Source organism: Loxodonta africana, chromosome 16 (assembly GCF_030014295.1).
Source record: "Loxodonta africana isolate mLoxAfr1 chromosome 16, mLoxAfr1.hap2, whole genome shotgun sequence".
Classification (NCBI taxonomy): Eukaryota; Metazoa; Chordata; class Mammalia; order Proboscidea; family Elephantidae; genus Loxodonta; species Loxodonta africana.
Genome location: NC_087357.1, coordinates 59,099,966 through 59,244,144, shown reverse-complemented (window position 1 = coordinate 59,244,144; position 144,179 = coordinate 59,099,966). Strand labels below are relative to the sequence as shown.

Here is a 144,179-nt window from a genome sequence, read left to right as displayed (position 1 = left end):
ATTTTCTTTGATATTTTCTACTACTCACTGCTTTCTTTTACAATGACAACAATAATAATGACAAAGATAATATAATATCTAACATTTATTTAGAATTTATTGTGAATGAGGCATAATTCTAAGTGTTTTCCATGTATTAAAACAACAACTTTGTCAAAAGAGTAATGTTGTTACAGGCACAGAAATGAGTAAATTGCCCAAAGTCACATAGCTAGAAAGTGGTGAAGCCAACATTGCCACCCAGACAATCTGTCTGCAGAACCCACACACTTAATCACTATGCTGTATTATCATCATTATTAAATCTGTTCTCCAAATTGGAATTTTCGGAGGACTGGCAATAAAGCACAAAGGAAACTCATTTCCTAGAATGCATTGATGTATTTCTTCAATTTCTTCAAACTTCCAGTATTCAGCTTCCATCTTTTAGTGTTGGCCAATTTTAATATTTCATATTTATTAATTTCTACTGTTTGTTACCTCGTCTAGAGAATTTCTATCATCTCTATCTATCCATATACACCCACACATATGTATGTATAGATATTACAGGAAAAAAAAAGAGATAAATTATTAGAGGAAGTAGTTCTGAGTAAGTTCTCTGTCCATATTCTAAATTCTCTAGGGCTTGGAACCATGAATTTTCTGAAAGGCTGATTTGACCTGTCTTTGGACAAAGCCCAAACTGGGAAGCGAAGGCTAGTGAAAGGGACAAAACTAACAAAAGGAGTAGTGATGACAAGGATGCTAGTAGTTTTGAGGACAAAAAAAAAAAAATAAAGGAGATAAAAATTTTATATCCAAAGTATTAAAAGGGAAAAGAAGTTAATCGTATAAATATTCTTATGTAAGGGAAAAATTAGGAATATTTGGAAGTAAAAAGCCAGTTTAGAGCATCAGAAATGCAGGATGAACTTTTGTTAATCAGAGGAAAAAAAAAATAAAACTTCTGCAAAGAGATCCTGGTATATGTAACCCAAAAACACCAAACCTGTTGCTGTTGAGTCGATTCCGACTCATCACAACCCTAAAGGAAACCCATAGAGTTTCCGAGGAGCTCTAGTGGATTCAAACTGTAGACCTTTTGGTTAGTAGCTGTAGCGCTTAACCACTAGGCCACCGGGGTTTCCAAACTGCTTCATAGGGGTTCCAAAGAGTGGCTGGTAAATTCAAACTGCCCACCTTTTAGTTAGCAGGCAAACACTTATCCACTGCACTACAGGTATATTTAAACCAAAAAAAAAAAAAAACAAAAAAAACTCAGTGGCGTCGAGTCGATTCCAACTCATAATGACCCTATAGGACAGAGTAGAACTCCCCCATAGAGTTTCCAAGGAGCGCTTGGCAGACTCGAACTGCGGAGCCTTTCCTAGCACTTAATCACTGTGCCACCAGGGTTTCCGCAGGTATATTTAAGAAACAAAACATTGAAAGCGTTATTCTAGGGCGTCAGAAAAATGAAGAGAAAGAAAAAGCAAAAGAAATGCATGGGCAAAGTAATAATAAAAAAAAAAAAAAAAGAAAGTAAAATATAGAGGGTCAATATTACAGAAGAATTCCTGTGCTTTTTTAATGACTAAAAGCCGCAGATAGACAAAATGTGAGAGAAAGGTAAAGTTGAATCATTCCTACAGTTGGCTGCTGAAATAAAGGCTGCAATGCTTCTCTATTATGACAATTGTCCAGCCAGATAAATTAAGATTCAGTAAGTTACAGGTGTGGGAAATGGAGTGGAAACGTACAGGGAACGCAGCAAACTATAAAACTGCACTAGCTTGATCAGCAGACTCATGCTGAGTCCATCTAGTTGATGAACATTCTTATCAGCCAGCAAATATAAATGACTTCTGGGAATAATATTTCAAGGCATAATGACACGGCTATATCTAGTATTCTTCTAAGATCTGGGTTATTAAATATTAAATATCAAAGCTGTAAATTATAGTAGCAGCTTTATATAACTAAATTAAATTCAAACAAAACCTAATTTCCTTAATCATTGTCTGTAATCCTCCAGGAACATATGCTATTAACTCAGCTACAAATGGCACAGAAATTGTACGACTTCACTTAAGTTATTTGATATCAAATTCTAATCCAGGGCAGACTTCTCTCTAAATCTCCTATAGGGATTTTAAGGCTTTTACAATCACATTGGCTTTTTACAGAGTAACTAATCTTTTCATACTCTGATTTTTCACTCTTTTACCCAATTTCCTTTTTTTTTTCTTAGAACATATTCTAGGTTATTTCTTTAAACAGATTTGTGGAAGTCTCTTTTCTTTTTATTTTTATGGTTTTTATCCAGAATTATCACAATCTGAGATTTTACACAGAGAACTAATTAAACTTCATAGAGTATTTATAGATCAAATTAACTGTTGGTGGACATGTATGTCAGTGCAAATCTAAAATAGTAAAAAACTGATCGGTATAATTTGGCCCTTTGTTCCCATGACCAAATGTTTATTATGGACTTTGTTCAATGATGAAGTGCATTGTGTCTATTGTAGTTATGAACAAATAGCTGAAATGAATTAATTTTGTGCTTTTCATGGACAAAAGTTAACCATTTTTGAACAGTCCATATTGGGCATAGACTAAATAACATATGATTCAGAATATAAAGTTGCTTGAAAGTAAAAGAGTTTGAGAGGGAGAGAAGACTTACTTTGTATTATGGGGATATACTTAGCAGTGAGGACTTGAGAGTCCTTGAGAAAATGGATGCCTGAGAAGCTTGGGCTTCTGTTCATAACTAAGGTAAACAGCAATGTGAGGCAAGGGAAGGTTAGTTTCGATAGACTTAGAAGACGGAGGATAATTAGGTCAAATTTTAGTCCTAAGTGTCAGGCTTCCTGAATGTAAGGATGGTACTTATCATGCTTGAGGAATAGGGAGAGGCTCTGGCCGGACAGAATGAATTACAGGGAAAATGGGAAGAGGCAAGGTCGGAGAGGAAGCAAGGGGCCTGGTCACACCAGTGTAGGGTCTTCCAGACCTTGATAGGGTTTTCAATTTAAACTGAGTCTGATGGGAAGCCACTAGAGGGTTTAGAGCTTCATTGTGACATGAGCTGAGTTAATTTTTTTTTTTTTTTTAAATCACTCTGGTTGTTGTATGGATAATTGATAAAGGGTTGGAGGTTGAAATAGTAAAGAGACGTGTAGGAGGTTGTAGTTATAATCCAGGTGGCAGATAGTGGTGGCTTGGATTGGAGTGGTAACAGTGAGGTGATGTGAAATAGTAGGATTTAGGATTTAGTAGGATTTACTGGTGGAATGGATGTGGGCTATAAGAAAAAACAAGTTTAGTTAACTGTTTGAAACAGTCTAAATGTTAGTTGCCTCACAAATGATCTCTGTTATTTATCAGTCCATTGCCATGTATTCAAGGGTAAATATTTTTGTTGGTCAACCCTTAATAATATTTAGTTTGCTCTTGATAATCTTGATAAGTATTTTAATGTATCTCTTCTCATAGAATCATAAACCAAAAAACCAAACCCGTTGCCATCAAGTAGATTGTGACTCATAGTGGCCCTATAAGACAGAGTAGAACTGCCCCACAGGATTTCCAAGGAGCACGTGATGGATCTGAACTGCTGATCTTTTGGTTAGCAGCCGAACTCTTAACCACTAAGCTACCAGGGTTTCCCAACGAGTCATAGAGAATGAAATAATTATTTTTTGTTGAAGAGATTAAAATTCGAAGCTGGAGTGAACTTCTGTGGATGGTAGAGGCTTAAAACTTGCCCGCTGCTCATCCTTATTTACTTGGCTCTGTCGGAGAAAAACTTCTCTTCCACGCTGCTTTTTCTTCTAAGCTCAGGAGGGTTACTTTAGAGCCTACTCGAGAGTGGACACTTCTTTCACATATCAGTTATGCAAAATGTTGATGTTGAGTAAAGAAAGCATATGGGTGTCTGAAAATCTGCAATTTATTGGTGGTTCCAGGAGCCCAGGAAAAGAATGGTTCTGCTTGGTTGTTATAGGATCCATGTTAGTTTTGGGGTTTTTTGTTTTTTTAACATTTTTATTGTGTTTTACGTGGAAGTTAACATAGCAAATTAATTTCTCATTCAACAATTCATACACAAATTGTTCTGTGACATCATTTGCTATCCCCACAATGTGTCAGTACTCTCCGCATTTCCAACCTTCCTCCCCTGTTTCCATCCCTCCAGTTTTCCTGCCCCTGTTTGCTTTCTTATCTTTGCTTTTGGACAAATGTTGCCCGTTTGGTCTCCTATAGTTGACTGTTCTAAGAAGCACATTTCTCACAAGTGTTATTGTTTACCTTATAGGCCAATATATTATTTGGCTGAAAGGTGATCTCCAGGAGTGGCTTCAGTTCCAGGTTATAAGGATATCTTAGGGCGATAGTCTCAGAGTTTCCTATAAGTCTGGTCTGTTTTATGAATTTTAGTTTTTTTCCCATTCTAACTGGGACCTTTCATTGTGACTCTTGTCAGAGCAGTCAGCAGTGGTAGCCAGGCACCGTCTCGTTCTTCTGTTCTCAGGCTAGAGGTGGCTGTGGTTCTTGTGGGTCACTAGTCCTGTGGACTAATTGTTTCTTTGAGAATATTGTTACAATTTGGATCAGAATTGCATTATAGATGGCTTTGGGTAGTATTGACATCTGTTTGTGTTAGTTTAAATAGTGTGTTTCTAGAAATTGGTCCATTTCTTGTATGTTTTCAAATTTGAATTTTTCATAATATTCTGTAACAGTCTTCTTCATCTCGATTGGTTCTGCTGTAATGTTGATTATTTCATTTCTTATTTTGGTTGTTTACATCTTTTTTTCCTTTTGTCAATTTGGCCATTGGTTTGTCAATTTTATTGATACTTTCAAAGAACCAACTTCTAGTTTTGTTGATTTTTTCTATTGTTTTTCTATTTTCTGTTGCATTTTTTTCTGCTCTGATCTTTATTTCCTTTCTTCTGGTGACTGGACTTCTTTTACGGTTCCTTTTCTATTTGTTCAAGCTGTCTGGTTAAGTTATCAGTTTTAGATCTTCTTTTTTGCTGTGTGCACTTACTGCTATAAATTTTCTTCTGAGCACTATTTTTGCTGTGTCCTAGATGTTTTGGTATGTTGTGTTCTTTCTCGTTTGATTCTAATAATTTTTTATTTTCATTTTTAATTTCTTCTATGACCCAGTAGTTTTTAAGTAAGATGTCATTCAGTTTCCATGTATTTAATTTTTTTCCTTGATACTTCTGTTATTAATTTCTTATTTTATAGTGTTACAGTCAGAGAAGATGCTTTGTATTATGTTGATTTTTTTTTTTTAATTTATGAAGACTTGCTTTGTGGCCTAGAATATTGTATATTCTGGAAAATGATCCATGTGCATTGGAGAAGAGTATGTGCTGCTGTTGGGTAGTATGTTCTGTATATGTCCATGAGGTTAAATTGGTTGATTACGTTATTTAGATCTTCTGGATCTTTATTATTTTTTTTTCTAGTTATTCTGTCCATCATTGAAAGTGGTGTGTTAAATTCTCCTACTATTATTGTAGAACTGTCTATTTCTCTTTTCAATCCTGTTAGAGGATTTTATTTTGGTGCTCTGTCTTTGGATGCATAAATATTTATTACTATATCTTCTTGGTGGGTTGACCTTTTAATCACTATGTAGTATTCTTCTTTGCCTCTTATAATGAATTTGGACTTGAAGTCTATTTTGTCCAAAATTATTATTGCTACTCTTGCTCTCTTTTGGATACTGTTGGCTTTATTTTTTTTTCATCCTTTGATTTTTAACTTATTTATTTCTTTTTGTCTAAGTGTCTTTTATAGGCAACATATTGATGAGTCATGTTTTCACAACCATTCTGCCACTCTCTGTCTCTTGACTGGTGCATCTAATCCATTTATATTCAGTGTGATTAACTATAGGTGTGGATTCATTGCTGTCATTTTGTTGTATATATATTTTGTTGTTTGTGTGTGTGTGTGGCATTAATGGTTTCTTTGTTCCTCTTAATTTTCTGTGCTGAGTTCTTTTTGTGTATGGATTTTCTTTTCCTATGAATTACTGTTGTGTTCATGTTTACTGAGTCTTTTTGGCTTTCTTCTTCTTTATTTTAGTGAGCAAATTTGTTACTTTTCTTTGTGGTTACCCTGAAGTTTTCCTTAATCTTCTTAATGTTAGAAGAGCCTGTTATATCTTGTAATTGCCTTGACTTCCTCCCCATATCAAAGTTCTACAACTACATCTTTTATTCCCCCTTTTTCTTTTGAAGTTATCTCCATTTACAGCTTAACTCCTATGGCTCTCTGAAATCAGTGTTTTAGCTTTCTTTTGCTTTTGCAAAGTCTTTATCTGGGTGACATTATCATGTGTCTTTATATCAGGTTGTTGTCTGATGTCGTTGGTTCTCTATCCAAAGGACTCCCTTTAATATTTCCCATAAGGCTGGTCTGGATTTTTAAAATTCCTCTAGTTTTTGCTTCTCTGGGGATGTCTTAGTTTTCCCATCACTTTTGAAAGGCAAGTTTGTGGGATATGATTCTTGGTTGGTGTCATGGATTGAATTTCGTCCCCCCAAAATATTCATCAGCTTGGCTAGGTCATGATTCCCAGTATTGTCTACCATTCTGTCACTTAATGTGATTTCCCTATGTGTTATAAATCCTATCACTATGATATTAATAAGATGCATTAATGGCAGTTATGTTGATGAGATTTATAAGATTAGGTTGTATCTTAAGCCAATCTCTTTGGAGATATGAAAGAGAGAAGTAAGCAGAGAGACTGGAGGGCCTCATACCACCAAGAAAGCAGTGCCAGGAGCAGAATGTGTCCTTTGGACCCAGTGTTTCTGTGCAAAGAAGCTCCTAGTCTAGTGAAAGACTGACGAAAAGGGCCTTCAGATCCCACAAAGGCTTCCCCTGGAGCTGATGCCCTGAATTTGGACTTTTAGCCTACTAGACTGTGAGAGAATAAATTTCTGTTTGTTAGAGACTCCCACTTGTGGTATTTCTGTTACAGCAGCACTAAGTTACTAAGACAGTTGGAAATTATTTTCCTTCAGGATTTCCATCCTATTGTATTCTGCTCTGTATGGTTTCTGATGAGAAATTGGCACTTAGTCTTATTGGTGCCCTTTTGTAAATGATGTTTCATTTTTCATAAGCCATTTTCAGAATTCTTTCTTTGTCTTTGATTTTGGAAAGATTGATTATGATATGTCTTGGTGATTTTTGGGGGGGGGAGTCTATCCTGTATGGGGTTTGTTAAGCTTCTAAGATGGTAACCATCTCATCTTTTATGATATTTGGGAAACTTCCAACCAATACATCTTCAGAAATTCTCTCTGTACTTTTCATTTTTTCCTCCTCTTCTGGAATTCCTATTATGCATAAATTTTTCCTTTGTACCACATAACACTTAGGCTTTCTTCATTTTTCCTCATTCTTTTTTTCTGATTATTTGTCAAATAAATTGGTATCAAGGAATTTGTTCTCTATTTCACTGATGCTTTCTTTTATTGATTCAGTTCTACTTCTGTGTCCTTCCATTGAATTACCTATTTCAGATATTTTATTGTTAATCTCCTGAATTTCTAGTTGTTTTTGTATGGTTTCTAATTGTCTATTTAATCTGTTTTTTTGTTCTTGTATTGTTTTCTTGAATTCTTCTAAGGTTTTTTTCTATGTCTTCCTTGATCTCTTTGAGGATACCAAATATAAGTTCTTTTGAATTCCTGCTCAGGTAGTTCTATTATTGTTTCTTGCTCTGGAAGGTTTTCTTTCCTTTTATTTTGCTTGCTTTTTGAAGCCACTTTATCCTATTTTTCATATGATTTGTTATTGTCTGCTGTCTCCAGGGCATCGAGGTATTATTTTATTTATTTATGCATTTATTGATTGATTGTATGTTTGTTTTGTCCAGATTTTTTGTTTTATTTTGTTTTGATATGCCAGGATGGACAGAGCAGGCATGCCCCACTGATCACTGCTCTGGCTACATGGGACCGCTCACCACATGTCACTGGATGTGTAGGGCAGCAGCAGGGTGGGGCAAGCACATGTTGCTGTGCAGCTGGGGGTGGGATGGGCAGCCATGGGATGTCACCTGTTGTCAGTCCAGCAGTACAGAGGCACATGATGCTCACTGGGTGGGCAGAACAGTGGACAAGGTGTGTGGCAGATAATTGATGATGTCAGTGAGCTCATTGCTGCTTGCCAGGTATGCAGGGTGGTAGGTGGGGGGTGTTGTGGGCAACCAGGTGTGTGGGAGTGCCCTTTGCCTCTCACCAGGTGGACGAGGTGACTGGCAAGGGGAGGTGGAGGGTGGGCAGTGTGATGGGTCACCAGGGGTGTAGGATCGCTCACTGTCACTCATAAGGTGGGTGAGGTGGTGTGTAGGGGGATGTGGCAGGCAATGGGGGGTGCAAGAGAACTCTCTACCACTTGCTGTGTGGGCAGAGTAGTGGACAGGTAAGAGTAGTGGGCAGCTGGGGACACAAGCACTCTGTTGCTCACTGGGTGGACAGAGTGGTGGATGGGGGGTGTGGTGGGCAACTGATGGTGCTGGCATGTTCACTGCTTCTCACTGGGTGTGCAGGGCAGCTGGCAGTGGGCTGTGGTGGGTGACTAGGGGAACTGATGTTGCTGCAACTGGCACGCTCACTGCCACTTATGGGTGTGTAGGGTGGTAGGTGAGGGAGTGTGGCGGGCGACCAGGTGTTCAGGAGTGCTCTCTGCCACTTCCCAGGTGTGCAAGGTGGTGGGTGGGAGGGTGTGGTGGGTGACTGGGGTTGCAGGAACTCTCTGCCACTCACCAAGTGGATGGGGTGGTGGATGGGGGGATGTGGCAGGCAAGCGGCAGCACTGGAGCACTTACTGCTACTTGTTGAGTGAGGAGGGTGGCTAGGGGGTGGCAAACAGGCTAGGTAGGAGGGGAAGGGGCTTTTATCATGGTCCCCACATGGGCAAGGTGGCAGAGGTGGAGGGGTTTGCACCACTAATCACAAGGAAGGCAAGGGGAGGGGGAATGTGCTCCTTTGGTCACTGGGTGTGTATACCTGGGCATTTCCTGTTAGCTACAGCCAACAATTGGGACCTGGCCCTGGCCAAGTGTGGGGAGGGGCTGCCCGGAATCTGATCAGGTGTGTGACCTCCTGCTGACACTCTGTGGACCTATTACTCCACGTGCGCCACCCACCATAATGGTCAGAGACTGCCACTGGTGAGTAGTCCTGTCTGTTTCTGGATCCTGGCTCCCCTCCTGCTCTGTGGACACCAGGATCCCTGGAGTTCTTGCCTTACTTCCTGTACTTTCCCTCCTTAGATCTGGTTCATGTCCTGCTCACCTTGCTTCACTTTAGGTATGCCTACACAGTTTCTCTGTCTGTAAACAGAGAATTCCATGAAGATGCCTTCCTGTGCTCATCACCCAGGATCGCTGCTGGATTTATCTTAAGATGGCCATGCTGTGTCAGGCCGCCTGGCTGGGCACCTCTACTTCATATCTCTCCTTGTTTGCTGTTTTTGTTCAGTTTCTTCTTCCAATTGGTGTTTGATCTAATTCTTTATCCTTCCTTTTGATGCTCAGGGTTCCAGGATTGTCATCTGTATCTGTTACACCTGATTTCTTGGGTCTTTGTTGTAGAGGGACAGCATGGTTTGTCTGACTAAGCCACTCTCTTGGGCCATCTCTGGGATCCATGTTGTCTTGGTATATAGTAGAAAGTCAATAAGGGTGTGTTGCTGAACAAAGAAATGTATTAACTTGGAAGAGGATTGAGAAGCTATGACTAGAGAAAAGGATGTAGCTTATAAAATCTTTGGAGAAAAAGTAATTCCCTTGCATAGGTATCATGAAGGTGGCACAACCTGGTATACTTAAAGGGCCGTTGATACGAAGAGGAAGGCAGGATTCTAGATTTTGGTATCTCCAGCCAATACACAAAAACAGCCACCTGTTCCTAGTTTATACAGATTGTTTAATATATTTATTGTGTTAGGTGCCATCGAGTTGATTTTAACTTAGAGCAACCCCATCTGACAGTGTAGAACTGCCCCATCGGATTTTCTAGGCTATAATCTTTATGGGAGCAGATCAGTAGGTCTTTCTACCACAGAGCTGGAGAAATTCCACTTTTCCCTTTCTTAATCTTTCAGTTAGCAGTCAAATCTTAACTGTTGTACCACCAGAGCTCCTCTGATGTAATTTAGTAATGTTACTATCAGGTAAGCTGAATTTTAAAGAGTTAAAGTTTATATTTATACATGTATGATTGAAAATATAAAATTAACTATATGAAAGATGCTCAATTTTGTTCATAGAAAGAAAAATGTGTACTAAAACTACACTGAGATATTTCTTACCATTAGATTGACAAAAATAAAGTATGACTACATGCTCTATGGGTAAGGCTAGGGGAGAAATAGTCATTCTCATATATTACTGGTGGACACACAAAATAGAACAGCTATAGCTAAAGGAAATTGTCAGTATTTGACAAAATCCCATATCCATTTACCCTTTGATTGGATAATCTTACTTTTAGACATATATTCCAACTATTCATTGGCAAAAACATGAAAAGACATATGCACAAGGTAATTCATTCTAAGACTAGTATTTGTAACAGCAAAATACTAGGAACAACTCAAATGACCATTAGGAGGGGCCTAAATGAATAAAGTATGGTACATCCACACAGTGCTGTACTCTGAAGCTATAAAAATGAATGAATTTATATTATACTCACTTTCTTAGATAAATAGTAACATAGTATATTCATTTTTGTTCATCTTGATTTTTCACTCAATAAGACATTCTTGAAGTTATTCCAGGGTATGTGTATGTATATACACATATATGTATGTTTACATTTACACTTTTATATATGCATATATATATGTATGTATAAGCCAACTTCTAGTTCTGTATTTCAAGCAAGAAATAAAATCAATGCTTTTTACAAGTTAATTATAGACAATCTGGACTACTTGATCTTGCATGAGCCAATTGGCTTTGAACACTTGCTTCTCCTAGGGTCCCACTCACTACCTACCTGTAAGCACCCCCAAAGACTTAGTCCTCAACCATCTACTCTTTCTCCTTACATCCTATTCCCAGGATTCTACTATTGCCTTTATGCTAGTATGGCTGCTGTCCTCAGAGCACAAGAAATATTTCACTAGGACAACATATGATAAGGAGTGTGGAATTAAAAATAAAAGTACTGCTTTTGTCATGAAAAAAATATGGAATTAAAAATTAAATAATCCCTCTTTGCCCTTTATCAATTAAAAATGAAATAACTAAAACAAAACAAACAAAAAGGATAAAGGGGAAATGGCCCAACAAGCTAGCAGTAAAGGGTCTAAATTTAACACTAACTTTAGTTTCCTTCCTAACCATAAACAAGGCTTGATTCAATGAGGTTTAACAGGTTAGCAGTTTGAACCCATCCAGCAATTCCACAGGAAAAAGACATGGGCAATTTGCTCCCATAAAATTACAGTCTAGAAAACCCTATGAGGAAGTTCTACTCTGTCACATGAGGTCACTATGAGTCAAAATTGATTAGGTGGCAACAACAACAAGAATACCCAAATGTTCCCAGGCGTCACCAGCATCCAGCTCCTAGATAAAGTCACCATCCAGAGTCTGTCCCCAAGTCTCTGAGGACAGGTGGTTTTCCCATATATACTTGACACTATCTCTGCCCTGCCTGAGGGTCAACGCTCTTGCAAATGCTGATTTTTCTCCCAAAGTGACGGGACTGCTGGTTTGGGGGTCCTGCTCAGGCTACTGTCATGGTAGTGCTGATCTGCTCAGGCGGATTGTTACATCCAAACTGCCACTTAGAGATCCATCAGCACTTTGCCTTTCCCATCTCACACTCCACCTTTTAAGTGATGTTCCATGATGGAGTGGCCAGGTTTTCTAGCGATAGCTGGTTTTAATACTCATCCAAAATATGATTCAGGGCTGCAGGAGTTAAGGAGCAGCCTTATAGAGCTCCCAGGACTACTATTCCCTTCCTTACTCAGGCTCATCACCATAGTTTGACTCACAGAGCCAGAATTCTCCATCAGTTTAAGTAAATTATTTCTCTCTGAGCATCCTTGCAGTGTACCTCACTGCAGTTTGTCTCCCATTGTTACCCTCACTCCCATCCGTCTGTATCCCTGCTGTGGACAGAGTTCAAATTCTGTGAAGTTTATCTGTCTGAGAGAAACCTGGAGCATGGCTAGGTATACTAGTTTGGAATGTGGAGAGTGGGGGCTTAGGTAAGAATAAAGGGTTATCGTTCTCTCTGAGGAGCCCTGGTGGCACAGTGGTTAAGAGCTTGGCTGCAAACGGAAAGGTCAGCAGTTTGAATCCACCAGCTGCTCCTTGGAAACCCTATAGGGAAGTTCTACTCTGCCCTATAGGGTCGCGGTAAGTCAGAGTCAATTAGATGGCAACAGTTTTTTTTCTTTTCTCTCCGAAGGTAGGAAATAAATTTCAGTAGCTAGGTGTAGGGTGAGACTGGGAGAGTGTGTATATGTGGGGGGATTTGAAGTGTGTGAGGAAGGTTATGGCCACCTACTCTCCATGCCAGCACATCCAAGCCTCAACTCTGACCTCAGTGTTCCCTGATAGGTTTAAGTGGTCAGCCATTTTGCTGTAATAAAATTTTTGTTAATTCCATATATTATATCTTTACCTGTGACTAAAATTTTCAACTCTTAGTAGTTTTAGGAGTGATAAAAAAAATTGTCTGGAATACCTGTGAATCAAAATTAGATTGGGCTGAAGCTTCTTGCATTTCTTATAAATAGAACCACTATCTATTAACACATTCCCTACAGTTTCCATTCAACATTCTTTACACATTTTACCACTACAACTTTGGAAATTTTTGTTTTTGATAGGAGGGCACTAACTTGACAGAAATTAGTAACCTAGCAGAAGCCTTATTTACTTACGATTTTTCTTAAAGCTTTATGGGAAATACAAGATACAGTGGTCTAATTCTTGCATCTTGAGCTTGTTAAAATTTTTCCATTTTTTCCATATATTTGGGGGCTTTAGAAAGATGAAGCAGTAAGAAATCCGGTCAATTTCATGCTCAATACAAAATATTATGAGCCGATAATTCTGTACCAGAAACTCCAAAGAAAATAAATAATATATAGCTCATTTTAAAGGTATAACATTTACTTGTTCCATTAGGTAATTTGGAGAGTACAAATAGCTTCAGCCATTGTTGTAAAGTGTCCACAATTTTCTGAAGAAAGTTACTCTTGAGAACACAAACTGCTCTTCAATAAAAAGAAAAGATGCTGTGGCTGTGATACGTCGGCAATATTTCTGTATTATCAGAAAGGGAGGGGAAAAAAAACAAAAACAAAAACCTTAGTTTCACCAAGGAAAGTCTGTACCAATCTATTAAATGAATCTAACATTGCACCCATTGGAGAGTTTAGAAATTGTCTCACAGAAAAAAAGTATTCCTGTTGTTTATGGCTTCATAGGTCATCTCCAAAATCTACGAATACAGTAGAGTGAAAAATTGAAAAAAATTGAAACACCTTAGTATTGCTACAGACTATATTTTTGCAGTTTTTCTTTAAGATTTACACCATAAAGGTATTATATTGATCATGAAAATATTTCAAGAACTCTCATCAACTTTGCCAAAAATAGTGTTAACCAAATAATGAAAATCACCTCCTGACAAACATAGGGGCCTTGCAACAAATTAGGGTTCTGAAAGTTGGCTGTGTAGTATGATTTAAAACACACACATAGGCACTGTCTTTCTTAGCCTGGTTTATCTTCTAGGCACTTGACTACAAACCCCTCAGAACCACATCTGGCTGGTGGCACTATGTCAGGATGTTAAAGTAACCAAACAAAGGCATTTGTTAACCCTGATGATAGCCAAGGGTGATAAGAGAAAAAGAACATATTTCTTAGTCCTCTCTAATTAGGGTTATGATAACCTTCAAATAAGATTTTTTTTTTAATCAATTTTTATCATTATAACCTTACAGATTTAAAGGAAGAAATATCCTATTCCCACCCTAGAATCTAGGTCCCTCACCATAATAAGAGTAGAGATAGTGTGTACACTTCCCCTATTGTATCTCCAAGGTTCAGCACATGGTAGGCACACAATAAAAACTGGTTGACTGTCTACTCTCATTCCCAGTCATTCCTCTGCTATTGACAACTTCACCATGTTGCTTTACAAACAGCCTGGCAAAACCTTCATCCAGGATATTGGTATAAAAAAAACAAATGAAACCCATTGCCGTCAAGTTGATTCCAACTCATAGCAACCCTATAGGATAGCGTAGAACTGTCCCATAGGATTTCCAAGGAGTGGCTGGTGGATTTGAACTGCTGACCTTTTGGTTAGCAGCTGAACTCTAAACCACTATACCATCAGGGCTCCGTAGAGATTCTAAAAATTATCCTATGTATCTGGCCAGAGGAAAAGAAGCTGAGATAGAGTTCAGGCTTAGAAATGTTTCTGTGTAGAAAATTTGTAGAACCAGAAAACTGAACTGGTTAGGGCAGTTCTGTCTGCCAAGAACAGTGTTGTTAGTTTATTTCCAAAAAGTTTTATGTAACCTCTACATTTTCAGAAATGAATGCCTTGAAATTACCCTGTGACCATCCTGTGAACCTATTGAAGTCACTAAGCCAAAACCAAATGTTGTCAGGTTGTTCCTAAGGAAACCCCATCTTGGAAACCCTCTTGGTCACTAAGTAGTAACTAAATCAACAAAAACTCTTTTAACCTACAAATGTCAAATCCCCGCTTCTGTTATTCTGCCTTTGACAATGATGTATTAATGAATAACCAATCATGACTTTTCTTAAGTTCCTTCCTTCTGTAGTAGTATATTAGCTGTTTCCTGACTGTGATTCAGTGGATTCTGCTAGTCTCTTGTGCCCATTGTACATTGGCAGGTCCCTCATTCAAATGTTGTCTTTGTCTTGGCTTATAAAAATCTCTTTTGATCAAATTTAAGCCTGGAGCCTTTTCACCCTACAACAACTGTTGTAGTCAGCAGGGATCCAAAGCTGTCTTCCTTCAGCAAGACTTTGGAGGGGCTGAGGACTGAAGCAGGTGCCAATGATGGGGCCCCTTGTGCCCTACCATTTCCGTGGACCCCAGGGGAACCCATGAAGGTTTTCCAAGATTTTTTATTAAGCCTATTGTTTGTATTTTTCTGTTCAGATTTTCTCAGACATCTGGGTGTGCTTGTACTTGTTTGTGTTGTCTACATTTGACCATCTCAGTCAGTACAGAGGTAAATCTATTTTCAAAGAGCATTTCTTTCTGCTTTGGAGAAAACTGAAAGTAATTCTCTGAGATGCTCAAAAGAAGTTTTCTCACCATCTAGTGACACGTGTTTGTATCTGCAGATTTGTGAATTTAAGGTCACATGTGCTAAACTCTCGTAAACTAGGAAATGCCAAGTCATGGGACCAGAGTAGTCCTTCTGCTGGTACTTTCATCATTTGCAAAATTAAGAATTATGGGCTGAATTCAGTTCAGTTTCTTGAGAAATGGTATGCTCTTACTAGGGATAAGGAATCAGACCAGTGGCCAGTCTGGGAAAATTTTGAGCTCAGTAAGATGAAGATTCCTTTGGAATGGATTAGAAAAAAGGAGACTCTTTAAAAAAAAGTTTTGAATGCCTAGTAAGTTCCCTCTGCTTCTTTGCTGGCCCTTTTTTCTCTCTACCTGTCTCTACTTGAAACTAAAAACACTCTTAATTCTGAACTTTCGGCCTTAATAAAAAGGCATCATCTTGACTGAAAAATCACCCCTTCTGCCCAGACGAACAGATTTGACTCATAAGCTAACTCCAACTGAATAAACTCCTTGACAAATAAATAACTTACAGCCACTTGACAACTACAAACCCAGCCAAGCAATAAATTCTCATTTCAAAAAAGAAGCCCTAGAAATAACAATGAGTTCCATTTAAGACTCTAAAACTGACTGCCCTATTAAGAAAGGGAGAAAACCTCATTTTGAAAATACCTTTAAAAATTAAATACCCTGAAAAAAAAGGCAACCTTCTTACAGCCACTCTTTCCACTCACAATCTCTCAATCACTATAAAAAGGAGGAAATAGTTACAGTTACAACATCTGTAGACATGGCACCTGTATAAAAAACTTGTAAACCTAGCTTCTCAAGATTTGTCTTGATTGATTAATATGTTAGTAGGACCTAGAAAAGCCCAAAAATAGGCTGAAGAAGAATACTGAAAAAAACCTGAAAAGTCATTAATGATTAAACCCAACTCTTCAGGCATTGAACAAAAATCAAAACAAACAAAAGCAATAGCTAAGTTTTTTTTTTTTTAACAGCATCCCTAAGGTTTTTTTTTCCAATAAAAATTAATTGGGTAAAAGTTCAAGGCTGCAAACAAGAGAAAAAAAGGAAAACTGTTTATCGTTTAGCAGAACTGTTTACAGAACACTCTAGCTTAATTCAAGCATTACAGGGTGGATTAAGAAACAATTCCCATTACTAAGCTGACTAATTTGGCTTTTAAACACTGGATCCTTTTAATTATCAACAAGCAGTTCCTAAAGAAGAACGTGTAAGTTAGAAAAAAAAAAAAAAAGTTAGAAGGAAGTTGAATTCTACCAGCACCCAACCACTAAACTTTGATGAGTATCTAATAGCAAAATTGTTTACCAAATAATTTACATCTTCCCATAATTCAGAATTTACATTTACCCTTGCATTTTAGAAGAGATAAAATAATTCTCTTATTAGAAAAATACTAGTAAAATAAGCAATCCTTTGAACCTACCAAGTATGTGATTTTTCATTTTTCTGATTACCAAAAAAAAAAAAAAATAAAGACAAGTAAAGCTTAAGGGGGATTTTGTTTCTGTTTGCATTCTAGCAAGTGTTTTGGCTTTTTTCTCTGTCTGCTCTCTTGCACACATCCTGGTTCAGAACACTGGCTTAAAAATTCCTGCCTGCTGTCTTGCTTTGGTCTGGGATGCCAGCTTTAAAATTTCCTGCATGCTATTGTTTAAAACTGAATTTTTTAAAACCTAATCTCACAGATTAGTAAATTTATGTCTCATTTTGTGTTTAAGATTTTTTTTTTTAATGTGTATGTCTTCTCTCAAAATGCCATAAGTAGAAGTTGCTAATTTTTTCTCCTCATAAAGCAGTCTTTTAAGTCTTTGAAAAATGATTTATTGTGCTAGGGCTTCTAATAGCTATTTTGAGGCCTATAAAGCATGCAGAAAATAAGGCTATAACTTTTAAAAGAAATTAATATATTTGAAAAAATGAACTAAAAATGACAAATTATTCTAAATTATGTTCTCTAAAGGATCCTATGAAGCATGCAAAAAACAGGATTATGAAAATATAATTTCTTACCTCCAGAGAGTAATATTAAATTACATTATAATATTTATTCAAATAATTTATTTCAACTAGTTTAATGATAAATAAGCATTTACATAAATTAAATAGTCCTAACATTCCCAAGAATTGATGAAAATTATTTTGTTGAGACAAATATTTTTCTGCCAACTTTGAAAACAAGATCTTAAAAACTAAAGCTTTTTAAATAACTTAAGCTCAGTATTACATGAAATATGTCTTATTTAGGGAAAAGGAATAATTTTATTAATTCTAGGATAAGAAGAGGATTAAATTGCTTACAGTAATTATATTTTGTAGTGTATAAACTTAAATTAGTAGATAATTTACTAATATTATACCATTAATGGATATTCATTATTATTAAAGTTTATAGACTCTTACTTGTATGCCACAGAAAAAGGATACATATATTTTGATCTGATGGTAAATATGTTCATTTTGTGCCACTTAAAAGTGTTTTCTATAAGAAGTATGTAATAAAGACAAGAAATTTGAAAATCTTATTAAAGATTTTTTGTTTAATATAATCAAGTTTCTGATTTATTGCCACAGAAGGTTTAATGGGGTAATTCATAAGAATTTTTAAGAGCTTAGTGTCAAATAGTATATAAAACAATTAGATTTCTTACTGTTAAAGTAATAAAATTTTTCTTAATTACTAGGTTGAATGGCTAATTTAATTCTTTAAGCAATATGCCTTGAAGGCAAAGGTTCAACAAAATAAATTCCTGAATCAAAAACAAAGCTGCATAGTTTAAAAAAAAAAAAAAACTAAGGTTTTTAATCTCTAAAATCTTTGCTTTAAATAACTTAAGTATTGTTTCTCAGTATTATAATAAATTCCTGACAACTTTGAAAATAGGAAGCCACAAAATATTATTTCTGTCATATGGACAAGAAGCACAAGTTATTATGTCATAATTTTATTATTTCAGTTGCTACCCTGGTTAAAATTTTGTTTTCTTTAAATCTAGCATCATCAAAGCCAATGGTTTCAACTAATGAATTCACACCATTCACCCATATAGTTTATATTACCATTCAAATGTTTACCATAATATATTCTTAATATATCCTAACTATTTTTTTTTTTTATATATGGTACCATGTCTCAAGATAATTATGTGTTAAATCTGAAGCACTTTGGAAATGAATATAATCATTATATTTAAAGATACTTTTGTCTGAAGTTTTTATTTGACTTTATTTGGCTTTGCATTACTTTCATAATTAATGCCCATCAAGTCTATTCACTTTTAAGGACTATCACTATAAATTAACCACGGCCATTTTTAAGTCTGTCATTCACAGATAAATTTTTTTCTACACATTCACTGAAAACACTTTATCAAAATATTTCAAAGATACACTTGAACTAAATCAAGATTTTTAGAACTCTTGTGTAGAACCTGTAAAGGTTTTTCAAGCTACTGCTGATCCAAAATAGTGTGGAACCAAGATTAACCACATCTGACTGAATAGTGGAACTTTAAAGTGCTGAAGCAGGACAGGCCACCCTCTAAGATATAAACACCATGCTAAGAATATCTCAGATTAAGATCACTGAAAATATCTATTCAGTCATAGCATGGTGAATTTACTCTAGCTGCCTGGCAATGAAGATACCAGTGATCCCCAACTATAAAAAAAGGGACTCAACACTGGAAATATGACAGGAATAAACCATGAAGTTTGAGCTGCCATTAGGGAGCAGAATATCAACAATCCATGAAGAAGAAAGTATGCATCTAAGTGTGATCACAGAATGTTAAGTGGAAATCCTTGATCAAAAGGAGGAATGACAGAGAGACCCTAAAAATTATCCCAGGTATCTGGCCAGACTAAAAGAAGCTGAGATAGAGTTCAGGCTTAGAAATCCATTTTGTGTAGAAAAACTGTAGAAATAGAAAACTGAACTGATTAGGACAGTTCTGCATGCCAAGAACAATGTTGTTAGTTTGTTTCCATGAACCTTTATGTAACCTCTGTTTTCAGAAATGAATGCCTTGCAATTACCCTGTGACTGTCATGTAAACTCATTGCAGTCACTAAGCCAAAATGGCATGTTTTCAGGTTGTTCCTAAGGAAACCCCCTTTCTGTAAACCCTCTTCACCACTAAGTAGTAACTAAGTCAACATAAACTCTTTAAACCTATCATTCAGTGGTAACTAAGTCAACAAAATCTCTTTTAACCTACAAATGTCAAGTCCCCACTTCTGTTATCCCACCTTTGACAATGGTGTATCAATGAATAACCAATCAGGATTTTTCTTGACTTACTTCCTTCTGTAATAGTATATTAGCTACTCCCTGACTGTGATTCGGTGGATTCTGCTAGTCTCTTGTGCCCAGGTCCCTCATTCAAACGATTGTCTTTTTCTTGACTTAATAAAAATTTCTTTTGATTACATTTGACTCTGGGGTTTTTTCCCTCTACAATATAGAGGAATTTATATTCCAGCCCAAATACATCTCCAGATTTCCTTAAAAAGGAGCCTCATTTAGGGTCTTTGCCTAGCCTGGAACTTTAATGGAATGATTTAGCCCAGGTGGACAATAATTGGACTGATGTATTTTAAGTAAATTCCTTCTTCTGTGATGGTCAGAAATACCCCAGGTAGAACTTCAGTCATGCATTTCAAAGGCCAGCTATCTCCCACTTATTGTCCCCTAATCATGGTGTTATGGGTTGAATTGTATCCCCCCAAAATACGTGTTGTAAATCCTGACTTCTGCCTGTGGTTATATTCTCAATTGTGAGTGGGTTATATATGTTACATTAATGAGGCAGGATTAGGATGTAATTGAGGCAATTTCTTTTGAGATATAAAAGTGACTAAACAAGCAAGCTAAGCAGTAGAGATGGGGGAAGAGAGATGCCAAGCCACAAGAAGATCACCCAGGTGCAGAAGTACAGAAGAGTCAAGGACCTTCCTTCAGAGTCAACAGAGAGAGAGAGCCTTCCCCTAAAGCCAGCACCCTGAATTTGGACTTCTAGCCTCCTAAACTGTGAGGGAATAAATTTCTGTTTGTTAAAGTCACCCACTGTGATATTTCTGTTATAGCATCACTAGATAACTAAAACAAATGGTTTACACATGTGTCTTATAAATGCTTCCTGTGTAGCCATGTTTATATTTTGTGGTTGCAAAATTTAGGAATCAGGAAATGTACACGTATTTCTTGCAGTTCTCTGACTCCTAATTTGATTTAGAAATTTGAATGATTGCAAAATATTGGAGAGATTACAAATATTTCTAAAGTCTCTAAATTACTAACGGTATGACCTCGAGTGAATCACTTACCTGCTTTGAAATCTGATTCCTCATTTGTAAGATGAGGATAAAAAATGTAGCCTTTTTCTTTCTTATGGGGTGAAATGATAAATTTAAAAGGACTTCTTAAAGTCCAAAGCATCTTCACATGATTGGGCTCATCAGTATTGCTATACAATATACATGCTGTTGTTGTTAACTGCCACTGAGTTCGCCCCCGACTCATGGTGATCATATACATAGGCATTTGTTAATGTGGGTTTATTATGAATTAAAAATCCCAAATTTTAGCAAGCATATTTTTGACAGCACATTTCTTCATTTAAATCAGAGGTGAAAAATAAGTAGCACATGTACTGTTCCTTTCCCCTCCCACCGTCATGACAGATACTTGAAATTAACCAGGGAGCACTTTCTATTGCCTAGTCTTACAGGAAACCACTACCAAAGGACAAGAGTAGGCATACAAGTTGGTACTTTGTTCCCATCTCTAAATTAGTTATTAATTAATCAATTCTGTGGGCCAGCCTGTTCTGTCAAACTAACATCTAGATTGTTGCCAATTTATATAATGGAACAAGGATCTGTACATGGGGTGGAGAGAATTGTTTTTTGCCATCAAGTCAATTCCAACTCATAGAGACCCTATATGACAGAGTAGAACTGCCCCATAGGGTTTTCTAGGCTGTGGTCTTTATGGAAAGGAGCCCTGTTGGCGCCACAGTTAAGGGCTTGGAGGCTAAACCCACCAGCTACTCCATGGGAGAAAAGACCCGGTGATCTGCTGTGTAAAGATTACAGCCTAACGAATCCTATGGGGAAATATGGGGAAATTCTACTCTCTTATAAGGTCACTATGAATCAGAATTGACTCAACAGCACACCACAATCTTTACAGGAGCAGATCACCAAGTCTTTTCTCCTGCAGAGCCGCTGGGTGGGTTTAAACCACTGGCCTTTCAGTTAGCAGCCGAGTGCTTAACCATTGCACTACCAGGGCTTCTTACTAATCGTGATTATTGCTGTTAGCAATGGGAATCAGAACTTCTTTTTATCTACTTTGCTGAATATTTCCAGGGTGTCTCTTAGCTGATTAAATCTTTGGGGTCAGAAACATAGGCGCTTCTGCTCTCCTCCTTACAAATTCTGTTGTTCATGGGAGTTGCCTTTGCAGAAAAGAATTGTTTGAAAGGGAACAAGAACTTACTATGCGCCAAGAGAAGAAAATAGGCTAAATTATCTACCTTCCTCATCAGCTGTTTCTCTCCTTCCTTCTTTCACTATGGGCACAACTTGTCCTTCAGGCAGGTCTTCTAATTTGTTCAGTTCCGATTAGAACCCCTGCTGAGAATTTGCATTTCTAACAAATTCCCAGATGAAGCTAATGCTTCTGGCTAGAGATTAATTCTGAGAACCAGTAGCAGAGCAGTGATTCTCAAATTTTATTATACTTAAGAATACCCTGGGGGATCTTGTTAAAATGTTGATTCTGATTCAGTACATCTGGGGTAGAAATGCAAATTCTCAGCAGGGGTTCGAACTGGAATGAACCAGTTTGAAGCCCTGCCTTCAGGGAATATTTTCTCAATTATTCTTCAGGTTACATAAATGAAACCAGAGTTCTCTGATTAAAGTAAGCAGAAGGTCTTATGTTTCCTTTTGTCACTGAGTCATAAAAAAGAAACAAAACAAAACACACTCAGCTCAGTCGAAAGCTAACCAATTGCATAGCTTTAATAAACATAACATTGACAGAAAGAAAATATGTAGTCCTTGCCCAGAAAGGATGGATGCCAAGAAAAGAGTAATTTTCTGGCTTTGTCTTTCATATCTATAAATTTTATTCTGTGTGCAAGTTACTAAGTTTCTGAATAGCTATTGATATTAAACATTGGAGAAACTGACAAATGGACAGTGAAATGCATTAGGGGTTACCAGATGTTAGCTAGCCACACTCCATGAGGACTCTACTCACATCTGTTTTTGACCACTCTCCAGAGTGTACAACATACTTTCTTTTCTCTTCTATTATTCTATCTCCTTATTTTTGCGGCCAAGTATATATTGGACTCAAAAACTTGTTCAGACCAAAACTTGGCATGTGAATTCTTGGTTTGGCTGCAACTGCGTTACCACCAATTTACAAAGTAAAGTATGAATAATAATGCAAGTTGTAAGGGTGAAAAGTAAAATAAATCTTTACCATGTTATCAGGGAATATAAATCAATGTGACACATAAGTCAACTTTAATTTCTGTGTAAAAGTTCCAGATGTAATTATTAGTCTATTTTATAAATGTAACCAACATGTTAGGTATGATGAGAATTAAAGACCCCATGAATCTTATGAATGACCCTTTCCTCATAAACACAATCCAAGCCCAGGGCCATGGAATTCTATTGAGTTCACTTGACAACTTTGCCTCTATATAGGTTTCCCTCCTCTCCCAATTAAACTTCTTTGCCTTCTTTTTATTTTCTACAATGTATATGCCTCCTCCCTACCTGCAGGAAATAGATTAGCTTTGTGGGGAGCAATCAGGGCCAGAAAGAATACTGTTTTCAGAACATGTACCTGCAGTTGTGATTTGGGATGTTCACCTACACCATTTTTCATACCTCAAAGTAGGCTTAAATATTCGACTCTTACTATTGGTTTGCAAACCTCATGGAGACCCTTAGCCATACTAGATCCCCATTGCTGCTCTGCCCGCCTGGCACCAGGGAGCTCACACCATTCTGTCCACTGAGAGCAGGCCTTGCATAGACTGCCCAGATACAACCCAGACCCTCAGCAGCAGTCAACACTGAGAAAAAACCACTGACTCTTATTTATTGTGCAGGTACATTACTTCCTTTAATAGTTCCTTGGCAGCCTGTTAAGGCAATATTCTTACAAATGAAGAAATAGAGGATTAGAGAGGTTAATGTCCTTTGCCTTTGGCTACATACTCAAGTCTGCCTGATACCGAAGCCCATGTTCTCACCTTGTGATGCTTCTCTCCCTGCCATATTGTAATACAATATTTTTAAAATGCTGTCTTGACCAAGTTTTGAGACTCTAACTAGAAGTCAGTCACTTCCCTCCTCTTAAGCAACTGCTTGAAACCGTTCTCCCACCATTCCCCTTATAAGTTTCGTACCCTCGCAGGGTACTATGTATTTCCCTAATTGCCCTGGGAACAGATATTTAACAACTAGCCCCAGAGCATGCAGAATTATTCAAAATACCCAGTCCTCAGGAAGCCTGGGGAACCTAGCTAACCCCATCCTGTTTGCCATACACAAGCCTTCTTTTACAATCCCAGCTTATTGTTGCCCTGTCCTCTTGTAACTCCCTAAAAGGCCCTGCCTCATGGCCTGCTGCGAACACCAGGGACTGTTAGTATAAAAAATCTTTGAAAGTTTCTGGCCTCCCTTTCTTGACTTGCATTCAACCTTACCATATCTCAAATACTACTATTATATCAAGTTGGGTTGACCCCCAACTTGTGGCAACCCCATGCACGATGGGATCAGACTGATGTGATCCATAGGGTTTGTTGTTGTTATTAGGTGCTGTCGAGTCAGCTCTAATTCATAGTGACCCTACTCAGAACAGAATGAAACACTGCCCGGTCTGAAGCCATCCTTACAATCGTTGTTACCTTTGAACTCATTGTTGCAGCCACTGTGTCAATCCACCTCGTTGAGGGTCTTCCTCTTTTCTGCTGACCCTGTACTTTGCCAAGCATGACGTCCTTCTCCAGGAACTGATCCCTCCTGACAACATGTCTAAAGTATGTAAGATACAGTCTCACCGTCCTTGCTTCTAAGGAGCATTCTGGTTGTACTTCTAAGACAGATTTGTTCATTCTTTTGGAAGTCCATTGTATATTTAATATTCTTTGCCAACACCACAATTCAAAGGCTTCAATTCTTCTTGGGTCTTCCTTAAGCATTGTCCAGCTTTCACATGCATATGATGCAATTGAAAATACCATGGCTTGGGCCAGGCGCACCTTAGTCTTCAAGGTGATATCTTTGCTCTTCAACACTTTGAAGAGGTCCTTTGCAGCAGATTTACCCAATGCAATGCGTCTTTTGATTTCTTGACTGTTGCTTCCATGGCTGTTTGTGGATCCAAGAAAAATGAAATCCTTGACAACTTCAATCTTTTCTCTGTTTATCATGATGTTGCTCATTGGTCCAGTTGTGAGGATTTTTGTTTTCTTTATATTCAGGTGCAATCCATACTGAAGGCTGTGCTCTTTGATCTTCACCAGTAAGTGCTTCAAGTCCTCTTCACTTTCAGTGAGCAAGGTTGTGTCATCTGCATAATGCAGGTTGTTAATGAATCTTCCTCCAATCCTGATACCCCATTCTTCCTCATACAGTCCAGCTTCTCAGATTATTTGCTCAGCATACAGATTGAATAGGTATGGTGAAAGAATACAACCCTGACGCACACCTTTCCTGACTTTAAACCAATCAGTATCCCCTTGTTCTGTCCAAACAACAGCCTCTTGATCTATGCAAAGGTTCCTCATAAGCACAATTAAGTGTTCTGGAATTCCCATTCTTCACAATGTTATCCATAATTTGTTATGATCCACACAGTCGAATGCCTTTGCATAGTCAATAAAACACAGGTAAACATCCTTCTGGTGTTCTTTGCTTTCAGTCAGGATCCATCTGACATCAACAATGATATCCCTGGTTCCATGTCCTCTTCTGAAACCAGCCTGAATTTCTGGCAGTTCCTTGTCAATACACTGCTGCAGCCATTTTGAATGATCTTCAGCAAAATTTTGCTCGCATGTGATATTAATGATATTGTTCTGTAATTTCCACATTCTGTTGGATCACCTTTCTTGGGAATAGGCATAAATATGGATCGCTTCCAATCAGTTGGCCAGGGAGCTGTCTTCCACATTTCTTGGCACAGACGAGTGAGCACCTCCAATGCTGCATCTGTTTGTTGAAACATCTCAATTGATATTCCATCAATTCCTGGAGCCTTGTTTTTCGCCTGTGCCTTCAGGGCAGCTTGGACTTCTTCCTTCAGTACCATCGGTTCCTGATCATATGCCACCTCTTGAAATGGTTGAACATCGACTAATTCTTTTTGGTATTATGACTCTGTGTATTCCTTCCATCTACTTTTGATGCTTCCTGCATCGTTTAATATTTTCCCCATAGAATCCTTCACTATTGCAACTCAAGGCTTGAATTTTTTCTCCAGTTCTTTCAGATTGAGAAACACCAAGCGTGTTCTTCCCTTTTGGTTTTCCATCTCCAGCTCTTTGCACATGTCGTTATAATACTTTACTTTGTCTTCTCGAGCCACCCTTTGAAATCTTCTGTTCAGTTCTTTTACTTCCTCAATTCTTCCTTTTGGTTTAGCTGCTGGACATTTGAGAGCAAGTTTCAGAGTCTCCTCTGGCATCCATCTTGGTCTTTTCTTTCTTTCCTATCTTTTCAATGACCTCTTGCTTTCTTTACATATGATGTCCTTGATGTCCTTGCACAACTCATCTGGTCTTCAGTCACGAGTGTTCAATGTGTCAAATCTATTCTTCAGATGGTCTCTAAATTCAGGGGGGATGTACTCAAGGTCATATTTTGGCTCTCATGGGCTTGCTCTGATTTTCTTCAGTCTCAGCTTGAACTTGCATATGAGCAATTGATGGTCTATTGCACAGTCAGCCCCTGGCCTTGTTCTGACTGATGATATAGGGTTTAGAAGCTATCTATTCCAACCCTTCCTCCCATTTCTGCAGTCCTTGTTCACTAAACAAAGGGCATACCCACCCCATCTCTTCACTTTTGTATGTCTTCATCCCTTACTACTTCATAATTCTGTACCCTGACTATTCCAACATCTCAAGCGTGGTGATGCTAGGGGAAGGTAAGGTTGACCTTCCCCTGGCATTCCATTGACTTCTACCCTCAGGTAAATGTCATCCTCTTTTGAAGTGAATGTCATCTGGTTTTAATGTCTTCTGACTCTCTTGAACCTCCAGTCATCTCTTTTTATTCATCCAGAAGCTTGTCACGTGGATTAATCTTTTTTTTTTTCCTCTACTCAAACTTAGTATTAAGAAACGTCGCCTTTGCTTTTCAGTATAGAGACATCCAATTTCGTGTTATCTCTATTTTCCTCCAGTCTTTCAGCTTCCTCTGTTTCCCTTTTTGCCCTACCCATCTTGGACTTTACAGTTGATTATCAGAACCACTCTCTTGTCAGCATTCTTAGTTCTCTTAGATTCCCTACTCTGCTGACGCTGCTTGGGAAAACAGAATCCTAGACTGAATCTACTTTCTCTGTTCCTACACTTGGGCAGCTGAACGCTTCTAGAGAAAATCGCATATTCATATATGTTGGCCTGTATGTTTACCAGTTCAGAGCTCTTTATTAGTTTTTGCTTAGCTTTGCTTAGGTTCTACTCTTGTTTCCCTCAGAGAGAAGTCCAAGTCTTTACCACTCTCCTCAAGTTCCCCACACAGAGTCCACCCTTCATTGTCAGCACGTGGCCTCATATCCTACTTCACTGTGACTAGTAAGGTCATCAGGCCTGATTCGTGTCAACTTCCTGTCTTCCTTCAGCCCTTGACTTATCTAAACTTACAGCCTTCCTTCCTTCCCTCCAATATCAGAGGATAAGATATCTCTTCTCTTGCCTGGAATCCTCTTCCTCTTCATTTGACTAACTCCTCCAACACCCTTTAAGGCATGTCAGAGGTCACTCTTCCAAGAAGGTTTCCTTAAGGCCAGTCCCATAGTTGGGTTAGGTGACTGTCCTTAGAGTTTCCCAGTGCACACATCCATTTCATCAATTGTGCTTACAACATTCTATTGTAAAGTTGCTTAGGTGTTTGCTTCCTACTCCACAATTTTATTCATTTATTTTTATCAAACTTTCTTCCTTATCTGAACCTGGATATGTTTCCTTAACAGTTTAGACAAAAAAAAAAAAAAACCCAAAAATATAAGACTAACAGACACAAAAGAGAATGTCTCATGATTTTCCTTCTTATTTTTACTAAAAAGTGTGTGTGTGTGTATACAAATTTCTTTTTCTTGCACTTTGTGTGCAACAAAAAGTCTTTTGTTTCACATTCTTTTTGCTACCAGTAACTAAATAGGTTGTGACTTTGGATAAGTCACCTAACCTTTCAGGGACTCAGTTTGTGAAGTGTTGAGGTTGGACTAGGTAAGCTCCATGAACCGTTTAACAGTGAAACAATGATTTTGTTATGACAAGAATAATAAAACAGAGAATATATTTATAGAAGACAGGAGAAAGATAACTGACTTTGCAGTTCTAAAAGTATTCTCAAATGTCTCATAATAATTCTTTAATCTGACATTTCTAAAGTGAATTTAAAATTTATAATCTGCTTTCAATTAAAATGAAGTAGACAAATAAAATCTTATATATCAATTTACTTCTATAAAAAGTAAACTTTTTTTTTATTTTAGAATAGTTTTAGACCTACATAAAGAATTGCAAAGACAGTACATAGAGTTCCTGTTATACTCCTCACCGAGTTTACCCTATGGTTGTTATATTATTACGGTACATTATTATGTCACAACTAAGGAACCAACATTAGTACATTGCTACTATCGAAATGCTAGGCCTAATTCAGATTTTACTAGTTTTCCACCAATGTCCTTCTTCTGTTCCAGGATCCTATCCAAGGAGACATGATAACTAAACGTAATGTGGTATACATTACGTTTAGTCATCATGTCTCCTTAATTTCTACTGGCCTGTCAGACTTTCTCAACCCTTCATTGTTTTTCATGACCTTAAAAGTTTTGAGGAGTCCTAGTGTTCTGCAAAATGTCTCTCCATTTGGATTTGTCTGATGTATTTTTCATGGTTAGACTGGGGTTATGGGAAGGAAGAAAACAGAGGTCATTTTCCATTCTTATCAGTTTGTATCTAGTGTACACATTATCACCATGACTTATCACTGGTGATGTTAACCTTAACTTCATTTTCACAAAGTATTTCATAATCATTACCCCATAAAATTTTTTCAATGACCCTTAAGTGGACAAGCCTGGCATCCTTAGCTCCATTTTACAAAGGAGAACAATGAGGCTGGGGCTGGAGCTGGGGTGCTATGAATGTTACCCCACTGGCCTCTTCATAGCACCCCAACCACCTCCTCTAACTTTTATGTGAAGGATGTCTTTTTAAGAAGCAACATCTTATAATGCTTTTCAGTGTAAATTCATTTTTGCATTCCTGTAGCTAGTAATGTTCATGGTTAAATGAGACTTGGTGTCTTTGTGCTGTACCTATAACGCTAGACTTGTTTGAAGGAGCCCTCGTTGTAAAATGCTTAAGTGCTCAGCAGTTTGAACCCATCAGCCACCCCACAGGAGAAAAGACCTGTTAGTGTTGTTATGTGCCATCAAGTTGATCCCAATTCACAGAGACCCTATATGACAGAGTAGAACTGCCCCACAGGGTTTCATAGGCTGTGATCGCTCGCATAAAGATTACAGCCTAGGAACCCTTATGGTGCAGTTCTACTCTGTTATATCGGGTCGCTATGAATCAGAATCGACTTGAGGGCACACAACAACAACAGGGTTGTTTCAACAAATTGGGGTAAAAATGTCCAATGAACTAATTAAGTAACAACCAACAAACTATACAAAGTAAACATTATTATTCATTTCAAATGAACTTTTATATGCTTATCTTACTTCCTTAAAGATTTAAGCCCTTTTAAATAAGTTACCATGGAGTCATCTCCATCCCCATGTGTGTCAGAGTAGCACTGTGCTCTGTAGAGTTTTCAGTGGCTGGTTTTTTGAAGTAAATTACTGGACCTTTTTTCCGAGTTGTCTCTGGATGGGCTCAAATCTCCAACCTTTTAGTTAGCAGCCTACAGCAGTTAACTGTTTGCAGCACCCAGTGACTCTCAAACCCTTTTACCAGACTCCAAAAAAGTCATCTAAAAGAAGGTGGTTTCCCCATCTGTAATATAGACCTATGACTAAAAAAAGATACAATATTTGGGGACTGGTATATATCAATGTTGCTCATTTTTCAATCAGCTGAGAAGGGGGATCTGATAATTGTCCTTCTGGAAAATCTAATAACAAAAATATTTTTATTATAATTAGAGCAATAATAACAAAACTAACATAGTGAGTCATTTCTATGAGGCAAGCTCTGTGCTAATATTTAAATAATTATCTCATTTCATCATCAAGTTATTTTTGTTCGGTCCTCCTAATATCCTCAGTCTGCAAATGAGGAAAGTGAGGCTCAGAGAGATAAAGAAACTCACCCAGGGTCACACTGATCATATATTTGGAGCTGTTACTCAAACCCAAGCCATATAACTCCAAAGCCCAAATCTTAGCTACTCTGAAATTCTGGGACACAAGTCTCACACTTTTCAGTGTATTAAAAACACCTGCATATTTAGACTTGCTTATCATCACAGTAGATCATACAGTATTTCCACTAATCAATGACCCCCCCACACACATGATAGAAACAAGGCGTTGAGCTGAAACTAGCAGTATTTACTAGCTTTATTATTTGTCCCATCATTCAGAAGCAGCTGGCCTTAGAAGAAGACTCAGCTATGGTAACAGCTGGGGAATAGCACATTTCTAATCTGGAGTGTTGTTTATACAACCCTCACTCACTTCTTCGTTTATTTATCCAACAAATATTTATGGAGTGCCTGCTATATCCCAGGCATTTTTCTAAGCACTTTTGAAATATCATCCAAGTTAATCCTTACAATAGATTTGAAGGTACTATCATTGTTATTTTACATATGAGAAACTGAGACACAAAAAGATTGAGTAACTTGTCAATAGTCACATCGCTTAAGAGATAGAACCAAGATTTTAAAAAGGTAGCCTGATTCCAGATTCTCCACCTGCACTTCAGATTTCTTTTCCTTGCTAGCCACAGAAAAAGCTGAAGCATAAATAATCACTGTTGACAGTAACTATTTTTTTCAAGAATAGTAATTATTACAGTTATTTCTAACTTAATAAATCTGTCTTCTCTATCATTACAAATAATGTGAAATAGCGGCAGTTACCCTTGCTGTTTCATCTAGAAGCTTCAGAATAGTAAAGAGTAATATCTGGGAGTTACCTGGCTCAAAACGGTAAACTAGGAACTAAGGTTTCTCCTTTGAAATGACGTAAAAAATGTGCAAAAACAGAAGGAATACAACAAAAACATAGTTAGAAAGCATGAAGACGTGGGCCAACGATGTTGAGAATTCCAGAAAGATAGAGTACAAATAGGACTGAATTGCTGGAGAAACCAGAGAATTGTACCTTCCTGAGCCCTGGTGGCGCAATGGTTAATCGTTCAGCTGCTAAATGAAAGGTCAGCGGTTGTAACCCACCAGCCACTCTTCAGGAGAGAAGACTTGGCAATCAGCTCCCGTAAAGATTGAAAAAAAAAAAAAAAATTCACTGCCGTTGAGTGAGTCCAACTTACAGGGACCCTATTGTTTTTGTTTTTGTTTTTACAGGACAAGGTAGAACTACTCCATAGGGTTTCCAAGGCTGTAAACCTATATGGAAGCAGACTGCCACATCTTTCTCCCAAAGACTGGCTGGTGAGTTCGAACTGCTGGCCTTTTGGTTAGCAGCTGAGCTCTTTATTGTGATGTCAGGGCTCACTCCTGTAAAGATTACAGCCTAGGAAACCCTATGAGGCGGTTCTACTCTGTCATATAAGGACATTATGAGTTGTAACCGACTTGATGGCACCTAACAACAGCATAGTGTATGATTTTTTTCTAGAAAAAACAGCCTAAGATAGCAGAAGCGAGCGCAGTCATTTCTACGAGAGAGCCCGAGAAGCTTAAGACATAATCAGTAAATACGAAGAGCGGCAGTGCTCAGTGTGTTTGTTCAATAACTATATTCAGAGCAGTAGAAATGGTTGGAGGTCATCCTTACTTTTTTATTTACGGGCTATATATATATATTTTTTTATTATCAATGATATTTGCCCTCAAGCTAAAAGGTGGGAGCTGTTCCTTAAAGAAAAGGAACAGGACTTCTAGTAAGAGTGAGAAGAGAGGCAGAGTGAGTTGGGGGTAGATAAAGACCTTCTGAGGAGTCAGGGCTGGGGGTGGGGGGCAGGGAGAGTAAGAAGTTCTCTACCAAGGACTGAGTGAGATGCACTAAGCGTCTGATCTCAGAGAACCCCCCTTACCTTGATGCTCCAGTTGTTTTTCCTCATTGCACCCACAGGGAAGCTGATCTCACAACTACGTCCTGCCACAATACCCAGAACCACAGCCAGCTACCCCATTCGATAGACAACCAGCAACTCTGAACACCAATCCCAAATAAGTCTCCTAACCAACCCAGTTCTTTATCTGCAAATATGAATGAATAACAAAGGAATACCAGATTATCTCAGGATCACCAGATAACAAAACCCAGTAAGTGAATGATGGAGTTGAAAAAACTGAGCAACTGACCAAATGAAAAAAAAAAATTCAGGGAAGAGAAAAATAATAAATAAATAAAGCATTGACAGAGTTAACAATAAAATGAAACCATCTGAAGATTAAGTTAAACATCCAGAAGATAGTTAAGAAACTGTACCAGAACACAGATCAAAGAGACAAAGATGGAAAACATATGGCATTACAGAAGGAGAAAATAAAAACAATGGAGAAGAAATTTTGAAGGAAATAACAGATTTGACTTACCTAAAGGAAGACACAAGATACGTGCAAAAACACCAATATCTAGACACATTCAAATTATAAACATTCCAAGGATAAAGAAAAAAAAAAATCCTAAAAATGTCCAGAGATTACAAAAATACTTATCTAGAGAGAGAAAACAATGAGACTGAATACAGACTTCTTAAAAGTAATACTGTATTCTAGAAAATAACCAGTCTTCAAAGTTTTGGAGGAAAATATATTACATCTGAAAAACACACTGAAAAATAATTACACGTTTTAAATATTATTTATTGATTTTAAATTTTATAATCAACCAATTAACAGAACACAATAGAAGTCAACAGAATGTCATTATTACAGACAATGACGTGATTAACAAAATTTGGGTAATGGAGGTAGAATAAGGAAGAAGGCAGGTATCGTAGGAGTGTTGGATTCCCCAACTTTCAAACTGAGAAATTAATCGTTTTATGAGACAGTAAGTCAAGACATGGAGGAATATAAAGTGTATTATCCTTTATAAAATATAGCGTATATTATTTACAGTTAACTACTTGAAAGAAAAAAAAATTAAAGCTGTTAATTATGGCTAATTCCTCTGGGGAATGGATTTGTACTTCCATATAGTCTGTGTGGGGGCCCTGGTGGCACAGTGGTTAAGAGCTACAGCTGCTAACCAAAAGCTCAGCAGTTCAAATCCACCATCCGCTCCTTGGAAATGATATGGGGCAGTTCTACTCTGTCCTAGAAAGGTTGCTACGAGTCGGAATCAACTCAACGGCAGCAGGTAGGTAGGTATAGTCTATGTGCATGATTTTTTCTATGTGTCGGTGTGTTTGTGTATGTATATAAATATATATGTATTTGTTTTTAAAAACTGATATCTGAATAGGATCACTATGGAACTAAGGAGGAATAAACATCACCAGGAGACTATGCTGTCTGAAACTAACCTGCAGCTTTGGTGGCCTCTGGAAACAGATGTGACTTTGGATTGAGTCCCTGTTGGGAGGTTCATAGTTGCATGCACAATGCTTAGATAGTATTAGGCAGGGACAGCTTTCATTTTGAAAGTGTAGTATGTATCCTTGTCACCCCAGGGCTGGATGCTACTAGGTGTGCAGGTCAGTGTGCCTTCCTCCCCTGCTCAAAGTGCCCTGTCCAGAAACTCTCTCTGAAGGGTGAAGGAAGCAGGATTAAACTGGTCTTTGCACAGCGATTGCCAATGATTAGACCATATCCGCTCTGTTGCTGCTATTAAAAGTTTATCAACTGCAGCCATGAGATCCTTGGGGCCTCTTGAATCCATGCTGTCCTATACCTCCAGTTGTTCAAGGCCCAGTCCCATTATACCACCTGTTCTTGATTTCGAAGGGATTCCTTCCCCCTTGTTGGAACATGGGTATCCTTTCAGTAGCTACTCCCTTTTCCTGAGCTAGCTTGAGCAAATCTCTGTTTCTTGCAATCAAAATCACCTAACTGAAAGAGCAGACTGGCAATTGTGTTCACTTTGCAATCAGAAAGGAGACCTGACTACTGTTGCACACTGGGAATGATGGGATGAGAGTCTCACTTTGTATTATAACCTTAGTTGGTATCAGAAAAACAGTGCATGAGGCTGAGACGGCTTCTTCAAGAAGAGTTGTTTTTTCTTTTCTTTCTTTTTTTAAATTACATTAAGGTGTTTTTGTTTTTATTTTTTAGGTCATTGAGGTATTAGATTAGAGGTCTCAAGGTATTTCTCAAAACTGCCAGTCTTTTAAAAAGGGATTAGCAGTGGATTAAAAAGAAGTAACTTAAAATTCTCTTTGATGACAGTTTTGTCTTTCAGATCCAGAGACAACAGAATGCAGACTAAACCTAAACTTTGAAAACAGGAAACATCAAAGATGTTTGGAAGATCACAGACTTCCCTCCTTCCTTTTTTTTTTAACCCTTCTCCTAGAGAGCTCATCCTGCGAGGTCTGAGAAAGAGAAAAGCATCCCAAACAGCCAGCAACTGGCCTGGCACTTGGTGTACTCTTGAGAACATAAGCAATCTTGCAGAATATCAGCATCAGAACAGACCACTCTGTGAGCATCATGGATCAAGACACAAATAAGACCACTCCGTAATCATGTCCGAATATAGGCGAAACTGCAACATTGTCCAAACTACAAAAATGACCAAATATCACCCTATCTAATTAAGATTTGTTAAGGTACCCCATCATAGAATTAACCCCACTTCCTGGCAGCGTCCAGTTTACAGTCCTACTTCCTTAAACCTTCCCTAAAGTGGTTCGAGCATAACAACAGTTGTGAGGGTGGCACAGGACTGGGCACGATTTTGTCACTTCAAGTCGGAACCTACTCGATAGTACCTAACAACAACAGAGTCACCTAACGCAAGTCCAAATTCTAAGTTTCTATGACCGTCTTACTGAGATGTCCCATGGCGGGGGGTGTGTTCTCCCTTGCTGAATGAGTAATAAACCCAACCTGTTCAACTACAGATGTGTTTCTGGTCTTTGGCTGGAGGATACTGGCAGGCCTTAGGAGTGCCATGATTCTCTTCTCCACTCTTATTATTACTTGTCTCACCTGGACTGTTCACCTGGACTGTTCACCTGGACTAACTTTCCTGGTCTCAGCAATAAATACTAAGCACTTGTGCCAGGTGCTTTATGTGATTTAACTCATTTGATCTGCACAATCACCCTATGAATGGACACAGTTAGTACCCCATTTACAAATGAAGAAACTGAACTGCAAAGTACATGGCACTATTAAGTGGCTGAGCGAGGATTTCAAGGCAGCTAGTGGACGCTTAAGGAGCCCTGGTGGAACAACCATTAAGCACATGGCTTCTAACCAAAAGGTTGGCAGCTCCAACCCACCCAGTGGCTGGGGTGGGGAGCAGGGAAGACATGGTGATCTGCTCCCATAACGATTACAGCCTAGAAAGCCATATAGGGCAGTCCTTCTGTGTCATAGAGCCTTGCTTTGAGTTGGAATCTACTCAAAGGCACACTGCAACAAGAGTGGGCCCTTGGTGGATCCCCGACTCCCACAGCATGCTGCCTCCCGCTACACTAATCTGCTGTGCTCCGAAGTGTTACTGAATAGCGTAGGTCACTGTACCATCAGCCTGCATCGAAGGGCACTCAGTGTTGGGTTTCCCGTAAAGATGTTGTGGGAGAATAGAGACCCACAGGGAAAAAAAATTCTCCCTCATCTCAGTACCAGAAATAATTGAGCTTCTAAGCAGAATTTTTTTTTCCCCATCTTGTGGAGACATTAGTCATATAATCCAGAGTCTTTACACCTGATTTTAGAAAAAGGTATGGGATGATTTAAAATGGAATAAGCCTAACCAAGAAAGATTGCCCTCGTGATCCGGGTCCTGCTCCTATTTTACTGATGTGGTAAAAAGAGCCTTTCTGTTTGGTAGTAATAGGACTGTTGCTGTTTTGTTGTTAGATGCCGTGGAGGAGGTTCCGACTCGTACTGACCCAATATGACAAGAGTAGAACTGCCCTGTGGGCTTCCTAGGCTTTGATCTTTACATAAGTAGATCGAGAGTTCTTTTCACCCTTGGAGCTGGTTGGGGAGCTTGAACCACTGACATTTGGGTTAGCAGAGCAGAGAGGTTCACCACTGTGCCACCAGGGCTCCTTAGTAATAGGACTAACCAAAAGCAAAACACCAAACCCATTGCCAACTAGCCGGTTCTGACTCCTGGTGACCCTATAGAACAGAGTAGAACTGTCCCACAGGGTTTCCAAGGAAAGGCGCGGATTCGAATTGTTGACGTTTTTGGTTGGGAGCTAAGTTCCTAACCACTGCGCCAATGACAGGACTGGCATATCTTTATCTCCCTTTACAACAAAGAAAGAGGAGGTCCGAGGCACAGAGCCTCAGAAGACATTAATATCTAGTGAAATTGCAGTAACTTACTTTCACTTCATTTCATTTCTTTTTGTAATTGATACCAATATGATTTTGTAATTATTGCTGAGACCAAGAAAGTTAGCCCAGGTGAGTAGTCCAGATGGCCTTTTCCATCTGTAGCCAGTCATGCTGGTTTTCCATTCACAAGTGATATAAAGCATCCTTTTAAAATAAATTTATTTCAATAAAAATTTAAGTCCATTAAAAAATGTTAAGTAAATAGTAGTGCAGGTGGTAGGAGCATATATCAAAAATTATGAAGGTGTTTTGGGGAAACGCTGACTTCAGTTTCCTCTTTGCTTTGGATGGTAGAAAGACCAGAGTTTAATTCACCGGTCCTTGATGCTGTTTTTTTTGATGCTGAGAGTGCAGGTCCCTGCTCCACGAATCCCCCTACCAGTTTTACTTCTGGCTTTGTCTTCTATCTCCTCCCTCGCTTTCCCTTCTGCTCTCTTATCCTGCTACCCTATATCCTTTCAGGAAAAAAATAGCGGTGGTGATGGTGGTGGTAGGAGGGCCTGTGGAGGGGTATGGCATAATAAAGAAGATCTCTTTGCTTTAATAGCACCGTGCCCAAAGATTAAGTGATCCTGGCTACCCATTGCTATGAGTGAGGGGAAAGAGGCTTTCAGAAGCCCAGTGCGTCTTTCTTCCTGTAGTCCTGGGAAGTTTTAATTCCGCAATCTGGGCAAGAGCCGCGTTTCCAAAACTGCTTGGACAGCGAATTCTTTGGCCCTCCTCCGTTTTAGCTTTCACAGTCACAATGAGCATGTGCGTGTGAAAAGTGTGAGTGAATTAAAGTGTTCAATGGAGAAAGGAGGACGTGCCACAGGTACCCCTTTCTCACTATGCAGCACCTTGACCTTCAATCCACCTTCCTCCTACATCTTTCCAACCCTTTGGAGCGGGGGAGCTCTCGTGGATCCCCTGGAAGCCAGGGGGTGGCGGTGAGAATAGGGGCAGGGATGGAGACTGGCTCCCGGCAGGAGGAGGGGGCTGGGCTGCGCTGGAAAATAACGCCCTGGAGCCCCAGCGGCGCGGCCCCAGACTCCCTGGAAAGGCCAGCTGTCTAGCAAAGCTGGGCTTGGATTCCCCCCTTCTTTAAAGAGTTCTCAGGAAGTTTGGGGGGAGGGGCGAGCTGCGCTCTCCAGTTCTACGGGCAGCAGAGGGTGAGGAGGGAAGACAGCAGCAGCAGAGGTCTCGCCGCTGTCACGTTCCCGCCCACCGGTGGGCTCGGGGTGCTCCTGCCGGGTCTGCGGGGTGCAGGCGAGGGGCGGCAGGGCGGGCGCGCGGGGCGGCATGGAGCCCCTGGTCCTGCTCAACGCCCTGGCCACCCGGCTGCTGTTCGTGCTGCACTCCCTGGTCGGGGTCTGGCGAGTGACCGCAGTGAAGAAAGAGCCACTGTACTGGTTGCTCGCGTTGCTCAACCTCCTGCTCTTCCTGGAGACTGCGCTCACTCTCAAGTTCAAGCGTGGCAGAGGCTACAAATGGTGAGCGCGCCCTGGGGAAGGGAGAGCGCGCTGGGTCCCCGGGTACCCTGTCCTGCCGCACGCGCGGGCAGCCCAAGAGCCGGTCTTCCCGCAGCCCGCCAATTCTTTACTCTGGTTCGGACCCCGCTTTGTCCTCCCTGGGAGCCTCGAAGATTGGTGAGATGCTTGCGTGGCTCTTGGGCGCTACTGGGGTACCCCGAGGTTTCCGGGTAAGACTGGGAAGGCTGGAGCCGTGGGCGCAAACGCGCGCCACTCACTCCCAGTTTGGGCAACTTGAAAGGAGACAAAAAAGAGGGGAAGCGCTTGTCTGCTTTGCAGAAAGTGCGCCCAGATGGGGGACTCGTGAGGAAAGGAGGGTCTGTGTTCTCTGCTTTCTGAGTTTGGGGTGCGTGGGTGTGCGTAGGTTGCTCTGAGTGCGTGCAGCTTTAGGGAATGCGCTTCGCTGGGCATAAGCAAGCTTTGCAAGAGCTTTTGGGCACCAGATAGCCTCCCACAGCGAGAAGCCCCTTTCAGCTTGTCTGTGGTTTCAGTGGCTTCCCTTCCTCCCAGTCCCAAGCGCTCCACGCACACTGCACTGCATCAGCTTCAGGTTTCTGGGTTGGTGACTTCGGAGCTTGGTGGATGGCCAGACCATCTTGCCAGAGATGGGCTGCGATGCTGGAAGCAGGAGCAGCAGGTAGTTCAGACTTAACCTCAACATGGAAGGGGTTCTGCATAGTGCTTTATTTCAACTCCAAAGACTTGAACGGCAACAGAAGAATTGAGAAAAAGATCCCCTTGCCATTGACCACAAAGAGTCCTTCTGCCATCCCTCTACACCCAGTACATTTTCATTCCAAACCTACTCATATTAGGCCTTTTCTTAATTTTTTAAAATAGTGAGGCCGTGTTTTTGTATTTGTCCTTACTTTTTAAAAGCACACCTCATGCTAGGAGAAAGAAAATATGAACCAATTCAAGAATTACATACACAATGGCATTAAAGTTAAACATACTCAGACAATAAAAAAAATCCATCCCTAGGTTTTTACATATTAAACTAAAAAAGACTGTGTATTCCATGACAGTCCAAGGAAAAGAATGTGTTGTCTCTTAAAATTACGTGAATCTTGCTTAAGCTTTCCCCTTTTGAAAAATTTCTAGAATTATCAATGAAAAAATTATTCAAGTACAATGGTAGTTTAATATAAAGAAGATTGAAATGTTATCTTCCCTCTCGCAAATAAGCAGTTCTTTAAGCACAAGAGATTTGAGTGTGCCTTTTGGAAATCTCAAAGAAAAAATGGTTTTAGCTTCCCAAATAAGTCTTAGGGTTAAAGAAACAAAAGAGGAGGAAAATGTTTGTTCACCCAGCGGGTCATATAAAATTAATTTAGTTTTTACTGAATGGGTTTAATATATTAGGGTAGAAATATCTTCGGTAACAGTAGGATGAAGTCTGACACTGAAAAATATTGCATGTAAAATCGTCCTGTCAGCTATCATCAGAACTTCTAGGAGAAATGTCAACCTCAGAAGAGAGGCCAGCTCAGCAGGAACTGAAATAACCCCCTCCTCCCCAAGAGTAGATCAGAGGCCTTATCTAGTGTTAAGTCAAAATCCCACTCCAGTTGTATGGAAATACTGTAGCCAAGGGAACTTTACCTTCATGTCTGTAAAATCACTGACAACTGATTCATACAGACGTATAACTTACAATCGAGAGAGGAGAAAAGGGTTGGGGCAAAAATACACAGATGGTCAGTCATAAGTCAGGTTAAGAAGAGGATGTAGTGGTGTTTAGAGTATAAGCCTCATAATTGGACAGATAATGGGAGAATAACTGGGCTTTCCTACTTACTTACTGTGTGACCTGGAGTAAGTTACTTAACCTCTCTGATCCCCAGTTTTCTCATCTGTAAATATTTATCTCATAAGGTTGTTAGAGATTTAAATGACATGACCTATGTTGATGATCAATGAATTAAAAAAAAGACCTATTCTAGATCTAAAATTTTTCTTTATTTCCTTTATTTTCCAATATTCTTTGAATCAACTGGACACATTTTCTGTGTACTAGTCAAGCCACTTTACTTAAAGGACTTGTCAATAAGCCACTAGTTCAGAGCAAAAGAGTAGAAAAAAAAATCCCACTTTTATTTCAGAAGATCAGGCCTATGATGTATCATGTAACACTAATTCATGAACATCTTGCTGGCTCAATGTCTAGACTAATATTTGAAAATAAAGAAATTGATAGAATTGGCTTATTATAAAACTTCAGGAAGAAATGAGTCTTTGTAAATTACTAAAAAGAAATGTGATTAGTAATGAGAACAAGAGGAATAAAAAGAAGACATCTCCCCAAAAAAAAAAAAATTTTTTTCCCATACTGAAAATAAATACATAAATAGAATAACACTTGAATTGTAGACTAAACTATGTACACACAAAAGGGGAAAATTATAGTTTATTTTCTCTACCATCAGCTCCAGAAATCTCCTTTGGACTACACAGGATAGTTTGAATATTATGATTTTTAGGAAAATTTACACCTTTCCCCAAACAGGTCAATTCTACAGAAATCATGGAACGGTAAACAGAAAATGCCAACTAAATTTTCGTGAAATGTAGCAAACATATTACGCTGGTCCAAGGAATGCTTCTTTAGCTATCCTTGGAAAAGAAAAATGGAACCAGAAATGCTGAGCTCAGCTGTCCAGGGACAGGCAACATTACATCAACACTCCTGACTTGCCAGTTGGAGAAGTTTAATTTGTTGGAATCCTATAGGATAGGGAGGTTGAGCCAATAGCACATACTTTGTTAAACTCAATAAATACGTACTAGTGGAATTGTACTCTTTTTTTTTTTAACTACTATTTATTTATTTCACCTGCATATTCACTTACATTTCAAAAAATGGAAATTAGTATCACTCTGCTTAATTTTTTCTTGTCTTTTTTTTCTTCTCTATTGTCTGGGCAAAAACCCAATCAATCTTAGAATTATTATTTAGGTAAAGTCAAATAAAAGATAATATTTCTGTTGCTTTCCAGCCAATAGTGATAAAATATTCCTCAGGAGATAGAAAATTACCAAGATTGTGACAAGTTTGAAGACTGTTCACTTGAAAGCAAGAGGAATCGGAGAATAAGTAAAAATCTAAGTTGACTTCATGGCCAGAAGTATAGAATTTTAAGCACTTAGTTGTCTTCATCAGAATTTCAAGAATACGAGGGAAATTTAATCGAGTTGGTAGAAGTGCCTCACCTGTTTGGTCACCTTCCTTTGTTCTCTCCCCTTCCCTTTTCCTTTTTTTAAGTTCAGTTAGGAAACCATTTGTTGAATTACCTGCTAAGTAAGCATGACCTTATGCTAGACACTGCATAACCAGACAGAAAAAACAGAAAACAAATACACTTGAAATTTTAAAATAAATAATAGCAGGTTGATTAAGTATTCAAACATGTGATAATAAGAATAATCATGAATATTTAGCATTTACTATGATTCCAAGTGTTTCAAACAGATCATCCCATTTTGTCCTGACAACAGTTGTAATTACTTTCCGTTTTCTCCCAGTTTTAGATGAGGAAACCGAGTCACAGAGCTGTGAAATCATTTACCCGGGATCACTTAGTTGGCAGTTGGAAGTGCAGAGACGTGAAGATTCCAAGTTCATGTTCTTATACACTGTAGTCTTTAACGATTTAGAAGAGAAAGAATGTGATGGAGAGTACTGTGTGGGTGGTGAGGGGTTGGAGGAGGGAGACTTTAGAGTATCTGAGATGTAGCAGGAAATATGGTAAGATCTGCATCAGGAGAGAAGCACAGAGGCCGCCTCAGTAAAGGGCATCCTGAGTGAGTAGGTAAGCGTAGGGAACCTTGAGTGGATTTCTCTGGAAGAAGCACGGAGTCTTATCGTTCTTCATTCCGCAAAAAAAACCTTAATGGAAGGAACGTCTAGTATGTGTCAGGCACTGTTCCAGTGCTGAGAAATCAGAGGTGAATGAAACAGGTAAAACCTTGCCCTTAAAGAGCTCATGTTTTAGTCAGTTGTTGCTATGTGTAGCCTGGAGTTAATTCTGACTCATAATAACTCCAAGCCTATAGAACAGAGGGCTCAAAAAATAAAGAAGTAAGCACTTAATCAACAAGTGAGCAAATAAATAACCGTAAGCAGGTTAAAAAAAAAAAAAGGAACAATCAGAGGTATGAAGGCCCAAGTAAAATGTTGTATGGCGTGAGGGAGTACTCAGCAGAAGGTTCGACTGTGGCCTCACTGAGCAGAGGACATTGAGCTGAGACTATAGTGAAGAGAAGGAGCCAGGCTTGGGAAGAGAGTTCCGGAGGGCAGGGGGGTATGGGGGGGGGAGAAAAACCAGAGAGGGGACAAGCTGAGTGTGCATTGGGACATTTCTGACATAACGCAGAAGACAGTTAGATATTGACTTTCTTTCATACTCTTCCCAGTCTCTTCTTTTCCCCTATCCTTTGCCTCTAAGTGAAAAATTCTCCCTAAATTTTATAACTTCACCATATATCATTTTGTACACTGTATTTATGTCAGAAATTGCCTGGGTAGCTCACAACTGGAAACAGGAAAGATGAATTAGGAGTCAAAAGAGATTCTATCCTAAACTGATCTCACATTTAAACCAATTGTAAAGGGAAAAAATCAACAAAATCTGTTTTGATTACTCAACTGCACATGGAATACTGAATAACAGAAATTAAAAACCTAGACTTTGCAGATACATACCGTATGAAGTCTGATCTTGATTAACAAGTTGTGGGCAGTATAGAAGAATTTCTTAACATGATGTAATTCTGTAGTATTTGATAATATGCATCTTCCTCCACTAAAAAAATGTTATAAAAATGCCACAGAGAAAGTTGGGAAATAAGAGCACTCATTCTACTGATCCTTTTGGACGACAGAGAGGATGAGATAGAGGGATTAGAAAGAGACCCTGTACCTTCCAGATAGCCAACGAAATCTCTGGAAATTCTCCTATGAGATAGACTATTTCTACCCCTGTTCACAATTGCTGTCCAGATTTCCTGAAATATTCCCTTGGATTTTTAGTCATCCCAAGAACATTTTCCACTGTGCATTGAATTTATCAGCCCTTCCTGTTTTATTTATTCATTATCTTCTTGTGTGTTTAAGCGTATGTGTGTTTTGTATCATGAGCCTTGAGCTCAATGCAAAAAAGTAATTTAAATTTGTATCTTTTTGCAACATTGAGTGATAACATTGAATGTTATCAGCAAATGACTTTGGTTTTAGTGATCCAAGTCACAGCTGAGGAAAGACTGTTATCCTACCTAAATTACTACTGCACTTTACTCCCAAGAAGAAATCATATTTTCTTCTTTTCTTTCACAGTGAACTTGGGACTAAAGTAATAATATGTCTGCATTTAGAATGGGACCTTTAGGAAATTAAACCCTTGAATGGTAACCATGCTTACTCCATGGGTATGTCCAACTGAGATACTTAGAACTGAAAATTAAGGTTACTAATATATTGTAGCTTCTTGTACTTGAGTAGGAGAAAAGCAGTGCAAATTAGTGTGGGCAGCTCCCATGAGTTAGTAAAAAAAAAAAAAGAGAGCCCTAATTGTGAATATCATGTGTTTCTCCTTCTTCATGGCAGTGATATTATTATGCATACAGCATCAGGACAAATCTGAATAGTTTAACCTTTTTTTTTCCCAGTAATGGAAAATTCACATTTACATCAAAGTTTATGCTTCCAGTGTGTATGTCCCTCAAGACTCTGGAAGTTTCTCTGAAATATTGGTATCAGGAGAGTTAGGCCTTGGGTATATACAGCATTCTGTTAAAGAAAATCGATATTTATTTTTTCCTTGTATTTTAAATAAAAGTTTTTTATGCAAATACCAAAAAAAAAAAAAAAACTCTTTGGACGTGGCATTGAAATAATATTGAGGACATACACATCATTAATATAATGCCACGATGGGCACTGTTTCTGTTCCTTTTCTCTGAGTATAAACCTACCCACAGTTCTTTAAGGAGGGGGTTTATATTTTCCCTTCTCTTTTTCTGACTGACCTCAAATAAGTAGTTAATGTACGACTGACTTAAGGTTTTTACACTTTTTAGAAAAAAATGATGAATCTTTAGAAAAAAAAAGAAGTTCAACCTAACAATGCTGCTGCCAGCCAGCCCTGGTCAAGCCCTGTAGTAGTCCTTTGCTTTCTTATTTCCCTGATTGAGCCTCTGGTCTTATACCCATGTTTTAATTCACCTGGAATAGCCTCCCAATGGCTATGCCATTGCCTCACAGTCTGTTACTAATGGTCATGAGGAGGATGAAGAAGATGATGGTAATGGGGATGGTGACAGTTGCCAATTACTGAGCACTGACAAATGCTCCACGCCTGATTTACATCCACTATCTCACCTCATCTTCAGAGTGAACCTATGAAGTAGTTCCCCTCTTTGTCACCGTTGTATGGTGAAGAAATTGCTGCACAGCACAGCTATATCACTTATTCAAGCTTACATCTCATGATAATATATCACAATAGCAACTCCTAACATCTGTGGAGAACTGACGTTTATTGACGCATGCAGCACCTCATTCAGTCCTCATAATAGCCCTGAACACAGGTACTATTTTTGCTCCTACTTGCGGATGAGGAAGCCAAGGCTTAGAGCATAGAAAAGAATTCCCAGTCCCAGGACTGCCAGTGGCAGGTGAGACCTTGGTAGTTTTATGTCGAGGCCCTGGCTAACTTCAACAGCCTATTTGTGGTACTCTACATTCAATAGCCCAACTGGTTTTGCCAGTGGACAGTACAACCACACGATCTTTAGGGTCAAGGTCTACTTCTAGTGGAGAAAGGGTCGATTTTTTTTTTCCCAAATTGGGTGAATCCTAGGAGACTTGCTAATGGTACACTGAGGTGAGTTTGCTTAGAACAGAACACAGAAAGTTCATACTCTACACACACATGGCTTAGAGATACAGTTGTGCAAGCAGATATCCTTGTCACAGCAAAACAGGAGGTAAAAGAAAGAAGAGAGGGGAAAATTAAATTTGTCTTCATTTTTGGTCCTAAACCAAAGGACCAACCTCCTCTCCAGAGCAGAAATAAATACCACCGTCTTTTTGTAGAATGAAATAAATTAAGGCATTACATAAATAACATCCATAATGCATTTTATCCTCTCAGGAAGCTTTAAAATTTTCACGGTCAACAGCAACTTTAGTTCATTTATTCATTAAACAAGCATTTGCTGTACTAGATGCTGTGGTGATATTCTTGAAGGAATATAAAATACATGCATTTTTATGAGAACAGTACAAGACAACATTCCAAGAATCAAATAATTTTACATAAATTAAGTCCAAGAGTGTAAAAAGCCTGCAAAATAGAAGTACAATCAGTAAGTAAGTAAGACTTACTAGGCAAGGAGAATTTCTGAGGTCAGTAATTTCTGTACTGGCCTTTGGAGTACCGAGTAGTTTCACAAGAGTAGAGAAAACAGACATGGGCTTTTCAGGTTGAGGATTATCCTGATGGTATTTAGAGTTTTTGCTGGAACCAACTCCTTTAAGAAGAGGCCATGATATTGTCTCAGAAATATTTTATGAGGAAAAGAGAATATATATCCTAAGCTTAATTATTTTGTCCCTCTAACTGGTACTTTCAATCGCATCACACGCATGTGAAAGCTGGACAATGAGTAAGGAAGACCGAAGAAGAGTTGACGCCTTTGAATTGTGGTGTTGGTGAAGAATATTGAATATACCATGGACTGCCAAAAGAACGAACAAATCTGCCTTGGAAGAAGCACAACCAGAATGCTCCTTAGAGGCAAGGATGGCGAGACTGCCTCTTACATACTTTGGACATGTTGTCAGGAGGGATCAGTTCCTGGAGAAGGACATCATGCTTGGCAGAGTACAGGGTCAGTGGAAAAGAGGAAGACCCTCAACAAGGTGGACTGACACAGTGACTGCAACAATGAGCTCAAGCATAACAACGATTGTAAGGATGGCGCAGGACGGGGCAGTGTTTCATTCTGTTGTGCATAGGGATGCTATGAGTCGGAACCGACTCGACGGCACCTAACAACAACAACTAGTTTAATCACACTAAAGCATACAAGTTTGAATGTGAACAACTTGAATTTTACTAAAGCTTATGCTTGCTTTCAATATACTTCTGGAAAATTTTAGATTAAGTCACGTGTTTTTTTTTTTTTTTTAATAGTGTACTGCCATCAGTTTCTACTGTAATTTCAGAATGTGACCTTATTAAAAAAAAAAAAAAGCAACAATTAGCAATGAAAAGTATAGCTAAGAACCCTTATATTCACTGTAAGAAATACTTTTCTTACAAAACTAAATGTGAGCATTCAAGGGCTTTGTCAAATACAAAGAACATTCCATTGCATTAGGTGATCCCAACCCATTTAAAATCCTTCCTTGTCTCTTCCGTACTTGTTATTTGTCTGCTCTCCTATAAGATCACTGAGAGAACAGTTCTGCCATCTCATCTTGGTACATATTAAAACATGCACACTCTACATTCAATTTTCTTTTGGGAATTCTCATGGGTTTTGGCCATTTAATTGTGGACTCCCTCCCTCCCCAGTGGGTGGGCAGGCAAAGGGATCTGGGAGTGGGAGGTGATAATGAGGGAGATGCTGGTCAAGAAGACAAACTGGCTGTGGCTGGGGTCAGACTAGGGACTTCCCAGGCATTCAGATGCTGTGTGCTCTGTGGGAGTATTGGGTGCATTTTGAGGGGTTCCAGAAGGGTAGACCAGAAACCCTGGTGGCTGAGAGATTGAGAGCTATGGCTGGTAACCAAAAGGTTGGCAGTTGGAATCCACCAGGCACTCCTCGGAAACATTATGGGGCAGTTCTACTCTGTCCTATAGGGTCGCTATAAGTCGGGATCGACTCGATGGCAACGGGTAGGTAGAGTAGAAGGGTAGACCAAATATTGACTTGGTCATATTGGCCACTATCTCCTCCCTCCCTCCACCCCAGTACTAATAGAAAGCTCTTGCTAAGTAGCCTAGATGGAGATGTCTCATGTTAAGGTACACTTAGAGAAATTAGTCTTAAAAGAAGGACAGATAACCCTTCCGTTGAAAAGGTATCTTGACCTAGTTTCTTGATTTCCATGAGAAATAAGCCCATTATTACAAAGTACTCCAGATATTTTATTGAGGACACTCAGACAATTTAACAGGAGATTTTGAAACTTGGCCCTTAAACCCCACTCTATCTTTGTAGAATAAAACACACTGAGAACAAAATATAAGTAAAATCTGGATTCCCATTGAAGTGAACATTTGAACATTATTTTTGCTTCATTTAAATACTACCCATTTTAAGATTTATGGGAGTGATTAAAAGAATAGACTCCTCATTGTCAAATAAGTATATATATGCAGAGAGAAAAAGCTAGATGGCTAAACAGGGTAGTGGGTGATATCATGGTTAATGTTTCTTGTATTTGCTTATTTATATTGTTATATGTTTCTAAAATGAATGCATATTACTTTTTCAATAAGAAAACAATATAACTGTCATTTTAGAATGAGGAAAATGGAATTTTAATTCTAGGCTAATGGTGAGTTGAAGTAAATAAAATCTATTGCAGGGCTAAATTGCTAAGTGTCATAACATCCTCATTTTATGAAAAACATTATAATTTGCTGAAATGACAACTTTGTATTATAAACCATATTTTGTTTTTTTGGATGAAACAAACCAAAAAAAAAAAAAAAAGGGAGGTATAGCTTCTGAAGAGCTCAGAGCAGTATCTAGCATGGAGTAAGGCTTATAGATTAATAAACAAATAAAATTATATAAACAAATTCGGTGCTAAATCCTTTGAGGATTGTACTCCTATTTGCATACTATGAAAAGAATTGGTAGGTTGGATAAGGGCAGTGTAATTAAAAAAATTAAAAAAGCTTCTGTGGAGAGAAAGAACACCTTCGAGCAGGTTTTAATTTATGAAAAAAATTGCTGAGCAAAGTAATTTGGCATTGATGTATTAACGTTGGGCAACTTTTGCGTTCTGACGGAATACCAGTAATTGGGATTGGAATAAACATGAGATTCTACATATGGGAGCCCTGGCGGTGCAGTGGTTAAGCGTTTGGCTGCTAGCCAAAAGATCAGCAGTTGGAATCTACCAGCTGCTCCTTGGAAACCCTATAGGTCAGTTCTGCTCTGTCTGACAGGGTCGCTATGAGTCGGAATCGACTTGACAGCAGCAGGTTTGGTTTTTTAAAGGCAGAGAGCTCATCAGTAATAAAACCCATTGCTATAGAGTTAATTCCGACTCATAGCTACCCTACAGGACTGAGTAGAACTGCCCCGTAGGGCTTCCAAGGAGTTCCTGGTGGATTTGAATGCCAACCTTTTGATTAGCAGCCGTAGCTCTTAACCACTACTCCACCAGGGTTTCCTCATCAGTAATAGGGCATTATCAATTTTATAAAAATTTCCCACTTGGACATGTCTTATTGATTTAATCATATGTTTATCAGTTTTTATAGTATGTTTCTTTTTTATAAAAAGTATCCAGAAACCTCAGATAAATCATACCTAAGTCTCCCAGACCCTTCTGTGGTATCAGTCTCCATACAAAGTGTTTGATATCTACTTACTCTTTATGCCATCAAGACTGCAAAACAATTATTATTTGGTAGCTCCTGAGAAAGAACATGCAATTTGATTAATTGCAAAGAAAAGGGAGGAACTAGGCCTGGTTTATTAATTTTTAGAATTCACACTCTTGTTGGTTCCAAAAGGGAATTTTACTGATCATGCATAATCAAGAATACTGCAAACCCTCAAAATTATAAGTAATGGCTAAGGTGTTACATTGAAATATTAAATCTTTCACAGTAGCAGAACAATATTAAATTCATACAAGAACAGAATAATTGTTTCTTTTGGTAAAGCTTCTAAGAAGAATCCATTTATGATGATACTTTAAGAAGATGTTTCTAGTCAAACCAGCAACAGATAGTAAAGAAAGTAGAAAGTGTAAATCAGGGTCTTATTTAACCACTAAATATTTGTGGGGAGCCCACTGTATGTGCCAGGCACCATGGAAGGAACTGAGGGTACTCTGATGAGCAGACAGATACTGTTATGATTGCATTACTTAGAGTTGTTGGGAGACAACAATTTAAAAATGGCTGCATAAAAATACAAAAAAAAAAAAAAAATTGGTTGACATTGAGTCGATTCGGATTCATAGCGACCCTGTAGGACAGAGTGGAACTGCCCCATAGGGTTTCCAAGGTTGTAATCTTTAAGGGAGCAGACTGCCACATCTTTCTTCCAGAGGGGCTGATGGGTTTGAACAGCTGACCTTTCAGTTAGCAGCCAAGTGCTTAACCACTGTGCCACCACACACACACACACACACACACACTGGAAACCCTGGTGTCATAGTGGTTAAGAGCTATGGCTGCTAACCAAAAGGTCGGCAGTTTGAATCCACCAGGCGCTCCTTGGAAACCCTATTGGGCAGTTCTACTCTGTCCTATAGGGTCGCTATGAGTTGGAATCGAGTCGACGGCACTGGGTTTGGTTTTTTTTTTTTTAATGTGTGTATAAAAAAAAAAGAAAAAGAAAATCATTGCCGTGGAGTCCATTCCGACTCATAGCGACCCTATAGGACAAAGTAGAGCTGTCGCATAGAGTTTCCCAAGAGCGCCTGGCGGATTCCAACTGCCGACCCTTTGGTTAGCAGCCGCAGCACTTAACCACTACACCACCAGGGTTTACAATACACACATACGTATTTATAAAATTTGAGGAGTAGACGGAAAAAGTGCTAGAGGACAGTGAGGAGCTAATTTCGACTGGAGGACTGAGACGGTTCTTCTGGAGGAATTCTACACAGCTGACAAGAACTATAACATGATAATCAGGGGAGAATTGAAACTCGTCGTTGAGTCAGTTCCGACCCAGCGGCCCCACAGAGTAGAGTTGAACTGCCCCATAGGTTTTGGAAGGAGCGTCTGGTAGATTGGAACAGCTGACCTTTTTGGTTAGGAGCCGCAGGTATTTTTAGGGAGAAGGAATACCTGTCTAAAGAAGTTCCGAGTAAGAAATACACTTAGATTTTTTCCAGAACTGAAAGAATGATATTCTCATAGGAGCACAGTGAGGAAGGATATCAGGTGATGAGTCCACCAGTGGCCAGGGTCCTGGTTGTACAGTCCTGTAGGCCATAATGGGCAAATGGCCCATGCAAACTGCCACTGTATGACAGTAATTGTCTTAGCATCTAAGGCGGAGTTAGAAACGATGTCTTCAGCAGTATGAACAACTTCCCTTGATTTAAGATCCCTGAGTCTCGCAAACGGTTAACCGGAAGACAAAATGTTGACTGTTTGAACTACCCAGAGGCACCTTGGAAGACAGGCCTGGCAATCTGCTTCCAAAAGGTCAAGGCCTTGAAAACCAAATGGAACACCCTTCTGCTCTGCACACACGGGGTTGCCATCTGTTGGAATTTACTCACCGATAACCAACAAAAATAACAACAGATTTCATTTCGAGAATCATGGTTTAAAACATGATCGATTATAAGTAGCTTGAAGAAACAGTCCTTTAACCCTTTAATAGGCTATGGCACATATACGTCCCAGTTATATTTTCTGCCCCCAGACGTGTATTGGCATGCATTTGAGGCATGTTAGTATGCTCTGGCGTCATTGTGGATACTGGAGCAACTGCCTAAAAAACCAGGAAGTTAGCCTGTGGTACATTTGAGTGTTGAGAGCCATTCGTATGAGGGGATGCTTCCCCCAGGAGTGATTGAGTGAAGCTTTTGTGTCTTTTGGCTTCTGTACAGGGAGATAATGCTTGCAAGCATATTTACTATTTCCTTTGTGGTATTGGGAAGGTATGTATGTTTACTGGCATTCAGAAATATTCAAGTAAATGAGTTATTTGAGGGGTAAAAACAGTTTGAGATGCATTTCCTGGACCATGGGGCCGATACGTACCACCTGTGAGATGTGCTTCATGGAACATGGGCCCGCTTGCCTCAGTTGCCTCCCTGATGGCATCATTTATAAAGTGCTTGCCTCCCTGAAAACAGTTTGTGATGCATTTCCTAGGCCATGGGACTGATGTGTACCATGTTTGTGAGGTACTTCATGGAACATGGATCAATATGGCCTGCTTGCAATTGGCACCCCATTTTTTTCAAATAATGAAAGACTACCAACAAAAAAATGATTCAACATCCATTCCATTAGTGAAAACACATGGCATCACCCAAAAATTCAAAAAGAAAAAGATTCTTTTAAAGGGTTAAACTGGTATCCACTGGGTCCTCTTTAAATTTGGGTACTAAGTGTGATACGTGGCCACGAGGAAATTAGCAGAGCTGAGCCTAGGCAAGGCAGCAGCTAACATTTATTGAGCATCTACAATGTCAGGAGCATACACACATTGTCTTGCTAAATCCTCACAACCACTGTATTAAGAAATTATTAACCCCATTTTACAGATAAAGTCAATGAGTCTCAGGGAAGGTACTGAATTTCCAAAGATGGATGAATGGAGGAGACAGAATTCAAATTTGGATTTGCCTGTCTCCTAAGTTTGTACAAGTTTTACTGGATCCTGCTGCAGTGTAAGAACTTCTCAAAGATGCAACTCAAGCATCACAACTTAAGCAGCCGAGCACTTAACCACTATACCAGCAGGGCTCCTTATACTTGCTATTAAACTTTCTGAAATAAGAATAAATAGTCCTTGTAAATGCCAGTAGTCACCGTTAGCTCATTTGTTCATTCCTCCCTTTATTCATATATTCAGGCATCCAAGCATTTGTTTAATAAACATTAATTGAAGACTTAGTAAGACTCTGTGATTGGAGAGAAGAAAAGATGAAGGAAGAGGGAAGAGGTATACTGATATATAAGACCAAGTTCTGCTTTCAGATATACCAAGCATTCGGTTGCTAACCAAAAGGTCAGCACTTCAAATCCACCAGCTGCTCCACGGGAGAAAGATTATAGCTTTGTAAACTCTATGGGACAGTTCTACTCTGTCCTTTAGGGTTGCTATGAGTTGGAATGGACTCAGTGGCAGTGGGTTTGGTTTATAAAACAGTGGAGAATGTGTTGGGTCACAAGAGAAATGCACGTTAATTCTTGTTATGCCCCTGAAATCCGGGTAGGATATTGATGGGTAGAGATGTAAGGAAAGACCGTTTCAAAACAGGCAGTCATATTTGGGAGACATCTGCTCTAAGGCCATTTCAAAATCCTTCTCGGAATTAACCAAGCCAGGAGCGCAAAGAGTATATTGTTCTTAACAGGTATCCATGGTTAAGAAAAGAAAACGTATGCTATGTATTTCTGAAATTTATTCCTCACATCCAATAATAAAATATATATATACACATTTTGGAAACCCTGGTGGCGTAGTGGTTAAGTGCTACGGCTGCAAACCAAAGGGCCGGCAGTTAGAATCTGCCAGGCACTCCTTGGAAACTCTATGGGGCAGTTCTACTCTGTCCTATAAGGTCGCTATGAGTCGCAGTTGACTCGACGGCGCTGGGTTTGGTGTTTTTTTTTTTTTTTATATATACATTTTAATACTTCCCCAGATGATGGAAACTCGTATTATCTCCACCAGCTTTTTAAAATTTCAATTGCAGAGCTACCTCAGCCTACTACTGCAGACAGGAAGCGGTAAAGGAAACCCATGATTCTAATTTGTGGTTTATCACTTTGCGATACTACGGCTTCATCTGTGACACTATTTGACAGTTTCCTGAATTCCAGTAAATCTTCTTAGGCGCAGGGTTAAGGGTGTAGTAAATAATGGGGAGAAAAGTTGTGGGCTGAGTTGAATATGATTAATTCTTGGGCCCTCAATGTGCTTCCTTCTGCCTACCTCCTTTCTTACTATGTCAAGTTAGTCTAAGAGGGATTGAAATGAGGAGTATTTTTCTAGAACATTTTGCTTGTCTTTGTTCTGTTTTAAATACTCAGCACATTTGGGGACTAATGTGTTGCTCAACGACTAAAATATAGGATGCATTAAGGGACGTAGAAGGGAAAGTAGAGATCAGACCAGATAACTGAGGCTTTGAATAGTAGGTTATGGAGTTTGGATGTCCTATAGCAAACAACAGAGGAAATCTTGAATCTTGAGCTTTTTGACATAAGCAGATTCCTAAACATATTCCAAAACATGACAGTATTTTCTTTTCCAATTATAGAAATAGATCCATGCATAGGCAATGTTTTAAGTATTTTCGTTTGTTTTCTTTTAAACATCTTTTTAATAGCTAATTATGTCTTCACTCCATGGTTTTTATTTTAAATATCTTTTTAATAGCTATTTACGTCTTCAGTCTATAGTTTCCCTGGACTATTTTTGTAACAGAATTTTCAGGGGGAAAGTTTAGCTGATTAACCCCAAGAGAATCAACAAAATGGCTGTCCAGGCAATATTTGACATATCCAAACAAACATTTAATGTATTTCGACTGTCCCTTGTACTAGAGTTCACTTCCTTTCCCAACTTCACAGAGGAAATATTCTCTCCTGATGTTTCCTTTGATATGTAAGGGTAAAGAATTAATTGTTTCTTTTCTTTTCAAGAGCATGTTCAACATGGACTTTTGTTATCTCTCTTCAGCCTGGCAATCTTCCAAGTCAGATTTTAATAATATCATGACCCATAACCCTTTGTTTCAAAATTGGTTTTTGCACAAACTCAAAGGTGGGGAAGTGTCTATATTAAATATTGATTTTTTTTTTAAAGATCTTCTTTGTCTTCTTTCTTCCCTTTCTCTACCCAGAAATTGAAAGAAGATATTAGTGAAAGGGTTAATATGCTTTAAAAATACCATTCTAAATTTTCTCTTTTCATTTTGGATTGTTCACTTTTCTTTCCTGGATTATAATAATATGGTTTGGGTAACATTTCATCTCAAATAGTTCCATTTGTTGAGCAATTATCATTTTTCTTTTTTTTTTAGGTCATTTTAAAACATCAGATATGTGTACTAAAAGCATATTAATAAAATTATATTGACTTACAATTTACTTTGAGATGTTCTGGAAAGCAAGAATACAATATAAAATGAAATGCCATTTGAAGAATATATTTAGAAAGCATGTTATTATCTTTATTTCAAAAATGTAAGGCCACATTTTCATTGCACAATGCCCCCATAATAAATAATAGCTACATATTATTAAATGCCCAGCTCTGTGAGGCATTGCTTTACAAAAAGTATCTTAAAACACCCCTATGAGATAAATGTGACTGTCCCCATTTTGGGGATTAGAAAACGAACTAAGAGGTCAATGGCAAAGCTAGCATTTGAACCTGAATGTGTGTGACTTCAAAAGCCTTCTCTGCACTGCCCTCTGAATTTTAAGCCACAAATTATGAATATAGAAAGCTTTTTAACAAATACCAAACCCTTCAGCTGTTGTTTGTTTTTACTTTTATAGGTTTAGCAGAAATACACACTGTTAGTGTGCTATTTCTATTCATTATTATCTGATTTTTGTGCTCTAACAGGATGTTATTATTTGAGCACACAGCATTCCAGGTTATTCCTGAAAAATTAGCCAATCTTCCTGAAACTTCAACATTGAAAAAAATCCAAGAAGATTTACTATGGCTGTATTTGCTTTTTAGTAACACATATTAAATACAAAATATCCAGTTTTGTGCCTGAAACTAATTGGCAGTGTCCCATTAAACCATATTAAAATTAACATCTATTAATTGGATTAGAAATTCAGTGAGAATGACAGCTGCTAGTGCCTTTTACAGTTACTTTGTTTCTCTATAATCCATATGGCAGAAATCACATACTGCTTCCCCCCCGCCCCTCCACTGAAATAAACACTTAAGATAAAAAGTTTTGACTCAGTGTGGTCAGGCTATGTGCATTTGTTTGTCTTTTTTTAAAGCTGAACTATCTTTTTCCCCTCCTTTCACAGGTTTTCACCAGCTATATTTTTATATCTGATTAGCATCGTTCCATCATTATGGCTTCTTGAAATGCATCATGAGACCCAGGTACTTCTTTTGGAAAGTAGGAAACTCCTTTCACAGTATGAGCAGATTGGTGTCAGAAATGCACTTTTCTAAGGGACTGGGGTTATCAAGAATTGAATACATTACAAAAGAAGCCACCATCAAAAGGAAGTGAATCCATAAGTTGTCAAAAACAAAAAAAAGTATTGCCTTTGTTTAAGACTTAAGATTGTGTGTCTAATTCACACCTTGTGTTAGAGATCATGTTCCTAAGGCCTCCCTCATACGCTAGCGCTTATAAAGGGGTGTAAAAATTTGGTTTCAACCCCTGCAGCTTCATTGAGTTTCTATGTTGTGCTAAGAATGGGAAGAGCTTAGTAATCTGGCATTTTGTAAAATGGCATTTTTATCAACAACAACCAAAAAAAAACCAAACCCATCATCCATACTCTTATGTAATTAAAATCAAATGTGACAGGGCTTTTTTTAAAGAGTCTGTCTTAAAATACAGGCAATGCAGATTATAGGAGGCTCACTTTGTGGTGGGAGAGGTTCTAGGCGCCATTTTAGTGAACAGGAATTCTCTAGAGCCCTGAAACTAAGGTTCAAGGATACAAACCATTGGACTCACCATTGGGGAAGATGGGCTGTATGTATTAAGGCCACATTGACCTAAGAAACAAACTGTGGCTTCCAATAAGAGTCCTAAATTGAAGAGTATTGCACGTATTGATTTTCAAGTGTGCTACTTCTTTACAGGGGCAACTCTAGGTAGCAGACTGGGTGGGAGTCGACCAGTCATTTTTATTAATTCTCCTGTACAAGGGGGAGGCCAAGTAGTAAAAAGTCCATCAGGCTTGAGCCTGGACTTCACATCCTCACAGTTCAGGTTACAGGACTATGTTACAGAAGAACTATAATTGTGATAATATTTTTGGTACTTCACTGATAAAAGGCTTTAGCCAAAATCTGTGAGAATCTGCCCATATCCTGATTTCTTTGCCACAATTGGTCATTTTCTAGCAAGGTTAAGTCCCCTATACATATTTCAGATATTCAAAACCTTACTTTGAAAATGCTTGCTCCAAATTCTAGGCACACAGAGAGGAATTTAGCTTTGTGGACTATTTTTGAAGAATTTCACAAGCACGTACCAAAAATGTTGGCATGAAGAAGACATTTATCTTCCTTGAATCTCCTGTTTATAAAATATTAAAGTCACAGGCTACCTCTAAGTCTGTAGCAAACGAATTTTTGGAACTGTAGATGGGTTAGTTCAAGTTATCATGGCTTTTTAACACTGCCCCACAAAGAGTAAAGGGACTGTTTCAATTTTCTTACTACTTACTACTTTCAGAGGTATAGAAATAAGGTCTGGTGATTAGAATCAATTTTTTTTCCTTCACATCCAATTCTGTGGCATGGCTATCATCCCGCAATAACAAGTCATTTTCCCAAATGCTTCTATAATATAAATGTGTTCCATAGTTAATTGATATATAGGTCAAATCCCATTACAACAAATAGCATGCAACCAAAAGCTCTCTTTTTAATAAAAAAAGAGCTTTGAGCCCCAGGCAGTACCTCTCTAATTTTCATACTACAAAAGAAATTGGCCCTTTAGTAGTAATGGATTTGACTCATATTGACACTGAGAATTAAAACGAATGCCCAGAGATGGATTTGGGCAGAGTGAGCAGAGATGATAATAGAAAAAAATGAGAGAAAGAAATACAAAATGATATTGGAATTGCATTTAAAAATCTTAAAAATGGTAGATAAAGGGACGATATGCAGAAAAGTGATTATTATTACCACTAAAATCCTCACAGTCCATTCATTCAGGAAATTTTAGTGGTAATAATAATCACTTTTCTGCGTATTGTCTCTTATATTTTTCATTTATGGTCACAACAACCTCACGAGTTAGGCACGGCATATACATTTCTGTTTCATAGAGGAGGACCCTGAGGCTCAGAAAGGTTAAGTAATTTTCCCAAGGCCACACAGCTAATCAACAGCAATGCTGGGGCTTAGAACCTAGGTCTTGACCCCTAGTCCATTAAACCACACTGCCTCTCTCAGTTATGCGTTCTGTGTTTTAAAGGAGTTTGTATAAAAGTGGCCTGAATTTTTCATGATAGGAACAAGTAATTTAATTTCCTTTCATGTTTTCCATTTACTGCACATCCTAAATGTTCTAACCTATTACTTGGCATTAGGAAAACATCCTGATCTATTTCAAGAAGGTATTTCTCCTAGATGATCAAATCTGTACCTTCATTCTTGAATCTGGCCAGGTCTACATGCATGGAAACAAAATAGTTATGACAATGATTATGGCCATAACAGTTATTCAGATCTATTTATGAGGTAGCACAATTAAAGAAAGAGAAACGATCTGGTCTTGGTGTCACAGTTGGGTTTGACCCAAAGGAATATTTTTGAAGCAAATAAGAGTTTGATGACATAGCCCATGAAAAAGTAGCATGTTTCTGTCCAGATCATCTACATGTACCTACCTATAGAGTCCTGGAGGTGAATAATACTACCATAAAAACAATATACCAGTCAGGTTAGGCTGTAGGAGGCAAACCCGTCATTCACTTTGTTACTTCTTCAAGTAGCAGTCTTTGTGTAGCTGCCACTTAAGAGTCTCATCACTTTATAACAAATAGAATAAAAAGAATGGAGAGGGATTCAGATACATGTTGATCCCATAGACTGGCAGTAGACGGCAACCAACCAAACCTAGACTACAAAACTATTTGCTTCCAAGTTATTTCATGCTACAGCACAGAATGACATTTTAAAACATAACAATGCATTAGGCATTTTTACTGATAAAGATGTCAAGAATGTATCCAAGTCACAACTTTAAATACGCAATCTGCTTTCATGCCTGCAAATGAAGTGGCCAAAGTCTGTTTACTACTGACCATTACAGTTCTTGGAGCCACAAAATTACTCTGCAATGAGGATTTGCTGCTTGGTGCAAAGATTTAATTTTTTTATCTTTATTATCTTTTTTTGGAGCCTTAGCTGCACCACCCACTCCAAAAAAAAAAAAAAAAAAAGCACAAAAGGCTGTATTTTTCCTCTTAGAGATATGGTCCTTGACCATTTTTCTTAATTATCGTTGTCATTTCACCCATAACACCAGTTGTTTTGATAGAGGGCAGGAAAAAATAGCTTCTTGACAGAATTTCTTTTCTACTTCTTCAAGTAGCTCATAAAATGATTGATGAAGTATCCAGAATAATTAAGAAAAATAAACTTCTCACAGCTGTAACAGTTAAAAAAAAAAAATTTCTCTCTAAATTCAAATGTGTGATTGTGGATATGTGTGTGTATGTGTTTCAAAAGTATACTAGCACTGCAGATGTTTATAAAAATCTTCAACCTCACATGTATGTGTATTTAAAACCAGTTTGTAAAATATGCATTGGCTACAGTTACATTTTCCAGTGCCAGCCCTTTCCTCTCGTATACTTCCTCCTTCTCTGTCTCTAGCTTAGATCCCCAGCATCTGGCTGCATAAAAACCAGACACAGTTCACGAGCAGAAATTCACACGCAAAATGAAGGAATAAGAAGGGAAAGAAAACATCTATTTCTATTGTCAAATTTTCTATCAATCTAAATTGGCTTCTGAACTGTTACTAATATGTATATTTTGGTGGGTGAACATATTTTTCTGGCTGTTATGGTGCTATCAGGAAAGATTGGAAGTCATTGGCTTATTTACTTAAGCAAAATGCTGTTTTACAAAAAGAGGCTTCTGGCCAAGAAACAAAGTTTTAGAATGACTGCTTTGACTAGGATTATGCATGTTTTGCTGTGGTTGGTTTATTTTACAGTTGTTTCAGGGTTCAAGAAAGGAACCCCAAATTATCAATCCATAAATTTTACAGCTCTCCACAGTGACTCAAAGCACCTCTGTCCTCATAGACCTATGCACAAATATGACATGCCTAGTTCATTCTCTTCCTATATTAATTAAAGAGTGGTTTTCTATCTGAAGCTTACAATTGGATTTTGGAAGGGTTTATAATACTGTATGAAACTCCATTTTCATTTATAATCTCATGGATAATTTGAAGCCATTTAAACTCTACCTTATTGTGGAATTATTTTGTTTTTGCATATTGCCCCCTTTTTTTTTTTTTTTTCAATTCTTAGTATTGCAGTAGCCAGTCTGAAGGAATGTCACAGAATACCAGTGGCAGAGACGACTTCAATCAATCTCTGATGTCAAGTGAACAAACCAATGGAGCAGATGATCTCATTGAGACGGTAAGAGCTTTTCTCACCCTGTATTAAAAGATCTAGCAAGTAGGGAACCTATTCTTTCCTAAAAAATCTGCCAGTTGTTTAATTTAGTGCAGAAATTCATAAAATAATTGTATTTTTGTATCATTAAACATATTTAACATGCATTTTAAATATATTACTTATTATGCATGTACCATGGAATCCCTCAGTGGTGCAAGTGGTTAACGTGCTCAACTGCTAATGAAAAGGTTAGCCGTTCAAGTCTACCCAAAGGTGCTCAGAAGACAGGCTTGGCAATCTAAAAAATCAGCTATTGAAAGCCCTGTGGAGCACATTTCTACTCTGACACACATGGGGCATGGGATCACCATGAGTTGGAGTCGATGCAAAAGCAATTTTTTTATTATCCTATATATAATATATAATCATGTAATTATATTAATAGACATATTTAACCTGCAGCATTAGGAAACCTACAACACATATGTCAGACAATATATGCACAAAGAGACACATATATCTGTGAAGGAATGATATAATTAAAAGGCTGGAATCTATCCTATATTTTTTTAAGTGTCTATTTAGGTATATTAATAAAACTCATAGTTTTATAGGGTCGCTATGCGCCGACGGCAGTGGGCTTTTGGGTTTATATTAACAAAATAGGGAAGAATTCCAGTCATAATAGAATCATTTCCTTGTTCTGCACATACCTGATACTTAGCAAACTAAACCCACTACCGTCGAGTCAATTCTGACTCATAGCGACCCTACAGGACAGAGTAGAACTGCCCTGTAGAGTTTCCAAGGAGTGCCTGGAGGATTTGAACTGCTGGCCTCTTGGTTAACAGTGGTAATACTTAACCACTATGCCACCAGGGTTTCCTTTAGCAAACTAATCGTGGTTTATTAGAAAACGGTGTAAAGAAGAGACTCAAGGTCAAAACCCCTACCACTAAGCCATGTTTTGAAAAATAAGATAGGCTACTGATTCTGTGGGGGTTTCATAGAGCAATTAAACATGCAGAATAAAAAAAATAAATTTATAGTTATTCTCTTTCTTTACATTTAGGTAATGAATAATTTTTTTTTTTTTTCTAGTTAGGTACAGTTAAGCTTTAAAGCAATAAAAAACAAAAGAGATTTGTACCTTAGCAAAAAATATTCCCATGTTAGTAAATTCAGATTTGAAATCAATAAGGAATCATTTATGTATTATTTGTGACTTTAATATGGTATTTGTAAACTTTTGCTATGCATGGTAAAATTAGAAATGACCTTTAAAAACATTTGGATATATGATTATAAAATTGGCTGTTTAAATATGATATCATACAATCTTACTAGCAAATGTAAGGTTTAAATTACTTGCTAGTTACAAAGACAGCCTGTCTTTGTTATCTAGTGCTGCCATAACAGAAGTACCACAAGTAGATGGCTTTGACAAACAGAAATTTATTTTCTCACAGTTTAGGAGGCCAGAAGTCCGAATTTAGAGTGCCGGCTCTAGGGGAAGGCTTTATTTCTCTCTGTTGGCTCTGGAGGAAGGTCCTTGTCTCTTGGGAGCTTCTGCTGCTGGACAATCTTTATGTGGCAACTCTCTTCCCCATCTCAGCTTCTTAGCTTGCTTGTTTAATGTTTTATATCTCGAAAGAGATTGAGTCAGACACACCCTACACTAATCTGGCCTCATTAACATGACAAAGACAACCCATCCCCCAAATGGGGTTATAAAAGCTCCATGGCCATTGAGTTGATTCAGACTCATAGCCACCCTATAAGACAGAGTAGAACTGTCCCATAGGATTTCCAAGGAGCTGCTGGTGGATTCAAAATGCCAACCTTTCGGTTAGCAGCCATAGCTCTTAACCACTGTGCCATCAGGGCTCTTCAAACGGGGTTATAACCTAGGCATAAAACCAAAAAATAAGTAAGTAAATAAATAAAAACGCATTGCTGTCGAGTCAGTTCTGACTCACAGTAACGCTATAGTACAGAGGAGAAATGCCCTGTAGGGTTTCCATGGAGCAGCTGATGTATTCCAATTGCCGACCTTTCAGTTTGCAGCCATTGCTCTTAACCACTGCGCCACCAGGGTTCCAACCCAGGCATGACTAAAACCAAAACCAAACCCGTTGCGGTCGATTCCAACTCACAGCGACCCTACAGGACAGAGTAGAACTGTCCCATAGAGCTTCCAAGGAGTGCCTGGTGGATTTGAACCGCCAACCTTTTGGTTAGCAGCTGTAGCACTAAATTCTAAGGCCATCAGGGTTTCCAACCCAGGCACACAGGTTGGGAATTACAACCCATATTTTGTGGGAACACAATCCAATCCAAAACACACGCCCATCTTAAGGACTATATTAGCTTCTTTTTCAGAGGGTTCAGTTGAAAGGTGTTTTGCTTTTTTTTTAATAAGTAAAGAATAACTACTGAAAATGCCACTCCACAAAAGCAAACTGTTGACTGAAAGCCATGGTGAAGAAGGAATCTCTCTCCAAGGGGATAGCTCGTAATCTTTCTGAATGTATGACATTTCTGTTAAACAGGCCAAAGTTTTTGTAAATAACTTATCTACAATGTGTGAGAAAGTTTGGACTTTGGGACTCCATCAAACATTCCTGTTAATGCTAATAATTGGAAGATGGCTTCTACCCATTGGAAGCGGGATCACTCGGGACCAACTCTCTCAACTTCTCCTTATGTTTGTGGGAACAGCTGCTGACATACTGGAATTCACAAGCGAGACGTTGGAAGAACAAAATGTGAGGTAAGGATCCTCTGCAATGAAGTCCTTTTTGTCAAGGTCAGGCCCACAACACCTGTCTCTTTGCTTCTTCATTTATATTCTGCACAAATAAGGGTTTTCAGTATATTATATGTCCAATGGCAGAATCGTAGAGTTTGTGCAATTTGCAGCTGTTCAGATATATATTATGCACCAGCCCAGTTTATATAATTTTTTTTTAAACACATAAAGGAGGTGCAGTGGTTAAGTGCTCAGCTACTAACCATAAGATTGGCTGTTCAAACCCACCAGCCACTCTGTGGGAGAAAGATGTGGCAGTCTGCTTCCGTAAAGATTAAAGCCTTGGAAACCCTATGGGCAGTTCTACTCTGTCCTATAGGGTCACTATGACTTGGAATCACTCGAAGGCAATGGGTTTTTTTTGTTGTTGTTCTTCATTTGTTTTGCTAGAGAAAAGAGCATATAATTTTTCCAATTATTAAGAACAAAAAATCTCTGCATGTATGCATAACCACAGGTCACATCATGGATATCTGAAGACATTCTAGAGGTGGAGTGGTTATCCTTGGCTCTTCTTTCACATTCTGAAGTATCCAAGAATGGACTCAATTTTAAGATTCTATTGTAGAGCAAGGCATAACCCCAATTCCAATAAAGAACCAGCGGGAGATGTGGAGAAATCTCTCCACTATCATGTTGAGAAATTTACATTCTCTGTTGTGAACGGAAGGAGCCTTAATAGTGCAGTGGTTGAAGTGCTTGGCTGTTAACACAAAAGGTCTGCAGTTCGAACCCATCTGCTGCTACAGGGGCTGTAAAGAAGAAACCAAAAACCAAACTCTGCCATCAGGTCAATTCCAACTTGTAGTGACACTATAGAAAAGAGTAGAACTACCCCATATGGTTTCCAAGGAGCAGCTGCTGGATTTGAACTGCTGACCTCTTGGCTAACAGCCAAGCTTATAACCACTGTACCACCAGGGCTGCTCTGTAAAAAATTGCGGCCTTAGAAACCCTATGAACAAGTCCTACTCTGTCCTAGAGGGTCACTATGAGTTGGTATTGATTCAAGGACAGTGGGCTTGGTTTAGTTTTGGTTTGGTGTGAATAGAGAATAGGGAAGATTAGGTTATACTTTGCTAAATTTTATTTTTAGTCAGTTTCGTTCAAAGTGCCCAAAGGTTTTCTGGTGTAGATGCCTATAAATTAAAACCTATTGAGTTGGTACTTTTATTTTGGCCACAAGCAAATATACTCAGAATCCATGATCACATCTGTTTATGGAACTACTTTCTTACCATTAGGGATTTAAGTCTCAGTGCCTGAATGTACTTTCAGCTTGGGTTGTTTTGCACTACGCTATAAAAACATATCGGAACGAGGCTAGCTTTGAATGCTACAGTTTATGCTGTGTTTTTCAAACAATGAAACAGAAAGCTGGGCAAAATACACTAACATACTAAAGTAAATTTAATATCCCAATTATAGCCTGAACTATATTTATAACCCTGAGTTACCTTTACAAGATCATTTCCTGTTTCATTTATACTAATTTTTCTTATAGCTTATTAAGTTCACATTTTCTTTTCAAAATTAATTCAACCTAAATTAACCCACTGTCCTCAGAATGTTGATTTTAATTTTGAAGTTTTAATCCCTTACATTTGGTCAGTGCCTTATACTGTGTAATTTATTTCGAAATACTTAAGGGCACTTAAAATACAATGGAGTTACAAGAAACACTTGAGGAAATCATGGTACAGCACATAAAAACAATAGCTAAGGCACCGTGACAAGGACACAGCAATAGAAAGATAACTAACTATGGCTAAGTCATAATAAAGACACATGTGCTAAATATCTAGGGAGATGGGCGTGAAAGGGGATATTCAGAGAAAGATGTTTTGAGGGGCTACTCTGAAAATCCTATATATCATAAAAATGTGGGAAATGCCAAACTTGGTTATCTTGTTTATTAGGTCTATGCAGAAGTGATACCAAGAGGCAGTTTATAGATCAGTGTTTGCCCATAAATGCTGAATATTAAATAGGTTAATGAACAAAATCATAATTGCTGGGGGGAAAACATTTGAAAACCATAGCACGTTTATTCATTCACCAACTATTAACTGATTACCTAACATGTGCCAAGAACTGTGATAGACAGAGATTGGGGGGCAAGGACACACAGTCCTATCCCAATCTAGAGCTGCCCTATGGAGTTTCCAAGGAGTGCCTGATGGATTCAAACTGCCAACCTTTTGGTTAGCAGCCATAGAACTCAACCACCATGCCACCAGGGTTTCCTATCCCAACCTAGGCTTTTTCAATTCAACAAGAATTTTTGGAGCACTTGCAATTTAAGCCACCTCAAACACCCTCAATTTCTTCTGTCATACACCTACAAATTAATCAGAATGCTACACGAATCTTTTTTTACATTTTAATTTTTGTATCATGTTCTGAGAAAGGTGATATTAATGGAACCAAATAAACTCTGCCATGGTTTATGTTTTAAATTTTCTTTTCAGTGTTCACTGTCTCAGGTTGAAGTCATTTTCTTTGGGGGAGGGTTTTTTTTTTTTTTTAAATTGTGCTTTAAGTAAAAGTTTACAGTTCAAGTTAGTTTCTCATACAAAAATTTATACACACATTGTTATTATGGCCCTAGTTGTTCTTCTTATAATGTGACAGCACACTCCTCCTTTCCACCCCAGATTTCCTGTGTCCATTCAACCAACTCCTGTCCATTTTTCCTTCTCATCTCGCCTCTGGGCAGGAGCCGCCCATTTAGTCTCATGTGTCTATGTGAGCTAAGAAGCACTCTCTTCACGAGTATCATTTTCTGTCTTATAGTCCAGTCCAATCTTTGTCAAAAGAGTTGGCTTCAGGCATGGCTTCACTTCTGGGCTAACAGAAAGTCTTGGGGCCATGTCTTACAGGGTCCCTCCAGTCTCAGTCAAGTTATTAAGTCTGGTCTTTTTACTAGAATTGGAGTTCTGCACTCTACTTTTCTCCTCCTCCACCAGAGACTCTCTGTTGTGTTCCCTGTCAGGGTGGTCATTGGTGGCAGTCAGGCATAATCTAGTTCTTCTGGTCTCTGGCAGATGGAGTCTCTGGTTTATGTGGCCCTTTCTGTCTCTTGGGCTCATATTTTTCTTCTGTCTTTGGTGTTCTTCATTCTCCTTTGCTCCAGGTGGGTTGGGACCAATTGATGTAACTTAGATGATCTCTTGCTAGCTTTTAAGACTCCAGATGCCACTCACCAAAATGTAATGCAGAACATTTTCTTAATAAGATTTGTTATGCCAATTGACCTATATGTCCCTTGAAACCGTGGTCCCCAGACCTCTGCCCCTATTACTCTGCCCCTGGAAGTATTTAGTTGCATTCAGGAGACTCCTTATCTTTTGATTTAGTCCAGTTGTGTTGACTTCGCCTGATAGTGTGTTGTCCTTCCCTTCACCTAGGATAATTCTTATCCACTTTTTATCTAGTTAGTGAATACCCCTCTCCCACCCTCCCTACCATCGTAATCAGCGAAGAATGTTTTCTTCTGTGTTTAAACCTTTTCTTGAGTTCCTATAATAGTGGTCTCATGCAATATTTGTCCTTTTGAGACTGACTAATTTCACTCAGCATAATGCCTTCCAGATTCATCCATGTTTTGAGATGTTTTGCAGATTCATCATTGTTCTTTATCACTATGTGGTATTCCATTGTGTGACTATAACATAATTTGTTTATCCATTTGTCTGTTGATGGGCACCTAGGTTGTTTCCATCTTTTTGCAACTGTGAATAGTGCTGCAATGAACATGGGTGTGCATATATCTATTTCTGTGAAGGCTCTTGTTTCTCTAGGATATATTCCAAGGAGTGGGATTGCTGGATCATATGGTACTTCTATTTCTAGCTTTTTAAGGAAGCACCAAATTGAATTCCAAAGTGACTGTACCATTTTACATTCCTACCAGCAGTGTATAAGTGCTCCAGTCTCGCCACAACCTCTCCAATTTATTATTTTGTGGTTTTTATTTAATGCTAGCCTAAAAAAAAAAAAAAATTTTTTTTTTTTTTGATGGGGTGAGATGGTATCTCATTGTAGTTTGGGTTTGCATTTCTCTAATGTCTAATGATTATGAGCATTTCCTCCTATATCTGTTAGCTGCCTGAATGTCTTCTTTGCTGAATTGCCTGTTCATATCCTTTGCCCATTTTTTAATTGGGTTGTCTTTTTGTTGTTAAGGTTTTGCAATATCTTGTAAATTTTATAGATGAGATGCTGATCGGATTTGTCATATCCAAAAAATTTTTTTCCAGGGTGTGAGTTGTCTTTTTACTCTTTTGGTGAAGTCTTTTGATGAGCTAAGTGTTTGATTTTTAGGAGCTCCCAGTTATCTTGTTCCTCTTCTGGTGTTTGTGCATTGTTATAATGTTTTGTATTCTGTTTATGCCATGTATTAGGGCTCCTAGCATTGTCTCTACTTTTTCTTCCATGATCTTTATCATTTTAGTTTTATATTAGGTCTTTTTGACTAACATGGCAGTATAACAGGTTCTAAAATCAGGTAGTGTGAGGCCTACCACTTTGTTCCTCTTCTTCGGTAATGCTTTACTTATCTGGGGCCTCCTCCCTTTCCATATGAACTTAAGTGATTTGCTTCTCCATCTCATTTAAAAATGCCATTGGAATTTGAATCAGGATTGCATTGCATCTGGAGATCACTTTGGGTAAAATAGACATTTTCACAATGTCGAGTCTTCCTATCCATGAGCAAGGTGTGTTTTTCCACTTATCTAGGTCTCTTTTGGTTTCTTGCAGTACTGTCTCGTAGTTTTCTTTGTATAGGTCTTTTATATCTCTGGTTAGGTTTATTCCTAAGTATTTTATCTTCTTGGGGGCTATTGCAAATGGTATTGATTTGTTGATTTCTTCTTCAAAGTTATCTTTGTTGGTGTAGAGGAATCCAACTGATTTTTGTATGTTTGTCTTGTATCCTTATACTTTGCTGAAATCTATTAGTTCCAGTTCTTTTCTTGTGGATTCTTTGGGGTTTTTTGTGTATAAGATCATATTATCTGCAAACAGAGATACTTCTACTTCTTCTTTACCACTTTGGATGCTCTTTATTTCTTTTTCTAGCCTAATTGCTCTGGCTAGGACCTCCAGCACAATGTTAAATAAGAGTGGTGATAAAGACTCTCTACTTTTAGGATGATGTTGGCTATTGGCTTTGTATAAATACCCTTTATTATGTTGAGGAATTTCCCTTCTATTCCTATTTTGCTGAGAGATTTTATCATCAATGGGTGTTAGACTTTGTCAAATGCCTTTTCTGCATCAATTGACAAGATCATGTCATTTTTATCTTTTGGTTTATTTATGTGATGGATTGCATTGATTGTTTTTCTAATGTTGAACCATCCCTGAGAACCTGGTATGAATCCCACTTGGCCATGGTGGATTATTTTTTTGATATGTTGTTGAATTCTATTGGCTAGAATTTTGCTGAGGATTTTTGCATCTGTGTTCCTGAGGGACACTGGTCTGTAATTTTCCCTTTTTGTCGTGTCTTTACCTGGTTTTGGTTTGAGAGTTATGCTGGCTTCATAGAATGAGTTTGGGAGTATTCCATCCTTGTCTATGCTCTGAAATACCTTTAGTAGTGTGATGTTAACTCTTCTCTGAAAATCTGGTAGAATTCTCCAGTGAAACCATCAGGGCTATGGCTTTTTTTTGTTGGGAGTTTTTTAATTTCCTTTCAATCTCTTATTTTGTTATAGGTTTATTTAGTTGTTCTACCTCTGTTTGTGTTAGTTTAGGTAGACAGTGTGTTTCTAGAAATTCGTTTATTTCCTCTAGGTTTTCGAATATGTTAGAGTACAATTTTTCATAGTATTCTGTTATGATTCTTTTAATTTCAGTTGGGTCTGTTGTGATATCTCCCATTTCATTTCTTATTCAGACTATTTGTTTCTGCTCCTGTTTTTCTTTTGACATTTTGGCCAATGGTTTATCAATTTTATTGATCTTTTAAAAGAGCCAAATTTGGTCTTGTTAACTCTTTCAATTTTTTTTGTCTGTCATTTATTTCTGCTCTAATTTTTATTATTTGCTCTCTTCTGGTGACCAAGGGCTTCTTTGCTGCTTTCTGTTTATTTGAGTTATAGGGTTAATGTTTTGATTTTGGCCCTTTCTTCTTTTTGGATGTGTGCATTTATTGCTATCAATTGACCTCTGAGCACTGCTTTTGCTGTGTCCCAAAGGTTCTGGTAGGATGTGTCTTCATTCTCATTTTATTCTGTGAATTTCTTTTTTCCATCCGTAATTTCATCCCAGTAGTTTTTGAGCAAGGTGTTGTTCAGTTTCCATGTGTTTGATTTTTGTTCCTTGCTTATTCTGTTATTGATTTCTACTTTTATGGCTTTATGGTCAGAAAAGATGCTTTGTATTATTTCAATGCTTTGGATTCTGTTAAGGCTTGCTTTATGACCTAATATGTGGCCTATTCTGGAGAATGTTCCATGTGCGCTGGAAAAGAAAATATACTTGGCTGCTGTTTGGTGGAGTGTTCTGTATACGTCTGTAAGATCAGGTTGGTTGACTGTGGCATTTATAACTTCCTTGTCTTTATTGAGCCTCTTTCTGGATGTTCTGTCCTTCACCAAAAGTAGTACGTTGAAGTCTCCTTTTATTATTGTGGGGCTGTCTATCCCTCTTTTCAGTGCTGTTAGAGTTTGTTTTATGTATTTTGGAGTCCTGTTGTTGGGTGCGTAAATACTTACTATGGTTATGTCCTCCTGGTATATCGGCCCTTTAATCATTATATAGTGTCCTTCCCTATCCTTTGTGGTAGATTTTACTTTAAAGTCTATTTTGTCAGAGATTAATATTGCCACTCCTGCTCTGTTTTGATTACTTTTGCTTGATATATTTTTTTCCCATTGCTTGAGTTTTAGTTTGTTTGTGTCTTTAAGTCTAAGGTGTGTCCTTGTAGGGTGCATATAGATGGGTCGTGGTTTTTTTTTTTTTTTATCCATTCTGCCACTCTCTGTCTCTTTATTGGTGCATTAAGTCCATTTACATTCAGCATAATTATTGGCAGGTATGAGGTATGAGTTTAGTGCTGTCATTTTGATGTCTTTTTTGTGTGCTGTTGACAGTTTCTTTGTTCAACTTTTTTGTGCTGAGTCATTTTTCTTTATGTATTTTCTTTTCATCTTTTTCATTGTTGATTTTGTATTTGTTGAGTCTTTATGTTTTTCTTCGTTTTTATTTCTATGTGTAGGCTTATTAATTTTCTTTGTGGTTATGTTAATATTTACCTCTATTTTTCTATGTTTAAACCAATCTTTTATTTCTTTGTATCGCCTTGACTTTTTCTCCATATGAAAGATCCATGACTACATTTTTTAGTCCCTGTTTTTTGTTTTAATGTTGTCACCTTTTACATATTGACATCTGTTTCCCTATTTTCAGCGTTTTAGCTTTGATTTATTTTTGTGACTTCCCTATCTGGGTTGATATCTCAGTGCTATGTCCTGTGGTCTAGTCTTCAGTTGTTATCTGCTGTTATTGATTTTCTAACTGGAGGACTCCCTTTAGTTTTTCTTATAATTTTGGTTTGGTTTTTTGCAGATTCCCTGAACTTCTGTTTATCTGGAAATGCCTTAATTTCGCCATCATATTTGAGAGACAGTTTTGCTAGATATATAATTCTCGGCTGGCAATTTTTTTCCTTCAAGGCTTTATATATGTCATCCCATTGCCTTCTTGCCTTCATGATTTCTGCTGAGTAGTCCGAGCTTAGACTTACTGACTCTCATTTGTAGATGTCTTTTTCTTTATCCCTAGCCACTCTTAAAATTCTCTCTTTATCTTTGGTTTTGACAAGTTTGATTATAATATGTGTTGGTGACTTTCTTTTGGGGTCTACCTTGTGAGGGGTTCGATGAGCATCTTGGATAGATATCTTCTCACCTTTCATGATATCAGGGAAATTTTCTGCCAACAAATCTTCAATTATTCTGTCTTTATGTTCTTTTAACCCCCCTCCCCCCCGTTCTGATACCCCAATCACTTGTAGGTTATTCCTCTTGATAGAGTCCCACGTAATTCTTAGGATTTCTTCATTTTTAAAAAATTGTTTTATCTGATATTTCCTCAAATAAGTTGGCTTCAAGTGCTTTATCTTCAGTCCCACTAATTCTGACTTCCATTGCCTCAGTTCTTCTCCTGTGGCTTTCTACTGAGTTGTCTAATTCTGAAATTTTATTGTTAATCTTCTGTATTTCTGTTTGGTGTCTCTCTATGGATTCTTGCAGCCTGTTAAGATTGTCATTGTGCTCTTCTATAATCTTCTTAACTTCCTCTATTGCTTTGTCTGTGTGTTCCTTGGCTTGTGCTGCACTTTGCCTGATCTCCTTCCTGATCTCTTGAAGAGTTCCATATATTAATCTTTTGTATTCTACCTCCAGTAATTCCAAGAAGTTCTTTTTCTCCTGAAGCTTTCTTTGTTCTTTGTTTTGGGGGCTTGCTGAAACCATCATGGTCTGCCTCTTTATGTGATTTGATATTGACTGTTGTCTCCAAGCCACCAATAAGTTATTATATTTATTTATTTTGTGATTGCTTACTGTGTTCTAGTTTCTTGTTTTGATATGCCCAAATAGGCTGCTTGTGTGAGCTAGTCTGATTAGTGGTGTCTTTGATCCTGTCACCAGGTTTTTTTTTTTTTTTTTTTTGATCCTGTCACCAGGTGGTTAGATCTGTTACTTGGTATGTGGGCACAGGAGTCTGTTTACCTTTCTTGTTTGGATTCAGCTCAGGTATCCAGGTAGTTGGTCACCAAATGCGTGGTGCAGGCTCTCACCTGCAGACCTAGATAGTCAGGGGTGATTGGTGTAGGCACAGATATCTGGCTGTAGTAGGGGGTCATGCACTGAGCAAGGCAGGGGGCTGAGAGCTGCACCTGAGTATCTGGGAGGAAAGCATGTCCCTGTTCCCTAGAGTGCCTAGGTTGGTAGGTTTTGCAGCCAGACTATGGGCACCCAGTGCTGTTGGCTGTAAGGACCGGGAGGCACCACTTATTCTTGGACCCCTGTCGCAGGTGGCTAGGTGGCATGGGTGGAGCCACCAGTCCTCAGGCCCCTGATGTGGGCAGGTGAAGAACCCAGTTAATGGGCAGAGCAGTGTCAAATATCATGGACGTGCCACTCCACCATATAGGTGATACAGTGAAGTTAGGATTCAGCTATATACCCTGTTGTACTGTGCTAATGAGGGCCTACGCTGTTGAAATGGGCCCACATAGGTCTATGCAGCAGTAAAAAGCATTCAAAGTCTGTGGACTCCTTATGCCTGTGTCTAGGCAAAGGAGCTGTGCCTGTCCTCAGTTCCCAAAATAGAGTAGCTAGCAGATTATTTTTTCCTGTTTGTTAATTTGTTCCCTCTCCAAGGCCGGGAAAATGGCTCAGAGCACTTGATGGGTCCTACTTCTGGCCCAGGGGAAGCGGCAATTGGCAATGGCTGGAGCCAGCCCTGGACCCCGTGCAGAGGCGGGGATGGAGCAGGTAAATGGGAGAGAGATTCTTCCCAAACAGGGTGCTTTTTGATCGGTGTGGTAGGTTGGACGCATGTACTTATGTTTTTCCAATTGATTGCCACTTTTCACTGATTCTGGAGGCTTGAGTAGACTCTCTGCCACTTGGTGTCTCCTGATGTGGAAAACATGTCCCGAACACTACTGCTTGCCTCACTGTGCACACCAGCCGATCTGGCCTGCAGGGTGCTGGTTCCCACCAGGCCAGGTCTGATAACTCCTTGCTGCTTCTGAACTATCCCTCCCTCCCCCGTCACTCAGTCCAATTCCTCTACTTTGCCTTTAATGTTCAGGACTCCTAGATTGTCATATATATAATTGATTCACTTGGTTTTTCAGATCTTTATTGTAAGAGGGACCACTGGAAGCATCTGATTACTCTACCACCTTCTCATTTTTATTTTTAATGTAACTGCATTTATCAAGGACCTCCCATAATCTCTCCTGCACTCTTTCATGTCTCCACTACTCAAAGACTCTTCAAAATCAAGATTCAAAAAGAACCTAGAATTTTTCTCTCTCCTAAAACTCACCCTCCAAGTTTTAATTTCCTGCTCAGGTTCCACCTATACTGCAAGAATTGACACTGCAAATGTCCATACCATCAAAGGAGACACTAAAATCCTTCCCACAGGCACATAGCCTTCCCCTTTGGCCTCAAAAAGACAATCATGAAGAATAAACTTAATTTACAAGTAAAAGATATTTACATTTAATAGCAGAAGGAATCACTTCATTGTAGCTTACTTAACATTGCCTGTTATTGTAACACTTATTTCTATGTTGTTTTAATCCATATCTTGGGCTGATATATTTAGGAGAAAGCCTGAAATGATGTCTATATCACAATGATCATATCTGTTTCCTACATCATGGCTCATATCACAAAATCAGTTTTTTTTTTAACCCTAATCAATTTCCTTTCATTTCACATTGAAGTTTATCTGCCTAATTTTTATGAATTTACATAGGCTTGTGAGACACTGAATTTTTTAACAGCTTTACTGAGTTATAGTTTAAACACCATTCATCTATTTTAATTCTACAGTTCAATGATATTTAGTAAATTTATAGATTTCTACAACCATCACCAAAATTAAGGTTTAGAACACTCACATCACCCCAAAAATATTCCCTGTGGCTGTTTGCAGTCAGTTATCACTTCCACTGCCAGCCTTAAGCAACCACTGATATGCTTTCTGTCTATATAGATTTTCCTTTTCTAAAAATTTCATATATGAATCATATTTGTGTCTGGCTTGTTTTTCTTAGCATAATGTTTTGGGGATTCATCCATGTTGTTGTGTTTATCAGTAGTTGGCTCCTTTTAAATTATTAATTAGTATTCCACTGAATGCACATACCACATTTTGTTTATCCATGCAGTAGTTGTTTTACATTTGTATTGATTTTGTGCATTTCTATATTACATTTTTGCTATTAAGAATAATGTTTCTGTGAACATTCACATATAAGCTATTGACTGAACATGTATTCGTTTCTTTTGGGTAGATACCTAGGATTAAAATGGCTAGGTTTTATGCTAAGCATATGTTTAAATATTTAAAACTGCCAAACTGTGTTCCAACTTGGCTGTACCATTTTATGGTCTCACCAGCAATGTATGAGAGTTCCATTTTCTCTACATCCTCACCAACAGTCTTTCGTTCTCAGTTCTTTTGATTATAGCCATTCTAGCAAGTGTACATTGCTGTTGTTAGATGCTGTCGAGTTGGTTCTGACTCACAGGGGCCCTACATACAGCAGAACGAAACACTGTCTGGTCAAGCATCATCCACACAATCGTTATTTTTGAGCCCATTGTTGCAGGTGTATAGTTGTATCCTATTGTGCTTTTAATTTGCATTTCCCTAATGACTAATTGGAAACTCTGGTGGCATAGTGCTTAAGTGCTACAGCTGCTAACCTAAAGGTTGGCAGTTCAAATTCACCAGGTGCTCCTTGGAAACTCTATGGGGCAGTTCTACTCTGTCCTATAGGGTCGCTATGAGTCGAAATCGACTCGACAGCAGTGGGTTTTTTTTTTTTTTTTAATGACTAATTGTTGCTCTTAGTTGCAAATGGTTAAGCACCCTACCACTAGCCAAAATGTTGGCAGTTGGAACTCACTCAGAGGTGCCTCAGAAGGCAGGTCTGGTGATCTGCTTCTGAAAGTTCATAGCCTTGAAAACTTTATCGAACAGTTCCACTCTGCACACATGGGGTCGCCATAAGTCAGAAATGATTTGATGGCAACTAACAACAATAATACATGACTAATCATGTTTTTTTATTTTTTAATCATGTTAGGCATTTTCCCATATGTGTACTAGCTATTCATATATTTCCTTAGGTAAAATTTCTGTTCAAGTTTTTACTTATTTTTTATTGAGTTGTTTTTCTTATTATTGAGTTGTAAGAGTTCTTCATATATTTCTGGATACAAGTCCTTTATCAGATATATAACTATAAACATTTTCTCTCAGTATATGGCTTATTTTTTATTTCTATAATATTGTCATTTGAAGAAAAGTTTATAATTTGGATGAAGTCCAATGTATCAATTTTTTAATACATCATTATGGATTGAATTGTGTCCCCAAAACGTGTATTGTAATTCCAAACCACCATGCCTGTGGTTATAATCCCATTTGGGAATAGGTTGTCTATCTTATGTTACTGAGGCAGGACTAACGTATGGTGTATCTTGAGTCAATCTCTTTTGAGATATAAAAGAGATTAAACAAGCAAGCAAGAGAAGCAAAGATGGGGTAAAACAGATGCCAGGACACTTGGAGATCTCCAAGGAACCCCGAAGCAGAAGCTGAAGAGAAAAGTACCTTCCTCCAGAGCAGACAGAAAGAAAAACTTCTCTTAGAGTCGGCACCCTGAATTTGGACTTCTAGCCTCCCAAACTGTGAGAAAATAAATTTGTTTGTTAAAGCCACTCACAGGTGGTACTTCTATTATAGCAGCACTAGATAACTAAGACAGAATTTGGTACTGGAAGAGTGGGGTTCTGTGCTAACAGATACCTAAAATGTGGAAGCAGTTTTGAAATTGGGTAATGGATTGAGGCCGGAAGAGGTTTAAGCTGTCTGATAGTAAAAAGCCTAGACTGCCTTGAAGTGACTGTTGGTAGATTTATGGACGTCAAAGTCAGTTCTGGCGCGGGCTCAGAAGGGAGCAAGGAGAGCTATAAAGTATCATCTTAGAGAACGGTGCCAGCACCAAAATGTTCCTAGAGATGTGGCTGTTAATGTGCTTCTGGTGAGGCTTTAAAAGAAAATGATGAACTTAATGCTTGGACAATGGAGGAAGGGTGATGTTTTTTATGCAGTGGCAAATAACTTGTCTGAGTTATGTCCAAGTGTTTGGTGGAAGGTACAACTTGTAAGTGATAAACTTGGATGTTTGACTGATGAGATTTCTAAGCAAGATCTTAAAGGGATTGTGTGGTTTCTCTTTGCTGCTTATAGTAAAATGTGAGAGGAAAGAGATGGACTTAAAAATGAGCTGTGCAAAATGAAAACAGAACTTAAAGATTTGGGAAATTCTGCTGTACAAACTAAGGACATGTGTCCTAGAATGTTCACCAAGGATGTGGGTACACAATCTTTTGTTAGAGATTAAGCCTGTGATTGATGAATCTAACCAATTACCACACCAGAAAACCTATCAGCTTAGGTTGAAGGAGACAGAGAACGAATGAAAGGAAAGAATACTGTCTGCCTCTTGGAATTCTACAGTCAGGAAACAGGCCAAAGGAACTCCATCCCTGGAGCAGCTTGGAGATCAACAGAACTATTGGAAGAAGCACAGGAAGCAGAGCCTTCTTGGTTTCAAAGCAGACAGATCTTCACCAATTTGGTTCCAGAGTGTGGGGCCTCCATTCACGAGTGCCAGGGGATAGGGCCACTGCCCAAAGCTGAGTGGGTGGGACTGCCATGGCCAAGGGGCAGAAGAATAGGGTCTGCTGGGACCGAGGGGGTGGGGTCACCAGTCTGATGGACTAGGAGAATGGGACTGCCCAAAGCTGAGGAGCAGAGTTGCCATCCCAGTGGGCCTGGAAGGTGGAGCTGAAGCCCAGGGCCAAGGGGCCTCTACCCAGAATCCAGAGAGCATGGCCAATATCTGGAGTCTGGCAAGCAGAGCCATTGCCCAGGTAGTCTCAGAGAACAGAGGATTATTTTCAAGCCTTGAGAGCCAATGTAAATTGTTGTGCTGGGTTTTGGACTTGCTTGGTGCCTGTCATCCCTTTCTGTCCGATTTCTCCCATTAGTAATGGAGTTGTCTACCTTGTGCCTGTTCCACCATATTTGATTTTCACCCATATTTGATTTGGATGATTCAGAAAATGAGATTTTGGACTTGGAGTTGATTTAAGTCTTTTGGGATGATGCGATAGGGTTAATGTGGTTTGCTTGTGGGAAGGACATGAATTTGGGGGACCAAATGGTGGAATGCTGTGGATTGAATTGTGTCTCCCCAAAATATGTATTGTAATTCCTAACCTCTATGCCTGTGGTTATAATCCCATAGATTGTCTTTGTTATGGGAATGAGGCAGGATTAGTGTAGGGTGTGTGATGGTTGAGGCTGTGTCAATTTGGCTGGGCCATAACTCTCAGTGGTTTGGCAGTTATAATGTAGTTTGGCATATATGTAATGATGTAATCACCTCCAAAATGAGAACTGATATAATGTATTCATCTCATTGATGAGATCTGCTATGAGCAGCCTATGAGTTGAAAGAAAACTTCCTGGGGGTGTGGCCTACATTCAATATATGTGGACTTTCTGGTAAAGCTCACTGCCTTTGCTCATTCTGTATCCTCATCTGACCTCTGATTCTTGGGACTTAAGCTGATAGTGTACTTGCCGATCTTAGGATTTGTCGGCCACCTCAGCCTGTGAGCCACAGGTCTGCTGTTTGACCTGCCGATCTTGGGTTCACCAGCCCCTGCAGCTACATAAGTCAGGTGAAGCCTCCAGCCTGACCCACAAACTTTCCTCTATAACCACGTGAGCCATTTCCTTGATATAAATCTCTCTCTCTCTCTACATATATATATACATATAAGCTTCATTGGTTTTGCTTATCTAGAGAATTCATCTTATAGTGATTTCCCCAGGTCCAGAATGCACATTTGGAATAGATATACTCGGTGAATTATCAAAAACTTAACCAGGTGGTGACTCCAACTGCAGCTGCTGTTCCAGATGTGGTTTTATTGCTTGACCAAATTAATGCATATCCTGGTACCTGGTATGCAGCTATTGATCTGGCTAATGCCTTTTTCTTCATACCTGTTTCAAGGGAACACCAGAAGCAATTTGCCTTGAGCTGGCAAGGTCAGCAATACACCTTTACTGTCCTACCTCTCCACCCTATGTCATAATTTAATCCGAAGGGACCTATACCACCAAGAAAGAAGAGCTGGGAGTGGAGCATGCCCTTTGAACCTGGGGTCCCTGCTCTGAGAAGCCCCTAGACCAGGAGAAGATTGATGACAAGGACCTTCCCCCAGATCCAAGAAAGAAAACCTTCCCCTGCAGCTGGTATCCTGAATTTGAACTTCTAGCCTCCTAGACTGTGAGAGAATAAGTTTCTGTTTGTTAAAGCCATCCACATGTGGTATTTCTGCTATAGCAGCACTACAAAACTAAGGCAGGTGTGTCTTGAGTCAATGTCTCTTGAGATAAAAAAGAAATTAGACAAGTGAGTAAGAGAAGTAGAGATGGGGTAAAATACATGCCAAACACACGGAGATCTCCAAGGAATCAGGAAGTAGAAGCTGAAGAGACAAGGACCTTTCTCCAGAGCACACAGAGACAGAAAGAATTCCCCTAGAGCCGGCACCCTGAATTTGGACTTTTAGCCTCATAAACTGTGAGAAAATTAATTTCTGTTTGTTAAATTTACCCACTTGTGGTATTTCTATTATAGCAGCACTAGATAACTAAGATATACATTGTGTTTTTAGTGTCATATCTAATATTTTCTTAACCCAAAATTAGAAAAAAATTTATTCTGTTTTCTTCTAGAACTTTTACAGTTTTAGTTCTTGTATTTAGCTTTGTTATCCATTTTGACTTAATCTTTGTGTACAGTACGACAAGTCCAAGTGCATTTTCTTTTTTTTCACTTTGTATTGTTCAGTCACCATTTGTCGAAAAGATTACCCTTTCTTTATTAAATTGCCTTGGCATCTTTGTAAAAACTCCATTGACCACAGATGTAAATTTTTTTTTCCTACTATTTCTTTTTTAATTACTTTTTTTTCTGGACTTTATATTGTATTCATTGCTTTACATCTATCATTATGCAAATACCACACTATTGTGATTAGCGTTGCGTATAGTAAGTTTTAAAATTGGGTAATGTAAGTTCTCCAACATTGTTCTTTAAATTTTATTTATTTATTTATTTTGCTATTCTAGGTCCTCTTTATTTCTATATAAATTTTATGATAAGCTCATCAAGTTCTACCAAAAAAAAAAAAAAAAAAAGCCTTCTGGGATTTTGCTAAGGATTATATTAAATCTAAGGATCAATTTGAGAAGAATGGTCATTTTAATATTAAATCTTCCACTTTGTTAATGTGGAAAGTCTCATCATTAATTTAGATATTCCCTAATTTCTCTCAGCAATATTTTGTCATTTTCAGTGTACAAGTCTTGTACTGATTTTCCTAAATTTATTCCTAAGTATTTTATTATTTTTGATGCTATTGTTAATGAGATTGTTTTCTTAATTTCATCTTCAGACTTATTATTGCTAATATATAGAAAAACAATTAATTTTTGAATAATGACCTTGTGTCTTGTGACCTTGCTAAACTTGCTTTCAAGTTCTGTAGATACCTTAGGGATTTCTACTCACAAGATCACATCTTTGCAAATAAAGACAGTTTTGATGGTGCAATGGTTAAGAACTCAGGCTGCTAGCCAAAAGGTCAGGAGTTTGAATTCACCATCCATCTCTTAAAAACCCCTATGGGGCAGTTCTACTCTGTCCTATAAGGTCTCTATGAGTCTGAATCGACTTGATGGCAACATAATAAAGAAGGAAGATTCAAGTCAATAATCTAATCTTCTACCTTAAGAAATGAAAGGAAGGAAAACGCAAATTAAATCTAAGCAAGAAGAAGGAAAGAAAAAAAATAATGATCAGAGTGGAAACCAATGAAATAGAAGACAGGATAATATAATTTTGTTATTTCAAAGAAAAAAGTGATAAATATGAGCAAGAAAAAAACAGAATACACAAATTATCAAATTCAGAAATGAAAAAGAGGACATCACAACTGACCCTACAGAAAATAACACAATCATGAGGGAATATTATGGATAATTTTACATCAAAATGAGACAACCTAGGTGAAATGGTATGACCTATGGGAGCCTGCAGTCACTCAGGCTCAGTTTTTATTTTTCTTTTCAGCTTGTTTTCTTGTAACTACATAGCTGAATGGTCAATCAGCGACGTGGGCAAAAGTTATGCTCAAACACTTTGATACACTTTGAGCCTGTACACTTCTACCCTCTGACAATGGATCTGTGTATGGATTGAGTAGCACATTCAAAGTTCAGGAAGCTTTCCTTTAAATGTTAGCTTTTGATTTCCACCAGGCCCTTTTGGGTTTTTCCTGCACATGCCTGCAGTTTCTCAGTCAGCCAGACATATGTAGAGAGCTTATTTAGCTCTTACATGGCCCCCTTATTTTCATATTTTTTCCCATTAAATTTCACATGAGCCCACCACTTACTTCAAATGGGATTGCAACCTCAAGGTAGCAAAGCTTTGGGTTTTCCTGTTTGTTTCCAACCAAGTTTTCCACTTTTACTAACAACTTCACTATGTGTGGGATTTCACACTCCACTTCAAATCATGTGAGCTCCCTCTGGCCCTGAGGGAGCTCTGGTTTTTATTTTAAAGCATTCTTTAGTAAAACTACCACTCTGTTGAGCTGGAGGAATATGGGAACACCCACGAGCAAGAATACAGCCGACTCCCACTGTTTTTCCTAAAGTTCTATCCACTTTCCATGAATAAATGTTATTTAATTTGTTCTTTTCCTTTGGTTGATTTCCAGAGCTTTGAAATGGTTGCTTTTGAACATTTTGTCCATGTTTTACGTGTTTGTTGGAGAGAGGATTTGCTGAACTTTCCATTCTGCTACAGCCACCCTCCAACATTCTAAGAATTTGAAGTTCAATAACATTGACAGGAAGAGTAATGGTAATTTGAAATTGTCATTTACAAATTTTGAGATTACTCAGTGCAGTCTTTTTTGAAAATAAATCATTTATTTAAAAAAAAAATCCATTCCCATATTACTTCTGTTATTGCTGTTAGGTGCCATCAAGTCAATTCTGACTCTTGGAGACCCTATGTACAACAGAACAAAACACTGCTCATTCCTGTGTCATCCTGACAAATCATTGCTTTGTTTGAATCCATTGTTGCAGCCACTGTGTCAATCCATCTTGCTCTTTTTCACTGACCCTCTACTTTATACTGGGCATGATGTCCTTTTCCATGGACTGGTCCAAATTATGTGAGACATACTTTCCCCATTCTTCCTTCTAAGGAGCTGTACTTCTTTCAAGACAGATTTGTTTGTTCTTCAGGCAGTCCATGGTATATTCAATATTCTTTGCCAGCACCATAATTCAAATGCATCAATTCGTCCGTCTTCCTTATTCATTGTCCAGCTTTCACATGCATATGAAGTGATAGAAAATATCATGCCTTCGGTCAGGTGTATATTAGTCCTTAAAGTGACATCTTTGCTTTTTAACACTTTAAAAAAAGGTCTGTTGCAGCAGATTTGCCCAATATAATTGACTGCTGCTTCCATAGGCATTGATTGTGGATCCAAGTAAAATGAAATCCTTGACAACTTCAATCTTTTCTCCATTTATCATCATGTTTCTTATTGGTCCATTTGTGAGGATTTTTTTTTTCTTTATGTTGAGGTGTAATCCATACGGAAGGCTGTAGTCTTTGATCTTCATCAGTGTTTCAAGTTGTCTTTGCTTTCAGCAAGCAAGGTTGTGTCATCTGCATATCACAGGTTATGAATGAATTTTCCTCCAATTCTGATGCTTCATTCTTCATATTTTCCAATTTTTCAGGTTATTTGCTTAGAATACAGATTCAGTAAGTATGGTGAAGGCATATAACTCTGACACACACCTTTCCTGATTTTAAACCATGCAGTATCCCTTTGTTCTGTTTGAATGACTGCCTCTTGGTCTATGTACAGGTTTCAGATGAGTACAATCAAGTGTCTGAAATTTCCATTCTTTGCAAAGTTATCCATAATTTGTTATGATCCACACAGTCAAATGCCTTTGAATAGTTATAAAACACAGGTAAACATCCTTCTGGTTTTCTCTGCTTTCAGCCAAGATTCACGTCCTCTTCAGAATCCTTGCTCCAAGTCCTCTTCTGAATCAGGCTTGAATTTCTGGAAGTTCCCTGTGGATATACTGACTCAACCATTTTTTAATTATCGTCAGCAAAATTTTATCTGTGTGTGATGTTAATGATATTGTTCAATAATTTCCACATTCTGTTGGATCATCTTTCTTTGGAATGGGCACAAATATGGATCTCTTCCAGTTGGTTGGCTAGGTAGCTGTCTTCCAAATTTCTTGGCATAGATGAGTGAGTGCATCCAGTGTTGCATCAGTTTGTTGAAACATCCCAATTGGTATTCCATCAATTCCTGGAGCCTTGTTTATTGCCAGTGCCTTCAGTGCAGCATGGGCTTCTTCCTATATTATGATAGGTTCTTGATCATATGCTGTCTCCTGAAATGGTTGAACATTGACTAATTCTCTTTGGTACAGTGACTCTGTGTATTCCTTCCATCTTCATTTGCTGCTTCTTGCATCATTCAATATTTTGCCCGTAGAATTCTTCAATATTGCAACTCGAGGCTTTTCTTCTTCAGTTCTTTCAGCTTGAGAAATGCTGAGCGCATTCTTCCCTTTTGGTTTTCCAACTCCATATCTTTGCACGTTTCATTATAAATCTTTATATTCTCAAGCAGCCCTTTGCAATCTTCTGTTTAGTTCTTCTAGTTCATCATTTCTTCCATTTGCTTTAACTATTCTACATTAAAGAGCAAGTTTTAGAGTCTCTTCTGACATCCATTTTGTTCTTATCTTTCTTTCCTGTCTTTTTAGTGACCTTTTGCTTTCTTCATGTTTGATGTCCTTGATATCATTCCACAACTCCTCTGGTCTTCAGTTCTTGAGATAGTCTCTAAATTCCAGTGGGATATACTCAACGTTGTACCTTTTTTTCTTGCCCAAACACTTTTTCCAGGCTAGGTTATCACTTCCTTTTCTTTCTCTTCCCCCCTCCCCTTTTTTTCTTCTTTCTTCCTCTGAAGTAATTCATCAGATGTTTCTTAGAAAGTGAATGGCTTTTATCCAATGATTCTTGTTTTTCCAGAGGAATATTTCCCTTCCAAAGAAGAGTCAAGCAAATTAGTAAAATGTGACTTTTTTTTTTTTTTTTTTTTTTACTTTTCACCAATGAGATTGGGTGTGCTGATCCACCAAATGTCAGTCTTTTATCTTCCCAGTTTTCCAAGTATATTCACATTGAAAATCATACTTCTCAAGACCTTTGATCTCTTTATGAATAGAGTCCATCGTCTGCTGATGTGGCCCTGATATGAGTTTTGTAAGGGCTGATTACACCTATGGGACAATGTTGCATAAATTCATCCCTAAGTTCCTTCACAAATCTAGACTATTTTTCGTTTAAGCTCAAGGATTTATTTACATTCCATTGTTTATCTTCCTGAGTAAATTTTACCATTATTAGCTGAAAGGTTGGCAGTTCAAAAACATTCAGAGGTGCCTCAGAAGACAGGCCTTCTGATCTGCTCCCAAAAGGTTACAGTCTGAAAGCCCTATGGCGCAGTTCTACTCTGCACACATGGAGATACTGTGAGTCAAAGTCGACACAACAGTAACCAACAACAGCAAAAACAACAATCTATTGATATAGATTTGTCTGCTTACAAAATGTCTGACCATTTTTCCAAAGTTATTTTTGATTATTTTACGAATATGTTTCTCAACACCCACATTCTCCCACATTTTTGTGTACTCAGATAATGTCCACATATGTAAAAGATATACATTCATTATTGTAGGGTTAGATTTTTTATATGCAGATGACACAACCTTGCCTCCTGAAAGCAAAGAAGACTTGAAGCACTTACTGATGAAGTGCAAACAGTACTGCCTTCGGTATGGATTACACCTCAACTTGAAGAAAACAAAAATTCTCACAACTGGACCAATAAGCAAAATCTTGATAAATGGAGAAAATACTGAAGTTGTCAAAGGATTTTATTTTACTTGGATCCATAATCAACACCCATGGAAGCAGCAGTCAAGAAATAAAACACCGTATCGCACTGGGCAAATCTGCTGCAAAAGACTTGTTTAAAGTGTTAAAAAGCAAAGGTGTAACTTTGAGGACTAAGGTGTGCCTCACCCAAGCCGTGATTTTTTTATTATTATTATTAATTTTGAACATGATTTATTTATTTTATTGTATTTTAGATGAAGTTTTACGAACAAATTCGCTACTAAAAAATTAGTACACATATTATTTTGTGACATTGGTTACCAATCCCATGACATGTCAACACTCTCCCTCTTGACTTTGGGTTCCCTGTTACCAGCTTTCCTGTTCCCTCTTGCCTTCTAGTCATTCCCTTGGGCTGGTGTGCCCTTTTAGTCTCTCTTTTTTTTTTTTTTTGTGGGCCTGTCTAATGTTTGGCTGAAGGGTAAACTTCAGGACTGACTTCATTACTGAGCTAAAAATGTGTCCAAGGGCCATACTGTCAGGTTTTTCCAGTCTCTGTCAGGTCAGTAAGTCTGGTCTTTTTTGTGAGTTAGAATTTTGTTCTACATTTTTCTTCTACTCTGTCTGGGGCCCTCTATTTTAATCCCTGTCAGAGCAGTCAGTGGTGGTAGCCAGGCACCATCTAGTTATGCTCAGTCTTGTAGAGGCTGTGGTAGTTGTGGTTCATTAGTCCTTTGGACTAATCCTTCTCTTCTGTCTTTGGTTTTCTTCATTCTCCCTTGCTCCCGATAGGATTATTATTTTTTTTTTAAGAGGTGTTGGATTTTCCTGTAAATTTTAGAGATTAAGCATTTGTCCAATTTGTCAGAGCCAAATTTTTTTCCCAGTCTGTAGGTTGTCTTCTGACTTTTTTGGTGAAGTCTTTTGATGAGCATAAGTGTTTAATTTTTAGAAGATCCCAGTTATCTACCTTATCTTTTAGAGTTTGTGTGTTGTTAATTATGGTTTATAGTTTTTCTTTTATATTTAGGTCTTTGATCCATTTTGAATTAGTTTTTGTGTATGGTGTGAGGTATGGGTCCTGTTCCAATTTTGCAGATGAACATCCAATTTTTGCCAGCACCATTTGTTAAAAAGACTGTCTTTTCCCCAATTGATGGACTTTGGCCCCTTGTCAAAGAGCAGATGACCACAGGTGGATGGATTTACATCCAGGATCTCAATTCTGTTCCATTGATCAATGTATCTGTCATTGTACCTGTACCAGGCTATTTTGACTACCACAGTTGTTTTGACTACCATAGTATAGTGGGTTCTGAGGTCAGGTAGTGTGAGTCCTCCTACTTTATTCTTCTTCTTGAACAGTGCCTTACTCATTCGGGGCCTCTTCCCTTTCCATTTAAAGTTAATGATTGGTTTTTCCATCTCTTTAAGGAATGCTGTTTTTTTTTTTTTTTTTGATCAGAATTGTATTTGTAGATAGCTTTGGGTTTTTTTTTGGGGGGGGGTAGAATTGATTTTTTCACAGTGTTGAGTCTACCTATCCATGAGCAAGATATATTTTCCCATTTATGTAGATCTCTTTTCATTTCTTGCAGTAGTGTTTTGTAGTTTTATTTGTACAAATCTTTTGCATCCCTGGTTAAATTTATTCCTACGTATGTTTTTTTTTTTTGTATAGTATATCATCTGCAAATAGGGACAGTTTTATTTCTTCCTTACCAATTTGGATGTCCTTTATTTCTTTTTCACGCCTTATTGCTCTAGCTAGGACTTCGAGCACAATGTTAAATAGGAGTAGTGATAAAGGGTATTCTTCTTTTGGTCCTGTTCTCACGGAGAATGTTTTCAGCCTCTCTCCATTAAGAATGATGTTGGCTGTTGATTTTGTATAAACCAAAAAAACCAAACCGATTGCCATCAAGTCAATTCTGACTCATAGCAACCCTATAGGACAGAGTAGAACTGCCCCATAGAGTTTCCAAAGAGCGTCTGGTGGATTTGAACTGCCAACCTCTTGGTTAGCAGCCATAGCTCTTAACCACTACACCACCAGGGTTTCCCATTGGTTTTGTATAAAAAAAAAAAAAAAATTTGTATAGATGCCCTTTATTATGTTGAGGAATTTCCCTTCAATACCTATTTTATTGAGAGTTTTTTTATAAGGAATAGGTGTTGGATTTTGTCAAATGCCTTTTCTGCGCCAATTGAGATGATCATGTGATTCTTTTGTTTATGTGCTGGGTTACGTTGATTCATTTTCTAATGTTGAACCATCCTTGCGCACCTGGTATGAAGCCCACTTAGTTGTGGTGTGCTATTTTTTTTAATATGATGCTGAATTCTATTGGCTAGAATTTTTGCATCTATATTCATAAGCAATATTGGTCTGTAATTTTCTTTTTTTGTGGTGTCTTTGCCTGGTTTTGGTAACAGGGTTATGCTGGCTTTGTAGAATGAATTCAGAAGTATCTCTTCCTTTTCAATGCTCTGAAATAGTTAAGAGTAGTACTGGTAGTATAAGCTCTTCTCTAAATGTTTGGTAGAATTCTCCAGCGAAGCCATCTGGGCCAGGGCTTTTTTTTTGTTTGGAGTTTTTTTTTTTTTTTTTAACTTTTTAATTTCTTGTTATGGGTTTGTTCAGATTTTCAATTTCAGTTTATGTTAGTTTGGGTAGGTAGTGTGTCTCTAGAAATTTGTTCATTTCCATTAGGTTTTCAAATTTGTTGGAGTATAGTTTTTAATAGTAATCTGTTATGAGTCTTTTTATTTCAGTTGGGTCTGTTGTAATGTCCCCCATCTCATTTCTTAGTTGGGTTATTTGCATCCTCTCCTTTTTTCTTTTGTCGATTTGGCCAGTGGTTTGTTGATTTGTCGATCCTTTCAAAGAACCAACTTTAGGTTTTGTTGATTCTTTCTACTGTTTTTCTATTCTCTATTTCATTTATTTCTGCTCAGATCTTTATTATTTCCTTACTTTTTAAATGGCTATAGGCTTTTTTGCTGTTCTCTATTTGTTCGAGTTGTGCAGGTAATGTTTTGATTTTGCCCTTTTCTTCTTTTTTGATGTGTGCATCTATTGCTATAAATTGACCTCTGAGCATTGCCCTTGTTGTGTCCCAAAGGATTTGATATTGTTTTCATTCTTGTTTGATCCTAGGAATTTTTGGATTCCATTTTTTATTTCTTTTATTATTCAGTGGTTTTAAAGCAGGGTGTTATTCAGTTACCATGTAACTGATTTTTTTTCCTTGCTCTTCCTGTTGCTGGTTTCTACTTTGATTGTGTTGTGATCAAGGAAGGTACTTCATATTATCTCAATGTTTTGGATTTTCTTGAGGGTTGCTTTTTGGCCTAAGATGTTGTCTGTTCTGGAGGACATTCCATGTGCATTGGAAAAGAATGCGTAATTTGCAGCTGTTGGGGGGAGTGTTCTATATATGTCTATGAGCCCAATTTGGCTGTTCTGGCCTTTAGATCTTCTGTATCTTTGTTGAGTTTCTCTCTAGAATTTCCTGTCCTTTACTGAGAGTGGTGTGTTGAAGTCTCCTACTATTATTGTGAAGCTGTCAATTTCTCTTTTCAGTACTGTTAGAGTTTGTTTTATGTATTTTGGAGCCCTGTCATTGGGTGCGTAGATATTTATGATGGTTATGTCTTCATGATGGATCATCCCTTTAATCATTATATAATACCATTCTTTGTCTTTTTTTTTTTTAAATAACTTTTATTAAGCTTCAAGTGAACGTTTACAAATCCAATCAGTCTGTCACATATAAGTTTACATACATCTCACTCCCTACTCCCACTTGCTCTCCCCCTCTTGAGTCAGCCCTTTCAGTCTCTCCTTTCGTGACAATTTTGCCAGCTTCCCTCTCTCTCTATCCTCCCATCCCCCCTCCAGACAAGAGTTGCCAACACAATCCAAAGTGTCCACCTGATATAATTAGCTCACTCTTCATCAGCGTCTCTCTCCCACCCGCTGGCCAGTCCCTTTCATTTCTGATGAGTTGTCTTCGGGGATGGTTCCTGTCCTGTGTCAACTGAAGGTCTGGGGAGCATGGCCGCCGGGATTCCTCCAGTCTCAGTCAGACCATTAAGTTTGGTCTTTTTATGAGAATTTGGGGTCTGCATCCCACTGATCTCCTGCTCCCTCAGGGGTCCTCTGCTGTGCTCCCTGTCAGGGCAGTCATCGATTGTGGCCGGGCACCAACTAGTTCTTCTGGTCTCAGGATGATGTAGGTCTCTGGTTCATGTGGCCCTTTCTGTCTCTTGGGCTCTTAGTTGTCGTGTGGGCTTGGTGTTCTTCATTTTCCTTTGCTCCAGGTGGGTTGAGACCAATTGCTGCATCTTAGATGGCCGCTTGTTAGCATTTAAGACCCCAGACGCCACATTTCAAAGTGGGATGCAGAATGATTTCATAATAGAATTATTTTGCCAATTGACTTAGAAGTCCCTGCAAACCATGTTCCCCAGACCCCCGCACTTGCTCCGCTGACCTTTGAAGCATTCATTTTATCCCGGAAACTTCTTTGCTTTTGGTCTAGTACAATTGAGCTGACCTTCCATGTATTGAGTGTTGTCTTTCCCTTCACCTAAAGCAGTTCTTATCTACTGATTAATCAATAAAAAAACCCTCTCCCACCCTCCCTCTCTCCCCCCCTCATAACCACAAAAGTATGTGTTCTTCTCAGGTTTACTATTTCTCAAGATCTTATAATAGTGGTCTTATACAATATTTGTCCTTTTGCCTCTGACTCATTTCGCTCAGCATAATGCCTTCCAGGTTCCTCCATGTTATGAAATGTTTCAGAGATTCGTCACTGTTCTTTATCGATGCGTAGTATTCCATTGTGTGAATATACCACAATTTATTTACCCATTCATCCGTTGATGGACACCTTGGTTGCTTCCAACTTTTTGCTATTGTAAACGGAGCTGCAATAAACATGGGTGTGCATGTATCTGTTTGTATGAAGGCTCTTGTATCTCTAGGGTATATTCCCAGGAGTGGGATTTCTGGGTTGTATGGTAGTTCTATTTCTAACTGTTTAAGATAACGCCAGATAGATTTCCAAAGTGGTTGTACCCTTTTACATTCCCACCAGCAGTGTATGAGAGTTCCAATCTCTCCGCAGCCTCTCCAACATTTATTATTTTGTGTTTTTTGGATTAATGCCAGCCTTGCTGGTGTGAGATGGAATCTCATCGTAGTTTTAATTTGCATTTCTCTAATGGCTAATGATCGAGAGCATTTTCTCATGTATCTGTTGGCTGCCTGAATATCTTCTTTAGTGAAGTGTGTGTTCATATCCTTTGCCCACTTCTTGATTGGGTTGTTTGTCTTTTTGTGGTTGAGTTTTGACAGAATCACGTAGATTTTAGAGATCAGGTGCTGGTCGGAGATGTCATAGCTGAAAATTCTTTCCCAGTCTGTAGGTGGTCTTTTTACTTCATTCTTTGTCTTTTATGGTGGATTTTGTTTTAAAGTTTTTTATCTGAGACTAGTATTGATACTTCTATTCTTTTTTGGTAGCTGTTTGCTTTATGTATTTTTTTCTACCTCCTGATTTTTAACAAATTTATGTCTTTATTTCTAAGATGTGTCTTTTGTAGACAGCATATTGATGGGTTCTGTTTTTTCTTAAATCCATTCTGTCAGTCTCTGTCTTTTTATGGCTGTATTTAGGCCATTTACATTCAGTGTAGTTATTGATAGGTGCAAGTTTATTGGTGTCATTCTGTAGTGCTTTTTTTCCATGGTGCTGACATTTTTCTTTGTTCCTCTTACTCTCCTGTGCTGAATTCCTTTTGTTTGTGGATTTTTTTTTTTCATTTCTTTTTTGTTTGTAGATTTTGTGTTTACTGAGACCTTATGTTTTTCTTCTTTATTTTGATGAGTAGGTTTGTTAACTTTCTTTGTTGTTACCTTGAAATTTAACCTTATCTTCCTAAGTTTAAACCAGTCTTCTATCACTTGGTATTGCCTTGCCTTCCTCGCCATTCAAAAGTTCTATACCTACACTGTTTATTCCCTCATTTATTATTCTGATGTTGTTGTCATTTATAGGTTAACCTCTCTGGTACCCTGTTGTAAATCATCTTGGTTGAGTTCTTTATCTCTTCATTTGATGCTCAGGGTTCCAGGATTGACATTTGTCTTTGCTGTAGTGGGACAGCATGGTGCTTCTGTCTATAGCACCATGTTGGCTCTGCCTCCCCAAGCCATAATTTTTTTTTAATAATTTTTATTGTGCTTTAAGTGAAAGTTTACAAATCAAGTCAGTCTCTCACATATACACTTATATACACCTTACTACATACTCCCATTCACTCTCCCCCTAATGAGTCAGCCCACTCCCTCCTTCCAGTCTCTCCTTTCGTGACTGTTTTGCCAGTTTCTAACCCTCTCTATCCTCCTATCTCCCCTCCAGACAGGAGATGCCAACACAGTCTCAAGTGTCCACCTGATACAAGTAGCTCACTCTTCATCAGCATCTCTCTCCAACCCATTGTCCAGTCCCTTCCATGTCTGATGAGTTGTCTTCGGGAATGGTTCCTGTCCCGGGCCAACAGAAGGTTTGGGGACCATGACCGCCGGGATTCTTCTAGTCTCAGTCAGACCATTAAGTCTGGTCTTTTTATGAGAATTTGGGGTCTGCATCCCACTGTTCTCCTGCTCCCTCAGGAGTTCTCTGTTGTGCTCCCTGTCAGGGCAGTCATCAGTCGTGGCCGGGCACCATCTAGTTCTTCTGGTCTCAGGATGATGTAAGTCTCTAGTTCAAGTGGCCCTTTCTGTCTCTTGGGCTCATAGTTGTCATGTGACCTTGGTGTTCTTCATTCTCCTTTGATCCAGGTGGGTTGAGACCAATTGATGCATCTTAGATGGCCACTTGTTAGCATTTAAAACCCCAGACGCCACACTTCAAAGTGGGATGCAGAATGTTTTCTTAATAGAATTTATTTTGCCAATTGACATAGAAGTCCCCTTAAGCCATAGTCCCCAAACCGCCGCCCTTGCTCCACTGACCTTCGAAGCATTCAGTTTAGCCCAGAAACTTCTTTGCTTTTGGTCCAGTCCAGTTGAGCTGACCTTCCCCGTATTGAGTATTGTCCTTCCCTTGACCTAAAGTAGTTCTTATCTACTAACTAATCAGTAAATAACCTTCTCCCACCCTCCCTCCCTCCCCCCTCTCGTAACCACAAAAGAATGTGTTCTCAGTTTATACTATTTCTCAAGATCTTATAATAGTGGTCTTATACAATATTTGTCCTTTTGCACTTGACTAATTTCCCTCAGCATAATGCCTTCCGGGTTCCTCCATGTTATGAAACGTTTCACAGATTCCTCACTGTTCTTTATTGATGCGTAGTATTCCATCGTGTGAATATACAATATTTTTTTTAACCATTCATCCATTGATGCACACCTTGGTTGCTTCCAGCTTTTTGCTATTGCAAACAGTGCTGCAATAAACATGGGTGTGCATATATCTGTTCGTGTAAAGGCTCTTATTTCTCTAGGGTATATTCTGAGGAGTGGAATTTCTGGGTTGTATGGTAGTTCTATTTCTAACTTTTTAAGAAAACGCCAGATAGATTTCCAAAGTGGTTGTACCATTTTACATTCCCACCAGCAGTGTATAAGAGTTCCAATCTCTCCACAGCCTCTCCAACATTTATTATTTTGTGTTTTTTGGATTAATGCCAGCCTTGTTGGAGTGAGATGGAATCTCATCGTAGTTTTAATTTGCATTTCTCTAACGGCTAATGATCGAGAGCATTTTCTTGTGTATCTATTAGCTGCCTGAATATCTTCTTTAGTGAAGTGCGTGTTCATATCCTTTGACCATTTTTTGATTGTGTTCTTTGTCTTTTTGTGGTTGAGTTTAAACAGAATCATATAGATTTTAGAGATCAGGCACTGGTCGGAGATGTCATAGCTGGAAATTTTTTCCCAATCTGTAGGTGGTCTTTTTACTCTTTTGGTGAAGTCTTTAGATGAGCATAGGTATTTGATTTTTAGGAGCTCCCAGTTATTTGGTTTCTCTTCGTCATTTTTAGTAATGTTTTATATTCTGTTTATGCCTTGTATTAGGGCTCCTAACATTGTCCCTATTTTTTCTTCCATGATCTTTAGTGTTTATGTTTAGGTCTTTGATCCATTTGGAATTAGTTTTTATGCATGTGTGAGGTATGGGTCCTGTTTCATTTTTTTGCAAGTGGATATCCAGTTATGCCAGCACCATTTGTTAAAAAGACTCTCTTTTCCCCAGTTAACTGACACTGGGCCTTTGTCAAATATCAGCTGCTCATATGTGGATGCATTTATATGTGGGTTCTCAATTCTGTTCCATTGGTCTATGTGCCTGTTGTTGTACCAGTACCAGCCTGTTTTGACTACTGTGGCTGTATAATATGTTCTAAAATCAGGTAGAGTGAGGCCTCCCACTTTCTTCTTCTTTTTCAGTAACGCTTTACTTATCTGGGGCTTCTTTCCCTTCCGTATGAAGTTGGTGATTTGTTTCTCCATCACATTAAAAATGACATTGGAATTTGGATAGGAAGTGCATCGTATGTATAGATGGCTTTTGGTAGAATAGACATTTTTACTATGTTAAGTCTTCCTATCCATGAGCAAGGTATGTTTTTCCACTTATGTAGGTCCCTTTTAGTTTCTTGCACTAGTACTTTGTAGTTTTCTTTGTATAGATCTTTTACATCTTTGGTAAGATTTATTCCTAAGTATTTTATCTTCTTGGGGGCTACTGTGAATGGTATTGATTTGGTGGTTTCCTCTTCGATGTTCTTTTTGTTGATGTAGAGGAATCCAAGTGATTTTTGTATGTTTATTTTGTAACCTGAGACTCTGCCGAACTCTTCTATTAGTGTCAGTAGTTTTCTGGAGGATTCCTTAGGGTTTTCTGTGTATAAGATCATGTCATCTGCAAATAGAGATAATTTTACTTCTTCCTTGCCAATCCAGATGCCCTTTATTTCTTTGTCTAGCCTAATTGCTCTGGCTAGGACCTCTAGCAAAATGTTGAATAAGAGTGGTGATAAAGGACATCCTTGTCTGGTTCCCGTTCTCAAGGGAAATGCTTTCAGGCTCTCTCCATTTAGAATTATGTTGGCCATTGGCTTTGTATAGATGCCCTGTATTATGCTGAGGAATTTTCCTTCAATTCCTATTTTGCTGAGAGTTTTTATCATGAATGGGTGTTGGACTTTGTCAAATGCCTTTTCTGCATCAATTGATAAGATCATGTGGTTTTTGTCTTTTGTTTTATTTATGTGGTGGATTACATTAATGGTTTTTCTAATATTAAACCAACCTTGCATACCTGGTATAAATCCCACTTGGTCATGGTGGATTATTTTTTTGATATGTTGTGGAATTCTATTGGGTAGAATTTTATTGAGGATTTTTGCATCTATGTTCATGAGGGATATAGGTCTGTAATTTTCTTTTTTTGTGGTGTCTTTACCTGGTTTTGGTATCAGGGATATGGTGGCTTCATAGAATGAGTTAGGTAGAATTCCATCATTTTCCATGCTTTGAAATACCTTTAGTAGTAGTGGTGTTAACTCTTCTCTGAAAGTTTGGTAGAACTCTGCAGTGAAGTCGTCCGGACCAGGGCTTTTTTGGGGGGGAGTTTTTTGATTACCTTTTCAATCTCTTTTTTTGTTATGGGTCTATTTAGTTGTTCTACTTCTGATTGTGTTAGTTTAGGTAGGTAGTGTTTTTCTAGGAATTCATCTGTTTCTTCTAGGTTTGCAAATTTGTGAGAGTACAATTTTTCGTAATAATCTGATATGATTCTTTTAATTTCAGTTGGGTCTGGTGTGATATGGCCCATCTCATTTCTTATTCGGGTTATTTGTTTCCTTTCCCATATTTCTTTAGTCAGTCTGGCCAATGGTTTATCAATTTTGTTAATTTTTTCAAGGAACCAGCTTTTGACTTTGTTAATTCTTTCAATTGTTTTTCTGTTCTCTAATTCATTTAGTTCAGCTCTAATTTTTATTATTTGTTTTCTTCTGGTGCCTGATGGATTCTTTTGTTGCTCGCTTTCTATTTGTTCAAGTTGTCGGGACAGTTCTCTGATTTTGGCTCTTTCTTCTTTTTGTATGTGTGCATTTATCTATATAAATTGACCTCTGAGCACTGTTTTTGCTGCGTCCCAAAGGTTTTGATAGGAAGTATTTTCATTCTTGTTGCATTCTATGAATTTCTTTATTCCCTCCTTAATGTCTTCTATAACCCAGTCTTTTTTCAGCAGGGTATTGTTCAGTTTCCAAGTATTTGATTTCTTTTCTCTGATTTTTCTGTTATTGATTTCCACTTTTATGGCATTATGGTCTGAGAAAATGCTTTGTAATATTTCGATGTTTTGGATTCTGCAAAGCTTTGTTTTATGACCTAATATGTGGTCTATTCTAGAGAATGTTCCGTGTGCACTAGAAAAAAAGTATACTTTGCAGCTGTTGGATGTAGTGTTCTGTATAAGTCTATGAGGTCAAGTTGGTTGACTGTAGCAATTAGGTCTTCCGTGTCTCTATTGAGCTTCTTACTGGCAGTCCTATCCTTCTCTGAAAGTGGTGTGTTGAGGTCTCCTACTATAATTGTGGGGGTGTCTATCTCACTTTTCAGTTCTGTTAAAGTTTGTTTTATGTATCTTGCAGGTCTGTCATTGGGTGCATAAATATTTAATATGGTTATATCTTCCTGGTCAATCATCCCTTTAATCATTATGTAGTGTCCTTCTTTATCCTTTGTGGTGGATTTAACTTTAAAGGCCATTTTGTCAGAAATTAATGTTGCTACTCCTGCTCTTTTTTGATTGGTGTTTGCTTGATGTATTTTTTTCTATCCTTGAGTTTTAGTTTGTTTGTGTCTTTAAGTATAAGGTGTGTCTCTTGTAGGCAGCATATAGACGGATCGCGTTTCTTTATCCAGTCTGAGACTCTCTGTCTCTTTGTTGGTGCATTTAGTCCATTTACATTCAGCGTAATTATAGATAAATAAGTGTTTAGTGTTGTCATTTTGATGCCTTTTTATGTGTGTTGTTGACAATTTCATTTTTCCACTTACTTTTTTGTGTGCTGAGATGTTTTTCTTTGTAAATTGCTTGTTCCTCGTTTTCATAGTAGTTGAATTTATGTTTGCTGAGTCATTATGTTTTTCTTGGTTTTTATTTTGAGTTATGGGATTGTTAGACCTCTTTGTGGTTACCTTAATATTTACCCCTAGTTTTCTAAGTAAAAACCTAACTTGTATCGTCCTATATCGCCTTGTTTTCCTCTCCATAAGCCATGATATTTTTAACCACCTCATATGCATGCAAAAGTTGGACAATAAATAAGGAAGATGGAAGAAGAATTGATGCCTGTGAATTATGGTGCTGGCCAATAATATCGACTATACCATGGACTGCTAGAAGAACCAATAAGTCTGTCTTGGAAGAAGTACAGCCAGAGTGCTCCTTGGAAGTGAGAATAGCGATACCTTGTCTCATGTATATAGGACATGTTATCAGTAGGGACCAGTCCCTGGAGAAGGACATCATGCTTGGTAAAGTAGAGGGTCAGTGAAAAAGGAGACTGTCAAGGAGATAGACACAGTGGCTGCAACAATGGGCTCAAATATAACGATTTTGAGGATGGCACAGGACTGAGCAGTGTTTCATTCTGTTGTACATAGGGCTGCTATAAGCCATAGCCCACTTGACGACACCTAACAACAGAAACAGCACTGGGATTATTTATGGCTAGTGTTCGGCTATCATTTATCCCTATTTTGTATCATGATGAAATTGAGGCATAAAGAGTTTAAGAAGCATGTGCACATAATGATAATAATAATAATGTTTATTTTTCACTTGCTGTGTGCCAAGCACCGTTCTAAGAGCCTTAGTTGTAATAAGTTCTTTATTTTCTACAGTAACACTATACAGTCATACTATCATTAGCCCCATTTTATAAGCTGAAGGGTGTCAGACAAGTGTCTGAAAATTAAAATAAATAGCTTGTTGTGATCTGTCATATTTAGTCTGTTAGATGCTTTGCTAAGAACTTTATATGTTTAATATACTTAAATAATACTCTTAATAAAATTGTTATATAAAATCCAATAACTACTATTATTGTCATCCTCATTTTGTAGATGGGGAAACCAAAGCATACAGATGTTAAATTACTTGGTCATAGTCATGCAACTAGTTAAGTGGTCAATTTAGGATTGAGGTCCCACATCCTATCTCTCTAGTGAGGGTGGAGCTAGGATGTGAATTATGGCCACCCCCACCACAGCTCGCTCATGCTTTACTTTTACTTTCTACTGTCTTGCAGACAGACTGCGTGTAAGTTTTTCATAGAATTGCTGAATTTTGGGATTAGAAGAAACTTCGAAGTGACCAAAGCAAAAAACCAAACCCATCACTGTGGAATCAATTCTGACTCATGGCTAACCTTTTGGTTAGCAGCTGAACTCTTAACCACTATGCGGACAGGTCTCCTCAGAAGTGACCATCTATTGTAAAATGTATTTTATAAAAAAATAAAATAATTTTTATATTTATTGCAAAATCTCCTCCAAAATATCCTCAGCAAATTTTTGTCCAGCCTCTACTTGAAAATTTTCACTAATAAAGAATATACCAGCCCCAGGAGCAACTCATTTTATTTTGAGGTAACATTATTAGAAAGTACCTCCTTCTATTGTGATGAAATTTGTATCATTACAGGTGAAAACTTAATCATTTGAATCTGAATTGATCCTCTGAAGTCATGTTTAATTTCTCTTCTATGACAACCCTTTAAATAGATGAAATAAGAATTTTTAAGTAATCTCCACCAGTTTTTAGTTTCTTGAACTATACCACATATAACCTGGCTTTTAGTTCCCTCACCATACTAGTCTCTCTCCTTTGATACAATAACTTCATAAATGTTCGTCTTAAAACATGAAGCACAAGACCTAATACTTCAGGTATGTTCTGAATTGTAGAGTAGAGTGGGGCTAAAACTTTTTATTTCATCCATGAAATTAATATAATGTAACGTTTAAAACGGTAAATTTTGAAATCAGCTATCCAGTTTTACTTCTGTTCTCAACATTAAGAACTAAGCACATTACTTTCAGCAAGTTACTTCAACTCTCTATGCCTCAGTTTCCTCATTGATAAAATAGAGTAGTTAAGAGGGTTAAGGAAACCCTGGTGGGGTAGTGGTTAAGTGCTACGGCTGCTAACCAAAGGGTTGGCAGTTCGAATCCACCAGGCTCTCCTTGGAAACTCTATGGGTCAGTTCTACTCCATCCTGTAGGGTCGCTATGAGTCAGAATCAACTCAATGGCACTGGGTTTAAGAGGATTAAGTAGGATAATAGAGTTAACATTTAGAAACTACCTGGCACATAGTATGAGCTCAGAAACTGTGGGTAACATTATTTAAAAATTTAGGCACTTATTGAAGGTCTACTATATATAGACATCGATATTGCAGAGGGAATTGTTATAGTCTGGATTGCCAAGACACTTCTACTTAAAATTCTAGACTTTATACTACTTTTGTGAAGCAACCTATGATTGCATTTGGTTTTGAAAAATCATAAATCATGTCATGCTGTGGACTCCTAATTAGATAATAGTAAGAGAAAGTCCTTGAGACTTTTTCATGGCTGCTGCTGTGAAATGCTACCTCTTCCATCCTATTCTAGGTCATCCAGTTACATCCTGTCAAGATCTTTCGGGATCCTGATTGTGTCTTGCAGTGTATTGGTTTTCCATTCAAGTTCCATGTCATATGTACATACGAGAAGCATTCCATCAATGTCATCAACCAAGTCATTGATGAAATGTGAAGTAGAACAGAACCAAGGGCAGAGTCTGTGGCAAACCATTAGAGAATTCCCTTTGGGGGCAGTTGTTTAAACAGCTAAGAATCCATCTAACAATATTCACAGCCAGAAAAAAATTTCTTAATCTTGTTAATGAGAAAACTATGGGAAATTTTTCAGAAGCCTTGTTTAAATCCAAATGCATTATGTCTATTATCAACTTATATAGTATTACCTGCTTGATAATTCTAACTGTATTTAAAAAACAAAAAAGAAAGACAGAAACTTAGTTGAGTATAATTTGTCGTTAAGGAAACTGTACTGATTTCTAGTGATTACTCTCTTCTTAAAGGACTCACAGGAAATTTTAAAATAATCACTTACATAATCTAACTAGGAATTAATAGTAAATTGTGCCTTTTTAGTCTAAGGAGTATTTCTGCTTCATTTTGAAAGCTGAAGCTTCATTTTTCTGTTGCCAGCCTTGTCTCCACTATTATTTCTGCCAAGGCAGGAAACGATGGCTTAGAAATCTCATTTACGAATTCTTTCAGGGTTTTGGGATCTAATCTTTCAGGGCCTCAGCACATGAAGCATTGAAAGTTATCCCTTACAATCTCCTCATTTACTTCGGTTTCAATTACTCTTCTCTGATGCTTTTCTAGCCCTCTCCAATCTGAAAATCACTCTTGACAGAGAAGATAGAAACATAATCTGGAATTATATCAGTGACCACAAGTTGATAGCTTCCTTTGTATTTTTGCTTATAAAATGTGCCTTTAATGATTCTTTTATTATCTATCCCTTGCATTTCTGTAATCTCTATTCTTTCTGACTTTAGCCTTTGACATCATTCTCTTAGGTCTACGACATTTGTATATTTGCCCAAAGGTGGACCCTTTCTTTTTTACATTCACCCATTCCTTCCACATATATATGTTGAGCGCCTATTATTTGCCAGGCACTGTTCTAGGCACTGGAGATACAACAGTAAACAAAACAGACACAGTTCTTACCTTCCTAGACCTTAATGAATTTAGCTTTCCACATTTTTTTCCACTTGATGTTAGTTTCCTTGTACATGCTGAGCTTTTAATTTTTGAGCATCATCTAACCCTCTTGAGATGTCTTTTCAATTAGAGTCTCAAGATCTTAGGACAATTATCACTTTTTCTTGAAATCAGCCCTCTGAATACCCACAGCGATGTGTAACTTTTCCCCTAGCCTTTCTCTCATAATGTTTCCACAATTTTTAAAACTAAAGACAGCAAAAGGGGACCAAGAGACCTTGCCATAATGCAATCAGAGTTTGCCATAATTGCACATGTGGAAATTGGATCGCATCGCAAGTCTCAGCTTTGTTTTTTTTTTTTTTTTCACTTCATTATCCCATCATGATCTTGAATGGGTTATTCATGAATTTCTTATATGATCAAGATATTTTGACAACTCACAATAGGTTTATTGAGGATATACCTAAATATGATTTGAGACGATTTTTCTGCACAGAATCATAATTTTTATTATTAATTTAAAATTTTGTCTGCATTCTAGGAACAGCCCTGCACTGGTCTATGCCATCCTGGCTATATGGACTTGGAGCATGCTGCAGTTCCCACTTGACCTTGCGGGTAAGTGTCTTGATGTTTGCGCTAGGAAAGAGAAAATTACAACCCTTGATTACCAACTGTACTAAAGCTAAGGAGATGATTAAGAGGATTATTGTGTCCATATCCCAGTGTCAGCTCCAGTTCAGTTTGGAAGAAAAGCAGAATGAAGCTTAGGAAAACCATTAGTGGATTCACCCTGGTACATGGTGAGCCTAAAGATGTAGAGTGGATCAGAGCTTTACGCCCACTTCAAACAGTGATTCCATCACTTATGATTTGTGAAACCTCCTGCAAATTAGTTAGTGCATCTGTACCTCAGTTTTTTCATCCATGAAATGGGGCTGATAATAGCAGCTAGCCTTAGGGTTCTTGTAATGATTAAATAAGATGCAGTTGATAAAGTGCCCAGCATAGTTCCTGGCACATAAGTGTTAGCTCTTCATATTTTTAAGAAGTCATTTTTAATTTCTTTGTCAGACTCATGTATTAGAACCTCAGAGCAAGTAAGAGCAGTTTCAAGACCACATGGAAAATTAAAAATCTTTTCAGGTGTTCCTTGGAATCCTGTTGGTCTTACTTTAATGAAGTCATAAACCATCAAGGTTTTGTAAGAAATGAAATGTTTTCTAGGCATTTCATGCTAGTGATGGCCTGGAGCTACACTGTCTAGTACAGTAGACACCAGCTACGTATGGCTCTTTAAGTTAAAATTGAATAAAATTAAAAGTTCATTTTCTCAGACACATTCAACCAAAAAACCCAAACCTATTGCTGTCAAGTCAATTCCGACTCATAATGGTCCTATAGGACAGAGTAGAACTGCCCCATAGAGTTTCCAAGGAGCACCTGGTAGATTCAAACAGCCGACCCTTTGGTTAGCAGCCATAGCACTTAACCACTACACCACCAGGGTTTCCCTCAGACACATTAGCCACATTCAAGTCCTCAATTGCCACATATGGCACCATATTGGACAGCACAGATATAAAACATTTTTATCATCACAGAAAGTTCTATTGGACAGCACTGATAAGCAGTCATCCCACAACTTGTAGGAACATTTTAATTTGATTTGGAATTCTCCTGGATACCACCTTACTCTGAAGAAATTCTAGGATTTAATCATTACATTTTCCTCAGCTCAGATTTCTTTTTTATTGCACCCTATTCTGATGGCCTCAGGATTAGAATTAATCTTTAGGACAGTGTCTTAGTCATCTAGTGCTGCTATAACAGAAATACCATAAGTGAATGGCTTTAACAAAGAGAAATTTATTTCCTCACAGTAAAGTAGGCTAAAAGTCCAAATCCAGGGCGTCAGCTCCAGTTGAAGGCTTTCTCTCTCTATCGGCCTTCTCAACAATCTTCCCCCAGACTAAGATTTTCCCTGTGCAGGGACCCCAGGTCCAAAGGATGTGCTTAGCTCCCGGCACTGCTTTCTGCATGGTATGAGGTCCCCACTCTCTGCTAGCTTCCCTTTCCCTTTATCTCTTGAGAGATAAACGGTGGCACAGGCCACACCCCAGGGAAACTCACTTTAGTTTAGATCAGGGATGTGACCTGGTAAGGGTGTTACAATCCCACCCTAATCCTCTTTAACATAAAACTACAATCACAAAATGGAGGACAACCACTGAATACTGGGAATCATGGCCTAACCAAGTTAATACACACATTTTTGGGGTGACAAAATTCAATCCATGATGGAGTTACTTAATTTTTCTTTCTGTATCTTTGATATACCTAGAGGTCTCGGAGGCCATTTCAGATCCTAGCATTCACTATTGGCAAACAAAATTGTTACCAAAGTGGATGGGAAGAGTGGTATTTTTTTGTTTGCTTGTTTTGTTTTTGAGATACCAAAAACCAGTTCCCAATTAATGACAAATGTATGCCCAGAACACACACAAGCACACACACATATTCACACACACACACACACACGCACGCACACACACACACACAAAGATTTTTGTCCTACAGCCCATAGGTCAATTGAAAAAATATTCGGCACCATCACTTTAGATGCCTAGTAATACCCTCAGGGGGTCCTCTGGGAACCATTTCCTGACCCTAACTTCTTAGGAAAGGCTATTATTGATCTTATATTGGTTTTTCTTTTGGCATTCACTCTGCTAATCCTCACCCTTCTCCCATATTTTGTGGTTTATAGCCTGGCTAAGAAAATTTTTATTTAAGAAAGAAATTTTGTAAACTTTCAGGGGTGATAATGTTATGCAGCTGTTTGAAAAACAAAGACCAAATGTTACTTCTGACTAAATCACTATTGTATTTTCCAACAAACAGTACATTATATTCCCCCATATCAACAAAGCAGCTTAAGAATATTTGCAGGCTCCAGTAGGCAAAGGCTTTCTTTGTTTGAAAACTCCAAATGGAAGGTTTCATGATTATAAAAAGGATTATTTCTCACCCTTGACCCTGAATCAAATTTACATTTTAGAAATGAAAACCAAAAAGTTCATCTGTTGATTGGACCTCCTTTTATTTAACTAGAAAATTGGTAATTATATCCAGTCTTTTCTTGTAAACTGTGAAACAAAACCATGAGGAATTAGAACAAAATAACAATGGAATTTCTTTGGACATCTTTTTCACATCATTAGAAAGATGTTTAACATTAATTAAGTTTAAATTTGAATATACGCACTTGAATTTTCCAACACAATTTATACACATAGCCAAATGAACAAATAAATAAGTAGATTCTAAAGAGAGGACCCAGAGGGATAGAGCCACGTATACTCTGTTCCATCTCCCAACATGTCAGGCAAATCACTCATTATCAAAAGGGTAAGGTGGGTGAGAAAGCAGAGAGGAGCCAGGAGTGTTACTCCAACGCAAATTCAGCCATGTATTTGGCTACTAGAACGGCCTTAACAAATTACCACAAACTGGGTGATTTAAATAAACAGAAGCTTATTCTCTCTCTGGTCTGGAGTCTAGAAGTCTGAAATCAAGCTACCAGCAGGGCCACACTCCTTCCATGCCTCTTCCGAGCATCTGGGTGTTGCGGGCAGTCCTTGACATTTCTTGGCTTGCAGCTGCTTCGCTCCAAGTTCTGCCTCAGTCTTCACGTGGCCTTTTTCCTTCTGTGTGACTTTCTGCTTCCGTGTGCCCTCTACTTATGAGTATACCAGTGACATTAGACTTGGGCTCACCCTATGGCTTCATGTTAACTAATTACATAAGCAAAGACTCTATTTCCAAATAAAGTCACATTCTGAGTTTCCGGGTAGGCCTGAAATTTTTTTTTTTTGGTGGTGGGGGGTTTGTCGTGGGGGCACGAGTCAATCCAGTACAATCCCCACGGAAACAAAATGAGTCAATGAATCAGTATTCTTCTCCTCACAGATAATATCATTATCCCAGTTTTCAAATGAGGAAACTGAGGCCCAACAAAGTTGAGTAACTAGGCCACTGTCTCACTCGTAGAAAATGGAGAAGCAGCCAGCTCCCTGAAGTCAGGCCTTGACTTCTTCCCTACACTGCAGACCCAAGGACAGACATGGCGGCTTCCTTTATTCTTTATTCTCTTTAGTATTTAATTGTGTTTTGTGTGAGGACTAGGGAGTGCTCTGAAATTTTTTAAGTGAAGGGAAAGTAGAGGACTGACTTTTTTTTTATGTGGTTTATTGGAATGTTGACAGCTTACCCGTTTTGAACATAAAATGACCTAGCATGTAAAATAGCAGGATGGTTTCACTTGTTCCACCCAGAATTAAATTACAAAATCATATACAAGCATAGCACCCACTGTTAATGACATGCCCCCATCTTATTATCCTATATGTCTACCTTTCCTTGTTGTTAGGTGCCGTCAAGTCTGTTCCGACTCATAGCGACCCCATGCACAACAGAGCAAAACACTGCCCAGCCCTGTGCCATCCTCACAATTGTTGCTATGCTTGAACCCATTATTGCTGCCACTGTATCAATCCATTTCTTTGAAGGTCTTCCTCTTTTTCACTGACCCTCTACCAAGCATGATGTCCTTCTCCAGGGACTGATCCCTTCTGACAACATGTCCAAAGTATGTGAGACTTAGCCTTGCCATCCTTGCTTCTAAGAAGCACTCTGGTTGTACTTCTTCCAAGACAGATTTGTTCATTCTTTTGGCAGTCCACGGTATATTCAATATTCCTCTCCAACACCACAATTCAAAGGCGTCAATTCTTCTTCTGTCTTCCTTATTCATTGTCCAGCTTTCACATGCTTATGAGGCAATTGAAAACACCATGGCTCGAGACAGGCACACCTTAGTCCTTAAGGTGACATCCTTGCTTTTCAACACTTTAAAGAGATCTTTTGCAGCAGATTTTCCCAATGCAATATGTCTTTTGATTTCTTGACTGCTGCTTCCATGGGTGTTGATTGTAGATCCAAGTAAAATGAAATCCTTGACAACCTCAGTCTTTTCTCCTTTATCATGGTGTTGCTTATTGGCCCAGTTGTGAGGATTTTTGTTTTCTTTATGTTGGGGTGTAATCCATACCGAAGGCTGTGGTCTTTGATCTTCATCAGTAAGTGCTTCAAGTCCTCTTCACTTTTGGCAAGCAAGGTTGTGTCATCTTCATATAGTGCCCCCACACACCTGTCAGTTTGTCATGCTGTGGGGGCTTTTGTGTTGCTGTGATGCTGGGAGCTATGCCACCGGTATTCAAATACCAGCAGGGTCACTCACGGTGGACAGGTTTCAGCTGAGCTCCCAGACTAAAACACACTAGGAAGAAGGACTCAGCAGTCTACTTCTGAAAAGAATTAGCCAGTGGAAACCTTACGAATCACAGCAGAACAATGTCTACCTTTTCTAGGACACTTTAACTGGTCTGTCTTTCATTTTCAGTACAGCACGTCGTGTGCCCTGCGGCTGTGACAGCCAGAGGATTCCCCAGCCTGTTCTTTTGCCAGTACAGTGCCGATCTGTGGAATATCGGAATCAGCGTCTTCATACAAGATGGGCCTTTTCTTGTCGTGCGTCTCATACTAATGACCTATTTTAAAGTGATAAACCAGATGCTTGTGTTCTTTGCTGTGAAGAATTTCCTTGTGGTGGTGTTACAACTCTATCGCCTGGTAGTGCTGGCCTTGGGAGTCCGGGCTTCCATGCGAAACCAGTCAGAAGGCCAGAAAGAAGAGGACAACTGCTCGGGTCAACCAGCTGAGAGTGGCCTCTTACCAACGGGCTGGGAGAGCAATTCTAAGGAGGGCTCAGCTATCCCTTTGCAGGTTTCACAAGTCACCTCTGACGACTGTCCCCCAACTCCATAGATATTTACTTACTGGAAGCATGATGGAATGGTTAACTTTCTGGTTCTTCTCACAGACAGGATCTCCCTCTTTTTTTTTTTTTAACTTGGCATACAATAATTTTCAAAAGAACCACATTAAAAAAAAAATGTTCTTAAACCAAAGTCGAAGGATTTTCTTTTTTCAACTCAATAGAAGGAACTTTGATTAGTGGCTATCAGTGCAACTTCTATGTGATGGTATCAGATGTTTTAGTCGTTCAGAACGACTAAGTGATTTGTTTGGCTTGAACTGTCTGAAAAGCTTTGGACTGGGTTACAGTGACATGCCCTGGAAAGATCTATTGCAGACAAACAGTGCCGCGACTGGTACCTGAAAATGCAGAAGCTTTGAACTTTGGCTCCATTGTCAAACTATCTCGTCTGATCTTTTCTGCAGTGTCCCTCTGACATCCAAAAACGTACATTCAGTGAATGCAGAACAGAGAAAGGGAAGAGTGCCTTTAACATTACCTCACTGTGGGCTGGAAGCAGTGAAAACCTCTGCCCAGCTTCCATGTCATAGAGAGCCCTGTTCTTTGCCGCACAGGCCCTCCCTGGAAAATCATTGTTTTGGGCTTATGTGGTATTCTGTCATGGTGCATATATTCTTACAGATATTTTATTGCTTTTGGCTAGGGTACTACCATATACACACAGCAAGCCATTTCAGTTACACATCCACTGGTTGCAAGACAGAAAATACTGGTAAAATGCTAGCAAAGTCACAATTGCCATTCTGAACGTGATACGAGGTATTTGTCAGAATTTTCCTTAACCCTACTTTAGCATTTTCGGTATTGCGAGATTGGATTACATGGGTTGATGCAGAGAACCACTGAAGCAAGGAATAGAGGTGTTTAGGCCCTTTAAATGTTACCAGTTTCTGGTGTCTGCCAGCAAGTAGCAAGCATAGCTGTAGCTCCTCTGAACTACCTCTGTGGGAGGCCACCTTTGGTCTCAGGGAACACCTTGGTGACAGAGGATTGCATCAGCCCTAAGCACAGCCAACTGCCCTTGATTAGTGATGACAATATGCCACAGTAGTGTGGCAATGAAGAATTTGCTTTAGTTCCCTGTACTAAGGATCCTTGGTGCCACAGTGGTTAAGCCCGCCGCTGTGCTGCTAACTGAAAGCTACGCGGTTGGAAGCCACCAGCCGCTCCATGGAAGAAAGACATAGCAGTCCACTTCTGTAAAGATTACAGCCTTGGAAACCGTGTGCGGGGCAGCTCTGTTCTGTCCTACAGGGTCGCTATGAGTCCAAATCAACTGGACCGCAACGGGTTTGGTTTTGGGTTTTTCCCTGTGCTAAGACGTCATTTTCCCGTATTGAACTAGCCAAGCTATCCCTTTATAGACCTCTGTACTTTGCAGATGGAGGTGATTCAGAACTTTTAAAAGTGATTTTTGCTTAAAGATATAGCATGAATATTCACCCTGCTCTATAGTAGAAATTATATGAGACAAACAGTTCCAATACTGTTCTTTAGGGGTTCAAGAATAGTTCCTTTTATATTATTATGCTCAGAAATTCAAAGGGGATATTAAAGACAAGGCAGGGTATGGCCTTATAGAGGGTGTAGCCTACTGAGAGCCAGTAGGGACAATTTTATGTATAAATCTCTGTATGACCTGATATTCGTTCAAAATATCTGCCGAAAATTTTCATCGACAAATTCTCTTTTCATACAGAGAAATGCATATATTCCAGTGAATGGTTTCTTCAGTGCCTGTAATCATATATGTTTCTTTTTCTTTCTTTTCTTCCTTGTTTTTCTAATTTAAGCAATATGATGATTGTAAAATTATATGTGAAACTAATGCAATACATTTTTAATTTTCCACAATTAGTTTTTGAAAGTTAAAGTCAGCATATTATATTTATATGAAGTAAAGAACTTGATAGCACTTAAGGGCATGTTATTTAAAATGCTTAGCACTGAAAGCAAAATAATAACTGCTATTTATAAGAATGCCTCAGCAAAATCTGTTTTCATGTCGACTGTTTGATGTTGAATGTTTTTTTCCACAACATGTATGTGCTGCTTATTATTGTGGATTTGCTTACGGCATACTTTCATGTTTTAGTTTTTTTTTTTTTCCCAGTAAAACAAACATTGAGCCTCTAAAAATAGATAAAGTATAAAGTAGTACGGCTGTTGCAAGAATATTTTTAAATGCTTCCAAATCTGAGACTTGGCTTGGCTTCATGAATGAGTTTCTAGTGTTTAAGTCAAGTATTTTGCAATTAGCACTCTACTGAAGGCCTGGGAAATAGGAAGCCTGTCCAGAGACTAGCTTTATTGAGAGTGCCAGGAAGTCAAAGAGTGTCCAGGACCATCTTGGCAATTCGTAATGGCAAAAATAGACACATGTTCTGTGAGATTTTCCAGGAAAATCTGCTAAGGGCAGCATTAGTTAACCTAACTGCCAGGACTCCCACTCCTTTGGACCAGCTGTTTTTATAGTAGAAAAAAGAAAAATCTGTATTCATTTAGTTGATTTTAAAAACTCCTAAGTCCAGGTTGTATCCACAAGAGCCCCGATGAAATGTTAAAATTGTGTTCAGTTAATTGTATGCTTTTATTTTAGACTGCTAAACATTGCAGTGTTTGAAAACATCCAAGGGTTTGCTACATAGTAGCTAAAACACTGGTCACCCTTAATGTGTTGGCATCCTGTGGACTTGCTTATGTTTGATTTATAACAAGGGAAATGACACAGATCATCTGTGTAATGTGATGCAGGCCTTTACCTCTCTACCACCCCCATAGACACGTAACACACCAGGCCCCAACCACGGGAAAAAGTAGCTCATTTGTAGTTGTTGATGTTGTTGTTATGGTTATTGTTGTTATTTAATTGCTTGTTCAAGCAAATGTGCTTCCTAGAAACATATCATTCCACTTGTGAGAAAACACAAGGTACATGTTTTAACAATGGTATGTAGAAACACACCTAATAACCATCTTGTTGGTTTTCTTTGCCCTTACTGGATAAGTCTCAGAGATGAGTTGACACTAAGTATCTCAATCTCTATAAAAAATGGTAGATCATTACAGGGCTCACATCTACCTTCCTTCTTTCCCTCCTTCCTTCCTTTCTACCTTCCTTCCTTCCCTTTTTCCTACTTAAGACCGAATGACTAAAAGTTAGGTATCTTTGAATGACGCTTTTATGAATACATAGTAGGGGATTAAAAAGCACTGTGAAATTTCTCCCTGAATTTACCCAGACCATCTCGGCCCTTCTTGTGTTGGTAAATAGAACGTTCTATTCCATATAACACTTGTTGGGATTCTGCTGTAGAAATCCCAAGGGCTCCTACCAGAAGAGAAAAAACAGAACAAACCTCACCTTTTTGATAAATACTAATGTTTAGCTGCCACAATAGTGCTATTGTAAAAATAAAAGTTGGAATTTGTAACTGAATTTCACTGTACTTCTTGGCCACTCTTTCTGAATTATCAAATGGTAAGATTAGTGAACTATCTTTGTTTCTGATTATTCTGTTAATTTTTATTGGAATTGGTAACATAAGGAAATAAAAATTTGTATTGGCCAGTAACATTCTTTCTAATCTTCCAAAATGAAGATTATGACACAATTTTACCCACTGGCTTTGTTGTAGTTCCACTACCTATAGCAGCACTCTAGGCCTTGTTAGACCACACAGATACAGCCAAGAAATATCAGGATTTACTACTGTAATGTAAGTTATTAAGTTGTCATTTCATAGAAATGTTCCAGAGCTTTGGCAGGCAGGCATTATAAGGTGCACATGCTTTAGAATTTTCTACCAGCCTTCAGAGTTGAACATTGATTCATCCTTTTTGGCATTTCATCTGAACAACTCTTAATCAACTCTCCTGTTAAAAAAGAGAAAGAATTCAAAAGGCCAAGCCTCTGTCTACCTTTGCTGTACTCCAACGCCAAGAAAGTGAGATATTGAAATATAGCACAGAGCTTCAGAGACGTAAATGAAAAACCAAACTTGAGTTACAAGAAGAGAAGAGGCTGTTCCTTTTTTACAACTTCAGACTCTGCTTTTTACTTTGTGGGCACTCTGTCCGCTCTTGGAACCCTCTGGTTTGGGGTTAAAGCAAGCAGCTGGAGATGTTTACAGCTTGGAGGCTTCAAATAACTTTCCATATGATGCTAGTCACTCTAAACAATGTTTGAATAATCAACTGCTACAGACTTCTTTTTTATGGCTGTCCATCTTCTGAATCTTTCTTACTAGAATACTGTATAAGAATATTTTCTCTGATTTATTTATATTTATACTATTTTCTAATAAATGGCCTTTGTACGTTATTAGATATGGATATATTAAATAGTTGGTGTACAACTTTATCTTAATGTCTATTTTTGCCTGCTTTTCATGTCTTTGTTTTCTACTGGAATTCATTTCATTTTTATTTTTTAAGCCCTCATTTAAAAAGAAAAAACTGATTTAGACTATGATTAAAGTGGCATTTCAAACTAGTGAGGAAAGGCTGAGCAATTTAACAAATGATTTGGGGAAATTTTGCCATCCATCTGGAAAAAATAAAGTTAGATTTCTATCTTATGCAATACACAGAAATAAAACCCAGATGCATTGAAGATCTATATGTAAAAGTGAAAACCATAAGATATTAGAAGATAATATAGAATGTGCTTTTTAGCATTGGAGAATGTAAAAGATCTTCCATAGCAAGACATGAAACTCAGAAGCTATGAGAGAAAACATTTACAGGTTTTCCTACATAAAATAAGGTTTAAAATTTCTGAATGGCAAAAGTTATCATGAATACATCACTACTATTTTCTGGAGTTGATGCAACCAACAATAGAAATGGGAGGTATGAATGAGACTTGGAAATGAGGAACCAAATTTATCATTTATTCATATGTAATAAGATTAAAAACCTACCTTGAACATCCAAAAAAAAAAAAAAAAAGAAGCTATACAAAAACCTAAAAAGCTATTAAAAATAATTCAAAATCATACAAAAGCCATTGGATACCTGATAGAAATACATAGTCGAAAAAGAGATACCCTTCTATATCAACTAGAACCATAAAATCATAGAAATAAACTTAACAAAAAATGCAAAAGAACTATACAAAGAAAACTTTTAAAAGATTCTGATGACTATAAATGAATAATTTAATAAATGAAAAATATATTCTGTTAATTTTTTGGTGAGAAGCTTCAATGTTATGCATATCAATTATCCCTAATCTATAAATTTAGCACAATCCTCATAATGATATCAATAGGACTTAAATTTTCAATAACTGCATGAGCCAATTCTAAACATTTTATGATAAGATAAGGAAAGAATTACTGGAAATTTTCAAAAAATAAGAAAAATGAGGACGGACTTTCAGTGTACTTGAAGACATTATAGAGCTACAATAACCAAGAGAATTAGGTTCTGGAACATGAACAGGCAGGCAGAAAAACTGAACAGAATAGAGTCCAGAAGTAGGCAGGAGTACATAAAAGATTTTGATATATGATGAATTATTATAAATAATTTATAGATAGAATATTATAAATCATTTAGGGTTTAGAAAATATTAAATTGAATCCCTACCTTTAACCTTATGTTTAAGTAGCCCTGGTGGCACAGTGAGTGGTTAAGTGCTTGGCCGCTAACTGAAATGTCAGCAGTTCTAACCCATCAGCTGTTCTGCAGAAGAAAGATGCGGCAGTCTGCTTCCATAAAGCTTACAGCCTTGAAAACCCTATGAGATAGTTCTACTCTGTCCTATAAGGTTGTTATGAGTTGAAATCAGCTCAACAGCAGTGAGTATCCCTATGTTCAAAGCATTGCAGGTGCATCAAAAAATTAAGATAAAAATGAAAAATAAATGTAGGGAGCTTTACTTTTATAATTGCAATGGTGAGAATGTTTTATAAGCAAGATACAAGAAACCACGGAATATGTATAAAATTTCAACTCATAAAATTAAAACTTTTAACACAGTAGAAATACCATAAGCAAATTCAAATGTTTAACAAAAAACTGGGTAAAGGTTTTTGTAATAAATATAAGAAAACATTAGTTTTTTAATGAGAAGAGTTCCTACAGATAAAAAAGTAACCAAATGAAAAATGAGCAAAACCACATATGCTATTCACTGAAAAAGGGATGGCTAAAGAGATGCAGACTAAACCACAATGAAATACAGTTTTTCACTTATTGGACTGGCAAAGATACAAACATTCTTTGGAATTCTGTATTAGAGAAGAGGATTTGGAAAATAGACATTCTGATTAATTGCTAGTGAGGGTATAAATTGGTACAACTCTTTTGGAAGGCAATTTGGCAATATGAGAAATAAATTTATTATCTGATGCAGCAATTCAACTTCGAAGAATGTATACTAGAGATACATGTGTGCAAAAATGTGTATATAAGGGTGTTCGGTGCAGTAATTTCTGGAGTATCCATCAATAAGATCATAGCTAATTAATTATGAAGCATCTATACTATATAATATCAGATAGTTTTTTAAAAGAATAAAGTAGATCCATAAGTGCTTACAGAAAAATCGCTTAGGTATTTCGTTAGGTAAAAGTAAGAGTGCGAACCAAAAGAGTTAATATATCACTTCCCCCACACCCTTTTTTGTGAATAATACAGTGGCTGGTACCTGTACCCATTTAGTTGATTATGACTCATGGTGACCCTATATGAAAAAGTAGAACTGTCCAATAGGGTTTCCAAGGCTCTAATCTTTACAGGAGCAGAGGGCCACATCTTTCTCCTGCGGAGCAGCTGGTGGGTTTGAACCACTGGCCTTCTGGTTAGTAGTCAAGTGCTTAACCATTGTGGCACCAGGGCTCCTAGATGGTTAGTAGACATATGCAATGACATTCAGGTTTCTAAAGATCGTGGACCTTTTCCCCTTTTTTTTTTTTAACTTTTATGCTTTTTTTTTTTACTTTGAATTTTTATATGTATGCATTACTTTTGTAATTTCAACAGCAACAGTATGTGGAAAAAAAACCCACCAATTTATAAGCTTCACATGAGCTTGCTGCCATGTAGGGACACTCTGATATCATTTTGCACATCAAGCAAAAGTATATTGATCCTTTTCATCCAAGAAAATGAAGGCTTTGTGAATATCACTAAGGATGATTTTTTTTTTAAGCTTTAGATAAATCAAGGGTTTGAGCCATGTCAAATTCTGCTTGCTTTACGAAGGGTCAAATTATTGGGGAATGAAACAATGAATGGATCTATAGGACTACAGAAAAATCAGACTGACCAAAAAGATTCATTGGGTTTTTCTTGATGAGTGCCATGGAGACCACTTTGCAACTGCCAGGCTAACATTTCACGCTCCCTGGCATTCCTGATACCACCAAAAGGAACCACAGAGAAATCTCACACTGAGTTGCATAGTCAGGTTGATTTTTCCAGGAGACATGGAGAACTAAAAGAACTCGGAAAGAAGGAACTTCAGAATGAATCTATCCATCTGCTTCTAAGTGCATTTTTTAGCTTATTTTATTCATGTTTGTAAGTTTTTTTTTTAATTTTGTCAAATATTTATTAAATTTACAGCTGATTGTGGTGAGTGATCTAATGGATTTTATGTAAATTTGATAAAGTTATTAAGGAAAACAAAAATTCCTAATCCAACTATATGTCAGATATCATATAGTCTTTGTATCCAAACTAAGAATTTTAAGCAAGGAAAATTGGATCTATAAGACAAAATATGTTTTCTCTGTGGAGGCTGCCGTTCAACCTCTGCCAAATACATAGCTGGAGAATTCAGATGGCTGTGGTTCCGGGATTTGGGGGGTTGTTTCTACCTCCTGGCAAAGAATGTTCTTTTCCATTATTCAAGGGTTCCCATATGACCTGAGTGACAGCTAACAGCTGGGTCAAAAGCTGTAATTATTTCTTCAGTTCTTTTAGTTTCAATTACCTCTTGTAACTAGTGGTTTTTATTGGTGTCTCTAACCTCACCTCCTTCCTGGGATCCATGTCTGGACTTGCATCTCTGCTGGGTATTCTGCAAGTATCACAAACTCAATATGTATAAAATGCATATCTTGCCACACCCAACTCCCAATCTACTCCTATCACTATGTTCTGTACAATGGCCACCAGCCTCACTGGCCACTCAGGCATACATGCTAAAACCCACAGATATCCTTGACCTTTGGCTCCTCTTTCTTATCCATCCCGCCTAAGTAATTCCTAAATTCTGTCCAAAATGCTGCTTATATTTCCTTTCAATCTTTTCCCTACTGTCTCTATTTCAACTGCTACTATCTTAGTATCTCATTGTTTCTTGCCTGAGTAATTGTGACAATTTCCCTACTGGTCTTCCAATCTCCTGCTTTAATCTTCTTCCATAATAATCTTTCATATTGCATTCAGAGTTGTTCTAAAATGCAAACTTGATCATGTATTTTCTCTATGAAAAACATTTTGGTGATGTCTCACTGCCAACAAGATAAAGCCCGAAGTCCCAAGAAAGTCATTTAAGATCTTTCCCAAGCTGACCCCAACCTGCTTCATCAACTTTGTTTCCTATCACTGTTTCTCATCTCATAAACACACACACACAGAGATGCCTCCATAAGCAACTATTCATGCTTTCCCTAAATTTGCCATTGTCCTTTACATTGCTGTGCATGTTCACACATTATTTCTTTTCTTTTTTCAGCAATGTCTCCCATTGCCGCCACTCCATTACTAATTCCTTGTCTACTTCCCCTCTCCTCTTATGAGGGTTCCAATATCCCCATCCAGGGTTGATGGCCAGGGGAGGAAAGACAGTCCCAGAAGTAAAATTGCTCTTCACCCTATGAGAATCCCAAGAGAATGAACGTAGACATCTGCCCAGTGTGGGTGTCTGGTTTCCAGGGTTTCCTTCAAAACAAGAAATGATTGTGAGAATGCCAGGTTAGACATTGTGTACGTAGAACTCTGGAATTTATCACTTATCATGAACCCTGACCAGAATCTCCAGGAGAAGCAACAGGTCATTGGTCCCAGGAAGTTTGCCCCTCTTCTTCTCAGATTTCACTGAACTGTACATTTTTCCTGTATTTACTAATCTAACAGCTTCCATTTATATTGCCTTATTGGTGCCTTCTCCTACTTCTTAGAAAGATTCCCCTTCTAGCAACATTTACCACTCAGCACGGGCCATCTTCTTGGCCAAAAACTCACACAAACATCCTCAGAAGAATTTGCTCAATGATCACATTCTCTTGGTTCCAGAACCGAGAAAGGATCCTCCTTTAATGTGGAGTCATAGCACTTTGTATTTATGTCTATCCAAGAGCTTATCACAATGTATTATAATGATTGGTTTATATGTCTTTACCCCCCATCAGACTGTGAGCTATCTGAGGGAAGGGGCCATGCCCTATATTCTTTTACAGTAACCACAGAGCTCCAGACACACTGAAATGTTGTCTGTTCTCAGAATTTATCAAGTTTCTTTTTTGTCTGAGGGAATTTATACAAGTTCCTTTACCTGGGACATCACTACCAACATCTCGTTTTCCCAGAACCCTCTTCTTCTCTCCATTTTGGATTTCAGCTTAAATGTAAGATCCTCAGAAGGCTGTCACTTTTTCCCTCCTGCCATCAGTCCCATCACATTGATTATTTTCTTCCTAGAAATTATCACTATTTGAAATAATCCGTATATGTATATTCATTTACTGTCTACCCTACCCATAAAGAAAATGTGAATGCCAAGTGTATCTGTCTTGTTCTTCTGTACATAGTACCAAAAAAACCAAACCCAGTGCTGTCGGGTCAATTCCTAGCCGTTCAAAAATGATGGTTGAATGCATTATGTTCTGTTTTGTTTTTTTCCTATGCTTATTTGTACCTAAAATTCTTTGATAAACTAAATTTATATTATATATTTATGTGCATAGCCTTTGTTCATTTATTACGTTTTGAGCATTCCATAATGTTAACTATTTTTTTTTTTTAAGAACATATGCGCACCTCCTTTCTTATCACAGGAATGTACAAAAAGACCAAATCACCAGTACCATGGGCTTTCCCAGTCATCATCTTTCCTGACACTTTGCATTTGGCATGGAAGGCCTTTTTCTAGAGGGTCCCTCCACTGCTGTGAGATATGAAAACCTCCTTGTTCTTGTAGTTCCTCTTCATTGGCCCTTTCTATATCCTTGGCTCTGTTTACTCCTTCACTCCTTAAATGTACAAAACCCTATCTTGTCCCTCTGGGTTAATTTCTCCCTTGTGAATTTGCTCCTATCAGTGACCCCTTAACTCTGCACTGCCAGCTTTCTCCTATGCTTGTCTTCCCCATTTCCATGTAGATGTCCTTCTGTAACCTCCAACTCAACATATCCACATTTGACCTCAAAACATCCCCTTTTCTGGCACTGAGTTTCTGTTAAGGATGATGGAAAAAATTGGAAATGGATACTGGTGATGGTTGCACAATACGACGAATGTAATTAATGTCACCAAATTGTACATTTAAAAAAATGTTAAAATGCCAAATGTTTTGTCATATATATATTTACCACACACATACACACATAAAAATCCCTCTTCTAAACAAGCCTCTTTTCTTGACTTCTGTTTCTCAATTTCTGTTTTGAATCACCTCGTTCACCCATTTGGTGAATCCTATTTATTTATTTGCCTAATGAATATAATTTTGTTGCTTTTCTCTAATTACGTAAATTACATATGTCCATGTAATTATTTCAAAAACACAGAAAAGTATGACAGTAATATTCACATGAAATCCCATCTTACTACTCTGTCAACTATCAACAATTTGGTGGACATTCTTTTGTGAAACTCCTATTTCAGACAGAAAGATAGATGATAGACAGACACATACATACATAGAAAGAAAAGAGTTGCAAAAATTGTGGTTTAATTTAACTTTGTGTGATGAACAACTTTGACCCTCAGGCTTGTTAGTATTACTTCTATGAAAGCATATGTAACCTCATTCAGAAATGTGAAAAATGTCTATGTCTTAGACCTTTTTGAATGTGAGGTCTGGGCCAAATGGTGCCCTTGTGGTAAACTCTGGAATTGGGACCTTATTTTATTCATCTTTCTATGCCCCATGGAGACTCTCATGGTACATGTGGAATAATACTTTGCTCTGTGAATGATCAATGGCATCAACAAATATTTTTTAATACCTACTATCTGCAAGCCACTGCTAACTATGTGAGGGATACACAAATGAATAAGACATTGTCCTTGCTTTTGAGAAAATCTATATAAAAAGAAATGCATGATCTTAAATAAATGCTACTACAGCCTCCATAAACTTCCTCCCTGCGACCTTTCCTCCTGCCTGAAAGGCCTCATTTTATCTGTGGGTTTTGTGTAGATCTTGAAGTCCCTAGCCTTCCTCCCACCATCTGCTTTGCAATATAAGAAGAGATGCAAAAAAAAAAAAAAAAAAGAAAAGAAAAGAAATATCTGACAGCAGATTTAAAAGAACGATAGTTGTTTGTTGCTTGAAAACATATTTTTGAGGATTGGTGGCTTCTGATCACTGCGGGATGGACACCACAGGATCTTCCAAAGATTGAAAGTGCTCGTCGTGGACCTATAACAATTTTGGCTATAATCTGCTGTCTTCTTTTCAAAGGCTGCATTTCTACAAGAGGGGCTTCTGTCTAAACTCATACTGCTCTCCTCACGGTGGTGAGGCACTATTTGTGTGAAAGTACCACGGAATACTTTAAAGCATTACGTGAGCCTTCACAACAATCCAGAGTGTATTCCTGGTAGACACCTAAGGCAGGAGATGCGCGTTTGCAATGAGATTTATTTTTGCAGAATCACTGGGCTGAATTCTAGCAACCCCAATAACAACCAAACTATCATAGAAGGAAGACATATTGGGCCGATGATTTGAAGATTGCAATCTCTTTCATTAATTCGTTCCACATATTTTCAAAAAGTTTAAAATAATGATGAAGTGATACATAACATGACAGCCTTGGAGAAAATGCTAATTTGGGGAACACGTTAATCATTTTTTTAGAGCAGATGCCCACCACATCTCTCTTTTAGGAAACAGCCCATGAAGCTACATGGTGCTGAATCAGATATGATGAAAAAGTTCATGTAGCCTGGTTCATTTTGACTTGTGAGACAGCAGCATGGGTGGCAATGGCTGGTATTTCTGGATCTGCCATTGCTTCTACTTTTGAGATTGTTGACTCAGACCAGAATGAACTCGCAGGTATCACTGACTCTGATGCACACACTGCGGTGCTTCTCAGCCCAAGCACTGGTGATCTACTGCATCATGATAATTTGTGTTTTAAAATTGCACTCCTACCTGCACAGATGTACAATCAGCATCAACCGAAATAAACTCACCCTTGAATCTTTGTTTTCTGTGTTCTCCCATAGAAGACTAAACATCCGGATGCTGCTGCATTTATTACATTGTGCATGACATCTCTGGGGTGACAGCCACATTCATCAAAGCTCTCGTCCCTCGAAAGGGATGATGTTCAGGAAATATTTGAGCAACTATCAGAGAATTCATCCTTGCCTTATGGCTCTTCTAAAACTTAATAAAAATCCTCTTTTCAATCAGAATCTTCCAAAGAATACAGACCTCACATCTCCAACTTCTTGGAGAAGCCAAAGCAAACATTTAAGGCTATTGTAACTTCCAATTTTGTAATCTCAAGACCTTCAAAAATGCTGTTTTACTTAGTGTCAGGCTGTTGACTCCTTTACAGTTGTTGCCCCTGGACAAGCATTTTACTCATGATGGACTCTGCTCTTGAACTATACTATGAGTCAAAAACTCCTGGAGAGTTTGAGCTTGAAGAGGTATTGGATCTCCTTGCCTCTTTGAAAGTGAAGAAAATAAGGCTAAGAAAAGAGAAGGGATTGTCCTGATTGTACACTAGGTTAATGGCAAATTCAAGACTAAAATAACTCAGCAACAACAAAATACCTTTAGATTTCTGCTGTTGTTAGTTGCTGTTGAGGCAATTTCGACTAATGGCAACCCCATGTATTAGTAGAACTGCTCCATAGGATTTTGAAAGCTGTGACCTTTCAGAAGCAGATTGCCAGGCCTGTCTTCTGAGGTACCTCTGAGTGGGTTGAACAGTCAACCTTTTGGTTAGTATAGTCCAGAGCTTAACCATTGTGCCACCCAGGAATTCCCAGTAACATATAAAAAAAAAAAAAATTTTTTTTTTTTTTTTTTTTTTAATATCCCTAAAATCCTTGAAATACTTGCACTGGCCCAATGCTTTAGAGTTTACGTAGCACTTTCACATCCATTATCTCAATCCTTACAATGGCTGTAACGGCAAGTTTCTTCTTTAACTAAGGAGGAAATGAGCACTCAGCGAGGTCAAGACACCTGTGCAAAGTTGTGATTTTGGGTCTGAACAGGGACTCAAGTTCAAAGGCCCGGATTCTAGGGCAGGAATGCGTTATGAAAAGATTGTGTCCCATCGGTGGGAAGCCAATTTAAAAATGTAAATAAATTTGCCTTTGCCATTAGTCTAAAGTTTTCCAAACAGCCCTAACCTACAAAATTATATTGCTGTCCCCAGAAGTTGGCCAGGGCTACCTCCATCAGATGATAACTACATCTGCCAACATAATCACAATAAGATTAAATTATCACTCTACTTCTTTGAGCTTTGAGCTGATCTGCTCCCAATAGCTTCCATGCTCAGGAACATTCTGACACTCCCAAAGAGAAGTTTGCAGTAGGCACATTTGTTCAAAAGGAACTGCTGCCATTGTTTCTCTGGTATTGGGATTAATTATGTCAGAGCATTTTCTTTTGATTGTCTCCTTTTTTATATTCAATGGTACTGGAAAAAAACTCATTTTCCCTCTCTCCCACATTGAAACCCCTGCCTCATTTTCCAAGATAATAAAAGAAAAGCATGGTGGCAGGGAGTGCGTGGAGTTTCTTCACAGAAGACCTTTTAGGTTCTCACGACACAGACTTCTCCCTTCTCTTCCTTCTCTAGCTCCCTCTTTGCATATAAGCACTTTAGGTCGTGGGAACACTAGTCTGCAGCAGGAAAAAGGGAAACTAGAACAGCAAGTCTTTCTCTTCTTTCTCTGACTTCTTTATTTCCACAAATTAAAACCTACTCTAAACTGGCTTCAGCGAGCTTTCCTTTGGCATGAAAGTAATGTCTTCAGTGCAGATTAAGTGCCCAGTTCTGATGGTGTTGCTTCATTCTGACTTCTGCTTGCCTAACATTTTGTCCCTCACATTCTCATGAATATCTCTTGTCAGACTGGCGCGTTTTCTGTAAAGCCTGAATTGGTAACCTTGGAAAATCTGAATCGAACCCAAAAGGAATTCATTACTGCACAGGGGTGACTTTGACTTTCCTGAAAATGAACGCTTGGAAACCATCAGCTTTGAAATAATTCATTACACATTTTTTTTTTTTTTTTGTGGGGAGGGGGATAAACTGTTTTACATAAAAGTACCTCTTGTATGGGTCTCCTGCGTGACCTATCTCTTATGAAAGAAAATGTTAGGACAGTCAGCTATTTGGAAACATTGTACATGCAAGCTTTTATGCTGACTTTCAGCGAGAACAAGATGAATCATGAATACTTAAAATTTTTTCCCCATGGTTCTACTTAAATCCTGGTTTAATTGTTTCAGAGAATGTACCTCAGGGACTCCATATGCAGTTTGGATTTGGGAGCTTTTAAGAATCATCCACATTAACGGCCAGTAGATATGTAGCTTTCTGGAATTTTCATCTCAGTCCTCTCTTGCCTCATTATTTTGGCAAATATTTTCAACTCTCTTTCAAGGTAAAAGGATACATACTACTAACCCCAATATTTTGAAGGTTAATCTAAGTTTTAAGATTTTCCCCTAATTTAGAAAAATTATAGGGAAGTACAGAGAATAAGAGCCATGCAACCACCCCAGATTTAAAAATTTTAAGATTTTGTCATATTTGCCTCAGACCTTTTTAGTAACACTGCACTAAATAAAATAGAGATTAAATAAAAATCTTGTTTGTATCCCTACTCAATTTCATTCCCTTTTCTGCCTCTTTAGAGGCACACACTTTCTTAAATTTGGTATGTATGCTCAATGTTTTTTATATCTTTATCACCTACCCATAATATTTGAGGCGGGCAATTCTAGTTGCCCACCTAATCCTCATCATACTCTTCTTCCATTCTCCCAGAACCATGATCCTGTTCAGGAAGCAATGGCCCAGCAAATCATATTCATGCCCCTCCCAGGCTCTACTGCAGCTTGTAAAGGGTCTGGTGTGTGTGTATAAGGGTGTAGGGGACTAGGGAAGAAGGTGACCCACATTTGGTCATGGAGCTATAAGCAGAAGTTTAAAAGGTGGGGCTTTTAAGAAAACCATTGTTTTCTTGGTAAGAGGGGACTGATTAAGTTGGAACACATTTTTTTGTCCCCTCTTCTTTGGACCTGAAGCATGGATGCAATGTTTGAGGAGGGAGTTGTGATCTTGTAATCATGAAGATGAAAGGATAGCAGAGAGGAAGATGGAATGATCCTTGAGGAATCTGATTGCAGGTTTAAGCTCCTATGAAAATAAATTTTTGATTCCTCCAGCAAGGGTGACTAATTCACTATATTTATAGACACAGCTCTATGTGCCCTTCTGGAGTAGATACCAGACTTGGTCAATTGTATCAGCTTCCCTGCCCTCACTTGGCAGACACTGACTGATGGTCACCTTCATCTGGACCACCTTCAACTGGACTCTTTAACAGGACAAAATTATAAGCCGCTGTAGGGTGGCTATGAGTTTCAATTGATTCAACAGCAACAGGTTTGGTTTTGGTTTCATTTGGTTAAGCCACTGTTGTTAGATTTCTTTTTTTTTTTTAATTGTACTTTAGATGAAGGTTTACAGAACAAACTAGTTTCTCATCAGTTAGTACACACATTGTTCTATTACACCGGTTAACAACCCCACAACATGTCAACACTCTCCCTTCTCAACCCTGGGTTCCCCATTACCAGCTTTCCTGTCCCCTCCTGCCTTTCAGTCCCTGCCTCAGGGCTTTAGACTTGTTTTGTTCCATGGGCCTTTCAATCTTTGGCTGAAGGGTGAACCTCGTGAGTACCCTCATTACTGAGCAGAAAAGGTGTCTGGAGACCATACTTTCAGGGTTTCTCCAGTCTCTGTCAGGCCAGCTAGTCTGCCTCTTTCTTTCTGAGTTAGAATTTTGTTCTACATTTTTCTCCAGCTATGTCTGGGACCCTCTATTGTGATCCTTGTCAGAGCGGTCAGTGGTGGTAGCTGGGCATCATCTCATTGTTCTGGACTCAGTCTGCTGGAGGCTGTGGTAGATGCGATCCACTAGTCCTTTGGATTAATCTTTTCCTTGTATCTTTAGTTTTCTTCATTCTTCTTGCCCCCAAAGGGGTGAGACCAGTGGAGTATCCTAGATGGCTTTTAAGACCCCAGACGCTACCTACCAAAGTAGAATGTACAGCATATTCTTTATAAACTGCGTTATGCCAGTTGAGCTAGATATTTCCTGAGATCATGGTCCCCACAGCCCTCAGCCCAGTAATTCAGTCCCTCAGGGAGGCTGGATGTGTCTATGGAGCTACCATGACCTTGCCTTATACAGGTTTTGCTGGCTTCCCCAGAATTGTGTAGTCTTACCCTTCACCAAAATTTCCACTTATCTATTGTCTATTAAGTATTTTTCCATCCCTACCCCTCCCCTCCCCGTAACCACCAAAGATTGTTTCTTTTTGTATGTAAACTTTTTCATGAATATTTATAGTAGTGGTCTCATACAATATTTGTCCTTTTGTGATTGACTTATTTCACTCAGCATAATGTCTTCCAGATTCATCCATGTTATGAGATGCTTCACAGATTCATTGTTTTTCTTTATCGTTGCATAATACTGTATTGTGTGTAAGTACCACAGTTTGTTTATCCATTCATCTATTGATGGGCATCTAGGTTGTTTCCATCTTTTTGCTATTGTGAACAATGCTGCAATGAACATGGGTGTACATGTATCTATTCATGTGATGACTCTTATTTCTCTAGGATATATTCCTAGGAGTGGGATTGCTGGATCATATGGTATTTCTATTTCTAGCTTTCTAAGGCACCTTCATATCATTTTCCAAAATGGTTGTATCATTTTACATTCCCACCAGCACTGCATAAGAATTTTGATCTCCCCGCAGCCTCTCCAACATCTGTTAATTCCTGTTTTATTGATTCAGGGCAGTAATGCTGGGGTGGGATGGCATCTCCCTGTGGTTTTGATTTGCATTTTTAATGGCTAGAGATCATATGCATTTCCTCGTGTGTCTGTTGGCCGCTTGAATGTCTTCTTTGGTGAAGTGCCTGTTCATTTGCTTTATCCATTTTTTAATTGGATTATTTGTCTTTTTGTTGCAGAGGTGTTGGATTTTCTTGTAGATTTTAGAGATTAGATCTTTGTCTGATTTATAATAGTCAAAAATTTTTTTTCCAGTCTGTAGGTTCTCTTTTTACTCCTTTGGTGAAGTCTTCTGATGAGCATAAGTGTTTAAATTTTAGAAGATCCCAGTTATCTAGCTTATCTTCTGGCGCTTGTGTGTTGTTGATTGTGGTTTGTATCCTGTTAATGCTGTGTATTAGGGTCTCTAGTGTAGATTTCTTTAAATGTAGACAAATATGATCCTAACTAACAAGGTGCTGTCCTGTGTTTAAGATCCTTATAAAAATGGTGTTACCCTTACAAGTTGTTCTGCAACTGTTTTTTTTCACTCAATAAATATTATGCTTTCACCTCTATCCACACTGATACATATCTACTTCATTTATTTTTCAAATTTAATTTTTCTGTCCATTTTCTTGGTAATAGATATTTAGATTGTATCTAACTTTTCATGATTACCAATGATATTGCTCTGAATGTCCATTTGTTCTCATACACACAAAAAAAACTTTATTCAGAGTGCGTGGTAGATCTGGGTTCTGATTGATCCTTTTGAGATTCTTACTTTGGGTCCAAGTGGCTTTAAAAAGTAGAATCGTTTGTGATTTTAAAGTCAGGCAGACAATAGTGGTCTCCAGGGCTTTTTAAAAACTATATTATGTCCCATTTCCTTGTTTTCTTACCATATTTGCAAAGTCTCTCACAAAAAAAATGAAAAAAAAAAATCTGACAAATAGAAGTCTCAGTATCTAAATAAGAAAGATTTCAGTTTTCACTAGCTCTGTGATGGCCCTTCTGTTTCTCCCCTTTTGACCACGAAACTCTTCATCAGGATTTCTCAGCCTCAGCACTAGGGACATGGGCTGGATAATTCTTTGTTGTTGGGGGCTGCCCTGGGCACTACAGGATGTTTAGCAACATTCCTGGCCTCTACTCACTAGGTGCCAGCAGTACACCGCTCCCCAGTTGTGACAACCAAAAATATCTCTAGACATTACCGAATGTCCCCTGGGGGGCAAAATCACCCACCGCTGTATAGTAGTTAATCCTGTGGAATTTAGGACCCATATCTGCACAGAATTCGATAGAGGCAATGGCAAACCATGCATTTTGTTTGTTAGCTTGTTTAAAGTGGTTATTTTAAGCCCATTTAGGAATGCTTGCACTTGGTTTTCTAACCCTTAAATTTGGGGATTAATTTAGGATATTTATAAAATCTTTGTGAAATAAAAATGTAAGAAATAATGACAGTAATTGCATTTATCTTGTGCTAGAAATTTTCCTAAGTATTTTATATATGCCTACCTACATAATCTTTACAACCTACTTGTGATATAGGTACTGTTTTTTATATTCATTTTACAGATGAGAAAAGTGAGGTACAAAAAGGTTCAGTCTTGACTTTCCTATAGATTCTCTTTAATTTTCACAACAAGCCTTCACAGAACATGCTATCACCACTGTCTCACATATGAATAAATTGAAACAGAGATTAAGAAACCTAACATGGGCTCCAAAGCTAGTAAACTGTGGGTGGAATTCAATATGGATTAATATGGATATATCCATGAACTGGAAACCCTGCTGGCATAGTGGTTAAGTGCTACGGCTGCTAACCTAAAGGTCAGCAGTTCAAATCCTCCAGACTCTCCTTGGAAACTCTATGGGGCAGTTCTATTCTGCCCTATAGGGTCGCTATGAGTCAGAATCGACTTGATAGCAATGGGTTTGGTTTGGTTTTGGTTATCCATGAACACATGATACAAATTAAAACTGGTGTCCATTTAGGTTAAGGACATGGATCTCTTAAGAGGAATTTAATGATCTTTTCACAAAAATAAAAAAATTTGATTTTATAATTTGTCATAGAAGACTACATTTCTGTCTATGTTCAAATTCCTTCCTTTTTCTCTTTATTCCCCAACCCCCACATTCTTTTTGGCAAGGGTTTAAGTAAGGCATTTAAGCAGATGTATAAAGCCAACAACAACAACAGCAAAGTGGTGTAGGAACATAAAGTGGATTAAAAAATGATTAGAAAAACTCTTCCTATAAAGGTCTATATATACGCTGCTATGGAAAGACTATAAATTCGTATTTTGCTCTTTCGTAGTCAGTGTGAAAAGGGAAACCTGGTCAATTACAGTTTCCAGCGTCCACTAAACAAAAAACAAACCTATTACTCATAAAGAAGTACCACTGTTCTTGGTGCTAAGACAGGAACTTCACCCAGGAGCTCTAACAAAGTCACACTGCACATAGTGTATTGAACAGCGTCCTAAACAACAATCATAAAACAAAGTCAGTGATCATTCCGAAAGACTGACTGCACGTCTTTTTGTCACATTAGGGAATTGTAATTGTAAGTCACATTAGGGAAAACATTATCAATGGTGAGTTGTCCTTTTTATATCTTTTGAAATTTCCTTCTCTTATTAATACTTCTAAAGTCATCAAACTGTCAAATTGTACATGAATATTTTTACATTACCCTGACCTTACTTTTTTCTGATTCTCTAGTCTCCATTTGACACTTCTTTTATACATGTTTTGACAAATCTACTTATGTTCGAATATACTTTGGTTTTACTTTTTTTAAGCTTTAAAAAAATGATTGATTGTACTTGGCTTTTGAAACTACTTTATTGACCCATTGTAAGGTCACTGCAGTTTGTGCTACTAACTTAATAGTGATTTATGTAACTTTATTTCCTCAGCCTGCTCAGTTGCTTATATGGTATAAGGCTCAGGGCACTTTATAAATTAATAATTTTTAAAAAGCCTACAATAATAGTTTCAAAAGCAGCAAAATCCACAGTGGGCAGATTTCACTTTCTGTTCCAAAGTGCTAGCACAGGTCTATTAGCAACCAGAAAAATGGTGAGGCTTAAATTTTTTTTTTTTTTTTCATGTTACATACCTAAGAGAAAATTCATATAGGGTAGGTCCAGGTGAAAACAGCTGAAACTTTCAGTTCCCCTTGTAATTCAGAAAGTACTGATATTTTCACTATTCTTCTTCTTCTTATTATCATTATAAAAAGTAAAAGTAAGGATGCATAAATAAAGTCTGCCCCATGGGCAGCCTGAAGCTATATTCCAGCAAGTTACTGTGCTACAGTATTATGAGAATTTTTATCCATCATCAATAAAAAATGAGCATAGCAGTTATTATGGCAGTTTCCACAGTCAAGACTGTTTCTCTTATTATACTTCTTAGTAAAAGGGTGATACACTCTCCATTATACGATGTCAACTCATCCACCTTTCTGACATTAAAGTACAATGTACAGTCTTTACATGGATCCTTCCTAGTGAAGTTACTTTTCCATGAACTTGGAGCAAGGACACAATGGGGCTAAATTAACTCTAGACAGAAAGTAAAGTAAATTACATTTTTTATAAACCAATAGCAGTGCTGAGCTGCCCCCGTTCCTTTTTGGGAAAGTAATGGAGTTGAAATAAATTTGATAAAATAAATATTTTACAGAGCAGGCCTATGCTCACCAGTGGTGGAATTACACCAGACCAACGCCCCTGATGATCTGCTGGGCACACTTTCTGGAACCACAAAAGACGCACATACTTTTCTACCCCTCAGGCTCTCCAGGACCAGGGTTATGAATAAGCACTCCCAGCAAACTGCCTGGTCTCTGCAGCCATCTTTCCAGAAGCACTTGGGGTTGGGTTCTCAGAATATTAGAGTACCCACTCTTATATCCTGCTTTTTTTTTTTTTTTTTTCCTTCCCCTCAAGCCTGTTTATTAGTAGTAATATTTTAACCTAACTACTCCTGCTTATGGCATCAAAGGGACAGAGAAGCCTCTGGATAATTCACCAAAGAGTACGTGGGTAGAAGCTCAAAAAGCCCAAGATTTGGAACAGAAGGCCCCAGTTCAAGTCCCACCTTTGCCCCTTCTTAGATGTGTTTCTTTGGTTAAATCTCTTTCGCCTTGTTATGGATAGTTTAGAGGGTACATGGCCAGCTCAAAATGATTCCCACTTCTCAAGCCACATATGTCTTGTCTGTGTACTTTGTACCCATGGCTAATTGGATCTTCCAAACAGATTTTCTTCCCCAGCAGGGTTACTAGAAGGTAAGCTGTGTAAACGTTCTCCATCATGTGGACAAAGGAGCAGAAAATGTCAATCTTTAGGGAGAGAAAAATGTGATAGAAAGTAGAGAAAAGCAAACATAAGAAAGGAAGACTGAATCTTAATGCTTTCTTTAGCCCTTCTGAGTGAAGGAGGGAGACTTATCTTTGTAGCGTGTTAGCTTGGTAGCTCTCCACAGCCCTCATTGAGATCCTGCTTGAAACATGGCTGCAAACCTATCCTCAGGTCCTGTGAGACGCCCTATTTCTTAATACTAGAGTTTTTTCTATTGCTTTTCTCGCTTTTGTGAGTTTTTGTTACCAGCAACCACAAGAATTCTAAGACTTTCTTGAAGTCTTCATTTTTTTTTCTCTACCATGGGACTAGCAATTCTTGACCCACCCTCATCACAGGCTTACAGTGAGGGAAAGGGAGTTGATGGGCACTGGTGTGCTTTGTTGCTAATCAATAAGAAGTTCATTCATTTGGTTGACAAATATTTATTGGGCATCTTCTATGCGCCTCACACTGCCCTAGATTTGGAGACAGAGCACTGAACAAAACAAAGTCATTGCTAAATGGACCTCATGTTCTGAGCGAGGAAAACAGAAAGTAAAGTTTTTAAAAATCAAAAAATAAATATATTGTATGTCAGATTGTGAAAAGAAGAAAAAATAGGGTAAAGGCGACAGGTAGCGATGGAAGTAAGGGAGTTGTTATTTTAGGTAGATTGGTTAGAGACAGTATCAATAACGCAATGGCATCTGAGACATGTAGGAAATCAGAGAGCTAGATAGGAGGACTCTGAAGAACAGTATTCTGCAGAACGAAGGTCAGTGCAAAAGTCTTGAGCAAGGAATGGGTATGTCATGTTTGCGGAACGGAAAGAAGACCAGAGCGACATGGCAAAATATGAGATCATGTGGTGGCTTTTGTGCAATGGTAAAGTGTTTTGCTTTCACTTTGAATGACATGGGAAGTTACTGGAGGGTTTTGACAAGATTTGATTTACATTTTGAAAGGATTATGAGGATTCTGTGTAAGAAGAATAGATGGTAGGGGAGAAGGGTGAAACAAGAAAACCATTATGAAACCACTAGAGTTGCCAGGTGAGAAATGGTGACGGCTTGGATAGGAATGCTGGCTATAGAGAGGTAAATAATTATCAGATTCTGGTTTAATTTCTTGTCGTTGTTGTCAGGTGCCTTCGAGTCTGTTCTGATTCGTAGCGACCCTATGTACCACAGAACGACACACTGCCCTGTCCTGCACCATCCTTACAATCATTGTTATGCATGAGCCCGTTTTGGCAGCCACTGTTAGTCCATCTCATCAAGGGTATTCTTCTTTTCTGCTGACCCTGTGCTTTACCAAGCATGATGTCCTTCTCCAGGGACTGATCCCTCCTGACAACATGTCCAAAGTATGTAAGGCACAGTCTCACCGTCCTTGCTTCTAAGGAGCATTCTGGTTGAATTTCTCCCAAGACAGATTTGTTACCTCTTTTAGCAGTCCATGGTATATTCAGTGTTCTTCACCACCACCACAACTCAAAGGTCTCAATTCTTCTTCAGTCTTCCTTATTCATTGTCCAGCTTTCACATGCATATGAGGCGATTGATAATACCATGGCTTGAGTCAGGCGCACCTTAGTCTTCAAGGTGACATCTTTGTTTTTCAATACTTTAAAGAGGTCCTTTGCGGCAGATTTGCCCCTTGCAATGCATCTTTTGATTTCTTGACTGCTGCTTCCATGGCTGTTGATTTTGGATCCAAGTAAAATGAAATCATTGATAACTTAAATCTTTCCTCCGTTTATCATGATATTGCTTATTGGTCCTGTTGTGAGTATTTTTGTTTTCTTTATGTTGAGGTATATAATCCATACTGAAGGCTGTGATCTTTGATCTTCATTGGTAAGTGCTTCAAGTCCTCTTCACTTTCAGCAAGCAAGGTTGTGTCATCTGCATAATGCAGGTTGTTAATGAGTCTTCCTCCAATCCTGATGCCCAGTTCTTCTTCATATAGTCCAGCTTCTCGGATTATTTGCTCAGCATACAGACTGAATACGTATGGTGAAAGGATACAACCATGATAAACACATTTTCTGACTTTAAACCACTCAGTATCCCCTTGTTCTGTCCATACAACTGCCTCTTGATCTATGTACAGGTTCCTCATGAGCACAATGAAGTATTCTGGAATTCCCATTCTTCACGATTTTATCCATAATTTGTTATGATCCACACAGTTGAATGTCTTTGCATAGTCAATAAAACACAGGTAAACATCCTTCTGGTAGTCTCTGCTTTCAGCTAGGATCCATCTGACATCAGCAATGATATCCCTGGTTCCACATCCTATTCTGAATTCAGCCCTAATTTCTGGCAGTTCCCTGTCGATATACTACCGCAGCCACTTTTGAATGATCTTCAGCAAAATCTTACTTGCGTGTGATATTAACGATATTGTTTGATAATTTCTGCATTTGTTTGGATCACGTTTCTTGGGAATGGGCATAAATATGAATCTCTTCTAGTCAGTTGGCCAGGTAGCTCTCTTCCAAATTTCTTGGCATAGACAAGTGAGCACTTTAAGTGCCATATCCATTTATTGGAACATCTCAGTTGATATTCTGTCAATTCCTGGAGCCTTGTTTCTTGCCAATGCTTTCAGTGCAGCTTGAACTTCTTCCTTCAGTACCGTTGGTTCCTGACCATATGCTACCTCTTGATATGGTTGAATGTCGACTAAATTTTTTTTGGTGTAATGACTCTGTATATTCCTTCCATCTTCTTTTGATGCTTCCTGCATTGTTTAATATTTTCCTCATAGAATCCTTCACTATTGCAACTTGAGGCTTGACTTTTTTCTTCAGTTCTTCAGCTTGAGAAACGCCAAATGTATTCTTTCCTTTTGGTTTTCTAACTCCAGCTCTTTGCACATGTCATTATAATACTTTACTTTGTCTTCTCGAGCTGCCCTTTGAAACCTTCTGGTCAGTTCTTTTACTTCATCATTTCTTCCTTTTGCCTTAACTGCTCAACATTCAACAGCATGTTTCAGAGTCTCCTCTGACATTTCGTCTTGGTCTTTTCTTTCTTCCCTGTCTTTTCAATGACCTCTTGCTTTCTTCACATATGATAACCTTGACTTCATTCCACAGCTCCCCTGGTCTTCAGTCATTAGTGTTCAATGCTTCAAATCTATTCTTGAGATGGTCTCTAAATTCAGGTGGGATATACTCAAGGTTGTATTTTGGTTCTCGTAGACTTGCTCTGATTTTCTTCAGTTTCAGTTTGAACTTGCATATAAGCAATTGATGGTCTGTTCCACAGTCAGCCCCTGGCCTTGTTCTGACTGATGATATTGAGCTTTTCCATCTCTCTTTCCACAGATGTAGTCGATTTGATTTCTGTGTGTTCCATCTGGTGAGGTCCATGTGTATAGCCACTGTATATGTTGGTGAAAAAATGTATTTGCAACAAAGAAGTCATTGGTCTTCCAAAATTCTATCATTCGATCTCCGGCATTGTTTCTATCACGAAGACCATCTTTTCCAACCACCAATCCTTCTTCTTTGTTTCCAACTTTCACATTCCAATCACCAGAAATTATCAATGCATCTTGATTGCATGTTCGATCAATTTTAGACTGCAGAAGCTTATAAAAAATCTTCAATTTCTTCACCGTTGGCCTTAGTGGTTGATGTGTAAATTTGAATAATAGTCATATTAACTGGTCTTCCTTATAGGTGTATGGATATTATCCTATCACTGATAGCATTTTACTTCGGGATAGATCTTGAAATAGTCTTTTTGACAATGAATGCGACACCATTCCTCTTCAAGTTGTAATTCTTAGCGTAGTACACTATATGATTGTCTGAATCAAAGCGGCCAATACCAGTTCATTTGAGCTCACTAATGCCTAGGACATCGGTCTTTATGCATTCCATTTCATTTTTGACAGTTTCCAATTTTCCTAGATTCATACTTCATACATACATTCTAGGTTCCGATTATTAATGGATGGTTGCAGCTATTTCTTCTCATTTTGAGTTGTGCCACATCAGCAAATGAAGGTCCCGAAAGCTTGACTCCATCCACGTCATTGAGTTGACTCATTTTGAGGAGGCAGCTCTTCCGCAGTCATCTTTTGATTGCCTTCCAACCTGGGGGGCTCATCTTCTGGCGCTATATCAGACAATGTTCTGCTGCTATTCATAAGGTTTTCACTGGCTAATTCTTTTCAGAAGTAGACTGCCAGTTCCTTCCTCCTAGTCTGTCTTAGTCTGGAAGCTCAGCTGAAACCTGTCCTTCATGGGTGACCTTGCTGGTATATAAATACCAGTGGCATAGCTTCCAGCTTCACAGCAACATGCAAGCCCCCACAGTATGACAAACTGACAGACACGTGGGGGTTTGTTTAATTAGGAGGGAGAATCTACAGGATTTGCTGATGGTTTAGATATGGATTTGAGAGAAGACAAGAGTTAAAAAAGAGTAAAGATTTTGACCAAATGGAAGGATAAAGCTCTCACTGATGAGGTAGACAAGATTATAAGAGCAGCAGGTCTTTGAGTGGCAAAAATTAGGAGGTTTAGCCAACAGCCAACATCATCCTAAATGGAGAGAGTCTGAAAGCATTCCCCTTGAGAACAAGAGCCATACAAGGATTCCCTTTATCACCATTCTTGTTCAACATTGTGCTGGAGGTCCAAGCCAGAGAAATAAGGCAAAAAAAGAAATAAAGGGCATCCAAATTGGTAAAGAAGAAGTAAAATTACCCCAATTTGCAGATGTTATGATCTTTTACACAGAAAACCCCAAAGAATCCACAAGAAAACTACTGAAACTAATAGAAGATTTCAGCAAAGTACCAGTATATAAGATGAACATACATAAATCAATTGGATTCCTCTACACCAACAAAGAGAACTTCCAAGAGGAAATTACCAAATCAATACCATTTACAGTAGCCCCCAAGAAGATAAAATACTTAGGAATAAATCTAACCAAAGACGTAAAAAACCCATACAAAGAAAACTACAAGGCACTACTGCAGGAAACCAAAAGAAACCTACACAAGTGGAAAAAGATACCTTGCTCATGGATAGGAAGACTCAATATTGTGAACATGCCAATTCTACCCAAAGCGATCTATAGATACAATGCAATCCTGATCCAAATTCCAATGACATTTTTTAATGAGATGGAAAAGAAAAATCACCAACTTCATATGAAAAGAGAAAAGACCCCAAATAAGTAAAGAATTACTGAAGAAGAGCAAAGTGGGAGGCCTCACATTACCTGATTTTAGAAACTATTATGCTGCCACAGTAGTCAAAACAGTCTGGTACTTGTACAGCAACAGATATACAGACCAATGGAACAGAACTGAGAATCCAGACATAAATTCACCCATCTATGAGCAACTGACATTTGACAAAGGCCCAAAGTCCATTAAATGGGGAAAAGACAGTCTCTAACAAATGGTACTGGCATAACTGGATAAAAAAATGAAACAAGACTCATAATTCACACCAGTCACAAAAACTAACTCCAATTGGATCAAAGGCCTAAAAATAAAATCTAAAATGATAAAGATGATAGAAGGAAAAATAGGGACAATGCTAGGAGCCGTAATTCACGGCATAAACAGAATGCGAACCATAATTAACTATGCACAAACACCAGAAGAGAAACCGGATAACTGGGAGCTCCTAAAAAAATCAAACACTATGCTCATCAAAAGACTTCACAAATAGATATATGCACACCATGTTCATTGCAGCATTGTTTAGAATAGCAAAAAGGCAGAAACAACCTAGGTGCCCATCAACAGATAAACTAACTGGATAAACAAATTATGGTATATACACACAATGGAATACTATGCAGTGATAAAGAACAACGATCAATCTGTGAAACATCTCAGAACATGGATGAATCTGAAAGGCGTTATGCTGAGTGAAATTAGTCAATTGCAAAAGGACAAATATTGTATGAGACTACTATTATAAGAACTCAATAAAAGGTTTAAACACAGAAGAAAACATTGATGGTTACAAGGGTGGGAAGGGAGGAAGAGCGGAATTCACTAACTAGATAGTAGACAAGAATTATCTTAGGCAAAAGGAAGGACAACACACAATACAGGGGAAGTCAGCAAAACTGGACTAAACCAAAAGCTAAGAAGTATCCTGAATACAACCAAACACTTTGAGGGACAGAGTAGCAGGGGTGGGGTTCTAGGGACCATGGTTTCAGGGGACATCTAGGTCAATTGACATAGTAAAGTTTATTAAGAAAATGTTCTGAATCCCACTTTGGTGAGTGGCATCTGAGGCCTTAAAAGCTTGTGGTAAGCGGCCATCTAAGATGCATCAATTTGTCCCAACCCCCCTGGAGCAAAGGAAAATGAAGAACACCGAAGACACATGGAAAATATTAGCCCAGGAGACAAAAGAGCGACATAAACCAGAGGCTCCATTAGCCTGAGACCAAAAGAACTAAATGGTGCCCAGCTACCACCAATGACCACCCTGACAAGGAACACAACAGAGAGTCCCTGACGAAACAGGAGAAAAGTGTGGTGCAGAGCTCAAATTCACGTAAAAAGACCAGACTTAATGGTCTGACTGAGACTAGAGGAACCCTCTAAGACATGGCTCTTGGACTCTCTGTTAATCCAGAACTAAAACCATTCCTGATGCCAACACTTCAAACAAAGATTAGACTGGACTATAAAGCATAAAATACTTGCGAAGAGTGTGCTTCTTAGTTCAAGCAGATACACAAGACTAAATGGGTGGCTTCTGTCAGGAGGCAGCATGAGAAAGCAGAAAGGGGCAGGAGCTGGTTGGGTGGACATGGGAAACCCGGGGCAGAAAGGGAGAGTGTGCTGTCACATTACAGGGATTGCAACTAGTGTCACACAACAATATGTGTATGAATTTTTGTATGAGAAATTAACTTGAGCTGTAAATTTTCACCTAAAGCACACACAAAAAAGGAAAAAGAGCATGCAGAATGTGGAGTGTCAAAGCTGGAAGAGACATGTAGATTGTAAATTTGGACATAATTTTACATATGAAGAGACCAAGGTCCAGGTAGGTCATGTGGTTTGTCCAATGCCCTATAGGCTTTAAATATGGAGTCAAATCTAGAGACTGGGGTACTGACTCACACGTTCCCTAGGGAACAGGAAAAATGCCCCAACATAGGTGACAGCTGGAGTCATGGTCTTCTGCTGGGAATTCTTCTCTTGATTGAAGGATCTGTGGCATTGCTTTCTCTATTCCATGGGTGCTGGTCCTAATCACGCCCTAATGGAGTCCACCCCTGGGGTCATGGTCTCTGTCCTCTAAGCTGGGAGCTGCTCCAGCCACTAAGTATCTTCCTGCTTAAGATGACCAGCCCCTTTCTCTATAGCTCCAAAAAGTTATGAAGGAAATGGAAAAATGGCAAGAGCCTCCCATCATAAGAGGCTTCTGCTGAGGTTTTGAGGCCTTTCTTGGCTGTGTGGACATTACCTTGGAGTCAGAAAGGCCAAAAGAGGCATCTCAGGTACTTAACTGTGCTATACTTAAACCCTCAGAGGATGAAATCCACTCATGTACACATGTGCAGACATGCAAAATAAAAATTCTGAAGTTTGTTTTGATATGGTAAATTTCAAACAACTATTAGACAACCAAGTAGAGAAGTTAAGTCAGAATTTGGATATGCAGGGTGGGGAATCTAAATTCCAAAAAAAAAAAAAAAAATGCATTGCTGTCGAGTCAATTCTGACTCATAGTGACTCTATAGGACAGAGTAGAACCACCCATGGGGTTTCCAAGGAGCAGCTGGTGGATTTGAACTGCCAATCTTTTGGTTAGCAGCCAAGTTCTTAACCATTGTACCACCAGGGATCTAGATTAGATAGTTTATATTCCTGCTCCTGATCCAACTCTGTTTCATCCCCAGGGGAGCATCCCATTTGGGGCGGCTTTGATTGTTTTCTGCCAGTGGGATTAAAATTTTAAGGATATTACAGATGGTGTGAGATTTTAAGATCAAAGCGTTTAGAAGGGAAACAAGAATTTTTTTAAGCCCCAATTGACCTTCTTGAATTTCTGTAATTAGTTTAGGTCAGCATATCTTCTATCTTTGAGTAAAATACCATCAGTAGCTAAACATCCCATATCTAAAAATAAACTTATTGTAAATACTTGAAACTTCAGTGTCAGAAAACTAACATAGAGATCAGTTATTATAATAATTAGCAAATTATTTTGATGAATGACTTGTTGAGTGAGCATATCAGTGACTGATTTATTAAGCACTGATTTTGGACTTAATTTTATTAGCCTTCAAAGGCTAATAAAACTAAGTCCCTGCCTTCAAGGTACTTTTCAGGAGAGAGACTGAAATCTGGCATATTCCCAAAATCAGCTCACAGCAAATGCTAAATTTGCAAAATATGACTTTAGTCTTTTTCTATCACAACATTCAGAGTTTAACTTACTTATCCTATAGCCCATTTATTTTCCCAACCAATTCTAAGCCAGAGAGATTTTGTAGCATTTCACAATCTGGGACTACCCTGAAAATACATGCCAACAAAAAAGAGCCTACTTCCAGCACATCTCAAATATTGGAATAGAGCTGAGAACCACAAAGGCAACACAGTTTGGAAGAAAAAGCACCAAAACAGAGTTATCTTCTTAATCCTACTCAGTATGTCACTAATCAACCTTGCTATGTATGGTAAATTCATCTATATGGAACATTTCAATGCCTCATTGATGCAAGAGAGTCATAGCAATTGTCCTGCACCAGTCATCAGACATTTCTACCTCCAGTTCTTCAAACCTTGTTCCTTACATTACATAGGTTTGTTATTTAACCCTTATTTTAGCAGAATTTACACGCCCAACTCTAAAACAATTTAATGCATAATTGTTACATGTGTCACTCATGAACTCAGTAAACATTTATTGCGTACCTACTGTGTACCAGGTACCATGCTATGCATTGGTAAAACAAAGAATGAGATGCAGCCCCTCCCTTCAAGCATGGAGAAGAAATCACATAATTTATAATACTTTATGAAATTGCAAAGGTGCATCTTTGCATGGGGTATTATGAGATCCCAGAAAAATACCCCCATCAAACAGGGAAGGTTGACAAAGACATAAATGGTCTTAGAGAACAAGTGGGAGTTCCCCAGGCCAAAAGATATGTAGCTGTGGGTAGGTAGAAAGACCACTTTTGGTAGATGCAGTAATAAGAGAAAACAATGAGCCAGCTGCATGATACTAAGTGTTGTTGGAATATAAATTTCAGGGCAGGGAGTCATGAGAGTTCAAAATGGAGGGATAAATTAGAGTCAGATCATGAAGGGGCTGACAGGCCAACATAAGGGTCTGGACTTAATCTGGTGCTTTCTGGTGAGCCATTTTTTCCCTAAGCCAACTCAAATCCATTTTTGTGGAGCACAGCATGTTAAATAACTCAGAACTAAGTAAACGAATTAATATGACCACAGAGGTTTCTTCTTTTATGTTTTCCTCATGCTTGGGGAGGAACGATGCAAAAGGCAGGAAAATAAATATTAGGGAAATTAATTAATTAGGATATTGCTTGTTGCATTTAAAAGTCATCAAAAATAATTTACGAGCATCCTGTAAATGATTATTAGAGAGGACAATCAGAAGATATACATATTAAATCGATGACCTCTGGGGTCCCTTTAACAGTTCTAAAATTCTTTAATTATGACCTTACATTGGTTCTTGTATCTGAGAAATTGCCAGAGGGGAAGTATCTCGAAAGAAGGAATTAAGAGCTCAGTCTCAGCTTGTGTTGCAACATCTCTCTGTTCTTGGGGTTCGTTTCATAGCAAACATAAGAATATTAATCAAAGGTTTCTCAAAAATTGTTTCAAATTTCAAGACAGTGTAGGAACTGAGGATATCAGCCAGATAGGAAGTTTCTAAGAAAGTAGTAAATGGTATAAAAATATTAATTTAAATAACACAATGCACTAAGCTTAATATAGATACAAGTGGATAAATATATATGTAATATATAAACTGTACCTCCTTAGTGGTTTTTTATGAGGTATGACTGATTCTGTGACTAAAAACACATCTGCTAATACATATATTTTTGGTACTGATACATTTTCATTTTAAAAACTATTCTCCAAATTCTGTAATTACTGAGATTGCTGACCAATGCTATTTGAGAACTCTTTGTAGTCCAGGTTACTTATCATCATGTTAGATAAAAATAGGCAAATGACATCTGCTCCCTTTTAAGAAATAGAGTTCCTAGCTTCATCTAACCTAATTAACTGGTTAGAGTAGCCATTCATAAAAACAGAAGCTAGCACTTCAGTGCCCATTAGCATCGCCCCATAAAGCTGTTCTTCTTAGCTGGCTTTCTTTCCCAGTCTAAGGATCCTGACCCCTGATATGTTGGTAGATCCCATCCAAGTTTCCTTTTACCTTTAATCCTGAGAGTGGTCAGAGTAGGTTGCTAATGAGGTTAAGTGATGGGCTGAAGTCGTAAGCAGTTTTTCTGTTGTTGTTCCTTGGATTCATACCTTGCCTCAGTTAATTCCATCAAACCATAACTAAGTTGTAGGTTACACCTACACATTCTCTTTTAGAAAGCACACTGTCAACGTTTCCTTTAAACCTAACACTGAATCTTAAACATTTATTTCATAGAACACTAATTCTCAACAGATATTCCTTATGGAGCAAAGGAGGGAAGGCTCCAAAGTCAACACTAGGAAGTATTTCATAGACGGCTCTTTCATGAAGACTTCCAATGCCTTTAGCATTAAAGCTTCTGAGGCTTCCAGCAGTTTATAAACCCTTCATTTATCCAGAATATACAAACTTCTCTGATCAAGAACATTTTTTTTAACATGTATTAATTTTGAATGGAATTCCACAATTTTGGAAATGCTTATTGAGAGATATTGAATCAGAATTTTAGAGTCCACAGTGTTCAAAATTTATTCAGTTTATACATCCAACACATGCCCTGTTTGACAGATAAACTGAGGGTAAGGGGTATCACTCCAAGGTTGGCTTGCTCTAGTTACAGAACCAGAAGTAGCAGCTGAGTTTCCTTATTTGCCAAGAATTCTTGGTGAGTTGTACAAAGAGATTCCCTTCTACTTTACTAAAAAAAAAAAAAAAAAAAAGGCATAAAATATTTTCTACCAGATTTGGAGTAGGAGCATGTTCATGATTTTTGGTCTAATAAAAAGTAAAAACAAGTAAAGTGGAGTAAAGTTTATATTTTTACCAAATCCCTCAGTTCCAAAATCATAGGAATAATAGGTAAAATATAATATTAGGCATTCAAAATGTCATAAGACTCAGCAAGATAAACCTACCTCTAGATGAGAAGTAGAATAGAAGAGCAAAGTGGGGCACAAGACTGAGTGCACAAATCTAAACGCAGGTTGCGGCATTTCTATGGGGGGATTAAAAGGACCAAAACTAGGCTCTTACCTAAATACAGGGAAATGGAGCCCAGAGTGGAGTTCCCCTGCTTATTGGAAAAAACCAAAACTGTCGCTAATCCTCTGCCTGGAAATATAAGGATGTGGGAAGAAAATGACACAGCCTCATGACCGGAGAAACTACAATATTCCCCAGTATTACCACGCGTGTAAGGTCCCTTACGAAACTCTTTCTGGACAAGGAACTCGGGGGTTAGAGACAGTTTTAGCAGTGGCAGACAGGGAGTGATCAGCATACACAGAGAACCAAAAATAATTAAAGAAAGCAGGTTTTTCAAAATGAACCTGTACATTTATATCCTATAGACATTAAAAACACACACACACACACACACACACAAACAAACAAACTGAGAAAGTAAGAACAGAAATACAAAATCAGGGCATGAACTGAATCAAGATAAAATTAATCATAAAAAAAAAATTCTGGCAGACTTTGAAATGAATGTGTATAGGATGTACACAAAGATAAAGGAAAGGATAATTTCTATTCACATAGAACAACAATCTATAAAACAAAACCAGAAATAAAATAAGCCCAAGGGGAGATGAGAAAGAGTGAACTACAAACTTTGGAAATAAAAGTAGTCACTGTAATAAAAAAAAAAAAAAAAAAAAGATGCAACAATTCTGTAGAGGTAGTATCACTATAAAAAAAAATGATGTATTAGAAAATTATACTGAGGAATTCACATCAAATACAATGCAAAGAGCAAAATAAATATTTAAAGGACAAGCAAAAACAGCTAAGAAATATGCATGATTAGTTTTAGAGACTCTGGGATAAGAATCAAAGGAATGGTGTAGAAACAGTATCTGAACAGATATAACTGCAAATTTCTCAGAAGTAAAGACAAAAATATTTATAACAAATTATTGAATCCTGAGTACTATGCAAGATAAAATAAATAAAGCCACGCTAAACCATCAAGGATAATAAAAATAATCTTTAAAGATGGAGAAAAGACATTACCCTCAGAAAAATGATACTTAAACTGTAAAGAGATTTCTCTTCAGGAGTAAGAAAACCCAGAAGACAATGGCAATATATATATAAGGTGCTTAACAAAGATACCTGCGACTTAGAATTGTATATCCAGTTAAATTATAAGTTTATAGTGAATGCAAAACGAAGACATGTTTTTTAACACACAAACACTAAGAACGTTAACCACTGCAGATATTCAGTGTAATGGTTAAGATTGTATGTCAGCTTGGCTGGGCCATGATTCTCAGTGGTTTGGCAGTCGTATGGTGATGTGATTACTTCCACAATGAGATTTGATATAATGTGATCATCTCCATGATGGGATCTGCTGTGAGTAGCCCATCAGTTGAAAGGGAGTTTCCTTGGGTGTACGGCCTGCATCAAATATAAGTGGACATTCTGGCAAGGTTTGTGGGCTTTTGCTTGCTCTAGATCCTGCAGCTGGCTCCTGTTCATCTAACCTCTGGTTCTGGGAACTTTAGCTAGCAACTTACCTGTGGTCTTGCCTGCTTCTCTTGAAGTTCATTGAACTTCACAGCCTGTGAGCAAAAGCCCTGTTCTCTGACCTTCAGATCTTCAGGGGTTCGCTAGCCCCTGCAGCTATGTGAATCAGGAGAAGCCTCTATCCTGACCCATGGACTTGGGACATTTCAGCCTCTACAAACACATGAGCCACTTCCTTGATATAAATCTTTATATATACTTATATGCTTTACAAGTTTTCCTTCTCTAGAGAACCCAGCATAAGATACTGTTTAAAAATTAAAGATCATCTTCAAACAAAGAAGTGAATGCAGAAATTGATAACATATGCTGGTAAATTTAATTTTAAAATTTACTATTTTATGTATTTTTAGAAATATAAAATTATAACTCTAGTTGAAAATAACAAGATGGTAGGTTGAAATCTTTAATGTGTAGTTAAAGTATGACAAGTTCTCTCTTATGTATGAGAGAAGTGGACAAATATTGTATAGCTTTTAGAATTTGTTAGAAAATATAACTAATCATATATGACAAAAATCATTTCAGAGTAGCCACTAAACTAATATAATTAGGCCTTTTAATCCCATAGAGGAAAATAAAAGGTGCTATTAAAAATTTTACTAATTCAAAAGAAAACAGGAGAAAAGGGAGCCAAAGAAAAGGATGTGAATAGAAAACACAAAATAAAAAAAAATAGATGGTAGAAATAAGACTATACAGATCTATAAAAACAATAACTGTAATGAATTATGCTTAACAAAATATCAGGCTTTATCAAATTAGGTTTGGAAAATACAATCCACATAAAATAAAACTACCATAAAAATAGAATAAAAGAATCAAAAAAGATCTGTCATACAGACATCAACCAAAAGAAAATTGGCAGGGGAATATTAATATCAGACAAAAGAAAACTTAAATCAAGAAGAACTGAATGGTGACAAAGAATAATAAAAGAGGAAATCTCACAAATAATATGTAAAAATCATGCATTTGTGTGGAAATGAAAATGCAGTGTTTACCTCTATAAAGCAAAACTGACAGAATTAATAGGTAAATTTCACAAACTAATAATCATGACAGAGGCGGGGCCAAGATGGCAGAGTAGTCAGACATTTGCACTGATTCCTCTTACAACAAAGACCCAAAAACACAAGTGAAGTGAATATATATAAGAAAAGCTAGGAGCCCTGAACATCAAAGGCAAAGTTAGGAAAAGGACTGAGAAGCAGGGGGAGGGAGGGATGGTTCAGAAGCAGCAAGGAGTTGCTGGACCTGACCCAGCAAGAACCAGCACCCCTCAGGCCTGACCCCCTGGCATAACTGTGATGGGGCTGCTGGTAGTGTTTGGGACATGGTTCCCTCAGGAAGAAAGAGTGAGCTGCACAGTCTACTCACGCTTCCGAATCGGAGAAGAACGGCACTCTCAGCAAAAGACAAGTACTTGTGTCTACTTTACCGCAGCCCCAGGCCCCAAGCTGGCTTCAGTGGCAGTCGATTACCCTGGGCCTGAGATAGGTCCTGCTGCACCCTGAGCCATTTTCCTGGCCTTGGAGAAGGAATAAATTAACAATTGGAGGAAAAGGTAATCTGCAGGCTCCCTAAGCTGGGAACTCAAGGCAGAAGCAGCTCCTGTCCAGCACAAATGGTCCATGGACTTTGAATGTGTTTCATCCTTGCATGGACCTGTGTGGGTCTATTTCAGGAGCTTAGGCCCTTTTTGGCAAACTGCAACAGTGTATGTGCCTCAGATCTGACATCAACTGTTTCAGCTGTGTGGTGGAGGGGAGGGTTTTTGACATTTGACACTGTTCTGCCTAGTAAACAGGATCCTCACCTACTCACATCAGAGGCCTGAGGACTGGTTGCTCCACCCATGCCACATAGCCTCTTACGACAGGGGTCCAAGTATAAGTGCTGCCTCCCATTCCTTACAACCAAAAGCATTGGGTGCCCATGGTCCAGATTCAGAGTCCACCTACCTGTGTGCTATAGGGAAGAGGGACGTGCTTTCCTCACAGGCACTCACAGGATGGTGGTCAGCCCCCTGCCTTGATCAGAGAGTGACCCTCTGCTGCAACCAGATACCTGTGCCTGCACTAATTGCCCCTGCCCCTCTAAGACTGGAGGATTGAGCCTGTACCACCCACTTGGTGACCAACTACCTGGACACCTGAGCTGAATCCATACAAGAAAAGTGAAAGGACTCCTAGGCTCATATACCTGATAACAGCATTAGCCATCTGGTGACAGAACATTAGAGCTTCAAAGGTGCAAATAATCCAGCTAGCTCACTCAAGCAGCCTATTTGGGCAAATCAAAACAAAACAAGAAGCTAGGATACAGTAAGCAAACATAAAATAAATTAATACAATAACTTATGGATGGCTCAGAGACAACAGTCAATATCAAATTACATAAAGAAGCAGACCATGGTCACTCCAACAAGTTCTCAAAATGAAGAATCAAGGAATCTTCTGGACAAAGGGGTATTCCTGGAATTACCAGAGGTAGAATACAAAAGATAAATATACAGAACTCTTCAAGAGTTCAGGAAAGGGATGCAGAACAAGCCAAGGAACACACAGATAAACCAGTTCAGGAAATAAAGAAGGTTATTCAAGAGATTAATGAAAAATTTAATAGGCTGCAAGAATCCAGAGAGATGGCAATCAGAAATTCAGATTAACAATAAAATTTCAAAATTAGACAACTCAACAGAAAATCAGAGGAGAAAAATTGAGGAAATGGAAGGCAGAATTAGTGAGATGAAAGGTAAAATACTTCGCATCAATATATTTTTAAAAAATCAGAAAAAAGAATTTAAAAAATGAAGAACCCCTAAGAATCATGTGGGATTCTATCAAGAGAAATAACCTGCGAATGGAGTACCAGAACAGGGATGGAGAACAGAAAATACAGACAGAATTTTTGAAGATTTGTTGGCAGAAAACTTTCCTGATATCACGAAAGATGAGAAGATATCTATCCAAGATGCTCAAAGAACCCCATATAAGGTAGATCCCAAAAGAAAGTCACCAAGATATATTATAACCTAACTTGGTAAAAACCAAAGGTAAAGAGAGAATTATGAGAGTGCCTAGGAATAAACAAAAAATCACCTACAAGGGAGAGTCAATAAGAATAAGCTTGGGCTACTCGGCGGAAACCATGCAGGCAAAGAATGAGAAATCTATACATAGATCAAGAAGCAGTCATTCAAACAGAACAGGGGGCCACTGTGTGGTTTATAGTCAGGAAAAGTGTGTGTCATGTATGTGTATGTATAGATTCCTCATGAGCACAATTAAGTGCTCTGGAATTCTCATTCTTTGCAATGTTATCTATAAATTTATCATGATCCACACAGTCGAATGCCTTTGCATAGTCAATAAAACACAGGTAAACAGCTTTCTGGGGTTCTGCGCTTTCAGTCAGGATCCATCTGACATCAGCAGTGATATCACCCATTCCATGCCCTCTTCTGAATCAGGCTTGAATATCTGGCAGTTCCCTGTCAATGTACCAGTGCAACTGTTCTTGAATTAGCTTTAGCAAAATTTCACTTGTGTGTGGTATTAATGATATTGTTTAACAACTTCTGCATTCCGTTGATCACCTTCCTTTGGAATGGGCTCATCTTCAGCACTGTATCAGCCAGTGTTCTGCTGCTATCTATAAGGTTTTACTGGCTTACTTTTCTTGGAAGTAGATTGCCAGGTCCTTCCTCCTAGTCTGTCTTAGTCTGGAAGCTCTGATGAAACATGTCTACCATGCGTGACCCTGCTGGTATTTGAAACACCGGTGGTATAGCTTCCAGCATCACAGCAACACACAAGCCACCATAGTACGATAAACTGACAGACAAGTGCTGGCCATGGAGACTAAGGGGGTGTTAAGTCTCCAAATGAAAATGGAAGGATTGTTATTAGAAAGAAAAATCAACATTAGGTAAAAACAAGAAATTTCCACTACAGCAGCTATTGTTGCTATTATTATTGTTGTTGCTGTTTTACAATTTACAATTTACAATTTTTATTATTTACTACTAATAGTGCCACCATCCCCACTACTACTACACTGTATAACTAGTACAAAAAATTTGGAAGATTATAGAGTGAACAACTAGGCGAATAGGGAGTTAAAAGGAAAACTCATAGAAAGCCATAACAAGAAAAAAAGAATCCTGGATAGAAGGAAATAAAATGAAAGCGCTCCTAGTAATAGAAGAGAGATCAGTAAAGCTAAGCCTAAAGTGAGGAGTTCTAGGAGATGGTTTCAACATCTGTCAAAAGCAAAGCCATCTAAATGGCAGCGTGTAATGCATTTTACAGTTGCTGAACTAAAAATACCTCACTGTGATTGAGTAAATGAAGATCAAATGGCCGTACAAACCATGCGTGTTGTACATTCTTGTCCCTCAGCCCTGTTACAGGGATCCATGAAATGAGCCAACAAAATTCCTTGCACGGGAAGGCCACATCCACAAACTTCTTACTGCAAACACAGTCAGCAGCATCTTCTCCACATAGGACCCCCGTGATGTTGGAACATTCGAATTTTTCCTTCCCACCGTGCTAAGTGAAGTGGTTAAGAGAAGCGTGTATTGAATTTCTGGCAGAACGTTCAGGTGCTGTATAACCTACAGTGAAACATCGTTTGGCTACTTGGCAATGCTGTATAGTATCCTTGAACAACTGGTTTACTCTAGGGCTAGTGTGGTAATTTTTTTTTTTTTTTTTACCTCAGTTGCTATCAAGTTGATTCCAACTCATGGCAAACCCATGTGTTTCAGAGTAGAATTGTGCTCCACAGGACTTTCAATGGCTGTGATCCTTCAGAAGTAGGTAGCCAGAAATTTTTTCTAAGGCTCCTGTGGGTGAACTTGAACTGCCAACCTTTCTGCTAGTAGCCAAATGCTTAATGTTCGTGCCCACCCAGGGCAACCACAGTGCATTAATATATATGAAGTGATTCCATGAGATAAATGGCTATTAACTGAACTCTGAACCGATCTACATCTTATATTCAATATGCTCTGCCAACAGAATGATCTCTGTTAAGCTGTACAGCACATAGCACTGGAAGGACTTTGCACATTGCTCCTCTACAAAAACTAAAACTATGCTTCCAGAAATTTATTTTTCTATTAAAAATCACATAAAATGTGAAACCTACTGTTAGTAAAATTTAAGTCTGGCAATATCAAACATTGACAAAGACAGGAAAAAACTTGCAGGCTTTAGAATTTCCATGTTTGGTGGGAGTATAAGTTGCTACAATTACAAACATTTTGTTTAGCAATTAGGAATTAATTAATATAACTGAAGAAGTGTATACCTAAGGATGCCACATTCTTCCTTTTGCATATTACCTAGAAAAAAAATTGCAAAAATGCATCAAAATTTGTACAAAGTGTGAATTTTGGCATTGTTTATAATAGCAATAAAAGTGGAAAAAAAACTTAAATCGCTCTCAAAAACAGAATGACTAAATAAATTGTAGTTATTACTAATATGAAATGGCAGAACACACAGCAGTTTAAATGAATGAATAGAACTATATATATCAATATTAATAAATGTCAAAAACAATGTTATGTGAAAACTGGTAGAATGATACAATGTGGAATATATACATATTTGAAAGCACATAGAACAATATTATATATTGTTTATGGATCCATATTTATGTAGAAATAGTCATAGAGGATGCTGTTGTTGATAATAGCAGACTAGTGATTTGGATCAATACACCTACAGAGAAAATTGAGAAAAGCTGGGGATGATATTTAGTGAGTCTGGTATTTGGGGCTACTTTTCCCAACGAAGGTCTGCCAATTCTAGAAGAGGCAGATTAGAAGTTGTGGGTCAAAAAGAAAAAGTAAAAAATATTTCGAACTTAATCATAATAATAATGAAAAGACCACATATCAAAAATTACTGGTTAGGTAAGTTCATATTAATGGAGGAGGAACAACTTAGAAAAGGGGGGAAAGAATGGTTGCATAGCTTGAAGAATGTAATCAATGTAACTGAATTGTAC

At 38.2% G+C, this 144,179-nt stretch overlaps 1 protein-coding gene across 1 annotated transcript; it reads left to right on the top strand.

Moving 5' to 3' along the window:
- The first annotated feature begins 37,610 nt into the window (after positions 1-37,610).
- Positions 37,611-108,518, top strand: TMEM26 (transmembrane protein 26). Its single transcript, XM_023546979.2, has 6 exons — positions 37,611-37,801; positions 54,799-54,877; positions 59,017-59,130; positions 61,662-61,882; positions 98,205-98,281; positions 103,128-108,518. The coding sequence occupies exons 1-6, from the start codon at positions 37,611-37,613 to the stop codon at positions 103,550-103,552; spliced, it is 1,107 nt and encodes a 368-aa protein (XP_023402747.2). The 3' UTR covers positions 103,553-108,518.
- The last annotated feature ends 35,661 nt before the right edge of the window (positions 108,519-144,179 follow it).

What these genes read in the sequence shown, in the direction of transcription:
- TMEM26 (XM_023546979.2), top strand. Translation starts at nt 37,611, where the DNA reads ATGGAGCCCCTGGTCCTGCTCAACGCCCTGGCCACCCGGCTGCTGTTC. An exon ending in AAATGCATCATGAGACCCAG is followed by an intron (nt 54,878 to 59,016) that starts GTACTTCTTTTG and finishes TTCAATTCTTAG; the next exon opens with TATTGCAGTAGCCAGTCTGA. An exon ending in GTTCCCACTTGACCTTGCGG is followed by an intron (nt 98,282 to 103,127) that starts GTAAGTGTCTTG and finishes TTTCATTTTCAG; the next exon opens with TACAGCACGTCGTGTGCCCT.